The sequence below is a fragment of the Ceratotherium simum genome, chromosome 33 (assembly GCF_057802395.1).
Source record: "Ceratotherium simum simum isolate JZ-2026a chromosome 33, ASM5780239v1, whole genome shotgun sequence".
NCBI lineage: Eukaryota > Metazoa > Chordata > Mammalia > Perissodactyla > Rhinocerotidae > Ceratotherium > Ceratotherium simum.
In genome coordinates this window covers 17,868,719-18,009,503 of record NC_141932.1, presented here as the reverse complement: position 1 = coordinate 18,009,503, position 140,785 = coordinate 17,868,719, and the positions used below count along the sequence as shown (strand labels likewise).

The 140,785-nt window shown below is 50.3% G+C and overlaps 5 protein-coding genes, 1 long non-coding RNA gene and 2 pseudogenes across 10 annotated transcripts in view; 4 read left to right on the top strand and 4 right to left on the bottom strand.

Annotated features, from left to right (window-relative positions):
• PLAUR (plasminogen activator, urokinase receptor) overlaps nucleotides 1–5,308 on the bottom strand; it is a 12,698-nt gene extending 7,390 nt beyond the window's left edge. The window contains exons 1-3 of the mRNA XM_014795252.2: nucleotides 5,131–5,308; nucleotides 3,465–3,575; nucleotides 2,186–2,329 (exon numbers count right to left, since the gene is read on the bottom strand). Coding sequence (XP_014650738.1) covers nucleotides 2,186–2,329; nucleotides 3,465–3,575; nucleotides 5,131–5,188 — 313 coding nt within the window. The 5' untranslated portion in view covers nucleotides 5,189–5,308. The remainder of the gene's footprint in view (nucleotides 1–2,185; nucleotides 2,330–3,464; nucleotides 3,576–5,130) is intronic.
• An 8,208-nt stretch (nucleotides 5,309–13,516) lies between these two features.
• Nucleotides 13,517–26,307, top strand: LOC147912868 (uncharacterized; annotated as a pseudogene).
• An 18,044-nt stretch (nucleotides 26,308–44,351) lies between these two features.
• Nucleotides 44,352–45,761, top strand: IRGC (immunity related GTPase cinema). Its single transcript, XM_014795295.2, has one exon. It carries the CDS (start codon nucleotides 44,367–44,369, stop codon nucleotides 45,759–45,761), a length of 1,395 nt encoding a protein of 464 aa, XP_014650781.1. The 5' UTR covers nucleotides 44,352–44,366.
• Nucleotides 45,762–49,125: 3,364 nt separating this feature from the next.
• LOC101403447 (interferon-inducible GTPase 5-like) lies at nucleotides 49,126–50,991 on the top strand (annotated as a pseudogene).
• Nucleotides 49,879–73,368, bottom strand: SMG9 (SMG9 nonsense mediated mRNA decay factor). 5 transcript variants are annotated; one of them, XM_087421634.1, is made up of 15 exons: nucleotides 73,077–73,368; nucleotides 70,974–71,021; nucleotides 69,934–70,089; nucleotides 67,212–67,286; nucleotides 66,849–67,113; nucleotides 66,654–66,751; nucleotides 64,916–65,028; nucleotides 61,629–61,740; nucleotides 59,611–59,706; nucleotides 59,096–59,181; nucleotides 55,971–56,077; nucleotides 55,104–55,211; nucleotides 54,808–54,936; nucleotides 54,344–54,488; nucleotides 49,879–52,897 (listed from the first exon to the last, which is right to left on the bottom strand). In XM_087421634.1, the coding sequence occupies exons 2-15, from the start codon at nucleotides 70,974–70,976 to the stop codon at nucleotides 52,819–52,821; spliced, it is 1,572 nt and encodes a 523-aa protein (XP_087277760.1). In that variant the 5' UTR covers nucleotides 70,977–71,021; nucleotides 73,077–73,368; the 3' UTR covers nucleotides 49,879–52,818. The 5 variants fall into 5 exon arrangements, with proteins under 5 accessions (XP_087277760.1, XP_087277759.1, XP_004440179.1 ...); XM_087421633.1 differs by lacking the exon at nucleotides 73,077–73,368 and adding an exon at nucleotides 72,649–72,864; XM_004440122.3 differs by lacking the exon at nucleotides 70,974–71,021.
• Nucleotides 73,369–73,374: 6 nt separating this feature from the next.
• LOC147912867 (uncharacterized) lies at nucleotides 73,375–77,481 on the top strand. Its single transcript, XR_015549490.1, has 2 exons — nucleotides 73,375–74,227; nucleotides 74,953–77,481. It is a non-coding gene; the product is annotated as an uncharacterized LOC147912867 (long non-coding RNA).
• Nucleotides 77,482–83,150: 5,669 nt separating this feature from the next.
• On the bottom strand, nucleotides 83,151–95,948 carry KCNN4 (potassium calcium-activated channel subfamily N member 4). Its single transcript, XM_004440123.3, has 9 exons — nucleotides 95,751–95,948; nucleotides 91,575–91,670; nucleotides 90,012–90,451; nucleotides 88,227–88,362; nucleotides 86,164–86,274; nucleotides 85,917–86,035; nucleotides 85,486–85,555; nucleotides 84,137–84,304; nucleotides 83,151–83,712 (listed from the first exon to the last, which is right to left on the bottom strand). Exons 1-8 carry the CDS (start codon nucleotides 95,907–95,909, stop codon nucleotides 84,140–84,142), a joined length of 1,296 nt encoding a protein of 431 aa, XP_004440180.1. The 5' UTR covers nucleotides 95,910–95,948; the 3' UTR covers nucleotides 83,151–83,712; nucleotides 84,137–84,139.
• Nucleotides 95,949–108,727: 12,779 nt separating this feature from the next.
• On the bottom strand, nucleotides 108,728–113,287 carry LYPD5 (LY6/PLAUR domain containing 5). The gene is made up of 5 exons (XM_004440361.3): nucleotides 113,202–113,287; nucleotides 111,101–111,229; nucleotides 110,455–110,631; nucleotides 110,064–110,210; nucleotides 108,728–109,851 (listed from the first exon to the last, which is right to left on the bottom strand). The coding sequence occupies exons 1-5, from the start codon at nucleotides 113,281–113,283 to the stop codon at nucleotides 109,592–109,594; spliced, it is 795 nt and encodes a 264-aa protein (XP_004440418.2). The 5' UTR covers nucleotides 113,284–113,287; the 3' UTR covers nucleotides 108,728–109,591.
• Between the last annotated feature and the right edge of the window lie 27,498 nt (nucleotides 113,288–140,785).

Sequence of the window (140,785 nt, the reverse complement as noted above, 5' to 3'; positions counted from 1 at the left end):
TTCTCTCCATCTGCAGGGCTTACCCTCTAGTCCTCTTCTTCATCTGGACAACCTCACTCACCTCCAAGCTGGTCTCCCTTCATCCACTCTTGCTTCCCCCCAATCTCTCGTCCACTCTGAGGTCACAACAATTTGCTAAAAATACAAATCTGATTGTGACCCTCTCTGCTTAAAACCCTCTCATGACCTCCCACTGTTCCCCGGATGAAGTCTATATTTCTTACCACAGGCTAGAAGGCCCTGTCTAATACGACCCTGCCAATGTCACCAGCTCCTCTCGCCCCATTTTTTCCTTCCTCCAGCTGAACTACTTTCACCCACCTCTGGGCCTTTGTTTCTGTTGCTCCCTCTGTCTGGAAAACCCTTTCCACTGTCTTTTTAAGTCTGACTCCTACTCATCCCTCAAGATCCAGTTTAGCTGCTGCTTCCTGTAGGAAACCTGCTCGCATCTGAGTCAAGTGTCTGCTCTAGGGTCCCACAGCCCCACTCTTCACTCGGCCCAGCCCTGATCACTCTGGCCTCTGTTTCCTCCATCTCAGCCCTGACATTTCTGGACTGGGCTTCTCCATCACAGCTCTGAACCCTCTGGTCTCTGTTTCTTCTATCGGGGTCCTGACTCTCTGCCTGTGCTCCCCCATCTCGGCTCTGACTGATCTGGGCAGTGACTGTCTGGTGATGGATCTGTCCCCCCAGCCACCCACCCACTGGACTATGAGCTCCCTCGGGCCAGGGCCCAAGGCTGTTCTGGTCACTGCCGTGTCCCAGTATCACGTAAGTACAGGATGTAGTTTAATCCACGGTTCTAGTCCCCGTGAGCAGGGTAAGATGGCATTAGAAATGGGGCTGATATAGGCATATCGGTTATTAAATTACTGAATTGACTCCTTGGTGGACCCCTGACCATTCCCAACCCTCTCTTTAGAACACTCATTTCCCCAAGATCCATCAGCTAAACGGGTAATATCAGGCCCAGCAGGGGGGCCTCCAGAGGTCTGTTCTGATTGATCAGTGCCTTCTGCACTGACTGATATTGTTAAATATTTTGAATATTATCTCATATTAAAAGCATTACTTAAACTCACTTATTAGTGCTTTCCTCAAGCACATCTAATTGAGAGAGAGGAAGCCAGCATCCTCTCTCTTGTCACTTCCTTGAAAATAAACATCTGATTCAGTTCCCACCAACAGATGAATGTTTGAGGTCAGGATAGATGAAAACGGCAGAATCGGGGTGGATGAAGAACAAGAGAAAACCAGTGTGAACGCAGGTGCTCTGCTTACTGACGTCATGGTGACTACAGTGGCCTGACCCAATTTCCTTCCTCAACAGAAAGAGGAATCTCTGCCTGACCATGCAACATGGGTTCATTCCTTCCCCACCCTTCCTCTTCTAGGGGGAACTCAGGGAACTGGAGCCTTTCTAAGTCTTTTTCTTAAAATGACCAGAGCCTAAAGCTATGAAACTCAACAAAAGGGCTTATGGAAGTTTCTTCACACTCTTTTCCATTTCCTAACATTTCCTAAGGACCATCTATTCTAGAGAACTTTCTGAGCCCATTTCAGCCTGTCTGATCCCCTCCTCTTTTGACTTCCCTTAAGAACATTGAGTCTCTGGTATCTCTGGTCTCTGTATCTCAGTCCCTTACCATCTACCGCCTGAACCATCTCCTGTCCCATGGAAAACATGAGATGGCAAAACATCAATGAGATACCTCACCTACTTCTCGAGCAGGTGTATATGTGTGTAGATTCTAAATGGCAGGTGTTGCATCTTATACATAACAACCATAAAAACAAACACACATATGGGATGGGATAGGGTTAGGGATGGGGATGAGTTTGTAGTTGGCGGTGGGATTGGGGATAGTCTGAGATAAGATGGGGCTGATTTGGGGATGGGTTAGAGACGTGTTTGGAACAAGGATGGGCTTGAGTTGGAGGGTGCTGGGGGTAAAATCAAGTTGGGGATAGGACTGAAGGTGAGGTTGAGCTGGGGTTGGGGATGAGAATGGGGCCGGGCTGGAGATGTGTTTGGGATAAGGAAGAGTTTGAGTTGGGGTTGGTACTGGGGTAAGGCATGGAGTTGGGGTTGGCATGGTATAGGATTGGGGATAAGATAGGGATGACGATGAGGTTGAGTTGGGGATGGTTTGGGGTTGGGCGTGGCGAGGGCTGCCCTACTCACCACGGATGGGCCGGTTGCACAAGTCTGACCCACACACGGTCTCTGTGAGGGTGATGATCTGCATGCCTATTCGATAGCTCATGGTCCTGTTGGTCTTCTCTGGGTGCGTACAGCCTCTCTCCACCACCTCCAGCTCTTCACCTCCTGTGAGGAGTGTATCTTCGTCATGCCAGAGGCTCCCCTGGGCCCAACCAGCCTCTAACACTCCTGGTCCTAAGGACACCCACTCCCAGGGCTGATCCCTTCCTTTCCTCTTGTTTGGGTCCAACTGTCTTTTCAAGAGGTATCCACCACCCTCACAGGAAACCTACTCTCTCCTGGTGACAACACTATCACTGAGACTTTCTGGATCCATCTACCCCTCCCTCACAGATTAGTGATTTTAGCAGGGAGATGACTCTAATAGGAATTTTTAAAGGAAAATGCTTCAAGTTTACCAAAAAGTATAATAGAATGATATAATAAATACTGTATATTCATCACCCAACTTTATAAAATATTAGCATTTTGCTACATTTGTTTATATATTTTTTAAAAGAAATTAAATTTAAAAGATACAATTAAAGCCTCCTGCTCACCCTCCTCCCCTGCCAATTCCATTCCTCTTATGCCCTGTCTAGAGGCAACCACTGGCATAGGCAATTCTCACACTATGTATGCATAACAATATATGCCATTGTCTATTTTTATATTTATATTGATTGTATATTGTTATATACTATTTATATTAAAAGATATCATACTCTGCAACATGCTTTTTTTCTCTCACCCTTATGTTTTTGAGATATATCCACGTTAATACCCACAACTCTAATTCCTTCATTTAAACTGCTGCAGAACATTCCATCGTGTGATTATACCATAATGTTTCTCCTCTGTTGATGACTGACTTTAGGTTGTTTCCAATTTGCCCTATCACAAGCATTACTGCTAAGAACATTCTTGTACATGTGTTCCTGGACACATGAGGCCAAGGTTCTTTGGGATTTCTATATTCCTAGGAGTTGAACTGTTGGCTGTAGGGTATGCTAATCTTCATCTGCACTAGATATTGCGAATCACTCTGTGCGGTGGATGCACCAGTCTACCCCCCTAAAAGCAGGGTCTGCAGTTCCACATTCTCATCGACCCCAGGATCGTCAGGTTTTTAAATGCTTGTCAATTTAGTGGCCTCAAACCGGGTCTCCTTGTCTTTTTCGTTTGCCTGTCCCTGATTACTGGCGAGATAAGGTTTCTTGGTCACTCTCCTTCCCTGTCGCGCTGGAGTGGGGGAGCTCACCTTCCCATATGTGTACGACCGTGGTCCTGCAGAGGCCCTGGCCGAGGGCACACTCTTCCACCTGGCAATTCCCGATCTTCTCACAGCGCATGCACCGCAGGCCCCAGGAGGCTGGGGGAAGAGGGAGGAGAGGAGAGGAGAAGTGGTTATCGCGCGCGCCAGGATCTCCCTGTGGCCTCCTCATGCCCCAGTGCTAGGACCACGTCTCCAGGCCCTGTGCACTCAGGTTGGTGCTCCACGTTCTGCCAGCCCCGGGGTCCCACGAAGGTCTATCCCTAGCCCAACGTTCTGTCTCCGCCCACAAGTCCCTTCCTAGAGTCCCGCTCTCGCTCGTCTTCCCTTTAATTCTGTCCGCGCGGGGCCTATCCTGAAAGTCCCAGCCCCACCCTGGCCATCAATCGGGACGTTCTAGCCTTGCTCCCACTAAGGTCCTTTCTATGCCGCCCGCAAGCTCTCCTCTATCCTCCCCGACTCCAGCCGATCTCTACGTTCTGCCGCCGATTCCCGCGCCCCCGACTACCCCCAACAGGTTCCACCCGCCTCCGCAGTTCTCTCCCCGCGCATCAGTCCATTCCAAGGTCTAACCCCGCCCACCAGTCCTGGGGTGCTCTCTAACCCCAACTACTGTAGCCCCTCCCCGAGGTTCTAGCCCCGCCCACAAATCCTTCCCCGGGGTTCTCTCCCCGCCCACTAGCCCCTCCCCGAGGTTCTAGCCCCGCCCACAAATCCTTACCCGGGATTCTCTCCCCGCCCACTAGCCCCTCCCCGACGTTCTATCCCCGCCCACTATCCGCTCCGAGGTTCTCTCCCCGCCCACTAGCTCCTCCCCGAGTCCTCGCCCCGCCCACCAGGCTCCCCTGCGGTCCCTGCCCCACCGCAAATTCTCAAATTCGGAGTCTTCCAGAGTCATTACTCACTCCGGGCCTCCAGCGGTCCGGAGAGCTTTCCAGGTTATTCATTGCCAAACCACCCCCCAACCCCAACCCCCGCTCCCACCCCGCCCTGACTCCGTTCCTTCTCCATTTCCTCTCGCTTTTCTACCCTTTCCCCTACATTCTCCGGGAAAAGGAGGTGAGAGGGATCGGCTAGGGGGTAGTGAAAGGGAAGGGTCCTCGAGGGACGAGCCCTGGGTCCCCAGCCCCTGGCTCTGCCTCGCTGGGCCTGACTCTCTTGTGCAAAATGAGGCGCTGTCCTCCTGTCTTTCAAGGACTGGGGGCAATCCGACAGAGTGGAGAGCGCTCTGGAACGCCCCCGCAGGGTCAGAATCCCACTTATTCAAGGACTGGCTGTGTGACCTCGGACCAGTTGCTTAGCCTCTCTGTGCCTCAGTTTCCTTCTCTGTGAAACCAGGTTAAAATAGTCCCGCCCGTCCAGTTTGAAATTGCAAGGAAGGAGCTCAGAAGAGCGCTTGGAATGAAGCGCACACTCCCTAAATGGTGACTGTGGTTCAATGCCTTCGCTCAAGTAGTATTTCCTGAGCGCCTACCGTGTGCCGGGTGCCCTGCCGTGTGGGGCGGCAGATGGCAGGAGAATTACTATTTGAGTGGGGGGGCTGGGGACTGAGCCTTCCTCCCCCACCTCATCAGATCTGAGCCCCCTCCGCTGCCCTCCCCCCTTCCCGGTCATCAGACCCAGTTCCCGGCGCGGGCGTCCGGCCAGCCCCTACCTGGAATGCAGGTCTGAACCCACAGCAGCAGCAGCGGCAGCAGCAGCAGGCGGCCCATCTCTGGCAGCGGCTCCTATCCGAGGCCTCTCTGCACCTCTCAGTCTGGCCTCGGGAAGGAGACGGTTTTGTGGCCCCGGGGGCTCCTCCCAGACGGTTTGCGAAAGAGCGAGTCACCCCTAGACGCGTGGGCGCTTCCCCCTCCTCCCCCAGTCACCTCCCCTGCTCAAAAACTTCCCTTACCAGGGCGTGGCCAGCCCGGGGTAGAGGGGCCGGCTCTGCTCTGACTCACGTGGCCGTGGTCACAGCTCTGTCCCCGGACTGCCAGGGTGCAAATTCCAGTTTTCTCTCTTCCTGCTATTTGGGCAAGCGACCCCACCCCTCCGATTAAAACTTGTCCAGATGGGAAATTTGTGGCCAATTATTAGATAATGCTAGGATTATTGTTAGTTTTGTTAGGAGGGATAATGGTATGGTGGTTATGTGGAAAAATGTCTTTACCATTTAGAGATGCACACTGAAATATTTGGGAGTGAAATAACGTCTCTAACTTACTTCAGCCAAAATGTGGATATTGCTGTTATGACAATGGTTTTGTGGTTATGCTGAAAAATCGTTCTTATTTTTTACAGATGCTCACTGGAATATTTAGAGGTGAATGTCATTGGTGTCTGCATTTACTTGAGAATACTTTTGGAAAAAAGGCAAAATAGCAAAATATTTGTATCAATTATATCAGGGTAACATATATATATACCATTCTGTTTTCTTTTCTGTGTGTTTGTAAAGGTTCCTAATAAGTTTTTTTATTTTTTTATTTTTTGTGAGGAAGATCAGCCCTGAGCTAACATCCGTGCTAATCCTCCTCTTTTTGCTGAGGAAGACCGGCTCTGAGCTAACATCTATTGCCAATCCTCCTCCTTTTTTCCCCCAAAGCCCCAGTAGATAGTTGTATGTCATAGTTGCACATCCTTCTAGTTGCTGTATGTGGGAGGCGGCCTCAGCATGGCCAGAGAAGCGGTGCGTCCATGTACGCCCACGATCTGAACCCCGGGGCTGCCAGTAGCGGAGTGCGCGCACTTAACCGCTAAGCCACGGGCCGGCCCTAATAAGTTTTTTTAAAAAGTGAAATAAAATGCAGAAGATAAAATAGTTTCTCCATCTCAGGATACTTCTGACCAAACAGAGCAAATGTAGGTGACAGGCCTGAGACAGTTGCTGATCCACACGGAGGGCTCAATAAATTCCTTCAGCATTTACGGAGGAGCTAATTTGTCCCGGGCACTGGTCCAGGAGCTGGGTACACACAGGAAACAAAGCAAAGTCCCTGACCTTGTGACAATGGGGAGTAAATATGTGTTATCTGATCCATTGTTGTCAGGCAGTGATAAGTAAAATGGAGGAAAACAAACCCGGAAGGAGATGCCAGGGTACAACGGAGGTGTGGTGGGTTTTAGGTGGGGAGATTCGAGAAGGCTTCCCTGAGCAGGTGGCATCTGAGCAGAGGCTGAATGTGGGAAGGGAAGAAGTGGGGCAGAGGGTCTGGGGAGAGTTCCACGGAGAGGAAACAGCCAGTGCAAAGGCCCTGAGGTGGGAGTGTCCCTGATGAGATCTAGGAACTGTAGAGAGGCCAGTGTGGCTGGAACAGAATCGGGAAGTGAGAGAGTAGTAGGCAATGAGTTAGTAGCAGCTACCTCTACCATTATAATAATGATTACACTGTTGTTATTCTTATTAATTTGTTGATGCCTTAAGCTAATAATTTTAAAATAAGGTAAGAAAAGTCCCAAAGAAATCTTCTCTCCTAAGAGGCAGTATAGCCTAGTGGTTAAGAGTGTGGGGGCTGGCACCAGACTGTGAGGGTTCAGATTCCAGCTATGCACTAGCTGTGTGGCTTTGGTCTGGTGACTTATCCTCCCTGTGCCTCACGCTCCTTATCTGGAAAGCAGAGATACCCAGTGCCTCCCTCCCAGGGCTGGTGTGCTAGAACAGGAAAGAATGCACCCAAGGGGCTTTGCCACAGTGCCTGGCTCATAGTAAGTGCTCAATAAAAAACAGTAACTGCCAGGAGGCCGGCCTGGTAGCATAGTGGTTAAGTTCACGCACTCTGCTGCGGTGGCCTGGGGTTCACGGGGTCGGATCCCAAGGGCAGACCTACACCACTCATGAAGCCATGCTGTGGCAGCGTCCCACATACAAAATAGAGGAAGATTGGCAAAGGATGTTAGCTCATGGCCGATCTTCCTCACCAAAAAAAAAAAAAAGAAAAACAAAAACAAAAACCCAGTAACTGCCATTATTATTGTTGTCGCACCCAACTCTAGACTCTGGCCCTGGTTTCCTCCCAGTGGGGTGGGGAGGGAGGTGGAGACGTGTCATGAGTCTGAGGTCAGCGATTGTCATACTGACAACTGTAGGACTGGACCGCTCCCTAGCTGGGTCATCCTGCGCCAGCACATCTCCTCTTTTCGAGCCTCAGTTTCCTCCTGTGAAAACGGGGCCCCTGTCGGGGTTGGCATGAAAACTGAAGGAGACACTAAAGCATCTGAGGGGGGGAAATAGGAAGTTGGGGTGTTGGTCCAGGCCGGCGTGAGATCCAGCTCAGCTGCTTGCTGCTGAGTGACCCTGGGCGGGTGGCTTCGCTCCACTGGTCCTTGCTTTTCCCAGCTGTGCGGTGGGTCTGGGGCGGGTGGGTGGCGTCGCTCGGGGACAGGAAAGCTCGGGTTTGGGGGTCACCCGGAGCTGTGTGGTCTGGCGCTACCACTTCCTACAGGATGACCTTACTCCAGGCCACAGTTTCCTCTTTTATTTAAAGAGGGAGCCCCGCCATCCCCACCTCAGACTGCTCTGGTCTCTCGAAATCTCCGTCCGTATTTCCGCTTCTGTGTCTCTCCATCCCTGTCTTTTTCTCTCGCACTGTTTTGTCCTTTTTCTTTGCCCCTGTCTCTTTGTCTCTCTCCATCCCCGCCTCTCGCTCTCTCTGTCCCTCTCTCTTTCTGTGCCTCTCCATCTTTTTTCCTGTCTCTTTCTGTCTGTCTCTGCTTCTCTCTTTTCTCTCTCTCTCTGTTTTTTGTCTCTCTCGGTCCCTCTCTCTCACTGTCTCTGTCTCTGTCTGACTTGTTCTCTCTGTCTCTCCCTCAAGTGACACACACCTGTGAGGTCTGGTGATGTGTTACGGGGGGGGGGGCGGGGGGGCGCAGGCAGGGGGCTGGGCCCGTGCGCAACCCCAGAAATGCGGCAGGAATGTCAGCTCCTTCCTCCTCGTGACTCATCTTGGCCTCGCCCACTTCTGCCTGCCTGCCGGGGCCTGGGCGAGGTCCACAGGTTTCGGGGGCTTCCCTGGGCTGACGAGAGGAGAATCTGGTGCAGAGTCAGAGAGGGAGAGAGATCGAGAGAGACGGAGACACAGGGAGGGAGAGACACACAAGAAGGAGAGACAGTGAGAGAGAGAGAGCTAGAGATGGGAGGAGGGGAGGAGAGACCACAGACAGACTGACTTGGGAAATCAGAGAGGGAGAGAGAGAGACTGACAAAACAACACCTGAGAGACAAGGACAGAGACAGTGAGAAACAGAGAGACAGAGAGCGAGAGATTGACAGAGGGAGTTAGAGAGAACGGCACCCAATTGTCTTCAAAGAGAGAAAAGTAGAGACACACAGGACCAGAGGCTGTGTGTGTGTGTGAGTGTGGATGTGCGGGTGTGAGCTCACAGCTGGGACTCCCTCAGCCTCTTGCCACCTGCCTGAGAAGTGACCCCCCCCCCCCCGTAAGGGAGGGTGAGCTGCAGCCTTTCCCTCCCTTCCCCCAGGGGACCTAACAGCCAGCACTGATGTGGCTTCCGCATCCCACCCTGGCCACCTCCCAGATGCAGGACATCTCTTCTCGGAGCCTTGGCTTTCCCTCTGCAAAAATGGGGCACAGAAGAGGAATCACCCCAGGGTGTGGAAGAGCCAGGAAGTCCCTGAAGTCCACGCCCCTCTTCCCCCATTTTCCAGGCGGAGAAACTGAGGCCCAAAGAGGACACTTCAACTGAGGCTCTCCCCCTCTCAATGTTATTGAGCACTAGTGCTAGGCGGGGCACCGTTCTGAGCGCTTTTTCTACATAACTTGGTGAATCCTCACAGCATTCTGTTACAGTTGAGGAAACTGGGGTTTAGAGAGGTGTGGTCAGTTGAATAACGGCCTCCAAAGGCATCCAGGTCCTGAGCCGGGGAACCTGTGAATGTCACCTTATGTGAAAAAAGGGTCTTTGCAGATGTGATTAAGTCATGGATCTTAGGAAGGGGAGATTATCCTGATGATCCAGGTGGGCCCTAAATGTAATCGCAAGTGTCCTTCTCAGAGGGAGGCAGGTGGACATTTAACAATAGATGGAAGCATTGGAAAGCAGGGGCAGAGAGAAGATGCTTTGCTGCCGGCTTGGAAGATGCAGAAAGGAGCCCAGAACAAAGGCGGGCAAGGAGCGTGCCTCTTGGACCACTGGACCCCTAGGGTCTCCCGGAGAGCCCTGCCCTGCTAACACCTTGATTTGGGCCCCTTAAGACTCATTTCAGATTTCTGACCTCCAGTGCTGTCAGAGAATAAATTTCTGGTGTTTCAAGTCACCACATTTGTGGTAATTTGTTACAGCAACAAAAGGAAGGTAATACAGAGAATGAGTCACTTGCCTATGATGACTTGTAAGTATAGAGTCAGGATTTGGACCCAAGGTTCCGGCTCTACCGTCCACGCTCATAACTACCCAGCTGAGGGTTGCTGCCCCCCGGGGGGGGACAGGACCAGGAGCTAGAAGCCCCCAGCCTCTTTCCATCCCGTCTTCTACCACTCCCCTTTGGCATGCCTCTCTCTGGCTTCATGGGGTTAGGGGAGACCTGGGGAGAAGAGGGGATCCAGAGAAGGAAAACTTTGCTGCGTTTGTGCAAAGAGGAAAGGTTTCCCCATCTCTAGCACTTCACAGCTCAAGTTTCACCACGGAGCTGCAATTGCAGATATAATCATTGCAATCCAAGGGCTGATGACGCTAATATATAAAGAGCTCCCGTTAAGGGCTGAATTGTGTCCCCCTACCTAAAAAAGAGAGAGAGAAAGAGACATGTTGAAGTCTTAACTCCCAGGACTCAGAATGTGACCTTATTTGGAAATAAGGTTGTTGCTGATGTAATCAGTTAAGATGAGGTCATAGCAGAGTGGGGTGGGCCCCTAACCCAACGTGACTGGTGTCTTTATAAGAAGACGGTCATGTGAAGACAGAGACACAGGGAGAAGACCGTGTGTTGACAAAAGCAGAGATTGGAGTTACGCAAGCCAAAGATTGCCAGCAAACCATTAGCAGCTGACAAGAAGCAGGAAAGATTCCCCTACAGGGTTCTGAGAGAGCACAGTCCTGCCAACACTTGATTTTGGGCTTCCAGCTTCCAGACTGCCAGACAATACATCTCTGTTGTTTTAAGCCACCAGTGTTGAGATCCTTTGTTGCTACAGCCCCAGGAAACTAGTTCAGCTCCTATGAATCAATAGAAAATTAGCAAAGGACAGAAGGGGAAGCACAAATGGCTCTTATAAAAATGACACTAAAATACCATTTACATCAGTTAGCTTTTGCAGTGTTACATCACCCCAAAATTTAGTGGCTTCAAACAACAAACATTATGCCTCCAGATGCTGTGGGTTGGCTGGGCCCATCTCGTCTAGGCTGGCTCGGCTGGCCTGGTTGTTCTTGGTTGGCCCCACTCAAACGTCCTCAGCTGGCTTGGCTGGGATGCCTGGATCCTCTCTGAATGTTTTCCAATCCTACACCAGGCAAGCGCGGTCACATGGTGGCAAAAGAGCTCCCAGCAGCCAGAAACAGAACAGAAGCTGCAGGTTCCCCTGAGGCTGGGGCTCAGAATGCAGGCAACATCACTTCTGCCTTAGTCTATTGGTCGGAGCAAGCTCCAAGGCTGGCTCAGACTTGAGGAGAGGGAAATAGACTCCATCCCTTGACGGAAGGGCCATTGCATCCTACCACACCCCTTTCACTTACAGATTGGCAAAAAAAACCAAAACAAAACATTTGATGATACACAGAGTTGGTGAGTCTGCAGGGAAACAGACACTCCCCTCCACACTGGTGTGAGTGTAAATTGGTCCAACCCCCATGGAAGGTCATTTCACAACTGCTCTCAAAGTTGCAAATATAGAAAAACCTTTTGACGTTGCAAAACCGCTTACCACTTTGCAGAACTTGGGGCAAATATGAAATGATAGGCTCACGGAGTTGATCATTGCAACATGGTTTGTAATACAAGTGATGGGTAAATACCTAACTGTACAAGAGGTACATTTATCCAAGCACAAAGAGAAAGAGGAAACTATGTAATTCAGGTTACGTTTTTTATCGTCAAATGGAAAAATCTAGGGGCAGAGCAGTGCGTAGTGTATGCTGCTGTTTGCGCATGCTGCTGTTTGTGCATAAGAGAGGGGTGCACGTGGCTGTATTTCCTTATATGCGTGTTAAATAACTCTCTGATGTCCTCCTGCCTCCAGGTTTCAAATTAAGGGCAGGGAAACGTCCCTTCTCTGCCTCCCTGCCCTTCACACTCTTGACCCCACAAGCCTCGTGTTTGTGCACCTCCTGGCCTGTTTCCCCAGCCCGAATTAGCAGCTAACCTTTGAGGAGGCCGGCTTCTCCTATCACGAGGCACCAGGAGCTGCTCTCCTCTCCCTGACTCAGACTTCGGACTGGGGGACCTGCTCTCGCTTCTTCCCACTTCTCCTGGACCAAGGGGCTCTGCATCCACCCAGGAAGGAGGTGGGCTTCTTTCTCAAACCTCTCCCTGCCATGGCACCCCATCAGGAAAAGCCGCCCCCAGGCTCCTATCTTTCTCCTTTAGGAGCAAGCTCCTTGACTGATTGTACACGCTGACTGAGGGCCCTGCCCTGGAGCCTGGGAGGCCTGACAGGCCTATGGACTGACCTTGGACTGGTTCTTTCTCTTGCTCGGGATCTCTCCTCTGAGCCAAGGGGAGGGGGCAACCTGGCCTTGCCGGGCACGCTGCTAAATGATGGTGATGGTACACAACACCACCATTCTCAGTGCTCTGCAGACCTCAACTCACTCGATCCTCAGAGCAGCGCTTGGATGTAGGTCCTCCTAGTTTCCCTGTTTGACAAATGGGGAAACTGAGGCTCAAGCGGGTGAAATGTCTTGCCAGCTTGAAGCAGCAGAACTGGAACTTGAACCCAGGCTGTCCAGCTCCGAAGTGCTCATCCCCCTCTGGATGGGTGTGTGGTTTCCTCAAAGCCTGAGCATCACTAGTACGAATCCTCCCAGCGCTACCATAGGCACTGTGTATTGAGCACTATCTATAGGCCCTGAGTTATGGCAATTTCGTGGATGAACACACTGAGGCCCAAAACAGGGAAGGGGCCTCCCCGGAATTACCCCTCAAGGAGAGGCAGGTGGGGAGCCAAAGCTCATGAAGAGGTGACTCTGACAGAGACCAGCTATCAGGGCCGGAAGGCCCCTCATGAATGGCTGAGATTGGCCTTATTCCCGTTGAACAGATGTGCAAATCAAGGCTGCCCAGTCAGAGACAGGGGCGGGAGAGCGACACAGGCCTCCTCGGCCAGGGGGCTGTCTTCTTCCTGCCCCCTTGGTGAAGCCCAGTGGTCAAGTCAGAGAAGCCTGGGTTCGAATCCTGGTTGTGCCAATGTCCTCACTTGACAGCCTTCGACAAGGGCCTCGACTACTCTGACTCTTAGTTTCCTTCTCTCTAAAATGGGGAAACTCAGGGCTGATGTCAACTGTACCAGCTGTTAACATATTGAGATACTTCTAGATTTGGTTGGTAAAGATCCACTGCCCCGAGACCCTGAGTGGCCCTGTGGCATGTCTGGGTCCTCCCAGACACCCCCATGTTCTAGCAACTAAAAGGGAAACACCAGGTCAGTGGAGGCCAGCAGGATGCTGCTATAACCATTGGGCAGAGTTTCCCGTCCTCTACTGACTGATGGTCATGTATTTTGAATATCGCTCCTGGGGTTAATGATAATGGCTTGTAGGACTGTTGTAAGGGTTCAATGAGTTAACATCTCTATGGAGTGGCCAGGTGACCTATTAATACTAGTAATAATAATGATAATAACATGCCCACCCCTCCTTCTTTAGCTTCACTGAGTAGCCTCGGGCTTCTTCCATACACCTCTCAGGACTCAGTTTCCCCATCTCCATGCTCCCTAAGCCCCTCCCCGCCAGGTGTCTCAGCGGCTAGGACAGCGTGTGGGGCGCTGTCTCCCGGGCCTGTTTGCTCTCCCTCTTCGAGGGCTGCCATCCTCACCAAGGCCCTTGAAGAAAAGGCTGGGGCACCTGTGTCCTGCTTCCCTCCCCACCGCCCCCCGGCCTGGATAATGCTACGGCTCCTCCCTGCTCTATTGCTTCTGGGAGTGCTGGCCGCCCCAGCAGGTGGGTGCACGGTGTGGGGTCCCTCAAAGAGCAAGAGAGTCAGCCCATGGGTGGTGGGAATCCAGCTTCAGAATCTGAGCCCAGTGCTTTCCACCTTGGCTTTCTGTCTAGCAGAGGCAGCTGAAGGGAGTGTTTGAGAGCATAGTTCTGGAGCCAGGCTGCCTGGGTTCAAATCCCGGTGCAGCCGCTTCTGAGCTGTGTGACCTTGGGCAAGCCACTTAACCTCTCTGTGCCTCAGATTCCCCATCTGTGAAATGAGGGTGATAATGACCCTGCCTCAGAGGGCTGTTGGGGGCATTCGTTGAATTAATATGTTTGAGGAGCTTTTTAAGAGCTTAGAACAGTATCAGGCCATAAGCAGACCTGCCTGAAGGGGGCCTGTTATTGATAGCCAAGAGAGTTATTATTATTCCTTTACTTTGCCTGCCTATCTCCCCTTTGGTTCTAATTCTGTCACCGTTGACCAGGTTGGGAATTAAGTTGCCTGGGAACCTCACCAGGGTCTCACTGTGTGGCCTTGGGTGAGCCTGTAGGACCATCAGTTTCCTCGTCTGTAAGAGGGAGGTATGAGATCAGCTCAGCCCTTTTCCCACTGTGCTTCTCAGAGCCTGGAGATTTCCTGCAAGGACCTGAGGGGCCTCTCTGGAGTTCGACAAGGCTGACTGGATTGACGGAGTCTCCTCAGCCCAGCGTAAGCAGGGAAATTCCACTTTTGTCTGTTCAATTCCGGGCTTGTAAGGGAGCTATTTGGAGGAAGAGTTCCGTGGTGAGAACCGGTGGATTAGATGGAGACGGCCAGCTGCTCCAGCTTGGAGAGGCTAAGTCCCACCTCCAAGCCTCTGCCCATGCTGCTGCTCCCACCGGAATGCCATTCACACACCTCCAGGAAAGTGTTCCTTGATCTTCTCCCAACAGCCCACCCGCCTCCAGCCTTTAGTCCTGTTCTTGAATCCTGTGACTATGTGTGTGTGTGTGTGTGTGTGTGTGTGTGTGTGTGTGTGTGTTCTTTCTCCTCCTCAAATTGCAGGGTCTGATCACTCCTCTCTCCCCACAGGGACCTCTGAGATGTGTCCAGCCTGCTCTTTGCTGGGAAAGTGCACCAACACAGCTTGTCCTCCGGCCCGGGACTCCTGCTTGCTTAGCTAGGTGCAGCTGGGTAGGGGACCCGTCGGGGGCTGGGCAGAGAGGAGGGACGAAGCGGGTGGGCAGGGGCTGGTGGGGAGAGGCATGGAGGAGCCACCCTGGGACTAGAGGTTCCAAACTTTGCCTCATGCCTCATAGCTCAGCTCGCCACTGCTGGGGTGGGGGGCTAGGGTGGTCTCAATGCCAGCTCAGGTCCCAGACTGACCTCTGGGAATTGCCACAGAGGGGGCAGAGGTCTGGGAGGGCTTGCAGGGGTCTCCAATCTCCCCTCCTCAACCTCTATCCCCAGAAAATGGGACTCTCATCAAGAACGAGTCATTCGTGGCTCCTTGGGAATGCCGAGAAGGTGTCTACACCCTGATCTATGGCTCCCATGTGAGTCTTTGAGTCAGCACAGTCTGTTGCAAGAACACCTGTAGCAGGGCCACCCCACAAGGTTTGTCAGCAGGCATTAAGGGTCACGTACCCGGGTGGGGTGTGACGGGCACTTGGCCTCGGTTTCCAGCTCTGCCTGGCTGATTGGGGCAAAGAGACCTCAGTTTCCTCATCTGGAAGATGAGTGTGAAATAAGCATTGCAGTGGTTGAGGTGGGGATCCAGCACAAGGCTGGCATAGAATGGGCACTCCAAAAATTGTCACTGTGCTTATCGAGTTCTTGGGGGACTGGAGAGAAGCCCAGATCTGATTTCTCCTTCGGAGAGGAGCTCCTCTGAAGGCTAGTCAAGCAGAATAAGAAATGTTATGTGTGAGGACAAGCCCAGGTCTAGGGGGAGGCCAGCAAGGCGCCTAGGATGCACCATTTAAGGAGATGCTGACTCTGCACTTGCATGACCTCGACAGTGAGCATGACCTTGGGAACTCCTCGCTGGCCTCACGCTAGACCTGGCCCAAGTGATGATAACCATCATTTTTGGTTGCTTGGTTATTCTCAGAAGAAAGAATTTATATTTGGCAGGTGTAGCAATGGGGAGACCTGAGACAGCTCCACACTTGGGGCTACTAGCCATCCTTCCAGACAACTGGGATTTCCCTCCTCTTTTTTTTTTTGCTGAGGAAGATCAGCCCTGAGCTAACATCCAATGCCGATCCTCCTCATTTTCTTTGCTGAGAAAGATTGGCCCTGGGCTAACATCCGTGCCCATTTTCCTCTACTTTATATGGGACGCTGCCACAGCGTGGCCTGACAAGTGGTGCGTCCGTGCGCGCCTGGGATCCGAACCTGTAAACCCCGGGCCACTGAAGTGGAGCGCGTGCACTTAACTGCTGCACCACTGGGCTGGCCCCGGGATTTCCCTCCTCTTGAGTTGTGCACCTCAACCAAATAAAACAGCCAGGTCTAAGCTGAGAGGTGGGCATGCTATTCAGTATATAAAAAGCCAGTTATGATTATAATTGCATTAAACAAAACTCTTGTGTGTCAAGAAAGATCAGAGGGACCACCTCGAAATACTTCGAGAAATTGTCTTTTGGTAGATGATCTATCACAGTGCTGTCCAGTAGAAATATAATATGAGCCATAGATGGAATGCCAGCTTTCCTATTAGTCACATTAAAAAGTACAGAGACAAGTGAAATTAATTTTAATAATATTTTTTTATTTAAGGTAACATATCTAAAATATTATTTCAACATATATGTAATCAATATAAAATTATGAATGAGATGTTTTACTTCCTTTTTTCAAACTAGGCCTCCGAAATCTAGGGCATATTTGATACCCACGGCACATCTTAAAGGGAACCAGCCACATTTCGAGTGCTCAGTAGGCACACGTAGCCAGCGGTCACATATTAGCAGGGTTCTGTAGTCGTGTTTTCTTCAGTCTACTTTTCTGTAACTGCCAACGTTTCAATACAAACCCACGTTAATACGATTCATGGTTTAGTTTTTTTTTTTTTTTTAAAGATTTTATTTATTTATTTTTCCCCCCAAAGCCCCAGCAGATAGTTGTGTGTCACAGCTGCACATCCTTCTAGTTGCTGCATGTGGGACACGGCCTCAGCATGGCCAGAGAAGCGGTGCCTCGGTGCACGCCCGGGATCCGAACCCGGGCCGCCAGCAGCGGAGCGCGTGCACCTAACCGCTAAGCCACCGGGCCGGCCCGATGGTTTAGTTTTGACTCAGGAAAAGTATGCGTAAATAGCTGCCTCTGAAATGTTTCAGATCTCTAAGAAAGCTCTGAAAATTAATCAGATGGTGAAGAATCTGGAAGCCATGGTCCAGCTCTTTTGCAGAACACCACAATGTCTTAAAACCTGAAATAACAGGATCACTTTTGGAATTTGAGGTCTCTAAGGGAGGGCTTTTGTCAGTGTGGTCAGGGCTGTATCTCCAGAACAGGGCCTGGCACACAGTAGGCACTCAAGAAATGTTTGTGGAATGAATATGAGGACCTTAGGATCCAGGCCGAAGGTTTGTTTAGGACAAATGAACAATGTGGGGCCAGCTCCACTGTCGGTTCTGTTCAATGCTCCTCAGAGTAAGTCTTCAGGGCCCGGAAGGAGGTGGCTGAGACCAGGCTGGTCTCACTTTGGAGGAAAATGCTCTGGATTGTGGTGGGGGGAGGCAGCAAGAACAGAGGGCTTGGTTGGAGAAGGAGGGCTGAGAGGGGGTGTTTCTCAGCCTCCACTCCACTGACAACACCCACTCCCACCAGAGGCGGGGCCAGAAGCCCAGCTGACCGGGGTGAAGTGTCACTACTGTTCTGGGGCCCCGTGTGACTCCCTTTTGGTTATGAACTGCACCGGGAACCAGACTGTGTGTCTCACCCTGAACGGGACATGGAGTGCAGGTAAGGGTTTCCTTCAGGAGGTCACGTGCGTGGCAGGCCTCCCTCCCACCTGCACAGGTAATTGTTGAGGTTCTCTTGCATGTGGGTTTTGGTTATCTGTTGCTATTTAACAAATTACTGGCAAATACAGTGGCTTAAAGCAACAACAGTCATTTTATTAACTCTTGTAGTTTCTGTGGGTTGGGAATTTGGAAGAGCTCAGCTGGACAGTTCTGGGTCTCTCATGGGGTTACAGTCAGAGGGTAGCTAGAGTTGGAGCTGAAGGGCTGAGAGCAACTGGGGGCTTTCTGAGCATCTCACACATGTACACTCCGGGCCTTTCCAGGTGTTCTCTCCACATTGGTTAGACTGGGCTTCCTCACAGAATGGCCGCCTCAGGGCTCTTTCCATGGCGGCTGGAGACTTTGATACTGAATGCTGCAGCAAACAAGGCAGCAGCTGGGGCTGGCTGGGTGTCTCCCTCTCTCTTCATGTAATCTCAGGGCCTCTCTATGTGGTTCTCTACATTGGTTAGATTGGGCTTCCTCACATCATGGCTGCCACCATCTTTACATAGCGGCTGAAGACTTCAAGAACGCATATTCCAGCACAGTGGAAGCTGCACGATCTTTGTTGACTTAACCTCGGAAGTCACATAATGTCATTTCTACCATGCTTTAGTCGTTGAAATGGTCACAAGAGTCCATCTGGTTTCAAGGGGAGAAGGCATAGACCCTAACCTCTTGATGTGTCAAAGAAATGGCAGATGTATTTTAAATTCACCACTATGTGTTTGCAAATGGTTGGAGCAGAAGCTTTTTGAGCAAAAGGCTTCAAATAGAACCACACCGATCAGAGGATAGACTAACTATGAAGCCGATGAAGTGACAGAGAGGAGTGCTCTGGGCTTCTGTTCCTGGCCGTCTGGTGGACAGATCCTTTGAAGGGTCTTCCTGCTACAAATAGGTGCATACTGGGAACATAAGGAGTGGTGGGAGTGGTCCACCCTGGCGGGAGGAATATTTTATCACTTCTATTGTTTAGAAATGCTGGACTATGGTGATAATAAAAAGCAGATTGACCTTTAGTCAGTTTTATTATTGTTTTTAAATGCTCTACAGACAATACACCCCATTGTAGCCTGCTCCCAGAATGGATTGCTCCCACTAACTCCTCCTTGCTATGCCACTGTTTACAGACGAACCAGATGCTGTATAAAAATATTTTTCTATCCTTTTTGGGGCTTTTGGAATTAGGGAAATTTCCAAGGGTCCCCAAACAAAATAAAAATATGAGCAGAAATCAGAATGAGAGCAGTAAGCAAATGTGAAAGGCACAGTGGCCCTGAGAGCAAATGCTGATAATAGCCTGCTTTGGGTGACTAAGTCTTGGGTCTAGTTGGGGAACTGACCCTTAGACTCCCGTATAAGCCAGGGGCCTTGGGAGGAGGCTGAAATGATCCCAGGTTGGTAGCACCTCCTGGCTCTCAGTTAAGCAAAGGCAAATCCTCTCCAGGGAAAAGCCCCCAGGACTCCCACAGATTAACATCAACCAAACATGAGCTCACAATCAGAGCTCATGAAACGCACAAGGAAACAAGGCAGCATGAGTGAGAGCAGAGGCAACAAACAACAGATGTAGACCCGTGAGGAGCTCAGCTGTTGTAATTATCAGCTATGGAACATAACTGTGTGCGACATATTTGAAGGAATAAAGTTAGAATCACAAAAATGAGCAGGCAACAAAATGTTGTAAGAAATGACCAGGCAAATTTGAAAATGAACCATATAGAACTATTGGGAGAGATGGGAACTTTCAGACAGAGAAAGACAGACACCAGGGTGAGAAGGCTCGGGCTCTGAGTCTCCCCTTGCAGCTTCCCCCTGTTTCTGCAGGAGGTCCCCAAATCCTCAAGGGCTGTGCTACTCCAGAGGTCTGCCACCTGTGAGCGAACACCACCCTGGGCCTGGAAATGTCTGGATTTCATCTCATCACTAGGCCTGAATGCAACTACATGGGTCCTCCCACCCAGCTAGATGCTTCGAACCCTGACTTTCTGAGACCCCACCCTCTCTGCCCTCCCTGGATCCCACATGCCCTTCCCAATCCTGTGTTCCCAGGGTATCCTCTCCCCCCTACCATCATGCTCCTAGGGAGTGCAATTACCCGTATGCACACACACACCACCGGACACGCCCAGAAGCAGAAAAGCCCGTTGGCACACCTCCACACATCCACAAACATGCACATTTACATCCCAGCACCCAAAACCCAGCTACAGAGGAGTACGCATTTCTAAACACAAACATCCTGTTGTGTAAGCGAGACTAGAGATCTAAACTCAGTTTAAATAAGAAACCTGATGGTCTTTTTCTTTCTTTTCTTCACTTCCTTGCTTATGAAAGAAGACAGATTTGCCAACAGTCTTCTTCTGGCCTAACAAAGAACATCGACAATGTTCCAGAAGAGAGAGACGCTAATTGAAATGGTATTTACTGGGGCTACAGCTTTTTAAGTGAGACAATTAGACAGAATGACAGACGTTTCAGAGGTGAGAAAGGCAATTTTCAAACCTGGATAGAGGAGCCTTCCCTCAGCTCTGGGGAAGTAGAAGATGCTTTTGTTAGAAACCACACAGCGAGGATAGTTCTGTGATGCAGAAAAGGATCTGTTTGCTGAGTCTGCAGGCGAAGTGGGAACCTTCTCACCTTCGCTTCCTCTGATTACCAGCTGCTAGGAGTTTTACTTTTCAAAACCAAGCAGTGGATTAAATGAATGATCACAGTGAAGAAAAAAAACGTGGGTCAGGAGCTCAAAATTTACAACATGGAAAGGAAAGAGGGCAAAATAGGATTACTAACAACTGGAATACGGGACATGGAATTTTGCGTTTACAATCCCTATGAACTTATAACACATCTGTGCAGGGACGCATTGGTTGTCAGATCCATACGACCAATGGGAATGGGAGAGAGACGGGTACAAACACGCAAACACACAAAAGCACAAAATAGACACAGACATGCTGCAACAGTTTATTAATAGCCACAGGCGTTCAGATCGGAACGCCAACGTATATATCCAAGCACCCCAAACCTTGCTGGAAACACAGACACAACCGGACACAGAAACACACACAGACCCACAAAACCAGACTTACACATATGTGCATAACCATGTGCTGTGTGAACCATCTGTTCACACAGATACGCACACAGACACCTACTTGCACATGGGCTCACAGAGGCATGCATACAAACATCCCCACCCGCCCACGACAGTTCTGGAACGCAGAGTTCAACATAGGCACACACAACCATGTGTGCACACAGAGAAACAGGTCTGCATGCTCATCCACACAATGCATCTTTGCAAAAGTGCACACATAGCACATTTGCACAGGCACATACCGATGTGCCCAGAAATGTACACACACACGCACACACACAGACACACACACACACACACGCAGAGGCTGTCCTCCAGCCAGCACCCTCTTCCCCTCTCCCCAGGTCCCCAGGCAACTGCAACCCACACGAAGGCTCAAGTCACCAGCTGCTTCACCTGCTCAAACCTCTACCATTGCGACGCTCTCCCCTGCCCGGCAGATAGGAAGCACTGCCTTCAGACGGCGGGCATCACAGGTGAGTGCCCCTGGGGACAGGATAGGGGAGGGGAGACAGGAACAGGCCTGCGGCACAGCAAGGCCTCTCCTTGCTTTCCCATGTCTGCTGCCTCCACTCCCGCCACGTAGCCTTTTCCCGGTCATGGAGGACAGAGGCTGGATGCAGCGGAGGATGTGAGTTTACAATCTGATGCCGTATTTGTCATAGCTATTTATTGTTGAATAACAAGTCAGCTCAAGATATAGTGGCTTAAGCCACAAAAGGACAAACACAGTACGATTCCACTTATATAAGGATCTGGAGTAGTCAGATTCATGGGAAAGCAAAGTAGAACGGTGATTGCCAGGGGCTGGTGGGAGGGGGAAATGGGGAGTTGTTGGCTGACGGGTATAGAGTTTTAGTTTCGCAAAATGAAGAAGTTCCAGAGATCTGTTACACAACAGCGTGGATATAGTTGACACTACTGAACTGTGCACTTAAAAATGATTAAGAGGGTAAATTTTGTATGTGTTTTTTACCACCATTAAAGAGAAAGTTTGTGGCTTAAAACAACTATGATTTATTATTTCTCACTGCTCTGTGGGGTGACTGGGCGCAGCTGGGCTGTTCTTCTGCTCCAGGGGGTGGAGGCTGAGGTCGCTGTTGTGGCTGCATTCAGCTGGGAACTCCACTGGGGCTGGAACATTCGATACAGCCTCTCACCTTCCGGGACCTCCCTCCATGTGGTCTCTCATCAGTCAGCAGCCTAGTTGAGCTTCCTTACAATATTGTGGCTGGCTTCCGAGAAGAAAGAAGTGGAAACCACCAACTTCTTCAGAGAGAAAGCCAGAACTGGCACCGTGTCACTTCTGCCACAGTCTGTTGACCAGAGCAAGTCAAAAGGCCAGCTCAGATTTAGGGGATGAGGCAATAGATTCCACCTCTTGATGCAGGAGTGGTAGGGTCACGCTGCAAAAACGCATGTGGGATGGTAGATACAGTTGGGGCCATCCTGGTGTCTACTGGAACGTTCTGGGCAAGGAGCCCCCCAAGGCTCATGTCAGTCTGCCCCATAAGGGGAAAAACTGGACTCTTCTGTAAATGAAGAAGAACTAGAAACCAGCTCTTTTCTGTTTTCTAGCAGCATAAATAGGAACAGTAAGGATAGCATACCAGGCCCAGTGCTGTGCATTTCTGGGATCCTAGAGAAGTTTCAGGCTAAGCCCCCGAGGTGCTCATATACAGGTTGGGAAGACATCACTCCGGTGTTCATGGGAACCTTAAGGGGAGAAGATAGAGGAAGGAAGGCTTTCTGAACAATGCGTCTTGATGAACAGTGACAGGCTTTGAGTGTATTTGGGGGGGATCTCAGGCAAAGCGAATGCCAACAATGACACCCAGGGGGATTGGCGGCTTCAGTTGGGTGGTGGCTTGTGTTTGCCTTTCCTCCACATCTCTCCAGCCTTAGTGCAAGATAACTCTGTTGCCTGGAGAAATGGTTCCTGCGTGGCCTCCACGGACTGCAAATTTGACAACTCCATCTCTGCCTTGACCTACAGCGTTGGTTTTGGCTTCTGGGTCAACACCACCTGTTGCCAAGGCAACTGCCAAGAGGCCACTCTTCTCGGTACACTTCCACTAGAAAGCAGTCAGATGGGTGGCTGAGGAGGAGGTAGGGCGACTTTGGAGGAGAGTTTGTCCTGGGGTGAGGAAGGCAGGCAGTCAGGAGCATCACGCAACCCCCGTTCCCCAACCAGGCTGCCTAAGTACCCGGACCCCAGCTGAGTGGGAAATCCCATTAAGGTTATTCCCCTGTGGTAGAGCCTATGAGTGCACAGAGGGCCCTGAGAGGTCCCGAGAGTCCTCCCACCTGACTTTCACCCTCCCCTATACAGCAGCTCTGCTGGTCTCATGCCCCCGAGCAAGTTCCTGTGCCCACTGGGGAGACCAACTGTGTCCAGCTGGACCGGGTGCCTGAAGATGGTAGTGTGTGTGTGTGTGCGTGCACGTGAGTAAGCCCGAGCCTACTGGTTTTGGATACAGGCATGCCTGAGTTTGGGGTCCACCTCCATCATTTACTCTGTGTAAATGTGGCCCAAGATATGTGACTTCATCTCTTTGAGCCTCAGTTTTCTCTTCTGGTGAATGGGGATGGTGGAAGGACACCTCACATGGCTTTGTGAGGATGAAGTGAGTTTCTGAGAGAGGTGACAGAGGGGAGGGCATAAAGCAGGACTGTGGGGCCAGGCTGCCTGGGTTCAAATCCTGGATCTACCACTTATGAGCTGGGTGACTTTGGGCCAGTGACTTTACCTCTCTGTGCCTTAATTACTTCGTCTGAGAAAGGGGGTAATTATAGTCTCTAACTTATATGACTTATTGTGAGAATTAAAAAGATAATCCATGAAACTTCGAGATGAGTGTTGTCTAAAAGAAGTATAACGTGAGCCACGTGTATAATTTAATTTTTTCTGGTAACCACGGTAAAAAAGTAAAAAGTAACAGGTGAAATTAATTTAATAATATATTTTGTTTAACCCAATATAGCCGACTGTTATCATTTTCAACATGTAATCAATATAAAAAATTATAAATGAGGGGCCGGCCCGGTGGCGCAAGCGGTTAAGTGTGTGCGCTGCGCTGCGGCCGCCTGGGGTTCACCGGTTCGGATCCCGGGCACGCACCAACGCACCGCTTGGCAAGCCATGCTGTGGCGGTGTCCCATACAAAATGGAGGAAGATGGGCATGGATGTTAGCCCAGAGCCAGTCTTCCTCAGCAAAAAGAGGAGGATTGGCAGATGTTAGCTCAGGGCTGGTCTTCCTCACAAAAAAAAAAGAGAAAAAGAGAGAGAAATTATAAATGAGATATCTTACATTCATTTTTTTTTCCTATTAAGCCTTTGAAATGTGGTGTGGATTTTATTTTATTTTATTTCTTTGTGTGTGAGGAAGACCAGCCCTGAGCTAACATCCGTGCTAATCCTCCTCTTTTTGCTGAGGAAGACCGGCTCTGAGCTAACATCTATTGCCAATCCTCCTCCTTTTTTTCTTCCCCAAAGCACCGGTAGATAGTTGTATGTCATAGTTTCACATCCTTCTAGTTGCTGTATGTGGGACGCGGCCTCAGCATGGCCGGAGAAGCGGTGCGTCGGTGCGCGCCCGGGATCCCAGCCCAGGCCGCCAGTAGCGGAGCGCGCGCACTTAACCGCTAAGCCACGGGGCTGGCCCGTGGTGTGGATTTTATACTTGCAGCACATTTCAGTTCAGACCAGCCACATCTCAAGTGCTCAACGGCCACATGTGGCTAGCGGCTGCTGTATTGAACAGTGTAATTCTAGAACGCAGTAAGTGCTATATATGGCATTTCAGGGAGTCTAAGATGATATGGATGGGAAGACAGAAGACAGCTCTAGTTGGGAATGTTAAAATGTGTATGCGGCAGGGGTGGGAGGGTGGGGGGATATGCGTCTCAGAAGTAACGAAATTCAGTGTCAGGTGTCATGACCTTTCTGTGTATAAGGTTTATGTGAACTGGACAGGCCTTCAATTAGTCATTGTCCAGGGAACGGATGTGCCAGTGAACTTGGCTTTGTATGCACAGTGTTACGTGTGTGTGGGCGTGTGTGTGTTTCTTGGGAGGGGTGATGTGTCAGTGGACAGGGTGGGTGGGCGTGTTGCGTTGACTGAGTGTGGGCCTTTGTGATTGAGATGTGTGTGCACGTGCGCAAGTGTGGGTGGGTGTGCATAAGGGTGGGTGTGGGACAATGACTCACAAACATGGCTCACTGAGGAAGTATACTCCAGTTCAGGGCAAAATGAGACAAATACAGACCACGCCGTGAGGCTTACATTTCTTTTAGCTTTTTTATTATGGAGAAGTTCAAAGATAAATAAAAGAGTGAACAGTTTAACGAACCCCCATGTACCCTTCAGCCAACTCCAATAATTATCCACTCACGACCAATGCTGTTTCATCTCCACTCCCAGCCCCATATTATTTTGAATGCAAACTCAGATATGGTATCACTTCAACCATAAGTATGTCCACACATACCTCTAAAAGATAAGAACTTAAAAATAACCTACGGAGCCAGACCTCATGGCCTAGTAGTTAAAGATCGGTGGCTCGCTTTGGCAGCACGGGTTCACTTCCGGGTCGGGGAACCACACCACCCATCTGTCAGTTGCTATGCTATGGCTGTGACTCACGGAGAAGAACTAGAATGACTTACAACTGGGATATAAAACCGTGCACTGGGGCTTTGGGGACAAAAAAAAAGAAAAAAGGGGAAGATTGGCAACACACATTAGCTCAGGATGAATCTTTCCCTGCAAAAACAAACAAAATCCTGCAATTGTGGTGAGCTGTTTTTTGTTGGTAAAATAAGACCTTTTCCTTTCATATCCTCCATCAAGTCCTCAATAAACCGGTTATGTTTGTATATTTATACAGTATTTATATATAAATATATCACATCATATCATATCATATTATATTATACATGGCTCTGAAGAAGCATAGCAACTAGTAGAGAAAGCTGTGCACTAGACCGGTTGGAGTAGTGTGGGAAATAGTGTGGCCTCTGGGTATCAGTTTTTATTAATATGGAACACAAGTAAAAGGTCACCTCTAACGTACATGTAAGGTACAATGAAATGACAATGGTGACCAGACCCCAGGCCGGAGCTCAAGGGTCAGAACATTCCTGGTGAGTTTTCACGAAGGACATGGATTCCAGGACCTGCCATTCCCCCGAGATTGGCTGCTCCCATGTTTCCTTTTCGATGTGAGAAAGTCTTTCCTTTTACGAAACCTCAGCGAGGTTGGCAGATCCCAAGGCTCTGACCTGGCGAAATAGGCGGCCCCGCGGGGCTGGAGGCGGTTTCGGGAAATTCGCTGGGTCTGAGAAACCGCGACGTCTGGGGACCGGGAGGCGGCGCTGGTGCCAGTGGTGGCGCGCGCATGCGCTGGAGCGCGCGTGCAGGGTGGCACCGGCCTGCGCGCGTCCGCGAGTCGCAGTCCTCACCCGGTCTCCGCAGGCGGCCGGGACCGAGGGGCTCCCGGCGCTCCCCTGCCTCCGGCTGGCCCGCCGGCCCCACTGCAGCTCCAGCCAACGCGCCATCGTGGGCTCCAAGTGCCACTCGGGCGCGGCACCTGTCCTCCGCCGCACCCTGTCTGTGCTGGCGGTCGCCCCGGGCACCGCGGCGCTCTTTTGAGGAGTCCCGCCTCGACCACCCTCGCCCGGGAACCCCAGCTTCTTCCACACGTCGCTAGATGGCGCCCTGGCTCCCCTCTACCAGGGCATCTCTGGGGGGCCTGGAAGCTCTGGTGAGAAAGTCAGGAACCAGGGGTGAGCCTCCTCTCTCAGACCGAGCTTCCCCAAGGCTAGACCTCTTTCCTCACACCAGGACCCCAAAGGCTGTACCTCCTCCCTCAGACTAGGCTGTTTTTCTTTCTCAGATTAGAGATGCCTCCATGGTTACACATTCTCCTCCCGTTTGGGGGCCTCAAAGACTAAGCCTCCTTCCTCAAGCTAGGAGGTCCCTCAACACCAGGCTACTCCCTCAGACTAGGCCTGTGTCTCTTCTTCCCAGCATTGGGAAGCAACTCCTCTTTTTCCTGTTTCTCTCTTTAGGGTCTAGCAGAGTCCTGGGCAGCCAAGATGGGGCTCGAGGACCAAATACACCCCCTTCCCAGGCATTTAGAGCAGCCCATCACCCTCCCTCCATGAGCCCTCTTCTGTCTGGGCTCAATCTCCCAGCTGGAACCAAATGTCAATGAATCGCATCCCACAATGCCTTTTTCTGACATTGCAGCCTCAAGGAGGGCCCTGATGTGGTCTACCGTCTCCTCTGGGGCCAAGGAAAGCCAGGCCTATCTTGGGCTGGGGATTCTGGGACCTGAGGGGACCTGCAGATGACAATGTCTGGGAGCCAGGGTGGACATAAGATCAAACGCTCAGTCTGGAGTGAGCGTCATTTTAGAGCAAGCGTTGGACCCAAAGGATTGAGCAGAGAGGTGAAAATGGGGAGCTCACAGGAGGAAGAATGCCAGGAACCATTTGCTTTCAGCCGGAAGTAATAGAAAGTCCAACTAGCAGAACTGAAACAATTCACTTAGTGTTCATTTAACAAATGTTGATCACATACTGTGCATTGAGCACAGTTCTAGACCCGGGGGATACACAGTAAACACAATTCCCTGCTCTCAGGAGGGTTATGTTTCAGTGGGGGAGGAAGATAATCAACATCACATATAACGTGCCAGATAGTGACAAGTGCTCTGGGGAGAACACAGTGTGGGGCAGAGGAACCAGGAATGCTGTGGAAGGAGTGCACTTTTATATAGGTGGGTTCAGAGGCCTCAGTAAGGTCACTTCTGAGGAAAGACCTGAGGGGGACGAGGGAGAAGACAGTGCAGATGTCTGGGGTGGAGGTGGGGGCATTCCAGGCAGAGGGAACTGCAAACACAAGGGCCCTGAGCTAGGGGCAGGAAGGAACAGCTAATATTATACAGCTTGACAGAAGGATGGAAACAGGGGGTACCCAGGAGTCATGGATTCAGCAGTTCAAAGGAGTCATCGAGAACCTACCTTGCGACCCTGCCATCCTCAGCATGTGGGTGTCTGCGTGATGATGGCCAGAGCTCCAGAATCATGCCCTCATACAACCACATTCAAAGCTGGAAGAAGTGGCCTCCCATCCTTGTCTTCCCGGAAACCCCATTCCCTAGCAGACTTCCCTCATGTCCCATTGAACAGAATTGAGCTGGCCAATCCCTGGCAAGGGGATGGGTTACCCTGATTGACCTTACCTAATCAAGATCCAGTTCCCAGGGTTGAGAGAGGCCCCAGCTTCTCATAAGGTACATGGCTGCCCCAGATTCTGGACACAATGGGATTCTATTAACAAAGAAGAAAGGGGGATAGATCAATAGGGCTTAGTCAGGAAAAGAAAAAGCACCCCAGGTGTTTCAACAGGAGGAATTTCATTCAAGGGATGCTTCCGCTGTGTGGGAAGGGCTCGGAGAGCAAAAGAGGGAAGGAGGGGAGCTGGAGGGCAGAGAGGAAGAAGGGGGGTGTCCCAGTTACTGGGGTTGTGTAATAACTCACCGCAACACCTAGTGGCATAAAACAGTTCAGGAGTAGGAATTTGGGGATGGCCTGTCTCTGCTCCGTGATGTCTGGTGCATGGGCTGGGGTGGTTTGAGGGCCGAGGGCTAGAGCCACCTGAAGGCTCATATGCTCACAATTCTGGCGGTTGTTGCATGGTGCCAGCTGACACCTATGCTGGGGCCATAGTTGGACACCTACAGGGAGCCTCTCTGCATGGCTTGGACCTCCTCATGACATGCAGTGTTGGCTTGTGGTAGGCAAAATTCTAAAATGGCCCCCCAAGATTTCCACCCTAATCCCTGGGACCTTGAATGTGATGAGATACGACCCTCATGATGATATGTTACATGACAAAAGGGATTTTGCAGGTCTAATTAAGGTAACTGACGAGTTGACTTAGAGATCATCCAAAGGGAGATTATCTGGGTGAGCTGAATGTACTCACATAAGCCCTTAAAAAGCAGAGAGTTTTCTCTGGCTGGCAGCAGGAGAAGTCATGTTTGAAGCATGAAAACGACTGGATGCGGCATTCCCGGCTTGAAGTTGGAGGGGGCCATGTGGAAAGAACCTGAGAATGGCTTCTAGGGGCCAAGAGTGACCCCTCCCCCAGCCAAGAGCCAGCAAGAGAGGACCTCAGTCCTACAAATTCAAGGAACTGGATTCTGTGAAGAACCTGAGTGGGTCTGGAAGAGGACCCCAACCCCACATAAGAGCCCAGCCCAAGACCTTGATTTCAGCCTTGTGAGATCCTAAGCAGAGAACCTAGCCAAGCCCACCGTTGACCCCCTGAACTGTGAGATAAATAGATGAGCGCTATTTTAAGCCGATAACTTTGTGGTGATTTTGTTTCTCAGCGATAGACACTCTTGGGTGAGCATCCTATCCCGAGAGAGAGAAGCCGTACTGCCTGTTATGACCTAGCCTCTGAAGTCAGGCGGCATCGCTTCTGCCGTGCTCTCTTCATCCAGGTTCAAGGGAAGGGGAGCTGGGCTCCACCCTTGATGGGGAGTGAGAGGGCCAAGGCTCTGAAAAAGCACGTAGGACCAAAAATCTTGCTGTGGCCCTTTTTGGAAAAACACAACCTGCCGTTGGGAGTACCCTGGAGATTAGCAACTGTAGGAAGCATCTACCACCCCTAGGGCCGGGGGAGCCAGAGCAGGTGATGTTAGCACAACCTAGGAGCCCCCTTGCTGCCATACTGTGGGGTGGCCTGTGCTGGAACCATGGATGGGGGGCTGTGTGGTCAGGGCTGGGGCCATGGAGGAGGCAGCCCAGCCAGTTCCACAGAGGCTATCAGAAGCAGGGGTGGGGGAAGCACGTTTCACCTTCTGACCTGGAGTACTTCCTCATTGCAGAAGTCAGGTGGCAAGGGAGCCTGGGAAATGTAGTTTTCAAACTCCCAGCCCAGCCTCATAGGGCAGAGAAGAGTGGATGTGGAGCTGGGGGACCACAGCTAAGTAACAGTGACATTGGGCAGGTCCCTTCCTCTCTCTTAGGCCCAGTTTTTCTGGGATTAGTCATTGTTCCTGAAAAAGTGAATGTGTACAGATAGAGTCCTTAGTAGGTAACAAGCATTCAGTAAACGGCAGTTAGGATGCTACTTGTCTTAGTCAGCTTGGACTGCCGTAACTAAATGCTGTAGACCCGGGGGCTTAAACAACAGATATTTATTTTCTCACAGCTGGAGGTTGGAAGTCTGAGATGAGGTTACCAGCGTGGTGGGTTCTGGTGAGGACCCTCTTCCTGGCTTGCAGATGGCTGATTTCTCACTGTGTCCTCACGTGGCAGAGAGCTCGCTCACTCTGGTCTCTCTTCCTCTTCTTCTAAGTATACTAATCCCATCATGAGGGGCCTACCCTGACGGCCTCGTCTAAATCTAATTATCTCTCAGAGGCCCCACTTCCAAATACCACCACTTTGGGGGGTCAGGGCTTCAACATATGAATTTGGGGGGACACAGACATTCCTAACACTACTGAAAGGAACGAGGGAAGGAGGTAGTATTTCTGGCTAGCACTGTGTGGGGTGTTTCATATAATTTATCTCATTTAATGCTCTGTGAGGTAGGCATTATAGACCCTCCTTTTGCAGATGAGGGATGGAGACCTGAGTCTCCACGTCAAGGTCACACATCAAGTAGCTGGACTCATCTATGGCTTCTGATTCATGATTCATGTGGATTGAAGGGTCACCAGGCCCAGTGTTGAAAGGAAGGGGACATCCTTGCAGGGTCTCTGAAATGTGGGCAGAAGCAACACGAGTCAATTCTGGGCAGAAGCTTTGAGAGCCTTAAGAGTGCTTTGCTGTGTGCCTGCTCTCTCTTCCATGATGTCCACAAGGTTCCAGACAGAGTCCACCAGCCTGATCCCTGATGGACATGCGATGTGAGTGAGAAATAAACTCTGTCGTTGTCATGAGCCACCAAGATGTTGGGGCTGTTGGTTGCTGTGGCATCACCAGGCCTATCCCGACTGGTACAAAGATCACACAGGGAGTTGAAAGCAGAGTTGGAGGTTGAACTGTGTTCTCAAACTGATGCCCTGAATAGGGTAGTGGTTAAGATCTCTGGACTTGAACAGACCTGGGTTTGTATGTGGATTCACAAGCCATCGGTTGTGTGGCCTCAGACAAGTCTCATATCCTCTCTGAGCCTGTGTTCCTGTGTAATAGGGAGATGTTAATAGTTTGGCCTCCCATCATCGTAAGGTCTGTAAAGCATAAGGCTTGGCACACCTTAAGCTTTCAACAGACGAAAGTGGTCATCTCCAGGGGTTGTTAATCATCATGACAACTCCCTTCCTGGGAGGGAGGATTGACTAAAACAAAGCCCGCTGAGAGTTCAGCATGACCTGCCCCCATCCCTGTCCATTAGCAAAAGGCCCTAGAATGTTCTCAACCTTCAGGGGAGATCTCCCCTCACTCGCTGGGCTGCGGCATTCTTCTAAAGTCTCCACAGAAAACTCATATCAGAAGTGCGGGACAGGAGTCGCACCCAAAGAGAGAGTCCAGCACAGCGGTTACGAGTATGGACTCTGCCACTAGGCTGTCTGGGCTCGAAGGCCAGCTTGGCCAGTTACTAGTCTTGTGACCTTGGGTGAGGACCTTGGCCTCAGCTTTCCCATTTGTGAAATGGGGCAATAATGGTTCCTACTCATAGGGGTGATGTGAGGGTTGAAAGAGTCGATACGTGCACAGAAGTCAGAACAGTGCACACAGAAAGAGTTCAATACAAGTAAATAATGGCTTGTAAATAATTACTATTACTACTGGGGAAGGGGAGCGCCCTTTGGATCACGCCGTCAGGATATGTGTTTGACTCCAGAAGCCCCTTTCTTTCTGCTACCCTGCATGGCCTCCTGTCTGGAGAATGCCTGCCCTAAGGAGTGAGTGGGAAGGAACCTGGGGTGGCGGTGGAGGGGGCGAGGAAGGAAGGAGATGTTTCTGCGAGATTAGAGGCCCCAGAGATGGAGCCAGGAAGTGATCCATCTCAGCTGAGCTGCAGGTGCACAGGAAATGCTCACAGGCGGAAACTGTCATTTAATGACCGTGACCCTAGAGTCTGGGGGGAGAGCAGAGGAGGGAAGGGACTTTGGGGGTATGGTGGAGCTCACCTGGGCAGAGAATTTAATTTTATTGTACATTTCTAATTTTCTGTAAGGGCATAAATGCGAGTACATTATTTGAGTTTTTAAAATTTGTTATAAATTATTTAAAACACACAAAACCAAATAAAGAATAAGCAGTATCTCTCACCGCTCAGCTGAAAGAAAGCAAGCATCCAAAGAGTCGAAATTGCAGCGGCCCCTTCCCCGGCCACGTGCCTTTCTTCCCTCCTCCCCGGAGATGACCTCTGCCCTGAACATGATATTTGTAATTTTGCTACATATGCACAGGCTTTGAAATTTATGAGTCAAGTCTTTTCCCTTTTCCTTTCCTTTCTTTTTTTTTTTTTTTTAATAGAGGTCACATTTCTTTATAATATTATATAAATTTCAGGTGTACATCATTATATTTCAACTTCTGTATAGACTACATTGTGTTCACCATCAAAAGTCTAGTTTCCATCCATTACGGTCCACATGTGCCCCTTCACCCTGTTCACCCTCCCCCCACCCTCTTCCCTTCTGGTAATCATCAATCTGTTCTCTGTATCTATATGTTTGTTATCATTACTTTTTTTATCTTCCACATATGAGCGAAATCCTAGAGTTTGTCTTTCCCTATCTGGCTTATTTTGCTGAGCATAATACCCTCAAGGTCCAACCATGTTGTCACAAATGGCAAGATTTCATCTTTTTTTATGGCTGAGTAGTATTCCACTGTGTATATATACCACACATTCTTTATCCATTCATCCATTTATGGGCACTTGGGTTGTTTCCAAGTCTTAGCTATTGTAAATAATGCTGCAGTGAACATAGGGGTGCATCATATATCTTTTCAAATTAGTGTTTTCATGTTCTTTGGATAAAGACTCAGAAGTGGGATAGCTGGGTCATATGGTAGTTCTATTCTTAATTTTTTGAGAAATCTCTATACTGTTTTCCACGGTGCCTGTACCAGTTTGCATTCCTGCCAGTAGTGTGCAAGGGTTCCCTTTTCTCCACATCCTCTCCAACACTTGTTATTTCTCTTTTTTTAATAATAGTCATTCTGATGGACGTGAGGTGATATTTCATTGTGGTTTTGATTTGCATTTCCCTAATAATTAATGATGTCGAACATCTTTGATGTGCCCGTTGGCCATCTGTCTATCTTCTTTGGAGAAATGTCTATTCAAATCCTCTCCCCATTTTTGAATCAGATTGTTCGTTTTTTATTGTTGAGTTGTATGTGCTCTTTATAAATTGTGGATATTAACTCCTTGTCAGATATATGATTTGCAAATATTTTCTTCCAATGGGTAGGTTGTCTTTTTGTTTTGTTCATGGTTTCCTTTGCTGTGCAGAAGATTTTTAGTTTGATGTAGTCCCATTGTTTATTTTTGCTTTTGTTTCCTTTGCCTAAGGAGACATATCCAAAAAGATACCGTTAAGACCGATGTTAAAGTGTGTACTGCCTATTTTCTTCTAGGAGTTTTATGGTTTCAGGTCTTACAGTCAAGTCTTGAATCCATTTTGAGTTAATTTTTGTGTATGGTGTAAGATAATGGTCTACTTTCCTTCTTTTGCACATGGCCGTCCAGTTTTCCCAACACCATTTATTGAAGAGACTTTCCTTTCTCCATTGTCTGTTCTTGGCTCCTTTGTTGAAAATGAGCTGTCCATAACCCTTTTCCTTTTCTGCTTGGCTTTCTCCTCTCCCTCTTTTCTCCCCATAGACTCTCCCCAGGGACTCCCCCCAGGAATTTCATATTAACAACCTCACGTAGCTCCTGTTTTTTTCCAAACTCAAATAATCCTATATAGACATTTGATACATATATGTATATCTGTATAGATATCAGTGTATATGTAGATATAACATATCTATATGTGTCATATCTATATCACACAGACATATCTACGTCTATATCATATAAGTGTATAGGTGTTTTAATCTTCTAAAAATGAGATGTTAGCCACCACTCTCTGCATCTTGCTTTTCTCACTCCACAGTACTTCATGGAAATCCTCCAAGTCATCTGATTCACACCTTTTGGGGGCCTATGGCATGGATGTACCAACATTTATTCAGTTGTGGTCCTATTGAGGGAATTCATGTTGTTTCTTTCTCCCTCTCCCACTATGAGCAATTCAGCCGTAAACATCCTGATGACAGTGGTGTTTATTTGTTATGTTTCCACTTGTCTTGAAAAATTTCTAATAAATGTTAAAAGCGTGGATGATATATCCCTTTAATGCATTTAAGGAAAATTCTAAAAGGTATAATGGGGCCGGCCCTGTGGCTTGGTGGTTGGGTGCGCGCGCTGCGATGCTGGTGGCCCGGGTTCGGATCCCGGGTGCGCATCGAGGCACCACTTCTCCGTTCATCCTGAGGCCGAGTCCCGCATACAGCAACTAGAAGGATGTGCAGCTACGACATACAACTATCCACTGGGGCTTTGGGGGGAAAAATAAAATAAATAAAATCTTAAAAAAAAAAAAAAAGGTATAATGAAATGGAATGGGAAGTTACAGTTAAAAATTAAAAGTAAGAGATAGTGAATCGGGGGGCGCAAAGAGCAGCTTCCCTCACCTCCCCACTGTCATCGTCACCCAGGTGAGGCCCCCTGGACATCCCTTCTCCCCTGCGACTCCAGGGAGCAATCAATTCAATTACTTCAGGTCCTTAAATGTCCATGGGATGATTCTCAGGAGGTGGGGATGTGGGTTGAAGGGAACGTGTGCATTTAATTTGTTAACAGGTGATGCCAGAGTGGCCTCAAGTGTTTCTTCTTGAGCCCGACCTTCTTGTGGGGGGCGCCTGTTTCTCTCCGCAGGCCAAACCTGACTTCCCAGCCCTCCCCCTCTGCCTACTTCTGGAAACAGCCCTGGCCTATCTCCCTGTCCCTTTGGAGGCAAAAACTTGGGGTTCTGACCAATGCTGTGTTGAGCATATTGGAACCCCATGCAAAAGGTCCTGTCGACATGCTTGTATGTTTTTTTTTTAATGCCTAGTTTCTTCCAGAACACTGAAGTAGTTGAAAAAAATATTGACAAATTATAAAAAGCATATATTAAAACACATTATTTTGAGTTAAAATATTTTATTTATACCAAAACAGAATTTATTATCATTTTATTTCAGCATAAGTTATTTAAAAATTATTTAATATCATTATTTGGTCAAGAGAAACTGTCAAGCATGAAAAATCTCTCAGTTGAAAATGTGATAAGCTATGAAGTAGATTCTGAAAATGTTATTGATGAGTTTGTTTCCACCAAAGCCAGGAGTGCACCAACATGGCTTGGCAGGGTGCTGGTCTTTATTTGAAATTTTGATATTTTGTTCATCAAAATCTCATGGGATTTTTGCATTAATTTTGATTTTTTTAAAAAGTATTGCATTAAAATGTCATTTATCTTGGCTGCTGAGTTTTTTGGCACCCCTTATATTTTGCACCCAGGGCCAGTGCCTCACTTGTTGGCCCCAGTCCCGGCCCTCGTTCTGACCAAGTTGTGTCACTGAGGGCAGAAGGACCCTCATCTCATTCCTGGCCCCCTCTCATGACACTCCCCAAAGGCCCTCGCTTCCCTCCGAGTTAACAGGTGTATAAATGCTCACTGTGGTCCATCATGAGATCTGGGCCTTGTCACCTCTCACACTACATCTCCTAGAACTCCTTCCCTCGTCACTCTGCTCCAGCCACACTGGCCACTGTGATTCTTCCCAGACACAGCAGGCTCAGGTCTGCCTCAGGGCCTTTGCACTTCCATGCCCTCTGCCTGGAATGCTCTTCCCCCTGATGTCCACATGGCTTCTGTACTTCTGTTAAAAATAAACCCAAAGCGCCAATTATTTTAACTGCAAAATGAGTTTATTAGGGAAAAACCAAAGAATTGCAATTCAGGACCCGCATGCTGTGGCAAAAGCCGTAGGCAGGTCCAACAATCAAAAGAAAGGAATGAGGGCCGGCCCCGTGGCTTAGCGGTTAAGTGCGCGCTCTGCTGCTGGCAGCCCCGGTTCAGATCCCGGGCGCGCACCGACGCACTGCTTCTCCGGCCATGCTGAGGCCGCGTCCCACATACAGCAACTAGAAGGATGTGCAGCTATGACATACAACTATCTACTGGGGCTTTGGTGGGGGGGAATAAATAAATAAAATTAAAAAAAAAAGAGAGAGGAATGTTATTTTATAGGGGAAAAGGAGGAAATTGGGAGGGGTTGTTTTGAATGAAAGTCGATTGGAGAAAAGCAGGAGTTCAGAGTGGTGACAGTTTCTGATTGGCTGAGTTGCTGGGGTAGTCGAGTTCTCTTTGGGATGCAATGTACATTTCTTCCTGTTGGGGTCCATAGTTGATGATTCTTCCTGTTGACAACTTCTTACTGTTGGGGTCTGTAATTGACTATCCTTCCTGTAATTGACCTTTAGTGGTACTGTGTGAGAGCTCCCCCTTCTGGCCTCCCAACTCCATTTTTTAAATTTATTTATTTATTTATTTTGTGTGTGTGTGTGTGTGTGTGTGTGTGTGTGTGTGAGGAAGATCAGCCCTGAGCTAACATCCGTGCTAATCCTCCTCTTTTTTCTGAGGAAGACCGGCTCTGAGCTAACATCTATTGCCAATCCTCCTCCTTTTTTTTCCCCAAAGCCCCAGTAGATAGTTGTGTGTCATAGCTGCACATCCTTCTAGTTGCTGTATGTGGGACGCGGCCTCAGCATGGCCGGAGAAGCCGTGCATCGGTGCATGCCCTGGATCCGAACCCGGGCCGCCAGTAGCGGAGCAAGCGCACTTAACCGCTAAGCCACGGGGCCGGCCCCCCAACTCCATTTTAAATGAAGTTTCCCTTTATTAATTTTCACACTTCATTCAGATCTTTGCTGGAATAGAATGTCACTTTCTCAGGCCTTCTGGACCACTCTATCAAAAACAGCACACTCCCTCCCCAAAATCATTTGGCTATTTAGTGGCCTAGAACACGATTTATTATTTCTCATAAGTCTGTGGGTTGGCTGGGCTCAGCTGCATGGTTCTTCTACTCCCATGTGGTATTGGCTGAGGTCACTCTTGTGGCTGCATTCAGCTGGAGCTCAGCTGGGGCTGGAATGTCCTAAATGGCTTCAGGCTCGTCTCCACGTGGCCTCTGTCTCTCCGCAGGGTCTCTCCAGCAGAGTAGCAGGACCTCTACATGGCAGCTCAGGGCTCTGAGAAGGAGAAAGCAGAAGCTGTCCTCTTAAGGCCTGGGCTTGGAAGTTCCAGAATGTCACTTCTGCTACATTCTGTTGATCAAAGCAAGTCGTGAGGCTAGCTCAGATTCAGTGGGAGAGGACAGAGACTCCCCCTCTTGATGGGAAGAGTGGCACGTGCCTACAGAGATGGGAGAAATTGCCGGCAGCCATAGTTACAGGTCCCCTACCCATCTCTCACCCTTGCTTTCTTCTTTTTCCTTATCACTGTTTGACACTATCTTATTTTTGTTTATTATCTTTATCTTTCAAAAAATATAACCTCCAGGAAGACCATCTGTGTCTATTCCCCACGTGTCAGTGCCTAGAACTGTGCCAAGCACACAGAAGGCAGCCAATACATGTTTAAATGAACGAATGAATCCCTGGGGACTAAATTCAGGTTTCCCCAGGATTGTGGCGAACGGAAAGAAGGTGAAGACCACAATGTGTAGATATTCCGAGGGAAGTGTGTTAGGGTTTTTATTTATTTATTTTTTTAAATTTATTTTTATTTATTTATTTTTTTGTGAGGAAGATCTGCCCTGAGCTAACATCCAATTGCCAATGCTCCTCTTTTTGCTGAGGAAGGCTGGCCCTGAGCTAACATCCGTGCCCATCTTCCTCTACTTTATATGGGACGCCGCCACAGCATGGCTCGACAAGCAGTGTGTCGTTGCACGCCCGGGATCCGAACTGGCGAACCCCGGGCTACCGCAGCAGAGCGCGCACACTTAACCACTTGCGCCACCAGGCCGGCCCCGCATTAGGGTTTTTAAAAGACACAGAAAGGAGAGGAGGAAAGGCGGATTAAGAGTGGGCAGGAGAATTGGGAGGAAGAAGAGGAGGCAGAGGAGGGGAGCTTCATGAGGGAAGGACCGGGGACTCTCTTGGTCCCAACTTATCTCCAGCCTCAACGAGCACGGGCCCTGGCACACAGCAGCTGTTCAGCAAGGGTGTGCGTGAGTGAACTTTCTCCAAAAAGCCTTCGCTGACTCCATGTCCACCTCCAACGCCCTGCTGCAGGGTCAGACCCTCTTGGCTCTCACACCCCTCTGGGCAACTCCTTCCCTACCTTACCTTCTGTGGGTCGTCACTGTCTGGGGACGGGTCCGTGTTCCCCACTGGACTCTGAGTCCCGTGGGGACAGGGCTGGGGCTGTCTCGGTCATTGCTGGGTCTTGAACATCAACCAATGGGCCCTTGGCACACAGGGTGCATATCTGCATGAACCTCCTCCCTGTAGGAAAGGGCCGTCTCTGTCATTGCTGTTCCCAGCCCGGCAGACACAGAGTGGACCCTCAGGAAACACCTTCACTGATTCTAAGATGCATTTTCCCCCCACATTTTAGCAGTTCTGAAATCAGGAAGAGTCACAGTTGATGGCACCTTACAATTGCTGTCAGCCAGGCAGCCATTGTGCCGTAGCTGTCACTGCCTGGATGTGATCATGGAGCTGCTTTTAATAGCATCTTGGCCGCTCCTGATGGCACGGAGGACGTGTAAGGGGGGAGAGCATGGATGCCCACTGCTCGGAGGCCGAAGCGAGGCCACAGACGCAGACTGTGTGGTTATAGCAACAGCTTAGCCAGTTTATTTCCCCTGTATTTTCCTAGTTAGATACACACATGAGCGACATATGGTAAAAATCTATATTTTCTAAGTCAGTCTACGAAGAGCTTTTTCAGCAAGTGTAAAATAAAGTTTTTTTCTCTTTTTGCTGAGGAAGACCGGCCCTGAGCTAACATCTATTGCCAATCCTCCTCCTTTTTTTTCTCTTTTTTCCCCAAAGCCCCAGTAGATAGTTGTACGTCATAGCTGCACATCCTTCTAGTTGCTGTATGTGGGACGCGGCCTCAGCGTGGCCGGAGAAATGGTGTGGCGGTGCGCACCTGGGATCCGAACCTGGGCTGCCAGTAGCGGAGCACGCGCACCCGACCGCTCAGCCACGGGGCTGGCCCCTAAAATAAAAATTTTAAGTGACAAGGAAATATTGTGTCATAGTTTTATTGGCAGCATTTTTTTTCCCTTGTTAGTGGGACAGAAAAGGATGCACCTGACAACCAGCGGCACCTCAGCTTTGATTATATAGGGAACTGTGGAAGGAACAGGTGAATAAATGTGTTCGTCTCATTTCTCTCTGTCCTCCTCTCTATTCCAGTCTTGGCTCCTGGGTTTTGTCTGTTGGGGGATGATGGGTGAGTGAACAGGGTTCTAGTCCTGTTAAGTGAGCGACTGACGGCCTTCACACAGTGCCTGGCCTCTGGTATGCTCAGGAAGTGAACACCGCGTCTGTGTGATCCTGTCAGTGGCACGCACCCCACCTCCCCACAGCCTGTGAGGTCTATAAGAGCAGGGATAAGTGTGACTCACATCGAGGGACCAGCACAGGGACCGGCCTAGGGTCAGGTCTAAACGTTTGTGGAATGACGAAATAACTGAGTGAATTATTGGGGAAATGAAATCTCTCTCTCAACTCATGGTCTTGGCACCAGCTGGTCCCTTGGCCCGGGATGCAACTCACTAGCAGGCCATTTGGCTCACTCTTACTCGTCCTTCAGATCTCAGCTCAGGTGTCGCCGCCTCCAGGAAGCCCTCCCTGACCCCTAGGCTGGGTTAGTGGCCCCTTTGTGCTCCCACAGCCCTCTGGGGTCCCCCACCTCAGTCCTGCCCGCTCTGGGTCGTCACTGTCTGGGGATGGATCTGACTCTTCCACTGGACTCTGAGTCCTGTTGGGGCAGAACCCGGGGCTGTCTTGGTCATTACTGTGTTCCCAGCACCCAGCCCAGGAGTGGCCTGGAGAGGTGCTGAATGTTTGATGAATGAGGAGGGAAGTGGAGGCTTGGGAGACAGGCAAGGGTGCAGCCTCTCTCCAGTTGGTGCTCAGGAGCTGGGAGAAGCACCCTTGGCACATGCCAGCCTGCATCAGATGCACTGGTGCAGGTGCCCTGCAGCCATCTTGGCCCACAGTCACCCTGGGCTGCAACTGTTTCCCTTTCCTACGACCTGGAGCCCCCGAGGGCAGAACCTGGGCTGGAGGCACTTCTGGGGCCCCGGCTCCGGGCTGGGCCCACGGCTCAGGAGCTGGAGCAGAATGACTGAGGGCCATGAACGGATGCGGTGGGTTTCAGGGGACGCAGTCTGTGTGTTGTCTGCGTGCAATGGTGTCTCTCCTGGTCTGTCATTGGTGTGTGCCTGAGCCACTGTTGTTTGCCAGGCCGGTGTGTCTGTAGTTTGTCTGAGTCTGCTTTTCTGTAATGACCCTGCATTTGAGGGTCTGTGTCCTTCCTTTCCCTCTTGGGCCAGGTGTGCGTGTCTGTGGATTTGGGGAGGAGTCTTGGTCTGTGTGTTTAGTGTCTGGGAATGTCTGGGAAAATCTTTTAATCTTCGTCTCTGTGCGTTTGTGTCAGCAATGAGGATGTGAGTGAGTCTGTGTGGCTGCCAGTAGGCATTTCTCTCTTGCCTGTGGTTTAAGATTCTGGACTATGTGGTCAGCAGACCACTCTTTCCCCAACTCTTGGGGTGGCTGTGAGCTAGTCTATTCCCTTTCGGGCCTACACCTCCTTCTCAGTTGTTTCCAGAGGCTTCTTTCCAGAACCACCTTCAGATTGTCAGGAAAATCCTTTGAGTATCAGGGGCCTCCAGCTACATCCCAGGAAATGGGGGTGGGGGAAGGCCCAGCGCCTGGCCTGGACAGAGAGGAGGCCAGGAGGGGAGACAAGGTGGAGACAATACAAAAGGAGAGATGGGGGCTGGAGTTGGGGGGAGCCGGGTGGGCTGGGGTTCTGGGTGTCTTGGTCTCTAGACCTTCAGCTCCCTCTCTGTGTGTGCCCAAGTCCCCACCCCTCGACTCCCATCTCGCAGGCTCTGTCTCTCTTCACTGTCTCTCTAACTGGTGCCTCTGACGAGCTTCTCTCTGACTTGGTCTCTCATCCACTCTCTCTTCCTGCCTGACTCTCCCTGTTTTTTCTTGAGGAGTCTGTTTGCCCGTCCCAACTCTCCCTCTTTTCTCATTCACATCTCTGCCTGCTTCCATCTCCCTCTGTCACACTGATGCCATTTTAAGTGCTCATGGGGGAGGAGAGGAGGGAGACAGCGGAAGGGAGAGAGGCGTTACAGAGTTGGCACTGAGCTGGGGTTTGAAGAGTGGGCTGGGGGCTGGGCAGGAGCGGACGTTGCTCATGTGCCATGAGTCCTGGCCAGGGAGGGTGGTGCTGGCGGTGACCACGTTGGTGGTTCCAGACCCTGCCCCTCCGGTGTTTCCTCTCCTCCGGCCAGCGCCGGCTGAGCTGGATCACTACCCTCAGAGCAAGTGCAACACATCGTGAGGGGGGTAGAGAAGGGAAAGTGAATGACTTGTTAGGGAAACTGAGACCCCCTGATGGAGGAGAAATAGAGAGGGGGTAGTGAGCAGGGCCAGGCCTTCAGATGCCAGGCCACAGAGCTGGGACTTTGCCCTGGGGACACTGGAGACCATGGATGGGTTTTGAATAGGTCTTGGTGTTAGAAAGATCTCTCTGGGTCGCTGGTGGGGGACTGAGGGCCCAGTGTGACAGAGTGGTGGCCCCACGAGCAGCTGGGAGGTGGGGTCCCTGCCCCACGTGGGACCCCGCCCCCTGACATCACTGTCCCATTATTGCGCTAGGGCTGGCTGACCAATAAGCTGCCGCTTGTCATTATAATGGGTCCTAGCGACGGGGTCTGACCTCAGGCTAACAGGGGAGGAGACCCCACCAGTGGGGAGAGTGTGAGGGGAGAGGGAGAGCCTGCAGGGCAGGTGAGTCCCCTGAGGGCAGTGCTCTCCAGCTGGGCCCTGAGGGGCTGAGGCAGGGCCTTCCAGTCCCAATCCCAGCTCCCTCAGCCCTAATTCCACCCCAGGGCTACTGAGCGGTCTGCCCCTTGCTGCTGGGGCCTGTCCCAGGCTCCCACTCTCCTCTACCTGGGCCATACCCTGAGATGGGCTAGGGGGACAGGGCGCAGGAGGGACTGGGGATAGCTCGGGGCAAACGCCCCCACCAAGGATGGGGGTCAGACCTGGCGGGAACAATGTCATAAGGACAAATTTCTGCGGAGGGTGGGGGTGGGGGTGAGGACAGGGGCAGCCAAGGAGAGGGGGGGCGGGGGGTGGTGCAGGAAGGGAGGCAAAGACGTGTGGCTGAAGGGCAGTGGCTCTTCAGAGGGCGAAGGAGCCCAGGGACCTGGGTTTGAGCCCTGGCTGTGCCTCTGAGCAGACACGTCATTTGTCTGAGCCTCAGTCCCTGTCCGTCTGATGGGGACAGTGATCCGTGACGTGAGGGTCTCTCCCAGGGTTCTTAGACTCTTAGTTAGGGAGGAAGTGTATTTTAGAGGTGAGGGATGAGAAGAGAGTGTGACTGGGAAGAGGGAAGGCCAGGCAGGCTCCAAGGTGAGGAGGACAGGGCCTGAGGAGACACCACTGTGATGGTCTCCAGGAGGTGGGAGGGGACCCTGCCTAGCAAGGCCTGCCACGGTGGGGCTGGGTGTTGAATGAGAAGGACTCCCCCACCGGCTGGACCCAAGAATGTCTTCAAAGTTGGCCTAGGGACAGATAGGCGGGGCTCAGGATCGTCACAGCAGCCCTGAGAGGTGGGCAGGGTTATCGTCCATGCAGATGAGGTAGCTGGGGCTCAGAGAGGGCAGGGACTTGCTCAAAGTCACACAGCTGGGAATATTCAGAATGATAATAATGATGATGATGATGATGACACAGACCACCTGCTCTGTGCCAGGCACTATTTCAGAGCTTTCTATGTATTAACTCACTTAATTCTCAACAACCTAGGAGGTGGTTTGCTATTATCATAGCTCTTATCCTCAAGACGAGGATAGCGAGGCAGAGAGTGACATAACTTGCCCCAGATCACTCAGCGAGTGTGTGGTAGAGCCAGGATCTGATCCCAGGGGCTGGGGCCCGGTTACCGTCACTTCATGCTGCCCCCAATAAGAGCAGCAGCAAGTGCACAGCTTCTCACTCTGCTCAGGCCCAGGAGCTGGGCCCACGCCCTCTCCTTTGCAGGGCTGGCTACATCATTTGTGCGTCAGTATAGAACAAAAATGCAGGGCCGCTGGTTCAAATATTATTAAGAATTTCAGTCAGGGGCCTGCCCCGTGGCTTAGCGGTTAAGTGCGCGCGCTCCGCTACTGGCGGCCCGAGTTCGGATCCCGGGCGCACACCGACGCACCCCTTCTCTGGCCATGCTGAGGCAACGTCTCACATACAGCAACTAGAAGGATGTGCAGCTATGACATACAACTATCTACTGGGGCTTTGGGGAAGGAAAAAAAGGAGGAGGATTGGCAATAGATGTTAGCTCAGAGCTGGTCTTCCTCAGCAAAAAGAAGAGGATTAGCATGGATGTTAGCTCAGGGATGATCTTCCTCACACACACACAAAAATTAAACAAAAAGAATTTCAGTCAGTATAAGCAGATCAGCATTTAATCAAGAGCTGGGCCTTTTTTTTTTTTTTGTGAGGAAGATCAGCCCTGAGCTAACATCTGCCTATCTTCCACTTTTTGCTGAGGAAGACTGGCCCTGGGCTAACATCTGTGCCCATCTTCCTCCACTTTATATGGGATGCCGCCACAGCATGGCCTGACAAGTGGTGCGTCAGTGTGCGTCCGGGATCCAAACCCAGGCCGCCAGCAGCGGAGCACGCGCATTTAACCCCTATGCCATGGGGCCAGCCCTAGAGCTGTGCTTTCTAAATGTGGGTCACAGCTGCCCACGAACCGGGTACTATTTCTAGGTTATCCCGAAGACTCCTCAGCGCCTCAGGAGGCAGGTCAGTCACTATGCCCATTACCCAGAAGAGCAAAGAGGCTCAGAGAGGTGCCTCATTTTGCCCCAGGTCACACAGTAAGTTAGTAGCAGAGCTGGGATGTGAATCTGGGCCTGTCAGACTCCAAAGACCCCAACGCGTGTCAAAAATGTACCCCAGGGGGCCGGCCTGGTGGCATAGTGGTTAAGTTTGGTGTGCTCTGCTTTGGCGGCCTGGGGTTAGCAGGTTTGGATCCCAGGCACTGGCCTACACACCACTCATCAAACCATGCTGTGGCAGCGTCCCATATATAAAACAGAGGAAGATTGGCACAGATGTTGCCTCAGGGACGATCTTCCTCACCAAAAAAATAAAAAAAAAAAGTACCCCAGGTTTTCGAGATGGAGAGGGCTGTGGGGTTCCAGAGTGACCTCCTTTACATCCTTGGTTTCTCTCTTTCCCTGCCCCACGCCAAGGCCCAGGAGGCGTGGACGGCTCCTTTCTCCCCCCGCAGACACCGAGGATCACGCATCCGGTGACTCTCCCCATCCCCAGCGCCCTCTGAACGGCTGGTCACCATGGCTACTTCGAAGTTGCCAGCCGTGCCCGGGGAGGAGGAGACCACCATCCTCATGGCCAAGGAAGAGCTGGAGGCCCTGCGCACGGCCTTCGAGTCGGGCGACATCCCCCAGGCTGCCTCTCGCCTCCGGGAGCTGCTGGCCTCCTCGGAGTGCACCCGCCTGGAGGTGGGCGTCACAGGCGAGTCGGGCGCTGGCAAGTCGTCCCTCATCAACGCCCTGCGCGGCCTGGGGGCCGAGGACCCCGGCGCGGCTCTCACGGGCGTCGTGGAGACCACAATGCACCCCTCGCCCTACCCGCACCCGCAGTTCCCCGACGTGACCCTGTGGGACCTGCCGGGGGCCGGCTCTCCGGGCTGCCCGGCCGACAAGTACCTGAAGCAGGTGGACTTCGGCCGCTATGACTTCTTCCTGCTGGTGTCCCCCCGCCGCTGCGGGGCTGTGGAGGCCCGCCTGGCCTCCGAGATCCTGCGCCAGGGCAAGAAGTTCTACTTCGTGCGCACCAAGGTGGACGAGGACCTGGCGGCCACCCGCACCCAGCGGCCCTCCGGCTTCAGCGAGGCCAGCGTCCTGCAGGAGATCCGCGACCACTGTGCCGAGCGGCTGCGGGCGGCCGGGGTGACCGACCCCCGCATCTTCCTCGTGTCCAACCTCTCGCCGGTCCGCTACGACTTCCCGCTGCTAGTGTCCACCTGGGAGCACGACCTGCCCGCCCACCGGCGCCACGCCGGCCTGCTGTCGCTGCCCGACATCTCGCTGGAGGCCCTGCAGAAGAAGAAGGACATGCTCCAGGAGCAGGTGCTCAAGACGGCCCTGGTGTCGGGCGTCATCCAAGCCCTGCCCGTGCCAGGGCTGGCGGCCGCCTACGACGACGCCCTGCTCATCCGCTCCCTGCGCGGCTATCACCGCAGCTTCGGCCTGGACGACGACTCGCTGGCCAAGCTGGCCGAGCAGGTGGGCAAACAGGCCGGCGACCTGCGCTCGGTCATCCGCTCCCCGCTGGCCAACGAGGTCTCGCCTGAGACGGTCCTGCGGCTCTACTCACAGTCGTCCGATGGTGCCATGCGGGTGGCTCGTGCCTTTGAGAGGGGCATCCCCGTGTTTGGTACGCTGGTGGCCGGTGGCATCAGCTTCGGCACCGTCTACACCATGCTCCAGGGCTGCCTCAACGAGATGGCCGAGGACGCCCAGCGGGTCCGCATCAAGGCCCTGGAGGAGGACGAGCCCCAGTCTGAGGTCAGCTTGGAGGCGGCGGGTGACAACGGCGTGGAAAAGCGGGGATCCGGGGAAGGAGGTGGCGAGGAAGCCCCGCTCTCCACCCGCCGGAAGCTCGGCCTCCTCCTCAAGTACATTCTCGAAAGCTGGAAGAAGCGTGACTTGTCGGAAGAGAAGTGAAAGTGCAGCCCCCACCCCCGCCTCACCCACACACCAAGCCTTAACAAAAGCAAACAAAAAAGGCCAGTGTGGTGACAATGAGAGCTGCAGTTTCATGGGGCGGGGCTGTGGAGGGGTCTGAGGACGTGACAAGAGCGTGCCTCTTGGCAGGGCGGGGGGAGGGGAGTGTGTGGGGGTCTGAGGGAGGCAGGTGGGCCCAAGCAGAAGAGGGATATACCGACCTGGGTAGGGATTGACCTTGGGGAGAGAGGTTCAAGGTATGGATGGTGCGCCAAGAGCTCCTTGGTGGCATCTCTCTCCCTGGTCCCCAAATGACCAAGGGGCGTTTGTGGGGCGACACGACAGCCCAGCCTGGATCCAAGACAGGAGCCAACTGTCAACCTATGTGGGTGGCTCAGTGGAGATTGCGGCCTGCTAAGGTACTTATTTTAGTTGCAATGTCATGCCCCTTTCTGAGAACCTCAGTGTCCCCAAGGCCTCCTCTGGAGGGGGAAGGGGCAGCCAATCGGTGCCCAGGATCAGCACAATGGTGCCTAGCAACAGGGTTAAACAGAGCGGGGGAGACTGGGCATCGTAGGCTGGCCCTGCTGCCAGTGAGTGATGGTGGGGTGGGTGGCAGGGATGCGGGAGGCCAGATGGCCACTGGGCTGGCCTGCGTGCAGAGCCCGGGGAAGACAGAATGAGAGGGGAAGCGGTGAGAGGGCGGCTGGGCGGTTTCCCTAAGCATCACAGGAGAGAAGAGGCAGAGGGAGCAACTCTGCCACCTAGCACGGGCCATTTCAGAAAGATGGCGGGTGGGTCTGAGTGTGAATGTGGGGCGGTAAGCTTGCTGATGCTTCTGACTGGGAGGAATCTTGGTAAGTCTCATGATTTCGATGCTGTGAGTCTAAGGTTGGGAGTAGTTTGCTGAGACGGGGCTTACCCGTCTGTCTCTGCATGGTTGTGTGTGTATGTGTGTGTGTGTGGGTGGGTGTGGATGTTGGGATTGTACTGACAGACCGTGGGTCCAACAGTGAGGGTGACTGCCGGGATTTCTGAAAGCTGCGTGAGGCTGCGAGTGACAGCAGGGTATGTGCAACACACTCGGGGAGGGAGGGCATCTGTGTCTGGCCCAGGCGCCCCGTGAAACCAAACTCCTTGGCACTTCCTCTGGCTCTGTGCTTGGCTCATTGGTGGGAACACAAAAGCGAAGGTGACACCCTCATATCTGCCCAGGCCTAAACTCACGTGCTCAGTCAAGGTCACGTGTTTAAAAAATTAAAGAAATACGAGACTGGGGGGTTTGGGCAGGACAGAGCTTGCCCCAAGGGCTTCTGTGGGCTGGGACAAGGGTCAGGGAAGGGTCGGATTTAGGTGAAGGGAAGGGTGAGTTTCCAGGAATTCACAAAAAGGCTCTGGAGGCTGTGTGCAAGGCCAGTGCACAGGAGGCGGCCTCACCCCCAGATGCTCACAAACACGCCCTGTGGATTTTCCAGGATCGGGTGATGGTTCTAGCCTCATTTTGGGGCCTCAAATTGCCGCTGACCCTAGGAAACAGTTCCAGACTCAGAGGGTCCGCTTCTACCTGGAAGGTTAAAGGGGGTGCAGATTCTCCTGGCTGAAGAGCTCTATGCTTTGCAAAAGGCTTCCTCTCTTCCCGGAAGCCCCCCCCCCCGTTGGCTCTGTCAGGACTACTGGGGTTCACATGGATCTTTCTGCACCAAAGGCAGTGCAGGAGATCATGGTAGAGAAGTCCCAGTCCCAGATCCCAGATGCACAAGACAGATGGTCCCTTCCAGATGCATCCTCAGGAACTCAGCCCACATCCCCATACCTGTGGACTCGCAGACATCATCCTAAATGCAGGACTCACTAGCCCCGAGGGGCTGGGATGGAAAGGTCAGGCATGAACAGCGCATGCTCTCACGACACTAGGCCTAGAGCTGAGGTGGAATGGGTTACTTTCGTCTCCTCCCTCCAACTGGTCGCCTTGTCCTGTCTCTTCTGCCTCCTCCTCTCCATTCCCCACCCCCCATCTTGACCCCCTCTGCCCGTTCCAGCTCCGGCCTCGCTGTCTCCACCTAGTTCCTCCCCCGGCCCCTTGCCTCATCTCGCAGGCTCCAGTCTCCTTCCCCATAAGGCCACAGAGGGCTCCTTCTAATGTCCACAGCAGACCTCTCCCTTCGCTGCTCAAAACCCTTCCATGACTGCCCACAGATGAAGATTAAGCTCAGCCCGACGTTCCAAGCCCCTCCCAAGCCGGCCTCTGCCTGAACCTCACCAACAGTAAGAACCTGAATCCTCATAAAACAGCAGAGCTGGGAGGCGCTGAGGAGTCACCTCTCCACTTCACAGGGGAGGCAGCTGACGCCCCCACCCCTCACAGAAGGGGGAAATCAAGGCTGCAGAGGGGACGTGACTAGCCCCGTGTCACCCTGCAAGTCCCTGGCATGGCTGAGACCTACCGGGTCTCTCTTCCTGGTGCTAGAACTGCAGCACCCACAGAAGTCTTGGCACATAGTGGGTGCTCAATTGTGCAAGGATCGGGGGGTTTACACGGCAGAGGGATCTGAGGGAGCTGGTCCACATCCTGGCTCTGGTGCAGGCTGTAAGACATTTAGCAAGTGACTTGTACCTCCCTGAGCCTCAGTTTCCTCCTCTGCAAAATGGGGACTTAATGAAATGATGCATGTGGTTAGAACAGTGGCTGGCCCAGAGTAAACCTTAAATAAACATTAAATACTATCAGCGATGGTGAGCGTTCCAGCTCTTAATCACTGTATTGTTGACCACAGTGTTTGGTGCATGGTGCATGCCCAGAAAAAGTTATTTAAGAATTTGAATTCTAGGGCCGGCCCAGTGGCGTAGTGGTTAGGTTTGCACGCTCTGCTTTGGTGGCCCGGGGTTTGCAGATTTGGATCCCGGGCGTGGACCTATGCACCTGCTGTGGCAGGTGTCCCACATATAAAGTAGAGGCAGATGGGCACAGATGTTAGCCCAGGGCCCATCTTCCTCAGCAAAAAGAGGATTGGCAACAGATGTTAGCTCAGGGCTAATCTTCCTCACACACACAAAAAAAGAATTTGAATTCTAGGATCAGAAAACCTTAGCCCCATTCCCAACTCCCCATGCACTAGCTGGAGGCCTTGGGCGGTGACTTATCCTCTCAGTGCCAAATGGAGAGTAAGAATATCTTTTTCTGGGCTGTTACGAGGATTTTGTGAGATACTCCAGTGATGAATATGTGTTGACTAAGATAAAGCATTTAGCATAAGCCTGGCATATTGTTACGCTTCTGTGCTGAGGGGTGCAGAGTAGAGAGGGCAACTCAGAATGAAAATACTTCCTTCTCTGTCCTGCCAAAGGTCATCAAGCCTGAGACGGAGAACCGGGGGTTGGGTAGCCCATGGCAAGCAGAATCTTCCAGTCAAGCCTCAGCCAGGCCAAGGTATCGGAGCTGCTGAGGGACACTAGGGCTCTGAAGGAGGCCTTTGAGGCAGGGAACCTGCCAGCAATAGCCGCCAAGTTGCAGGCGACACTTGATTTGCTGGAGAATGTCAGGCTGGACATTGGCATTACCGGTGGGACAGGTTCAGGCAAGTCGACCTTTGTCAACGCCATCCAGGGGCTGGGAGATGAGGACCCCAACTCGGCCTGCACGGGTGTGGTGGAAATGACTGTGGACCCCATGCCGTACCCGCACGCCAAGTACCCCAATGTCATCATCTGGGACCTGCTGGGCATAGGCACACCCACCTTCTGGGCTGACAGATACCTCAAGCAGGTGCTGCTGGACCATTACGACTTCCTCATCATCGTGATGTCAGAGCGCTTCACTGCCAACCACGCCCGGCTGGCCCGCGAGATCCTGCGGCGGGGCAAGCGCTCCTACTTCATCCGCTCCAAGGTGGACGTGGACGTTGCCGCCTCGCGCAGCCGCCGCCCCAGCACCTTCTCCGAGGAGAGTGCGCTCAGCCAGACTCGGGGCGACTGCGGGCAGCGGCTGGCGGGTGAGGCGCAGGCTCTGGGGGGCTGGGGTGGGTAGGTCCTTGATGGATTGGCCCCCTTTCCCCTTCATTTCCCAGCTGAGGCCCAGAGTGGGAAAAGGGGTCACCCAAGGTCACCTTCCATGAGTGAACTAGGCCCTACAGTGACATAGTGCTTACAGCTGCCATTTCTTGAGAGTAGGCACTTCTCATTCACAAGTGACAGAGACCAGGCACTTGCATTAAGGGAAAAGAGGGTATGTATCGGCTTGTGTATTGGCCTGGTCGCTGATGGCAGCTAACATTTATTGAGAGCTCACCACGGGCCAGGCACCGTTTCCATGAACTCAGGTCACCACCCAACATCCCTAGGAGGTGGGTACAATGATCACCTTAGCTTATAGATGAGAGAATGGGAGCCCAGAGAGGTTTGGTAACTTGTCCAAGGCCACACAGGTGGTGGGTAGCAAGGCTGGGATCTGAACTCAGGCAGCCTGGCTCCAGGGCTGCCACTCTATACACTGTGCAGACCCCTGGCCAGTGCCTGAGCCCAGGCGGCCATCAGGACACCTGGGCCTGCCTGTGTAGAAAGCGACTGAACGGTGCTCCTGTCTCCCGCAGCGGAGGGCGTGAGGGATCCCCAGTTCTTCCTGCTCTCCATGTTTGAGCTGGGCAGTACGACTTCCACCTGCTGGGGGAGGCGATGGTGAAGGATCTGGAGAGCCACAAGCAGCACGCGTTCCTGATGGCCCTGCCCAACACCTCGAAGCCCATCCTAGAGAGGAAGGCGGCCTCGCTGCGGCGGCACATCTGGCTGGTGGCCACGGTGGCCTGCGGTGTCAACTTGAGTCCCGTGCTCAGCGTATAGGACGTGGCGTGCGGCCTGTACGCGCTCATGCACTCCCTGGAAGACTACCGCCTCAGCTTCGGCCTGGACAAGGATGCCCTGGCCTAGCTGGCCAAGCAGGCGGGCTGGCCCCGCACAAAACCCTCGAGGTGGTGTGGGGCCTGAAGACCCAGGTCAGCGAGGCGCTGCTGGCGGAGCTGCTGGGCCAGGCCTCCGGGGGGGGGCCTCTACTTTCACCCAGGAGCTCCTCGACGTGCCCATCCTGGGCACCCTGGCCGCCTGCAGTACCTCCTTCGCCGCCGTTGACCAGATGCTCAGCACGTCCCTGGGCGTGGCAGTCAAGCATGCCCAGGGCGTGGTGACTCAGGCCCTTCTCCACAACTCTGACCACAAGCTTCCAGAGAAATGCAATCAATAATCCCAGCCCTGAGCCGAGGCCAGCTGGAGGTGGCGGCGGAGGGCTGGGCGGATACAGGCTCTACCTGTCCCCAGGCTGGGTGGTGTTGGGGGATGGGAAGAAAGAAACCAAGCGCCAGCTGTCCTGGCCTGAGACTGTGTGCTGTCTCCTTTTTTGTGCTCTGGGTCTCATGTCCTCTCTGGCATTGCCCCCACCTTCCTTACTCTGGCGAACCCCCACATCAACCAGCAGTCCCTTGGGAAGCAGGGAGAGGGGGCGGGACACGGGAGGGAGAAGTTTTGACAAGGTGAAGAGCTCAGTTGTCTAGCTGGAAAGGGCAGTTCGCAGGCTGTCTGTGCAGGTCAGGGCAGTAAGGCAAAGGATTCAGAAGCCTTTCCCTAAGAGGCCAGTGGCTGTCACAGCTCTGAAGGGCCCTGAGGATCATTGAGGGAGGTTCCTGCCTGAGGTCCCAGTCAGACTCAGACCCACAGCCTGCCCTGGCTCTCGTACCTCCCAGACCTCAGCCCCTCTCTTCAGAGATCTGTGCGGACTCCCCACTTCTGGCCAGACCTTCTCTTCACTGCCCCCACCACCAGTGGCATGGGGGGTGGGGTTGGTGGGTCATGGACAGATGAGACTCAGCTGATTGGACCGGAACTGACTACTTTACTGGAGGGTGGAGTGGCATGATGTGACAGTCAGGACTAATTTGGGATGGGTGAGGAGGCCAGAGCAATTTGGCGACATACTTTGAGAAACACTAAACTACGATTATGTACTGTACTTAACCGTGCAGGTGAGAGTAGGTACTATATTGAACTGTTTGGTGTATTTAACCTAGGGTAGGTACTGGATTTAAAGGTACAGACAATTTTTAAGCAAGAGTAGATGAAGTTTATAGGGGAAGCAAGCCACCATGCTTAATCGACAGTAGGCGTGGTGTGTAAGGTAAGGTATGAGTATCTGAACAAGGGTCGGACCCTTGAAGGGGGAGTACCATATTTAACTAACATCTCTAACTCGGCATGTGTTCTATGTTTTAACCATGTACTGAATTAGGCATTGTATCTAACCAAGCATTCCACCAAAGGTGGGCACTGTCTTCAAGCGAGAGCAGATGACACGAGGGTAGTCACTGCATTTGGCCAAAAGAGGGCACGTATTTTCCCATCCATAACACACAGACAGAGGCTTGCTGTCACCGCAGGGAACAGAACACTGTTTCTAAGGGCTTCCTCCTTAGCAGAGACTGGTCTTCATCTGCTCCCGACAACTCTATCACCTACAGCAGATACGCCCCCGCAGGAAGTTCATTCAGGCTCCAGTGGTGGCCCCTAAGGGCTTGGACCCAAATTTGTCCTGCCTCCCAGGACAGCACGTTGGGGAGAGGGCAGAGGAACACCAGACAGGCTCGCGTGACTGTTTTTATTCGAACCACCAGATCTGCCCCAATAAGGAGCTCCCCAGACCCTGCCTCACCTGACAGGAAAGGGCCTGGAGTCAGGGGAGAGGGATCTGCTGCTCTCAACCCTGCAGAGGGAGGTCAGATGGAGCTGGGGCTTCCTGGGGACCCTTCAGACTCCTCCCTCTGCCTGTCCCTGGGGGGCTGAGGATGGGCTTCCCCGCCCCAGGATGGGGGTGGGATCTCAGTCAACCCCTGACCAACACTCCATGCAGGGTTGGGGGCCTGGCCCTGGACACATGTCTCCAGGCGAGGAAGTTGTGGTCCCTCGTCCATCAGGCCTGCTGCCACTCTCTACCCCGCTGAGGGGGAGGACACACGTGATCCTTCGCCATCCACTGGGGACCCAGAAGGGGGTTCCCCGCATGACATTCCTCCCCTCAGCCTCAGGCCAGCAGGCGGCTGTACTCTGCCAGGGCAGAGGACTTCTTCACCCCGTCCCAGATCCGGGCAGCGTAGTGAAACCTGAGAGAGACGATCAACAGTCAGAGCGGCCCTGGCTGGGGCCCAGCATCCCGGCACAAGCCCTGGCCAGGTGGGAAGACTGAGGCCTCATGTACGATCTGAGGTGTGACTGAGCCTCTCAGAGCCCAGTCTCCTCGACTGGGATCCAGGGAAGATGCTAACGCCGATGGGAGGTGGCCCTGATTCTCCTACCTCCCTGGGGTAAGAGAAGGTGAAGGGCCTTCGCTTGGACTAAGACCTCAGACCCCCACCTCCGAGTCCAGACTTCTTCCCACTCCACTCAGTGTTGGCCTTGGTGGGGTCACGGTTCTCTCTCTACCCGCTTCCAGTCTTGTGAGGATCAGATACGTCTAACAGCTGCAGAACCTTTGACCTCCCACATCCTCTCCCCGTCTCCACTGGGCCTGGGTTCAGACCAAGCAGAGAAGCAGAGTTCTAGCCTCCCTCGCCCTGCACTCACCTGAGTGGCTTTCTGGTGCTGGGTTTGCCCTCCCTGCCCCTTCTAGCCACAGCCAACTACAAAAGACCCCGGGGAACCACGCCAGAGGCTGCCCCAAGCCAAGCTATTTCTCCTTCAAATTTGTTTCTCTTCAGGCCGGCCCCGTGGCATAGCGGTTGAGTGCGCGCGCTCTGCTGCTGGCGGCCCGGGTTCGGATCCCGGGCGCGCACCGACGCACCGCTTCCCCAGCTGTGCTGAGGCCGTGTCCCACATGCAGCAACTAGGGGGATGTGCACCTATGACATGCGACTATCTACTGGAGCTTTGGGGGGAAGATAAATAAATAAAATTAAAAAAAAAAAAAAAATTTGTTTTTCTTGGAAATTAGAGGAGGCAGACCTGGATCTGTGGCAGACGTGCTATGGGCTCTGGACACAGCAAGTCATGGAAAGCTAGGGCTAGGGGGTGGTGCCGGGCCCGGTGAGGGCAGGGTGGAGAAAGCCAGCTGGCAGAGGAGGAGAACAAACGGACAGGGACAATCAGGCTGCTATCAGTGAGCGCTGGAGAATGCAGCTCCTGTGGTTCCTGATGGCTTTCCAGTTTGCTCTCCTGGGAGGCTACGCTTTCTGCACTCAGGGCCTTAGAATAAATCTTTAAGCTTAACAGGGCTCACTGGTCCTACTCCTCGCAACCAAGTGACACCTAACCACAGGTGTGTGACCTCGTTATGTGACACTTCCTCTCTTAGCCTCAACTTCCCCACTAGTCAAATCGGTGGTAAGAAATACATCCCACTAGCTAATCAGGAGGATTCAAAATCACATAAAAGAGTACATTGCCTGACATGGAAGAGGCGCTTACAAGATGGTAGCAACCATCAATGTTCCAGAGAGGAAACAGATCTGGTGAGAAGGGGCTTAATGAGGTCACACAGATCCCTCAGGAGTGCCTTCTGTGTGCGCCAGGTTGGGGCACCTCACCTTGACCCCGTCTGCCAAAGCTCTTACCAGTTCTTCTCGGTGAGGATTGTGTGTGACAGCTGTGGCCGGGCCATGGACATGACTTGGCTCCGGAGCTTGCTCACCAAGGACTGGAAACTGGGGTGGCCCCGGTACCCCGGAAGCAGGGAGAAGAGTGGGCTGGAACCAGGTCCTGGAAAGTAGAGGCAGGGAGGATAAGGCGGACAGCCTGCCGAGAGAGGGCCTTCCACCAGCGTCCTGAGCTTCCAGGAGCACCTCCGAGTTTGGCCCTGGCCCAGCTCTTCCTGTACTTCCACGACTCTGAAATGCACTCCTAAGAAAGGGTCCAAGCATCTCAGGGACAGGCCAGAGACTACCCTCAGAGGTGGATCTCCCAGCGCAGGGCACCGGTGTGTCAGTCACCCCCTAACCAGGCTGGGCCTGTCTCTCCCTCCAGACCAAGGAAGGACCTGTCTCCCTGTGGACCAGACTCCCTTGAGGGGGAACCACACCTGCTCGGGGTGGGGTTTCACTCTCCGCTTCACTGTCCATGAAGGGCACCAGGAACAAGTTGACCTCAGAGTCCAGGAAGTCGGGGGGGAGCCCAGGGAAGACGTTGCACTGTAACATGGAGAGAGTACCTGGAGGAGAGAACCCATCAGCCTGCAGGTACCATGTGCGGGGCAGGGGGAGGTATGCACATGATGGTCGGGCTAGGGCCAGGAGACCTGTCTGGGGTCTGGGCCGCGGACTGGATCAGAAGTTAGGAGACCACTGGCCAGCTTGGGGGTGGTTCGGGGACCCTCACCCTTGTAGCGCAAGTGGGAGTGGGCCATGAGCTGGTCGATCATCAGGTGCATCTGCTGCAGCTTTCGGGGACAGAAGTCTTCTCGGCGAGCTTTGTTCTGCAGGAAGACTGGGCGGTGGGGGGCGGGGGGATGGGGCCCTGTCAGGCAGCTTGTGCTCAGCCACGTGGACTCCTCGTCACCCTAAAGATCTGCCCTAACCCCTGAGTTCAGATCGTGGTAAATATTTGTGTGACATGTAACTGCACTTTAGCACCAGGCCCTGTGCTGGGCGATGCTGGGACCCAGAGATGAGTCAGATCTGGTTTCTGCCCTCAAGGAGCCCCCAGTATGATGGAAAAGACAAAAGAGGAAGATGGCTGTGTGATCAGGAGTATGACAGAAAGAGGCACCAGGGGCTTGGTGGGCCCAGAGGAAGCAGGGAAGACCTGCTGGGGGTGCATAAATGAACCAGATCTTTGCTGAAGAGCAGTGCGTCAGTAGGGCAGAGCAAGGACAGAGCAGGCCAAGGCCTGGCATTTACAAGGGCTGAAAGAGGGAGCACAGGGTGCAGGGGCCAGCGGGTTGATTCAACATGTCCTGAGCCCCATGCTGGGAGATGCCAGCGACAACAGGCAGACTTGGATCCCCAAGAGGCTCCCATTTTGATCAAGGAGCCAGACCCAGACTCAGGGGTCATGCCCTCACTGGCCAGGGTGGGACTGAGGCAGAAGACCCTTAGAGGAAGCAGCAGCTAATCCTTTTTGACTTCCCTCCTTACAATTCTCAAAAGTGCTCCTCTCAGCTCCCCAGTTCCCTGGAGCACTCCTGGTTTTCACCCCTCATTCTTCCCCCTGCCCCCACCCCCTGGCCCCTAGAAAGCCTCTCACCCAGGTGGGGGTAGTACTCAGTGCCTTCATCGGAGCCTGAGGAGCTGCTGGACTCGTGGCTGGGGGATGGGGTGGAGGGCTTCACCATCTCTGCCGTCTGGAGGAACCTTGGGGTTTGGGGTGAGAGGTTGGTGCTGTGGCACTGGCACCCCATATCTCACAGCATGGGGGAGGGGGCTCCTTTTGCAGATCTGATGAAAGCAACAGCCACACGCAGAAAAATGCCACACACACAACAGATTTCTCAAACAATTTCAGGGAGTTCAGAGACAATCTTCTCAGACACCAATCCATGGACCCATGTCAACTGTATGCATTCTTTTTTTTTTTTTTTTGAGGAAGATCAGCCCTGAGCTAACATCCATGCTAATCCTCCTCGTTATGCTGAGGAAGACCGGCTCTGAGCTAACATCTATTGCCAATCCTCCTCTTTTTTTTCCCCCCAAAGCCCCAGGAGATAGTTGTATGTCATAGTTGCACACCCTTCTAGTTGCTGTATGTGGGACACGGCCTCAGCGGGGCCGGAGAAGCGGTGCGTCGGTGCGCGCCCGGGATCCGAACCTGGGCCGCCAGTAGCGGAGCGCGCGCACTTAACCGCTAAGCCACGGGGCCGGCCCAACTGTATGCATTTTTTAATGAGTTTATGCTACTAAAAAGAAAAAAACTTTATTTTTTAGAGCAGTTTTAAGTTCATAGCAAAACTGAATGGAGATTTCCCATAGACCCCCCTGCCCCACACTTGAGGACCCTCCCCCACTATCAATATGCCCCAGCCGAGTGGGACATCTGCTACAACTGATGAACCTGTCACACATCACTGTCACCCACAGCCCGTAGTTACCATCTGGGTTCACTCCAAGTGTTGTGTATTCCATGGGTTTTGACAAAAATGACATGTATCCACCATATAGAATCACACTGAGTAGTTTCACTGCCCTAAAAATCCTCTGTGCTCCACTCACTCACCCGCTCCACTCCTCGTCTTTTTACAGTCTCCATACTTTTGCCTTTTCCAGAATGCCATATAGTTGGAATCATACAGTACAGTAGCCTTTTCAGATTGGCTTCCTTCATTCAGTAATATGTTTTTAAGGTTCCTCCACGTCTTTTCATGGCCTGATAGCTCATTTCTTTTTAGCACTGAATAGTATCACATTGTCTGGATGTACCAGTTTATTTATCCATTCACCTACCAAAGGACACTTTGGTTGCTTCCTAGTTTTGGCAATTATGAATAAAGCTGCTACAGACATCTGCAGGTTTTTGTGGGGACCTAAGTTTTCAGTTTATGCTATTTTTAAAATTTTTTTATTTATTTATTTTTTCCCCAGAAAGTCCCAGTAGATAGTTGTATGTCATAGCTGCACATCTTTCTAGTTGCTGTATGTGGGACGCGGCCTCAGCATGGCCGGAGAAGCGGTGTGTCAGTGCGCGCCTGGATCTGAACCCGGGCCGCCAGCAGCGGAGCACGAGCACTCAACCGCTAAGCCACGGGGCCAGCCCAAGTTTATGCTATTTTTCAATAATTTTTCCAAATACGTAAAAGTCAAAAAAATTAACCTGTTATCTGAGAGAAGGGATAATAGGATCTGATAAAAGCTATAGACATTCTCCTCATGCAGACACACAGACAAACATGCTGTCCACAGTTTCAAGGGGCTCACCTGCTCTGAGAGGCCCATCTGTAGGCTCTGGCTTAAAAAGAAGGCTCTGCCACATGCCAGCCCGAGCCCATAACCCCACCCAAACATGCTCCACAGTGCAGTCTGTTTTATCTGTTTTCTTCACACCTGTGTCCCCAGCGCCCAAACAGCGAATGGCGTATATAAATGTTCAATATTATCTGTCATGTGAATGAATTCCAACAGACAATGGTGGTAGGAGGGGAGGTTTCAGAATTAAGTCACTGAGATCTGGTCACAACAGTGGCTCCCCCAGCAAGTCGTCGTTAACTTGTCGGCCAGCCCCAAAACTCACCCCGTCCCCAGGGTTACTAACACGAACAGTAAGCTCCCACTGATCAAGTGCTTACTGTGTACTGAAAGCTTTAAATTCTTTAACTCATTTAATCTGTATAAAATAGTCTGCCTATAAGAACTGCGGAGAAAGAAGCCACTTGCCTAATGAGAGCTGGGATTCAAACTCAGGGCTGCCTGACTTTGCAGACATCTGCTTCCTCCAGCTCAGCCCTCCCTCCCCGTGAGCTCCTGTTCCTTCCTTCTGCCTGGGCCCTGTGCCCAGGGCTGCTGGCCTCCCCGCAACTATTTCCTGGGGCCTGAGGCCAAGAGGAATTCTTGTAGGCACAGGGTTGAGCCAGTCCTGTCTGGTGGCATTTCTGGAACCTCTAGCTGCTTCAGGTAGGACTCCTGCCAGATCCTGACTCCCTCCCTTTTCCTGCCTGCCAGGGTGCCAACAGGATGGTACACATGCCTGGAGAAGATGGACAAGACTCTAAGGACCACACAAGCCAGCTCCTTATGCTGCTCATTCAACAAATTTATATTAAATATCTACCTTGTACCAGGCACTGTGTGAGGCACTGGGGACTCTGCCTTCCTGGGGCTTATATTCTAATGGGGGAGATAGACCATAAAGAGATCTACAATATCCTATCAGGGAGTGATAAGTGCGATGAAGAAAACACAGCAGGGCAAGAAGGGGACAGTAACAGGGATGTTATGTTAGATGGTCAGGAAGGCCTGAGGTTGACCTGAAGGATACAAGGGAGTCTGAGATCTGTGCGAAGAGCACTTCTGGCTAATGGATGAGGAGTGCAGAGCCTAAGCTACACGAGGAACAGCCATGAGGCCACTCTGGCTTTAATGGAGGGAGTGAGGGAAAGTGGTGGGAGAGAAGGTCAGCGAGGTGACTGGAACCAGATTGCACAGGACCTTGTAAGCCACGCTGGGGAAGACTTGAATTTATTCTGGGTGATGTGTAGAGTCAGTGGAGGGTTCTAAGCGTCTATGTGTGTTGAGGGAGGGGTAGGTGGCGGTGACCCACTCCACCTTACATTTTAAAAGGGTCCCTGTGGTTGCTGTGTGGTACCTGTGAGACCTGGGTAAGTGACTCAGTCTCTGGGCCCCCATCCCTGGCCTGGCTCCCCCTCCCTACCAGCTCCTCACCTGTACAGACTGAGGTCTGTGAACCAGTCCTGGACAACAATCACCACGTGGCAGACCGTGAAGAGGAAGGCAGCAATCTGGAGTGACTGAGGGCAGGCAGGAAGGGACAATAGAGTTGAAGGTCCCCTTTCCGGACTGGGGCCCCTGATGCCAGGACTCAGCTGGGGGCACAGCAGGGCCAGGGCCTCAGAGCCTTTAAGCACCTACTGTATGCCCAGACTGTGCTGGCACTTCCCTTACAGCCCATGCCTAAACCGGGCAAGGTAGGAATGATCCCCTCCGTCTTACACAGGTGGACACTGAGGCTTGAAGCAGAAGGGGTGGGAGATGACTTTTTTGAGGGGCAGAGCCAGGAGTTCAGCCAGATCTGACTCTCAGTGCTCTTCTCTTCCTGCAGCTCCTGGGGCACCCAGGACTCTAAGGAAGCAGAAACTAGGTCAACCCCCAACCAGCTCCCCATCACAGATCCTGCGGGGCAGGGTACCCTCAGCCCTGGGGCTGGCTCAGCCCCTCACCTGCATCTCCACATAGGTGTGAGGCAGGTTGTACTCTGGAGGTAGCTTGCGGTCGTTGTTGATGAGGTGGTCCAAGATGGAGGGACTCAGGATGGGCTGGGGCAAGGAAGAGAAGAGGGAGTCAGGGAAGGCGCTGGGTGTCGGGATCCTAGGGGCCACGGCTACCCTGGTTCCACACATTGAAGGCACATACACTGCCCCCCTTAGGACAAAATAAGGTCAGAAACACAGGCAGTCTCTAATTAGTACAGTGCCGGTCAGCAGGAGAAGGGGAAAGGAAAGTCTCAAGGCAGACTCCCTTTCCCCAGCTCCTTTACAAATCATCACTGCTCCCCAGTGCCCAGGCCGAGAGAGAAGAGCTCTCCTCGTGCTGATAAATTTAACATGCACTTGAGTGAGTCATGTCCCTTCAAGACCCTTTTTGTTGTTCGTTGTTTCAAATGCTTTCAAAACTTTGCTAAGATAATTACTGAGGTCAAAACACAATGACTAGTGTGAAAACTGGCGAGGATTTAATAATTGCATCAGTGGGTGTAAAAGAACCAGTGGTGAGCTCATCGCCTTTTCTTAAAGGAATATTCCATGTAAAGACGGGAAGAGCTAAATTAGCCTGATAGTCTATCGACTTCCTACTGCAGTGAGTGGAATTCACTAAGAAAGAGGTTTTCCCAACTGCTCACTTTCTAAAACTCCAAGCACTGCCATGTTCTATTCTGTCTTCATTTCTGTTCTGCCCCACATGGGCCTCTGACTTGGCTCACAGCCGGTTCTGTCGGTCTCTAGGTCCCAGTGGTCCTTGCACAGGGCCTGGCACACTGGTCTCATGACACATTAGTAGGTTTTCCACTCTCCATGTCACCAATGCCCGCAGTAAGCAGAACACTATTCCACTAACATTCAGGGAGCACCAACTATGGGCCAGGCCCTGACGTACAGAGCCAGGGCCCCTTCCTGCAGAGCTCCAGGCAGGTGGGGGTGGGAGCAGGACATAGGACTCAGACTGATAAATCCGTGCTGCGTGCAACGGAAGGTGCACTTGGGCACTAGCGGGTGCTCAGAAGAGGGGAGGGCTTCGGGAGGAGGCAATACCCCAGCGGAGTCTTCAGCGAGGAGAAGGCAAAAAGGCAAGGGGAGGGAGTGTTCTAACGATACCGATACTGACGGCTAAGAGTACTGAGTACTTACTTCCTGTGGGGTGCCGTCCTTAGGACCTGACTTCTGTTAACTCACGGAAACCTCACAAAAACCCCCCGAGGTAGGCAATATTATTTTTCCCACTTATGAAAACCGAGGAATGGAAACGTTAAATAACTTGGCCAAGGCCGTACAGTCATAGGGGGTTTCAGACAAAGGGAACAGGATGAGGAAAGCCCAAAGGAGAGAGAGACCATGGCGAGGCCTCGTGGTGAGTGTGGTGGGGCTGGTAATCACACTAGAGAGGGTGGAAGGGAGGGAGTCTGAAGGAGGCAAGCCACACAGCCTGAATGCCAGGCTAAGGAAAAGGGACCTCACCTGAGAGCAAGGGAGAAGCTGAGGAAAGCGGACAAAATGCATGACAGGTCAGTTCTAACGATAGTGACAAGCCTGAATGCTAACCACGTGCCAGGTCCTGTGCCAAGCACTCTGCCTAGAACGTTCCACTGAATCCTTGCAACAATCCTATGAGGCTGCGTACAATTATCATCCCCCATTTACAGACGAAGATACTGAAGTTTAGGGGGAATTAAAACTTAAAGTGACCCAGCTGGTAAGAATTAAAGGCAGGATCTGGACACAGACCAACTCCAGGGCCCACACTTTTAACTACTTTGCTAGAAGATTCTTTAGGCTACTGTGTACACAATGGATTGGGGGAGGGGGACAAAATTTAACAAGAAGAGACTAAGGGCCAAAAAAAGACAACTTGCCCAAGGGCACCTAGCTGGAGCCACATGGAGTCCAAGCAGGGTTCTGGCTTAAACACATTCAAGGATGGAGCTGAATACGGCATGCAGGGTAGGGCAAGCAGAGGTTGGCACCTGTGTGTCCAGGAAAACAATCCGCTCTTGAGTAATAAAGAAGTCAATGCCACTGGTCTGGTTGCCCCCTCGCTCCTTCATTTCGGCGCTCTGGGCCCGGAAAACATACGCCCTGTGGAGAAGAGCAGGTAGGGTGCGTTAGCAGTCTGGTTCTCAGCCTCTGATGCCTCCAGAGTGTGACCTGTAAAATGAGACAAGGTTCCCTGCCTGCCCATGAGGCCTTCCATCCGAGGGCCCTGCTGTCTGGGGGGGCTATGTTTTATACCCTGTGACTCCACCCCTACCCATAAGTAGATATGTTCACTCATTTAACGAAGTCAACAGACTGAGGTGTTTAAGAGCAGGGACTTCGTCAGACCGCTGGGATTCGAACCCCAGCTCTGCCTCTTCCTGGCTATGTGGCTTTAGGCAAGTTCCTCAATCTCTTTCTCCTCAGTTTCCTCATCCGTAAAATGGGGATAACAATAGTCTCAAACCTCTTAGGGTTACTGTGTGGTTAATATACGTAAAGCCCTTAGAAGAGTGCCTGACACACAGTGATAAATAATTGCTCACTATTAATTACCAAGTGTACCTGTATGATATCCCAGGCACTGGAGACACAGCACTGGCCACTCTCCACACTCACAGGGAGAAGCTGTTTGGTGTCCTGGTTCCTAGCTTTTCCCTTGTGAAGTGAGTCTCCCCCATTTCTACCTGTGCTAGATGATGGGGACACGAGAGCAAAGCAGGCAGAGCTTGGCCTTGCCCTAAACCACTGAGCTCCACTGGGTCACTCTGTGACTTGGACAAAGCGATTTTCTCTCTTTCAATCTGTAAAACCAGGACAATAGTACCTGCCTCTCAAAGGGTAACTCCTACCTCCCAGAGATGCTTTGTAGGTCATCTGACACAGAGCAGGCGTCCTCCTACCTAACAAACACTGCACTGAAGACCTAAGTGCCAGATACCAGGATGCTGCAGTGAACCAGAAAGACAAAGTCCCTGCTTTCATGGAGCTTCTGGCCTAGCTCACAAATCAACAGAATCTGTCACTGTGGGCATTAGGAAAAGAGGTGTGTAGGGCTCCAAGTGGGGTAACTGAGTCGGTGGAGCTGGGAGGGGCTGCCCTAAGAGGCAAGTGACAACGCTGAAGGTGAGAGAGAAAAAGGGAGTTAATTAAGCAACTTTAGTTCACTGAAAGGGGAAGTAAGGGGGGATGGAGGATGGAAGTGAAGACTATTCCGGGCAGATGGCGTGAATGATGAGACCAAGACCAGTGTGGTGAGAGCAGAGACAGCAAGGGGGGCAGGGAGCAAGGAGAGGGTACACAGGCCTTTGTGGGGCACAGCAAGGAACTGGGGCTCTGGCCCAGGAGCCTGGAAGCCCCTGAAGAGATTTAAGCAGATGAGTGGCAGGACTGGATCTTGGTTTTGAAAAGCTCCCCCTAGCTGCTGTGTGGTGAGGACTGTGGGGTGGAGAGTGGATAACGACTCACAGGCCCAGCACTCCAGGCCTCCCTCTGCCTCTCTGACCTGACCTCCCACGACTCCCCTTCTTGTCTCTCCACGGCCTCCATTCTGCACACACACTGGGCGAGCTCCCAGCGCAGAGGTTCACACTTGCCATCCCTCTGATTGGAATGCTCTTCCTCCACTGAGTCTGCTTCTCCTCAAATGTTCCCTTAGTGAGGCCTGCCTGACCACCCCATTTGAAATTGTAACCCAGCCCCGAAGCCACCACCCTATAATCCCTTCCCATTTTATCTCCTACCATGCCAAATAAAGTATTCATTAATTTTCTTTACCGTCTCCTCCATTACAATGAAGGCCTCATGAGGACAAAGATTTTTGCAGTTTTGTTTATGTTGTATCCCCAGCACCCAGAACAGTGCCTGGTACATAGTAAGCACTCAATAAATACTTGCTGAAGTGAACTAAAGCAGGGACACCAGTTAGGAGGCTCGTGGCATCCTCCCGGACCAGGGAGGTGGGCGTGGAAGAGAAAAGCAGATGAATTATAATTAGGAGGTAAAACTTATGAGATCTCATGACAAGAGGTGGTACCAAACACCACCATGCCACATGCTGACATGGCTCAAAAAGACAAGCGAGGCTAATCGGCTTCTCTGGAGCTCAGGAATCTGAACCGAGAGCCACAGGGAAATTGTGCTAGTTAGGGGTGGAATCTGAGATGGAAAGAATGCTATCCCAGAGAGCCAGAGTGGTTCCAAAGCAGAGCCAATCTGAGTTGAAGTCATGAGTGAGAAGAGAGGGATGGAGCCCACCTGGGAGGCAGAGCAACCTCACAGCCTCGGTTCTAGCGAATGTATGTATTCCCACAACAGTGGTTCCTGCCTGTTCTGGGTCTCCACCAGGCCCCGCGGAGATCTGGTGGGAACTATGGCCCCCTTCTCTAGGAGAAACGCCTGACTGCAGATGTGTGTACAATTCTGCATGTGCTGCTGGAAGGTTCATGGACCCCTGCAGGCCCATCCGTGGAGCTCAGGGTAATATCACTTGCTTTATACGAAAATGAACCCTTGTGTTTCTCTGATAACCCCCAGCAGCTACTAGCCCTTTTCACCCCCCATTTTGAGTCTTCCTTAGTCAGACTGTACGTGTCCGCTACTCCCTAATGCCCGCCTTTCTCCCTTTCCTTCCCTCCCTCAGTTTTGGGCCCTAGTTCTTCAGCTCCATCTTCCCCAAATCTTCTCCTGCGACTTCATCCTTCATCTTCACGATTATACACAGTCCCTACTCAAGAATGCAAAACTAAGGCTGGTCCAGAACCCACGCCCCACGTCCAGGTCTCTTTCCCCACTCTATTTCCCAGGCACATCAGCCACATCCTGTGGGCATCTGCTCTGTGCCAGGTTCTCGTTAACGTTTTCTGATCTTATCCCATCCTCCACAAACCCACTCTACAGATGAGGAAGTGAGATACTGGGAGGCAAAGTGACTCGCCCAAGGTCAACTAGCTGGCGAGGGGCAGGGCTGAGACTGAGGTAGGACTTAATGAACGTATCATACCAGTTCCTGGCTGGGCTCTGTACCATTTCCTGGGACAAGGCAGGAAGCAAAGGAGGGAGGTACAGGACTGGTGACCTTGGAGCTACATAAAGATCTAGTCTAGGCCCTAGTCATCCTCAGCTGATGAAGACACTGAGGCCAACAGAGGGGAAGCAACTTCCCAAAGTCCTTTGGTAACATCATTTGTTGCAACACCCAGGCCCACCTTTGCCCTGTCCCAGGTGGGTGCCCACCTCCCTCCTGGCCTTCCACACCCCGACCTGATGCCCCCCTCACCTCTGGTCCTCCTCAGGAGTGTTGGCTGACAACAATGACATGACCATGGACTTGCCTGTCCCCTGGAGGCCCAGGACACCGACCACCAACACATCGGTCTGATCCAACAGGTACTGTGGGAAGATGCAGGAATGTGACCCTTAGGAATCTGTCAGTTGCTGGGGTGGGAGTGAGGTGGGGGTCCCAGAGACTTTTGTGGCTCGTCCACCTGCCTTGTCAGATATGAAGAAACACTTCTATGGCCCCAATCCTCTAAACTGGGCAAAGGCCTCTGTATGTATGTGTGTGTGTGGTGGTGGTGGTGGGGTATGTGGAATGTTCTGGACACAAAGAACAGCATTTGTAAGAGCTCTAAAGCAGAAAAGAGCCTGGTGTGGTCAAGAAGCTAACAGGAAGTCAGTGGGGCTGGAACACGGTCAGCAAAAGGGAAGGTTGACCTTGGGGAAGAGAAGGTGAGTGGCACAGGAATGGAAGGACAGATTAAGAATCAGACTGGGTAAGCGAGGGCTACTGGAGCAGACTCCTGGGAGGCTTTGGCTTCAGGCAGCGGGGGAAGCATGAGGAAGGGAAGGGGTGTGGGAGGGGGATCAGTCTGCCCCGGCTCTTGTCTGTGAGATTTAGTTAGGAGTCCTGGAAATTCCTGAGACCTGCACCTCTGGGCCACCAGCTCTGCTGACTTCCACCACCAGGTGGCATAAGAGACCCTCCTAGAGGAAAACAGACACGGCCTCAATTGTGGCTGCTGCTCCTTACAATCAATCACCTGGAGAGCTTTACAAAAAAAAAAGAAGCCAACCTAGACCTAACTTTAGACATGTTAAAGTAGGGTATCTCGGGCTAGCCCTGTTCAATGTGGTAGACACCGACCACATGTGGCTATTCAAATTTAATTAAACTTAAACAAAATAAAAAATTCAGTTTCCTCAGTTGTACTGGCCGTATATGGGGATACATGGGTAAGTGCTCAATAGTCACACACAGATTAGTGGCTACCATACTAGATGGTGCAAACACAGAACATTCTCGTCACTGCAGAGAGCTCTACCTGACAGTGCTGAAGGGCAGGGCCTGGATACCAGCTCCTTCTCTTTTTTAAAGCTCCCCAGTTGATATCAGTGTGAGGGTGGACAGCAGCAGGGGCCAGGTAATAATGGGCCCGGCATGCTGTCCTAATAAGTCCAAGCTGTTGCAGAAGAGGAGGGCACACACCCAGGAGAACTGCAGCAGGGGCGCGATGTGCCAGTCTTGAGGGGCAGAGCAGCAGAAGAGAAGAAATGAAGACTGGGAGAGTGGAGGTAGGTATGACGGTCCAGGAATGTGCGGTCTGAACTAGAGCTGCTGGGATGGAGGGGGCACCTCTAGGGAGTAACATTCAAACCAGTAAACACCGGTACTGCACGGGTTTTGACCAATCAGGAGACGGAATGGAGCAGGGCCCAGGAGGCTGTCCTGCTGTGGGGCGGTGCAGGAGATCCCAGGTATGGGGGCGGGGGGAGCAGAGAGTACCTCTTCGCCAGGCAGTATCAAAGTATTTCAGTACTTTACCAACCAGCACAGCTGAGCTGGTGTCGGCCACTGAAATTTGGCCCTGGCTAGGTGAGAACTTTCTGATCCATTGCTGCAAATGCCTGAAAGCCATCTCGTCTGGTGTTGCCTACCAAAAGGCTGCAGGTAGGGGGTGGAGGAGGCGAGAGTGCGGGACCTGGGGAAGCTCAAGCAGGGAGAGACCCCCCAGTACCTCAATGGCACTGTCGCACCAATTCATCTGGTCATCCACCAACTTGATGCTGTGCTTCATGCGCTCTGGGGGCAGGAGTTTGGCCTGGCCCACGACAGCTGGAGACAGGAGAGAGCAGGAGACGGCAGACGCGGTGAGGGTCTGGGTGTGAGGGGGTTCTAGCTCCCAACCAGATCCTGCCCGGCCCCAACTCACGGTCCATGGCTGCTGGTGCGGCAGGGCCCATGCCCCGGTTCTGGATCTGGTACACAGGCTGCGTGGGTCTCTGCCCCTCCTTCTCCCCCTTGGATGGCGCGGGGGTTGCAGGAGGCGGCGGGGCGGTGCCTTCGGGGGTTGAGGCATTCGTAGCAGATGCAGGCCCTTTCCCTTCCTCCCGTGGTTTCATGAGGACGATGGGCTTCTCCAGAGGACTTGGGGCAGGAGGGGCCGCAGGGGCTGTTGGAGGTGGTGGCTGCTTTGACTATGGGAGTGAGAAGGCGCCCATCAGTGGGAGAGATCTTGCCCTAATTGCTCCCGGCCTCCCCTCCCCTTCCCTTTGGAAGATTCTTTCCTGCTCACCCGCTCAGCTGGAGGTTTTGAGAGGATGATGGGGGTTTTCTGCATGACCGACGTGCTTGTCTCTTCGCTGGCATCCTGTGGTAAGGGAGGGCAGTTACTCAGGAATGGCTCTCCTGGCTCTCCTGGACACTCCTGAAGGCCTCTATGTGCCCAGTTCTATTCTAAATGCCTCCATGTATAACTCCCTCAATCCTCCCAACAACCTGATGACACAGATACTATTATTATCTCCATTTTACAAATGAAGAAACTGAGGCACTGAGAGGTTAAGTGGCTTGCCCAAGGTCACACAGCCAGTAAGCAATGGAGCCTGCATTTGAACCCAGGCAGCCTGGCTCAAGAACCATGCTGTCAACCACTCTGCTCAGCTGCCCAGATGGAAGGAGCTAGGGTTCTGGAGCTAGACAGATCTTGGTTCAAACCTGCCCTGCCTCTTGTTGGTTGTGTGAACTTGGAAAGGAATCCCCCTCATCTAGGTCTGTTTCCTCATCTGGCGAATGGGGACAGGAACTCCTTCCTCACAGGACTATTATGAGGTCCAAAGGAGAGAGAACTCCTACACTGTCCCTGTGGCTCTGACGCTGCAGATGCCACTATCTGAGAGCTGCTGGAAGCACCAGCTATCCTGACCCTCTCCTCCCCAGCACTCTCCTGCACTAGCCACACCCTGCCCTCTTCATGCCTCTTCGGACTCACCCCTACTCTGCTTAAGAAAGGGGAGAGAGGGCCGGCCCCGTGGCTTAGCGGTTGAGTGCGCGCGCTCCGCTACTGGCGGCCTGGGTTCGGATCCCAGGCACACACTGACACACCGCTTCTCCAGCCATGCTGAGGCCGCGTCCCACATACAGCAACTAGAAAGATGTGCAACTATGACATACAACTATCTACTCGGGCTTTGGGGAAAAAAAAAAAAAGGAGGAGGATTGGCAATAGATGTTAGCTCAGAGCTGGTCTTCCTCAGCAAAAAGAGGAGGATTAGCATGGATGTTAGCTCAGGGCTGATCATCCTCACAAAAAAAATAAATAAAGAAAAAAAGAAAAAAAAAAAAAAAAAGAAAGGGGAGAGACCTGAGCATGAGTCCTGTGCCTTTTCTGGTTCCTTGACTAACCTCGGGAGAGTCTCAACCCCTCACTGGGTCTGTTTCTTCACCCATATACTGAGGACACTAATTTAAATCCTGCTCACTTCACTGGCCTCTGGAGAAGGACAAACAAAAGGATGACATGACATTGCTTTGGAAAGGACAGTCGTGTGAGAGCTGTAGGAGAGGCTGTGGGCTTCCAGGAGGCCAGGGAGGAGTGGACGATGCCAGGACAGAGGCTGTGGGCAGAGAGATGACGGACAGGATAGGAGACATATTCACGAGGCACATGAACAGCATCGGCGCCTGACTGGCATGGGGCGGGGCAGGGGAGGCGTCTAGGATGGGCCCAAAGAGCTGTCATTGATACTGGGAGGAAGAGAAATGGCAGGAAGATGCTGAGGTCAGCAGGGGACATGGAGGTTGTGAGGAGTCCACTGGCCAGTCAGGAGGCGGCCAGAGCTCAGCAGCACAGTCAAAGACAAGACATTTGGGAGTTGCTTGTGCAGGGCCTGAAGCTGAAGGTGTAGGAAGATGGTAACATTCCCCAGAGGATGTACGTGGAAGGAAGAGAGACTGCGTGTTCTCACTTCTGCTGCGACCCAAGGGAAGGAAGAAGCAAGCACTGAGCTCATGGTGAATAAATTCTTCTTCACGCCTGCAGTTTTATGGCTCAGAAACGGGTCCAAACTGTTACCTTCTTCCACCCCACCTAACAGCTCTCACAGGCGGGCGGGGCCCCGGAGAAAGAACCCAGGGCAGGTTCCGGCAGTAAGGGACCTAAGCACAGAGGAGCAGGGCGGAGCCTGGGCCACACGGAGGCTCTCGACTCCCAGGCCAGGACGCTCGCCAGCACGCAGAATGCTGCTGCACGCAGGGCTAAGTTGCACTTGGGTTCAAGTCCTGGCCCCAAAGTTTATTGACTCCATGACTTTTGGTAAGTCCTTTCCCTTCTGAGGCTCATTTTCCTCATTAGTAAAAATCAGACCTATCCTAGGTCCGACTTCATGGGGCAGCAGTAAGAGTCCAGCAAGATCAAAAGGATGCACAGCCCTTTGCGTAGTGCCAGCACACTGCATGCTGCTCGATAAATACGAACGGTTGCTGTTATTATTATACAACTCTTTACACACGAGCTTTTGGCATCTCTCAGCTCAAACTCTCCAATGCCAATTTCATTTAGTGAAATTTCAAGTTCCTTCCAAGGCCTGCCAGGTCCTCTGGGATCTGGCTCCACTTACCTCTCAGACCTCATCTTCTATCACTTTCCCTCCTTCCTCATCCGCTGCAGCCATACCGGCCTCCTGGCTACTCCATGAACACAACAGACATAGGCCTCAGGGCCTTTGCATTTGCTGTTCTTTCAGTCTAGAATGCTCTTCACTCAGACTTCGTCACGGTTTGTTCCCTCACCTCCTTCAGGTCTCTGCTCAAAAGCTGCCTCTTCAGATAGGTGGTCCCTGACCACTCCATCTAAGACAGCCCCCTTTATGTCAACCCTCTCACTCCACGAGGTCAGCCAGTTTTGTTCACAGACACATCCCCAGCAGCCAGACTCGTGCCTGGCACATGGCAGGTGCTCAACAGAATTTGTGGAATGAGTGGCTGCATGAATGCTGCCCTCGGGCCCCGCCACTCACCCGTCTCTCTCTTTCCCACGGTGCAATGTAGTCCCTCTCCCGACCGCCAGGCCCAGAGAGATTCTGGGGGCCGCCAGAGCCGGGCTCCTTCCACCGTCGCCGCCTCTCTATCCCGTACAGCCCAGGCTGACTGTGTCCAGACTCAGACATGGTCACCTACACAGAGAAAGACCTTGACTCCGGGGTGAAGAGAGTCTTCACACTCAACTTGCTTCACTCTGGACTATAAGAAGGCACTTTCTTTCAAGAGAGCTCTGTAGCTGTGGCAGTGACTGCCAGCTGCTCCCAAGATCCATTCTTCACTTCTTCCAAAAAAACAAAACCCTCAGTTCTGAGCTGGGTATGTGGCTATCTAGAATACACTTCTCAGCCTAGTTTGCAGTTAGGTGTGGCCATGTGACTAAGCTTCTTCTGGTCAATGGTATGACACCAGAAGTGTGTTTTGGCAGTTTTCAGAAATTTTCCTTCACAGTCGCTGGCACATGCCTTTTGTCCCTTCCTCCTCCTGGGTGGAAGGAATGTGGGTGTGGAGGCTGGAGCTCAAGCAGCCATCTTGGACTGTGAGGCAACTTAATGGAAGGAAAGCATGGTAGAACAAGATACAAGGTTCGGGGGGCCCCTGTTAACCTCAAAATATCTACCTCTGGATGCAGAGAGAAACAAATACACTTCTTTCTCTTATGTGTAGCACAAACTATTCACTACTTTGTCCCAACATAAACATAACTCACATGGGCAGGGTCACATAAAAACGGGACATTCTCCATCCCAAAATGCAGCAAGACATTTCCTTACAAATCAGTAATATGACCCTCAGTCTGACAAGTACTCTTGATTACCCACTACTGGTGTACGTGGGGTGGGGATAGGGCTCCAGCATTCAAGGGCCTATTTTCATCTGGTGTCCCTCTACATTTCAGTGTCTGTGCACCTTCCACTCCTGACGGTCTGCCACCCCTCACACTCCAAGGTCTCACCAGTGTTTAAATTAATCTAAGATGTTATAAAATGTATGGCTACCTATATGACCCACTCCCTACCATTTAAGTCTCTGTTTACAGGTCCCTAGGGAGCTTCCCCATGTCAACCTGCAAAAACAGAAACCAGTTTAAGAGGCAAAGCATTTATTTGGGATCAAAGAACTGTAATTTGGGGAGCACAAATTCAGTAGAAACCCAAATAGCGTCCCCCTAGGAAGTAAAAGTCAGGGGTTTTTAAAGGCAAGAAGAGAAGTTGAATTACAAAGAATTTTAATTGGAGTGGGAGGCAGAGAGCTAGTCTTGGCTAAACATTGACTATTGATTCTATCTTCAGAAAGTCCACAATCCTCAGTCTCTGTGATCAGGATATCGGTTCTCCTGTTGACTTCTCAAACAATTGCTTGTAAAACAATCCCTGTTTTGGCCCAGTCCAAAGGTTTGGCCCAGCCCAAGGTTCAAGACCGCAAGGCAGTTTCTCTGGAAAGGTGGCTCTGACTCATTTAAAAACGGCTCCACTAAAGTCAATTTTGACAACCCACTGTTTACACGTCATTCTAGGGAAGTCTCAGCGCTTAACTGTCTGCCTGCAGGACCATGAGGCCATCTGCTGCAGCTCAGCGGGCAAGCTGGCCAACTGCAGCCTATGGACCAGATATGGTCGGCATTCCACTTTTGTAGATACAGTTTTATTGGAACACAGCCCCATCCATCAATTTACAAATTGTCTATGGCAGCCTTGATTCGATGGCAGAGCTGAGTAGTTGAGACAGTGAAAGTACGGCCTGCAGAGACTAAAATAATTGTTCTCTGGCCCTTGACAGCAAGTTTGCTGACCCTTACTTAGCCCTTAAGTGCCTGTTAAATCGTTCAATGACTCCCTCCACCCCGGTACACAGTGACATCAACCGGTCCCTGTAGGAGACTCTGTCCAGAACTGAGTATCTGTTTACAGGATGCAGGAGTAATTTCGCCAGCCAGGCAGGGGCTGGTCCAGCCCCTCACTGCTCTCCCAGACGTCTCCCCGGCCACAAACTGGGCTGGAGCCCGCCTTCTGAGACAGAGGAGCAGGCCTGTTTACAGATGCTTATGGAAATGATTCATTCGGCCCTTAAAAGACTGTTTACAGCTCCCCCGGAGAGTCCCTTCCGCGCTTGGGACTCCTCCGCCCCTCGCAATTACATCCCTGTTTACACGTTATTCTGGAGACCTCCCGGGCGCTTAAGCGTCTGTTTTGATGCCTGGATGGGGACGCTGCCCCAGCGTTGGGGCCTGTTTACACATCTACGAGGACCCCCTTCGCATGCACACAAGCGTCCTTCCGCACGTTACTCTGGGCACCGCCAAGTATCCGAGTCTACCGCCCCTGCGGGGAGCTCCCGAGAACCTGAGTCCACCCACGCGCGACCTGGGGACCCCTCACGCTGTCGCCAGGCTCCTCTGGGGATTCCCCGAACACTGACAGAGCCCGTCTGCGTACGTGTGCAGGATCTCCGACTCTCATGGCGAGCTCCCAGGAGCTAAGAGTCGAACTACCCACTCTTTGGGGGGGGGGGCTTCCTCAGCCCTTAAGCCTCTCTTCACACGCCCCTTTTGGGGATCTCCCAGAATCCAAGCGTCTGTTACTGGGGGAGACTCCCAATTCCGCCCTGCCTACTTACGCCCACCCCGAGGAAGCACCCCCCGCCCCGGGGCCGCAGGGCCCACTCACACACCGTTTTAGGACTCGAGCACTCACATTTACGTGGATTTACACGGATTTACATTTACAGGCCCCCACGTGGGGCCTCCCCTAGAACTGAGGAGTCGACCTACATACTCCTCCGGGGCCTCCCCCGTCAGCAGGCACCTGTCTTCAGGCCTCCTACGGGGAACCCCACAACCTGAGTTGCTGTTGACATCTTCGCAGTCCTTGACGGCCCGCTGACAGCCCCCCTCTCAGGGTCTCCCAGAAGCGAAGCCCCTAGCCACACATCATTTGTCTCCTCCCCACCCCACTCCCGCCACCCCGGTATTTAGCGGGCAGCTCACGCTCCCTACTCAGTGACGCCCACCCGCGCCGGGCGCCCGAGAGACCGCTCAACGGTCGAGGAGGGGGCGGGGCCCCGAAGCGCGCCCCGCCCCCCGCCGGTGCGCGAGCCTCGCGCGAGCACGCGGGGCCCTTACCTAAGGCGGCTGCTGATTGGCTCCTGGGGCGCGGTGCGCCGCGCGCTCTCTGCGACCGGGGTGGGGTGGGGGCGGAGAAGTCCCACCACAAGCTACCGGCCTGTAAATGGCGTCTGGGGGGGGCTGGGAGCGACGGGGAAAGAGGGAGAGAGCGGGCACCGGTCACTCTGAAACCGGTCTGGGCACCCCGGAAGCGGCACCCAAGGAAGGCCGCCCCGAAGGAGGAAGAGGAGCAGGAGGTATCGCGGGGCCAAGCTGAGATCAGATCCCGCGGGCTGCTGGCCCCGCGCATGCGCCGCGGGATCGGCGCGCGAGCGCCGGGCCGCGCTTGCGTTGGTGGAGCTGGTTGGCCTCAGCACGCATGCGGGTTACGGAGGGAAGGCGGGGGGCGCTGCTGCTCCGCCTCAGTGCGCGTGTGCGTCTTTGCATCTAAGCGTGGGCGTGCTAAGAGGGAGCGAGGGTGGCTCCGGAGATTTCAGGTTCGAGTCCCGCCTCGTCAGCGGTGTTGGCGGGATGCAGTGGGGTGGGGCTGTAGGGCAAAATTTTAGTGTCCTGGGCTGAGTAAGTACTGAAAGCACAGGAATGAATCAGACCTGGCGTGTGCGCTGGAAGAAATCCTGGTCTGTGGAGGGAGACGGCTAGGGGATCAAATCACATAGGAGAGGGCACAGGTCCGGGTGGACCTTGAAGCGGGGGCATGGGCATTCCAGGCGGAGGGAACCCAGGGAGAAGGGTCCAGACTGGCTTGCAGTCAGAGTTCCCCTGGGGTGGGAGGCGAGGCAGTAGAGGTCAGATCCCCGAGCGCCTCCAGTGTCAGGCTTCATCCTGAAGGCAGTGGAGACGCGGACGGGTGAGCTCAGGACCGCGTATTAAATCCCTCGGGGGCCGCGGTGGAGGGGGATGCGGTCAAGGGTGGAAAATTTAAACGCCTGCGCAGTCCAAAGGGCTCGGCCACTTCTAGCTGGGGCCGGCAGTTACCAATGGGAATGAAAGATTGTTCAAGAGAATAGAGAAATAGATATATAATCATAGATATATAGGTGAATGGAGAATTTAGCATTTTTCATTCCAAATCTTATTAAAAATATATTTTTTAAATTTTTGAACAGGGAATACATGTACCTTCTGACAAAATGGAGTGCACAATAAAAGTAAGTCTTCTGCTCTGGTTCCCATATTCCATTCCTAAAGCACTGGTTCCCAGTCTCCTTCTGGATCTACTGTCAGAGCAAAACGTTGTCCTTAAGGGCTTGAGTCTGGATTCGCATAAAAGGCTGCTGACCTCGGCCAGGTCCCTTAACCTTCTCTGCCTCTGTGTTCCTATTCGTAGAATGGGGATGATCGCACCTTGTGATGTAACTGACAGAGTTAAATGGATGGAAGTGCCTAGGACAGTGCCTGGTGCATAACAGCACTATATGTTGTTATTTTGTGATTTACGATGATAATGATAGCGACTGATTCTGAGCTGCCTCCTCCCCTCCACGCCACATCCCTGCTGCCATTTTCTGAGCACCAGTGCCAGGGGGAACCATTTCTCCACGCTGCCACAAGCTGGGTGGAGAATCTTGTTGTTGATGGATTCTCCAGAAGATTGGGAGTGTTTAGTGGAAATACACGTGACAGGCCATCTTTGTATTATGCCTGTCAGTGTCCCCTATTAGCGTCTTCATCTCAGTTAGATCATGTCTGTTTTTCTTATCTGAATTTCTCCACCGCAGCTCACCCTCCATCCCAGTGTCACATCTGGGCAACCGTCAGAGGTGGAAACGACTTAAAAATGGAAAAGAAAGGACCTGGTGTTGACCATGGGCTCACTGTACCAGGCTCTGTGTTACATACATCACTGCAACCTTCCCCTTTATTTGTTTAACAGATGCAGAAAATGAGTGAAAGAGAAGAAGGGCCTTACTGAAGGCCACATAGCCAGGAAGCAGCAGGGCCTGGATTCAAACCCCAAGCCTGTCTCACTCCAGGGCGAGCCCACGTTTTTTCCCTGGCACCGGGCAGCCTGCCTAGTGGTGAGTCAGTGGTGGAGTTAAGCACCCAAGAGCTGCCTTTTGTCCTAAATTAGTGGCATAATATGCCATTGCGTGGATGTATCATACTTTAACCATTCCCTATTGATAAACATTTAGGCTCTTTCTGAACTTTTGCTCGTAGAAACATGTGCTGCGGTTAAATCCTTGTACATCTGATTGCATGTGTATAAATAGTTTTATCAGTAGAGCCAGAATTGCTGGGTCAAAGAATACGTGCATTGGGAATTTTGAGAATCATTGCCAAATGATCTGTTCATCTCTTAATTCATTTCTCTGTTCATTTCATTCATTCATTCATATATTGAATGAAAGATGGAACTCGAGTCATCTGCCAGGCACAGCTGTAGGCTGGAGATCCGGTAGTGAAATAGGGGCAGATAGTCTAGTGGGGTAGATGATGTCAGGTTAAAGGTGCTTGGAAGAAGAGAACATCAGAATAAGGGAATTGGGGGTGACAGAGGTCACAGAGAGTGACAGGTGGTCAGGGGAGGCTGCTCTGAGGAGGTGACATTTGAGCAGAGGCCTGAAAGAAGGTAAGGAAGTGAGCTGTGTGAAGATGCTGAAGAACAGAAAGTGGAAAGACCCGGAGGTGGAGGTGGAGTGGGCCTGACTGTTTAAGGGTTGTCAAGGTGACCAGAGTGGCTGGAGCAGAGCGAGGGGAAGAGAGGTGGGATTATTTAGGGATGGAGAGACAGAGGGGCTAGGTTACTTAGGGCCTGTAGGCCATGCCATTGGATGGCTGTGAGCAAGGACCAGCGTGTTGTGTTGCATGTTTTATAAAGATTTCTCTAGTGAACACCAAAAATTCCTCACACTGGTTGCCTGTGGAGGTGAGGGTTATAAACAGGTGTGGATCAGAGCTGTGAGGAAGCTTTTATGTTTTTGAACCGTGTGATTATTATCTATGCACAAAGAAAGGTAAATGAAAGCAGTGCCAGTTGCTGTGAGAAGAATGGCCTGCAGCTGGGCAGGAGTTGAAGCAGGAGGTGAGGAAGGTGATGTCCCTGCCCGGGCAAGAGATGATGGTGACTCAGGAAGAGGGTTGTGTGAGAGGAAGCATGAGTCAGGGATGAAAAGCGATGCCTTCTACCAAGATGGGGAGGAGGAGCCTTGCTGGGAAATCGACAAGTTTTGAACTTCTTAACTTTGAGATGTGCATTGGACATCAAGTTAGTGGTCCTAGTTAGGGGGAGAAGCCAGGGTTTGTAGATACAGAATTTTTACTGACTTTTAAAAACATACACAAAGGTTAATATTATGGTATAAAGAACTCCCATGTACCCATTGCCCAGTATGATAGTCATCTACATTTTATTTGTCCTGTTTTCCCCTCCCACATATAAGCACATTTTTCCTGGCATTTCTTTCTTTCTTTCTTTCCTTCCTTCCTTCCTTCCTTTCCTTCCTCCCTTCCTCCCTTCCTCCCTTCCCTCCCCTTCCCTCCCCTCCCCTCCCCTCCCTCCCTTCCTTCTTTTCTTTCTTTCTTTTCTTTCTTTCTTTCTTTCTCAGCTGTCCTGTCATTTTATCAATAACAATAAAAGTATGCTAAATTTTGGAGCCGTTAATATATAGATGATATTTAAAGCCCTGAATTTCACTGAAACCATCTAGGCTGAGAGGATAGAGAGAGCAGAGACGAGCCACGGGGCCTCCCACATTTGGGGATCAGGAAAAGGACCAGCATCTTAGAGAGGGGCTGAGAGGGAGCAGGAGCATCAGGAGAGGTGATGACCTGGCACCAAGGGAACAAAGGGTTCCAAAGAGAAGGTTGACACCAGTTATGTTAACCTGAAAATAAGGTGATGGACTAGGGAGCAGAGATTAGGGGCAGTAGCTGGAGGTGGATGTGGGGTCCACCATGAAAAAAGCATGACTTTTGTGTCCCCGGTCTAACTATGTTAATGGAAATTTCTTGATATAATACAGATTCTATAAGGAGAAGTTAAAATCTTTTTTGGTGAGAGGTAACTTAAATGTGGTAAAGTGCACAAAGGGCACAGATCTTAAAGGTACAGATCAATGAATTTTTATAAACATGCATCTTGTGTAACCATTAACCACGTGAAGATAGAGAACATTTTCAATACTCCAGAAATTTCCCTGTGCCCTTTCCCTGTCAGTTCCCCTACTCCAGAAGCAACCACTGATCTGATTCCGGTCCTGCTCTTGAACTTCACATAAGTGAAATCTGACAGCAGGTCTTCTGTGTGTCTGGCTTCTTTAGCTCTCTCTGTCTGTGAAAGTCTTCTGTGTTGCATGTAACAGGAGTTTGTTCTGTAAGATCTTTCAAAGGATTTTCTAACAGGTATTTTTCATGCTGGTTATTTTACAATATCTAAAATAAAGACTGAATTTCAATTCCACGTTTTGCAGTTTGGTGAATACATAGTGAACTTTAAGGATAATGGAGGATCTGAAGTTCCAGCGTTTTTTTGTTATGTTTTGTTTTTAAGCTTATAAACAAGAGAAATTTATTTCTCACAGTTCTGGAGGCTGGAAGTCTGAGAACAGGGTGCCGACAGGGTCAGGTGAGCGGGGTGTTTTTGTTAACTGCCCAACGTGGGGCCTTCTGCTTGCCGCAAGACATGCTAATAGTCAAGAGGCAAGGTGGTAGGAGAAGAAAAGACTGTTACAGTTTGCTAGCAAGAGGGAAGATGGCCGACTCGTGTTCAAAAGAACCATCTTAAGGGGGCGCAAAATCTTACAGCAGTTATATGAGGGAGGGGGTTAGGAATGTTGGCCTTCTGGTGTTACAGACTGGGAGCGCCACACCAGATCTTTCAGTTTTCACTGATGATGGCTGTCAGCATAGATTCTCTGTTTGGGGGTCATCACATTCCTTAGGAACTCAAAAGAGCAGTTATCATCTTATCGCAGCTGGGAGGTAACATGCACAAGCAGGGGTTGTAAAATCTACAGAGCAGTTAGATCTCCTGGAGGGTGCATAGCCAGCTGGGCTAGTTAGTCAGAGGTCATTCGAAGTTACAATAGGGTTTCTTTTCTACAATATGGCTTCCCTCATGTCAACCTTGTCTTGAGCCGGTATCATTTTTAAGATGCGAGAAATTCCAGCATGTTTGTATGCTGGTGGGCGTGAACAGGGGAAAATGGACGAGGAGACATGGGAACCGGGTCCTCAAGGAGGTGAGGGAGGTGCCGACAGGGTCAAAGTAGAGAGAGGGGGTGGAATTGAATTGAAGAAGGGCCAACTCATCCTGGTAAAAGGAAGTTTTACTATTTGACATTCCTCTCCAAATTGTAAAAACCATTCTCCTGGTTTTTATATGTTGGCAGCTATTCCGCATAGCATAAAAGCTCAAAACAGGTCTTCAGACTGCCCATCTGGTCTTGATGTCGATGATACGTCTTGCTTTATGGACCTTAATAAAGAACTGGATGAACACTGGCGATGTTTGTTCTAAGTGGATGGGGCAGGAGGGGGAGGAGAGTGGTGGGCAGTTAAGATAAAGAATGTTTGGGAAGGAAGAGGAGCCCCACGGCAGGAGCAACTGTGATACTGTTATTTATAGTAAAGATATATTTGGTCTTTGTCCCCCATTTTTGGCACAGAGTTCCTAAAACCCTTGGAATTTCCTGTGATAAGAGCGATAAAGGCGTCTTTTGTTATGTTAATGAGGTGGCCTTTGGAAAGTACCTTGGTAACCTAAGGATGGGGGCTGTTGCCAGGGCACCCAACCAGGTGATTAGAGGGTTGGAACTTTCAGTCCCAACCCCTCTCTACTCCCAACTCTGGGGATGGGGGGAAGGGCTGGAGGTTGAATTAATGGCCAAATAGCCGATGATTTAGTCAATCGTGACTATATAATGAAGCCTCCATAAAAAACCCAGGAGGCTGGGGTTTTGGAGAGTGTCTGGGTTGGTAAAGGGGGAGATGGAGGAAGAGTGGCGCGCTCAGAGAGCACGGAAGCTCAGCGCCCTTTCCCCCTACCTTGCCCTATGGAACTCTTCCTTCTGGCTGTTCCTGAGTTACATGCTTTTATAGGAAACTGATAATCTAGTAAGCAAAATGTTTCTCTGAGCTGCTGTAACAAGTTAATCGAGCTCAAGGAGGGGGTTGTGGGAACCTCTGGTCTAGAGCCAGTCTGCCAGAAGCACGGGTGACAGCCCGCACTTGTGATTGGCATCTGAAGTGGGGGGGGCAGTCTTGTGGAAGTGAGCCCTTCACTTGTGGGATCTGATGCTGTCTCCAGGTAACTAGTGTCAGAATTGATTGAATGGTAGGACACCCGGCTGGTGCCCGAGAATTGCTTGCTGTGGGGAAGACACCCACAAATCAGAACTGGCTACAGAATAGTTAGCAGCCAGGGGTTCTCAGTGCTTTTCCCGTAGACATCTTTGCACGAGTGTTTTTGCCACGTAACTAATTGGCCATAAGGCAATTTTGCCGTAAACGATAAAATCACAAAAAATAAAAGAGACACATTAATTCAGAAGGACTTAACGAAGCGTGAAAAAATGAATAACAAAATTAAAAAGACTTGATTGTGAAATACGAAATATTTGAGTCCATTTAAAATGTGTGTCTGTAGATTCACGGCAGTACTGCCCGAAGAACGGATTTTATTTTGTGTGTGTGGATTGTACCTCACTAAGCATTTGTCTTCGTTCTATGGGAGACATGGGTTCAATTCTGCCCCCTCAAAGAAGAGGCCCTCGGCCCTCTTTTTCTCCTTCAATACAGTGTGTTTCAAAATAAGAAACCAATTCTTGGGGCAGATCATTGTCATTGTCAGCCCAATAAAGCCATCAATAAAGTGTCGCTAACTGGAAGAAATGCCAACTATTTTTTTTGGTTTTGGGGTTTTTTTTTTTTTGGAGGAAGATTGGCCTTGAGCTAACATCTGTTGCCAATCTTCCTGTTTTTCTTTTTTCTCCTCAAAGCCCCAGAACATAGTTGTATATCCTAGTTGTAGGTTCTTCTAGTTCTTCTGTGTGGGAAGCCACCTCAGCATGGCTTGACGAGCAGTCGGTAGGTCCGTGCCGGGATCCGAACCAGCGAACCCCAGGCCGCAGAAGCGGAATGCGAGAACTTAACTGCTGTGCCACGGGGCAGGCCCCTATGCCAACTATTTTAACACTACCACCACCGTATCTACAGGTCACTGTGTAGACCATTATGAGGGCTAGCTAAGATTTATAGCATATAAAAATGGGAGTAACTGTGAGAACTTTGTCAATGGAGAAGTGAAACCAATCTGGAAAAAAAAAACAAAACTGTCAGCCGTTTTTTTTTTTTTAATCTTTTATGGTGGTTGATTCGTCAATGGAGAAATGAAGCCCCCTCGCCCCCCCAAAAAAAACCCAAACTGGTAACCAGTTATTTCTTTATCTTTTTATGGCAAAATTGCCTTACAGCCAGTTAGTTAAACTGCATAAATGGTTACAGCAAAGACAAGGCAGAAGACACGGCAGCCAGGACAGGGAGGGGGATGAGTGGGGTAGGGGTGGGGCCAGAGCCTGAAGAGCCCCCCCAGGTGAGACCTGTGGGTGTATTAAGACAGTGGAACACTACTCTGCAATGAAAAAGAATGAGCATCTGGATGGACCACTGCAGAGCCCAAGAAGCAAATACACACTGGCGCGAGCCGCAGGGACTCGTTCAAAGTTCAAAGTCGGGCAAACGGAATCAAGATAGAGGTCAGGATGGTGGTTACTGGGAACAGAGGAGGGTATTGGTTGCGAGGGACATGAGAGCTTTTAGGGGCCTGGAAACTTCTCACTTGATCTAAGTGGTGGCTACTCGGTAAATGCGCTTGTAAAAATTCATTGAGACTGCACTTAAAATTTGTGTACTTTATGTAAAACAGAGCTCAATAAAAGAAAAAATAAGCTAGGCTTAGAAGCTAGGTTTGACCGAATGGTAGGTGGGAGCCATGGAGGGGTTTTGAGCAAGGGAAGGGCCCAGTCAGGTCTGGGTGTCAGAATGGTCCTCAGGGGCCATGGGGGTGTGGTGCATGGAAGGGAAGAGGCCAGAGCCTGGCCCTGCCTCTGCTCCCCTCTGGCCCTCTAACCCTGGTAAGCCCCCACCCCTCTCTGGACCTCTCGTGGGAGTGGATGCAAAACAGAAATAGGAGAGGGAAGTAGCCAAAATCACCGTGAGACTGAGCCCCTCCAGGACAGAGCCCTCTGACTCATGCCTGTGGTCCCAGCCCCTGGCGCAGGGCCTTCAGGAAGTGCTGAGTCTGTGAGAGGGGGTGCAGAAACTACCAGGAGGGGGCATCAGGACCCGCGCCCCACAGAGGATGTGGGCAGGGCAGGGAGGAGGGGCAGACCTGAGGTATTTCAGAACAGACGTCTCACGTGTTCTCTTGGTTTCGTAGTCAAACGCCCCTCTAACCACTCTCTGCCTTGTGTCAGCGGAAACCCACATGTGGAAGGTGAGGAGCTTCGGGCCACTCCTGGTATTCAGTGTGTTCATTCAGTGATAGTCACTGAGGCCCTGCATGTGACACTGCACACACAACAGAGGACGAGAACAAAGACTCAGTGTCATGATCTCCAAGCGTGTGAAAGGGCCAGCTGGCTGAGTGTGGGGCTCAAATCCCAGCTCCCCCACCTCTTTGCTGTGGCTTCGGCCAGGTTTCTTAATCTCTCTGTGCCTCAGTTTCCTCATCTGTAAAATGAGACCAGCAGTACCCACGTGGCCTCCTTTTGTAGAGATTTTGTGAGGTCATTTATATGAAGGGCTTAACATGGCGCTTTGTGCAATAAATATTATTGTGAGAGAGACAGGTTCATGGGGCTGTGGGAGCGTCAGGGAGGGCTTCCTGGAGGAGGAGACATCTATCTAAGCCAAGGCCTAGAGGAGGAGGAGGAAAGAGTTTGCCAGCTGAAGAGGGGTGGGATGAGGAAAGAGTGGTCCCAGAGGAATGAGTTTCAGGGACGTGGCAACACTTCGGGGAAGGCGTCCTGCAGGGGAGGGAGTTGGCAGTGTCTTCAGAGGTCGGGTCGAGTTCCCGTCTCCCTTACTCCCCAGGTGGGTTGGTGTGCAGAGGAAGAGCAGTCTGGGCAGTGGGTGGTGCAGGCCCCAGATTAGCTCTCAGGGCTGAGGGGCGAGGCTGGCTGCGGATTTGGAGGGAAATCCAAAGATAGCTCAGCAGAGGAGGATGACTCGCAGCCTGGGCTTCCCCGAGAATCTGCGGAAGCAGGATGAATCAGCCTCTCGGAGTGGAGCAGGCGCTGTGGGAAGTGAGACCCAGGTTCAAGGCCAGTCTGCCTCTGACTCACCTCTGGCAGCACAGAGAGGGAGGGCTCAGCAGTGGGGTGGGCTGGGTGTGAATCCGGGCCCTGCAGCTTGGGGCCCAGCTCCTCTTGAAACCTCAGTTTCTGTATCTGTCCAGTGGGGGGGTGGTGATAAATAAAAAGGGAGCACAAACGGGGTGTACGTGGGACCTCTGGAAGCCCCCTTCCCATTTCTCTCCTGAAAGCCCCCTTCCCTTTTCCTGTCTGAGGCCTAGCAGATGTGAAGTGGGTACATGGGATGGTTTGGGTTTCCTGTTAGTCTCCTAATGGGTGAATTGTCACCTGGGTTCTGGTGAGATGTGAGTAGACGGGAAAGGGCAGCCACGCACTGTGTCTGAAAGTCAATAGCAATAATAAAAATGGTTAAATATCTTGTGTATTTGGTTCTTAATAAATGCCCAACCCTCTGTGTCACTCCCTGTTTTAATCTTCACAGCAGTTCCACGGGGAGGTGGCCCCATTTTACAGGTGAGGTAAAATGTTCAGAGAGGTGAAGCCACTTGCCCTAAGCCACACAGCCTGTGGATGGCAGAGCTAGAATTTGGACCCCGATCTGCCTGAATTCAAAGCCCTTGCTCTTAGCTTCAGATCTGGGGTGAGGGGACAGTCATCGAGGACTCCTTAGCCTACAGAGCTGGGAGGGCACTTAGGGGAGGCCCCTGTTTTACAGATGGGGAAACTGAGGTTCAAGCAGGGCAAGGGCCTTCCACTGGATGACCTGCCTGTTTGGAGTGTGGATATGTTTAGAAAGAAACAGCAACTTCCGGCTTTAACATTTATTACAAAGTATAAGAGCAGAGTTTGGTGAGCTGCACCCCCCTCCACCTCCTGCCCACCAGGTGTTCTCTGCAGCTCTGGAAAAATGGTGTCCTCCTTGCTCTCCCGCCAGGGGGCGCCGCCTCCTGCCTCGTCCCAGCCTCAGGCCTGGTCCTGCAGCTCTGCCATCCAGCCGTAACTGAGGCACCCCAGGATCCTAGACTCTTGGTGCCCAGTCCCCTCCTCCTCTGGGTCCCAGGAGTCCCAACCCCCAGGCACCTCTTGTAACTGAAAGCTGGAGGTCGCCTATAGCAGCATAGTGAGGATGTTTTTGTCGAGGGTCTGTGGGGTAGTGGGGACTGTTTTCCCATTTGGGGTCCCGGGGGGTGGCTACGGCGTCCCTTCTTCAGCCATGTCCCCACCAGCAGCCATCAGCAAGTCAGCCTACTCCAACGTGAGGCCCCCTTCGGTCCTCTCACTTGAGGTGCCTTATTCATGGGGCTGGGGCACTAGTAGCAGGGAGAATGTCCTTGACCTCAATCCTGGGGAAAGTCCTGGTTCTTCCTCCATGGGTCCTGGGGAGACAAACAGATGGATGGACAGGCAGGCCATAGGGAGAGGGAGAGTGGGGACACCGGGGTGGAGACAGGTAGAAACTCGTGGACAGAGGAGGAAGGAAGAGGGTAGGTGTGTGGGCACTAAGAGACCGGGGTGTAGACGGGCATTTGGACAGAGCTCAGAGACAGGCAGAGAGAGACCGAGACCAAGCAAAGAAGAGGAAGAGGGAGAGAGGTATTGAGGGTCAGCGAAGCGAAGGAGGAACGTTTCCTCCCCTGCTAGTCTGGCCCGACCTTGGAGTCCTTTCCTCCAGACAGCCAGAGCGGAAGAGAAAGGGTGGCCTTGTCTCCAGGCCCCACCCAACCCCTTAGCCACATGGGGTGCTGGCTACAGGCGCCCTTCCTCCAGAATGCTTTCCTGCCCAAGTCCCAGCCCTCTTACCAGCTACGTGGCCTCCTGGCTGGCTTCTGGAAGCTGCCGCGGCCCCAGGGCAGTGCTAAGCAGCTCGGTCAGCGTGTCCAGCTTCCCTGCCAGTGCATCGATCCGCTTCTCCAGGGCCTGGTGTGAGCTGCTCAGACCCAGCTGCAGGTCACACAGGATCATGTGCATCTGGGCAGAGAAAGAGTCGGAGGTATCAGGGCCTGGGGTACACCCCTCCCTGTCCCGTGGAGTAAGGCGGTGGAACCAACATTGACTAAATCCTTACAGGCCCTCGAGGATGATCCTCAATGATAAGTTATCATTTATTGACCACCTGCCACAGCCTAGCTACTTGGCCAGGTGCGTTTCATGTATGATTTAAAACCCTAACAGCCGTGGGGAGTGAGAATCCTGTTCCCATGTTTACAGCTGAGGAAACTGTGGCCTGGAGCAGTTAATGGACACAAGGCAACACTAGAACAGGGCCTAGAACCCAGTATGTGCTCACGAAATATCTGTGGAGTCGAGGAATGCCTGACTTCACGCTCCACACAGCCCTTCCACGGCCTTCTGCAACTAGGAGTCACGGCCTCACCCTTGAGGGTGTGTGAGCTTTCTCTGGGAATTCTTCAGTTCTGTGGTTTTGGCTCCGTAATCTTTGGAAATGATCACCTGCCAATTCTGGCAGATGTAGAGACCTGCCGTGCAGTCTAGGGGCCTGTATGGGTGACTGTGTTTACCATGGCATTGGTGCCAAGGGCCACTGTTTGAGTTGTCGCGGACTAATGAGAAAAAGCAAAGGCACTGTGAGTGGAGCCAAGGGGGCGTGACGTCACCATCCGAGCACTGGCGGCATCAGTGGTCCCAGCAGGAGGTGGGCAAGCTGAGTCACACCTGGGCCAGGCAAGCCTGTGGCCCTGGGCCCCCCCTCCACAATAGCAGCAGAGATTGAGTTTTACTGAAACAATATCACCCGTCTCCAGGTCAGGGTGATTAATTTGCATTTTATTGGTTTTGCCATTTATGTTTGAACTTGGCAAATTTGCTTTGGTTTTATTGTTGTCTAAGCGTTGTGGTTGGAAGGAATTTTATGTCCGTCCACACGTAAGTAACTTGACAATAAAAGTAATTTAAAACCAAACACTGGACTTCTTTGTATGATTTCCTTTTTTAAGTTTATATGGGATCCGCACCTTACATAAGTTTAAGAAACAATTGCATCGTTCATTCACACATTCATTTATTCAACCACAAACCTGTAATGAATGCCTGTGTGTGCCAGGCCCCTGCCTGGTTCCAGGGCCCAATTTCCCTGCCAGTGGCCCCAACCTCCCTCTTCTTCCAGACCACCCGCCACGGGATCGCAGTACCTTGGAGATGTCCACCATGGAGTTCACTTGTTCCTGGAGCTTTCGGTGTTTCAGCCGCACCTGGCGGAACCTGTGGGAAGAAGTGGGGGTCAGTTCTACAGGCGTGTTCCCCAGAAGTGGTATGAGCTTGAGGGCCGGATGAGGGGAGGAGAGACCCACGGAGGAGACACAGTACAAAGAGGAAAAGTGGCCAGGGAGTTGGAGGGGTGGGAGGGGGCGGCTGCACCCACGAGCCCACCTCCCTGCTGGAGATCCAGGTACCTAGGGGCACACACACACTGAGTCACTGTGAGGTCCGGGCGGACATCTGGTCAGTGAGACCATATGTGGGAGTCCTGACCTGGGCACACACACACACGTGAAGTGCAGAGGGGAGGAGACGTGGACACAGGTGCACGTGGGTGTGCCCACACACACAGAGCGGCCCTCACCTGTTGATGGCACCCAGCAGCCTGCGCTGGTGCCTGCGGGCAGCTCCCGAGTCCTTCCTGCGTGTGTGTTTATAGAACATCCAGGCTTCTTGCAGCACCCGGGCAGCCGACTCCTTCATCTGGTGGTGAGGGGCGTGGCACAGAGTCAGTGGACATAGACCCCTAGGGTCTGGGAAGAGGGGGGTGGGCCTGGACTCCTGGGTCTTGAAAGAGGGGTGTGCTCTGGGTGCTGGCCGCCCGCCCTCACCTCCTTGGCATACTGGATATCCATCATGAAGTTGTGCACGTGCTTCTCTGCCTTATTAAACTCCAGCTTCCGGGCCACCACGGCCACCAGCAGGGCTGTGCAGCAGACCCCCTGTGGGCACAGCAGGCGCTATGACATGAGGGCTGTGGGGCTCCGTGGGCCAGCCCCGTGCCACCACCTCTCTCTCTCCTTGAACCCCCACAACAGCCACAGAAGGCAGGCACACCTCCCCTAGTTGATGGACAAGCAAACAGGCTCAGGGGGGAGCACGAGGGTCCCAGGGCCTAGAGGGGTGGTGCTGGGATCAGAAATGACGAGCCTGAGACCCAATCCTGTGCGTAGTATTTACACCATCAGACTGTCCTCTTGTGTTAAGAGTGTGATTGGAGGAGAGGGAGAAGGGCTGGTCTGGGCGAGGGGCAGACCTCAGGCTCCCCCCTGCTCACACCCAGTCGGCCATCAGGTCACCGAGAGTGTCCCTCCCCCTCCTCCCCACCCCGACAAGCTCTGCCCATCCTCTCCCTCCTGGACTATCTCCAGCCTCCCACTCACCCCACCTGCACCCACCCGGCAATAGCTGATGTGTTTCAGCTCTTGACCACTCAGAACAATTTACTGGCAACAAACATTGGTCCGGGAATGCTTGGGTTCCGAGTCCAGCTCTGAGCAAGTTATTTAATCTCTCAGTGCCTCAGTTTCTTGTCTGTAAAATGGGCATGCTCTCACAGTGTTACTCTGTGGAGTCCATAAGTTAACACCTGGGAAGTGTTGAGAGCAGAGACTGGCAGTGTGCCAAGAGAAGTTAGCTATTGTCATTCCATTGCACTGTGGAACCTCGGCCAGGAGTGGGCTGTGAGCGCTAGTGCAAATCATCAGATCTCTCTAAGTCTCAGTTTCTCCTTTTGTCAAATGAAGGAGGAGGCCCCAGGCAGCCCTCAGGGTCGGTGACCCTTTGGGAGTGTTTCCCTGGCTGAGTCTCTGCACCTTTTTCCTAGTCACAAGGACGCACCACTTGCGGGGGGCGGGGGTGTCACATTTCCCCACCTCCACATCCATCCCCTGTGGACCCAGGGCTTGGGGATGCGACATGTCCTTCCTGGGACATCAGGACTGGAGCTGGCAGCTTGAGTCCCTGAGGATGAGGGGAGCCAGATCTCATGGGGAGGTGAAGGCCAAGACATTCAGTACTGGGTCCTGGAGCCGGATAGGGGCTGGGTGGTGGGAACTGGACGCCTGGGTCTATGAAGGGAAGCGAGTGGATGTCTGGATTCAGGAGGAGGCTGACTGGAGAGGAGGATTGAATCTGGGGCTGGGGAGCCTCTGCCTCATCCTTGAGGGCACAGCAGCTGGGGAGGGGTGGCCAGATGCCTGGGACCAGTTACAATAACAGCCTCCCCAACCCCACGCCCGCCCCATTTACTGAGCATTCACTTTACGTGTTTTAATCCATTGAGTCTTCTCAGGAGCCCCGTGAGGAGTACACTAGTATCAGCATCTCATTTTACAGATGAGCAAACAGGCCCAGAGAGATTACATGGCTTGTTCCCAGCTAGGAGCAGAAGCAGGACTTGAACCCAGGCAGCCTGGCCATAGGCATGCTCTTGATGACGAGACTCTACAGCCTGATGGAGGCTGGGAGACTGGATTCCTGGGTCCTAGAGGAGCCTAGAGCTGGGAAACCAGGTGCCTGAGTCTGAGTGCTTGGCGGAGCTTGGTGCTTGGCCGAGTGGCCAGGATGCCTGAGCCTTGATGTGGCCGGGGGCTGATTCCTGGATTCTGGGAGGAAATGCGGCTGGGAAGTCAGGGGTCTGTGTCCTTGAGGAGGATGAGGGCTGGGGTCCTAGGTTCCAGAGAGAGCAAGGACTTAGGGGATGGATTCCTGGGTTTGAAAAGAAAACGGGGCTGAGTGTCTACATCCTGGAGAGGGAATGAGGCTGTGGGGTTCAGACACCCAAGTCTCTCGGGGATGTCCTTGAGTGCCTTTGTCAGCTGCATGGTTTCCTGGGGCCCAGGGGATGAGCAGTCTGGGATAGGGGTAGGGTCCCTGAGTGGGCTGTACTCACCATGACCCCAGTGCAGAGGCAGATAATCTTGCCCCACATGGTGCTCGGCACCACATCCCCGTAGCCGATGGTCAGGAATGTGATGGGGATCAGCCACAGTGTGTCTGAGAGGTGCCCGGTGGCATTAACGCCCTGCCTATGGGGAAGGGCGGGTTAGTTCTGAAACCCCACCCCAGGGGTTCCCGTGACGTTTGATACCCTCCTTCCTAACACACACCCACAGTCCCAAGAAGCACTCAGAGAAAAAGCCAGTAAATTCTGGGCTTTGGGGAGCCTGCCTGGCCTCCTCTTTGCTGTGTGACCTGGGCAAGATGCTCAACCACTCTGGGCTGTGGGATTTGAACCTGGCTCTGGCCAATTCCGAAGCCTGTTCGGTTTCAGCGAGGCTACCAGGGCTGCTGCATTTGGAGCGTGTGGTTGAGGGGTTGAGAGGGCGCAGAAACCCAGCCCGAACTCCACTTGTCAGACCCTGGCAGGGGGCTGCATCCACCCAGATGAAGGGGCACCTTTTTCTAATTTCCACAAAGATGCTGTATGGCCTAGAGGTGGCCCTATGAGGACTAAAGTGGTGGCACCCTAAAAAGACTTGGCGGGACTCTGCCCTCCTTTCCCCTCACTTCACAGAAGGGGACATTTAGGTCCAGCCATGGAAGGGACTGACAATCAGGATTTGACTTTGGCATGCAGACCCTTTGCATCAGGGTGGCTTCATTCATGAGGCCCAGACACCTCAGATCCACTAAATTAGTGTCTGGAGGTGGAGCCTCAATCTGCACTGTGAACAAGCCCCGCCTCCTCATCCCCAGGTGCAGTCAAGTTTGAGGACTTCCGCTTCCCCATCATCCTCCCATTTTTCAGATGAGAAACATGGTGGGAGGAACATTCATTGATCCTGATTCTGACCGATTTCCCAATTTGGAGAACGGATCCTACAAGATGAATGAATTTAAAATCACGAAAGATTACAATTGCCAGGGGGACTTGAAAGATGTTGGAATTTGACACCCATTTTGCAGATGAGGAAAGAGGCTCAGAGAGGAGAGGTCTCCACCTCCACTTGAGAATCCTTTGCCAGATGTTCTAACCAGAGGTTCTCCAACTTGAGCCGGCATCAGAAGCCCCCCCACCCATCCCCAGGTAGGTCTGGGTGGGGCCAGAGAATTTGGGTTTACAACAAGTTCCCAGGTGATGCGGCTGGTCCTGGAACCACACTTTGAGAACCAGTGGCTAAGATTACCCCCAATTTCTTTACCTGTGTGAGAGAGATTGAAGTCCTGAAAGGGTACAGGCCCAGAATCAGGTCAGTGTCCAGCAGGCAGCCCTGATTCCCTTCCAGAGCAGCCCCAAATCACCCCCATTCCGGGGTCACCGAGAGCACCCACAGTGCATCTGTGCTAACTGGGAAAAGTGCCCCCTTCCTCCAAGGCAGATGCAACCCTTGGCCAGGCCCCAGCGCCTGGGTTTGGAGACTAGTGCCTGGAAACTGAAGCAGGAGAGGTTTGGAAGCAGGAAGGGAAGGGCTTCCTAGGGTCTGTGTGTGTTCGGGGAGACTGGAGGCTGCAGGTGGAGGAAGGGCTGGGTCTGGCCTGTTGGTTCCTGGCCCCCCCCCCCCCCCCCCCCCCCCGCCCCAGTGGATAAGAGCGTGGACAAATCTTAGCCAGGAGGAGGGTGGAATGTGTGAGCTTTCTCCACTGCCAACCTGCACCACCGTACACGGCGGCCGTGGCTGTCTGCGGCTCCTCCAGATGCTCCAGGTACCCGCCCCCCATCCCCCAGCACCCTCACCTTTCCGCCACCGACAGCACCCAGGCGGTGGTAAGCCAGAGGCCGAGCGTGAGGCAGAGCAGCAGGCGGCCGGGGTGCGTGTTCATGTACAGCTTGGCCACGAACCAGTGGCGGAAGCGGACCTGGTTGAGGGCGCCGATGCTGCGGTAGGACGCGTTGAGCAGGACGCCGCTGCGCAGGAGCACCGCGCGGGGCACCAGGTAGAGGCGCAGCAGCATGGCCAGCGACAGCAGCGCCTCCCCCTGGCTCAGGAAGCCGGGCCAGGACTGCGTCGCCGTCGCGGTCGCGGTCGGCGGCGCCCCGGCACGCTGCGCGCACGGCAGGCCCCGCACCGGCGCCGGGTGCAGCCCGCACACCGCCAGCTCCAGCACGATCTGCGCCACCTGCCGCCCCGTCAGCGCCACGCGCCAGTCCCGGAGCCCGTTGTCCGTCATGAAGAGCTGCGGGGAGGGGACAGACGCGGGGAGCGGGGGGTCACACGAAGGTCTGGCCGCCAGCCTGCTTGAGGAGATAAGGGGGGCGCGCCCATGGGGCCGGGAGGGAGGCAGATAGCTCAGGGGCCAGGGGCCAGGGGCTGGGGAGGGTGGGGAAGGAGCAGGACAGGACCTGGGGAAGACATCTCTCCACCTTCTCCCCTCCCTCTTCCCCTGCATTCCACGTCCCGAAGCCATCTCCTACTCCTGTCTCTGGGGACACACGTCGGCATGGTAACCGGCATACCATTAGCAGTGACAGTAGCTAACATTTCCAGAGCACTTTGGACCGGTGGGCACTGCTCTATCCCCTTTACATGTTGTGACTCAGTGAATGCCCACAGCACGGTGAGATGGAGAGCAATAGTACCCCCATTTCATAGATGTGGAAACTGAGGCCCAGGTCCCTCGGGTGGGCAGTGGCACAGCCCAGGACACTTAACTGCTCGAATGACTGCTGTAAAGGATACTGTGTACTTCTTACTGAGCACCTCTTATGTCCTGGGCACTGCACGGGGCGTTACCACACATGGCCAATAACCCCCATTTGATATGTGAAGGTATAGGGGGAAGAGGGATGGGACGAGAGGGGGAGGAGTGGAGGGTGAATGTCCCAGTGAGACAGGAGACTGGAGGGGGGATATGGGTGGGAAGGGCTACTGAATCTGGGGGGTTTTGGCAAAGCGGTGGGGAGCTCCGGAGTGGGGAAGGACCTACGGGACCATAGCCGGGATCTCAGGTTCCTTGGGCCTGGAATATAGACGCAGACCCAAGGATGGAGGACAGAGATCTGGGAGACTGGGCCTGGAGTGATGCGGCCTGGGGGCAGATGGACAGAGGCCTGGGGGCAGGAACTTGCAGCATCCGTGAGTGTGCAAGGGGAGAGCAGGGCTGCAGGTGGAGGAAGGACCCGGGCCGCGTGGTGCATCCCACCCCGGCGGGTGAGGGTGTGGACACGTCTTAGGGTGGAGGAACCTCATTACTCAGCCCAGGAGCAGGAGGAGGGTGGAAAGTGTGAGCTGACTCCACGCCAGGGCGTGGCGGGGGCTGGGAGGAGCAAGGAAGGGGCTCAGGGTGGGGCCTGCCTTACCTGGACCTCTTTGGCGTGAAAGGCTATGATAAGGCAAAGGAGAAAGAAGGTGGAGATGCTGATCATGCATTTAACCAGGAACAGGTAGAGCGCCCACTGTTGGGAGGGATAGAAAAAGGCGTGAGATGCCAGCTCTCCGCCAGGTCAGTCCCCTCCACCTTCCCCAACCCGCCATCCCTTCTTAATTCCCAATTTCCCAGCTGCCTTCCCCCACCCCCACCGCCAACCCAGTTCCTCCTGATATCTCAGTTCTGGGAGAGTCTCAAGACCATCATCTGGTCCCCAGAGAAGAGTGCCCTCTTCCTTCCCAACTGGACAACCAACCCTGTCCTGGATGCCAGCATCCACCCTCCTCCTCAGCTCTTCTCTTAGGACCCACACCTCTGAGAGGAGACCTTGAAACTCACATTCCTTCTTAATTCCTGTCCCCTTCCCCATCAGAAATAGTTCCTCAGTTGTGTGTATGTGTATGGGGGCTGTGTGTCTAGAAACAGACATCTGGCCTCTACAGAGTGCCCCCTCCCCTCCCCTTCCCACCCAGCTGGTCCTGCCCTAGAAAGCAACTTCAAGCCCCCCCATTCCTGAGGAGCCTAGAAAGTATCACTCAATCCTCAAGGAATGAATGGACACCCTCCCCTGCTCTCATCCAGGGGGCTAAGGGGCTGAGACCCCAGCCCCCTCCGAGAAAGGCTCCCCAGTCCTGCCACCGGTGTGTCCTCCCCGCCCCCATCCCCAACCTCCTGCCCTGTCTCCTGGCTCTAAGCCCAGAGCAGATCTGGCCGGAACCACATGGTCTCCAGAAACCACGGAGAAGTTTTTTTTCCCTCTCTTTGTGTGGCAATACCTTGCAGGAATCTAGAATTCTGGAGGGAGGGATGTAGAGGGGACTGGGACTGCTGGATTCCCTAGGAGGTGGTAGGGGTGGGGGTCCCTTCCTGGGGGGTGTTGTCAGGGGGAAGGGGGCCACCTGGTCTGCCAGGCAGAGCTCAGCACCTGTTTCTCCTAAGACGGCAGCCAGCTCCCCTGGCCCGGCCAGGGCCCCGCCTGTGTGCAGGGGAAGAGGGCCAGTTTCCTGTCCCAGGGGGCCTGCCCCCCCACCCCTCCCCAAACAATGGTGCTGTTGTCCCTAGCCCTCCCCCACCCCTTCATCCTTCTATGGCTCCCCATTCCCAGTCTCTTTCTTCAGTTTGTCCCAAAGTCCGCCCTACTAGACACAACCCCCCTCCCCACACTGCAGTCCACTTCTCGGGTGGTCCTCTGCTTTGCCAATTCCTCTTTCCCCCAATCCTGGACCCCTTTCTCTGTGGCTGTACCTCTCTCTCCTCCTGCATCTTTATCTCACTGCGTATGTCTGTCTCTCTGTCTCTCTCGGTCTCTGCCTCTCTGCACCTCTCCCCCGCCCCCATATCTCTGTCTTGTTCCCCTGCCCTCGCTGGGGTTTCACACCAGCCTCTCCTCCAGCCCTCCTCCCAGGCGAACAGGTGTCTGGGCCCCTGCAAAATGAGTTCGTCAGATTGAGATGGAGGTGGGGGTGGGGGACATGGATGTTATCAAGGCAGTCATGGAAAGGGGGCTGAGGAGGACCCTAGGGTCATGTATTTCAACCCTCACCCCCAGTTTACAGATGGGGAAACTGAGGCTCAGAGAATGGCAGCAGGTTTCTCAGAGTCCCAGTGCTGCAGGCAGCAGCCTGGTAGAGGGAGGGGAGAAATGAGAGGTGAGGAGGTGGAGGGAGGGGGTAGGATAGGAAAACCCCCCTGTCCCTTCCCATTTGCCAGGGCTCCCCTGTCCTCGCCTCCGCTGCTAGGCGGGGTGCTGAAGTGTGGGAGCGGCGGGCAGGTCCCGGCCATGCTTCCTGTTGGCATGGGCTTCAGCAGCCCCACCCCCTCAGTGCCCGCTGTCCTCGCCTCGGCCGCCCGGCCAGAGGAGGCCAGCCTGCCCTGATCTTCCATGTGGCTCTTGGTCACTTCAGAGGTGCCCGTCTCCCCTACCCCCAAATCCAAGCCTGAGCCTTCGTCTCCCAGGAATCCTCCCAACCCCATCCTCAAATCTGTGCCTCCCAACCAGCCCAGTTCCACAACCCTTACCCCAGACAGGTCTCCAACCCCTCCTTTCCTGTTGAGCAATTCTGTTCCATCCTCAAGCCACCGATTCCGACCCGCGGCCTCCATCTGTCCCATCACTGCCCTGACCAGGGCTGGAATGTGTCAGGAGCCTGCTCAAACCTGTCCTGGCCCCACCTGTCCTCCCCACTCATATTAGCCTCCAAGTCAGCCCTTTCCCCCAAAGACGCTCTAAGCCTCCTTCTGCAGACCCAGAAGCCTGGGCCCCCAGCCACTCCTCCCCTGGGACCCAGGAGTCCAGGCCCCAGCACCTCCTCCCTCAGACCCAGGAGTGCATCCCCCAGCCTCTCCTCCCTCAGACCCAGGGGTCCGGGCCCCCCTCCCCTCCTCCCTCAGACCCAGGGGTCCGGGCCCCAGCCCCCTCCTCCCTCAGACCCAGAAGTCCAGATTCCCAGACCCTCCTCCCTCAGACCCAGGGGTCCGGGCCCCAGCCCCTCCTCTCTCAGACCCAGAAGTCCAGACTCCCAGACCCTCCTCCCTCAGACCCAGGGGTCCAGGCCCCCAGCCCCTCCTCCCTCAGACCCAGAAGTCCAGACTCCCAGCCCCTCCTCCCTCAGACTCAGGGGTCCAGGCCCCAGTCCCTCCTCCCTCAGACCCAGGAGTCCAGGCCCCCAGCCCCTCCTCCCTCAGACCCAGAAGTCCAGATTCCCAGACCCTCCTCCCTCAGACCCAGGAGTCCAGACTCCCAGACCCTCCTCCCTCAGACCCAGGGGTCCGGGCCCCAGCCCCTCCCCCCTCAGACCCAGAAGTCCAGACTCCCAGCCCCTCCTCCCTCAGATCCAGGGGTCCAGGCCCCCAGCCCCTCCTCCCTCAGACCCAGGGGTCCAGGCCCCAGACCCTCCTCCCTCAGACCCAGGAGTCCAGGCCCCCAGCCCCTCCTCCCTCAGACCCAGGGGTCCAGGCCCCCAGCCCCTCCTCCCTCAGACCCAGAAGTCCAGATTCCCAGACCCTCCTCCCTCAGACCCAGGAGTCCAGACTCCCAGACCCTCCTCCCTCAGACCCAGGGGTCCGGGCCCCAGCCCCTCCCCCCTCAGACCCAGAAGTCCAGACTCCCAGCCCCTCCTCCCTCAGACCCAGGGGTCCAGGCCCCCAGCCCCCCCTCCCTCAGACCCAGGGGTCCAGGCCCCAGTCCCTCCTCCCTCAGACCCAGGAGTCCAGGCCCCCAGCCCCTCCTCCCTCAGACCCAGGGGTCCAGGCCCCCAGCCCCTCCTCCCTCAGACCCAGAAGTCCAGATTCCCAGACCCTCCTCCCTCAGACCCAGGAGTCCAGACTCCCAGACCCTCCTCCCTCAGACCCAGGGGTCCGGGCCCCAGCCCCTCCTCTCTCAGACCCAGAAGTCCAGACTCCCAGACCCTCCTCCCTCAGACCCAGGGGTCCAGGCCCCCAGCCCCTCCTCCCTCAGACCCAGGGGTCCAGGCCCCCAGCCCCTCCTCCCTCAGACCCAGGGGTCCAGGCTGGCTACTATAAACCTACCTCTTCATTATTTCCCAGACTAAACAGCATGTAGATTCTGGGGAAGCTGAGCTTCTTAATGATGGAGATGGGAGGGCAGGGGGTTGTTTTCCATATTCCACCCCGACCCCAGCCAGTTCCTTCTGGTCTCTGCCCTTTGCTGCAGAGGTACTGGGTAAACTTTAGATAAGGACCAAGGAGCCGCCGCCTACTGGAAGAAGTCAGTCTTTCTTCCCACCCTCCCTTCACTGAAGTTGGGGTTACCTCCCCCACAACCTGCTCTTGGGAGACTCAAGAATCTGATCAGCCACCCTTTGGCCTCCAGGGGTCCTGGACCTCCAGCTGTCTAATTGCAACACCTTCAACGACTGACACACTGTGACACCTCTGTCCTTCCTTTTGCAAAGAAGGCCTCCAGCATTTACCTCCCCAGGTCCCAGCAGTCCAGCCTCCAGCCTCCTCCACACTCAGGATCCAGGAGTCCAGGCCCCCAGCCCCTCCTCCCTCAGACCCAGGGGTCCAGGCCCCCAGCCCCTCCTCCCTCAGACCCAGGAGTCTCAGCCCCCAGCCTCCTGTGGCCCAGGATAAGGGCTCCACTCACCGAGCACCCCCCGAACCACAGCATCTCCGCGTGTAGTACCATGAGTCCGATGCCGAGTCCCGCCAGTACCAGTGCCCAGCCGGCCAGCCACTTCTCCTGCTCTAGCAGGCGCTTTCGCCGCCGCAGGGCCCCCAGGCCCGGCACCAGCTCCCCGCCCATGGCCCCGGGGGGCTTGGGGCTCAGCCAGCTTCCTGCCCAGAGTCCCCCACCTCGCAGCAGGCAAAGGCCAGCCACTGTGGCTTGCAGGTCATCGGCCTGCTCTGCACGCTGGCTCTGGGACTCTTGGTTTGAGGCACAGCGGAGCCTGTGCCCTCTGGGGGGTGGTGACGGCTGGGCAGGGCGGGGAGGGGCAGGGGAGGCCTCTGGGCAGAGGGGAGGCTCCCCAACCCCCCTTCTCAGACTAAGGAGGGGCTGGGGTGTGTCTTGGGGCAGAGCAAGGAAGAGGCGTGCATCCACGTGGATAAAGACACACACTGACACACAATAGGCTTTATCACACACAACGGTCCGAACCGAGTAATACACACCTACACTCAGCCACACCCAGACACCACAAGACACTGGGCAACATACCCTCACACACAGCCTGGCTGGGGTCAGATCCTAACACACGCGGGCACACGACACAACCTACACTGAGTGACTCACAACTCCCCACAAGCTCTGAAACCCACAGCCACACCCAGACACCACACACATGGTGTGACACACGCCGGCACTCGGGGAGGCAGACAGCGCCCCGTGGCACATGCAGCCACCCAAATAATGTCCACACACAGGCACAAACATTACCATCAAAATTGGCACAACATTCTCTGACACAAATAGCCACACCCGGACGCCACACATCCATAGCTACACAAACACAACATATTCCAAGTATTCCACAAACACACAATATGTATCGACATAGCGATCCCCAAATGCCACACACAACTTTTCCAGGTAAACAATGCACTCACAGTGTCACAAACATTACACACCCCCAGAATGATACCCCACACGTGCAGACACACAATATTTAGGGACACACCTACGGCAGTCCCCAGTCAGCCAGCACATAGCACATCATGGTGCGTGGCGACCCAAACACATATGCTCATTGAATAACTCACAACACACATGGATTGACCCTGACACACAGTATACCCGAGTGCACAATGCTATTCAAATATCTAGTCAGATGACAATATGAATGGGCATGTATAGAGACCTACAGTGCACAGTGACACACGCACAAACCCACACAGCCAGTGCCCAAAGGAAGACATTCTGATATATTTTGATGCATCACACAGGACGCAGCCCAGAACAGGGCCCCAGGGCAGGGGGTGGGGGGGCTACATGGACCCCGCTTCCCAATGCAACGCCGACAGACTAAGAGAGGCACCATCGCCTCCCACTGCCAAGCCACATCCAAACACCACACACCACACCCACACACGGCCCAGCACACGATATACTCCAACAGTGTGGCCACACAAACCCAACAACATAAACAGAGTAATCCACAGACACACAACACAGTGACAATATTTCCCAGTACCACCTGTCACAAACACCACGTATCACATGACATGGCAGATGTGACCCACTGACGCGGCTGGCACTTAGGCCTGCAACATCACCACACACCACACCCCGCGGACACCCTCCGACACAATATAATTCACAGCTGCACAAACACGACACACTCTGAATGTGGGCACCCGGCTGTGCTCTTGCCAGGGAAAGGAGAGGCCCCCAGCATGGACAGACACCTCAACGTGAGACCCAGGGCCACATCACTGAAGGACACACAACTTTACACACACAACTCCCAGCAAGGGACACACACACACTGACATAGAGAATGATGCACAGTGACTCCCAGAGTGACACAAGGTAGAATGTGACCGCATGCAGCAGCACAGAAGTAACACACGATCTGTACACTGTGCATTTGGGCACAGATCCAAGCCTTGCAGTAATACATGGGGACACACTGGTGCCACACAGCATCACACACTGGTCTCGACACAGCCAGTGGTCCCCTGCATGTCACTCTCGGGGGAACACACAGACATAACCCCTCTCCCGTCCCGTGTCGTATGTCATGCAGGAACATGGACCCGCCAGCCGCAGGGAAATGAGACACTCACGCACAGACATGCTGGCAACACACCATCACAACCCACACAGACACACCCAGAGACACCAAACCACACACACAGACACGCCCAGTGACAAAAACACAACCCGTGCTGGTGCCCCGCCCCGTGGCACACATGTGATTCCCACTCGGGCTGAGACGCGGCGGGAGAGAGATGGAGACACACCCGGGCACACCCAGACACCATGCGTGTATCCGCTGGGAGAAAACACCGCCGCTGGCGCTCTGAGGCTGCCACCTGGGTGCCCCTGCCACCCGCGGGCCTTGAGGCCTGGCACCGGTCTCTGCGCCACTCTCCTCCCTCTCCGGTTCTCCCGCCTCACCTCGGACTCCTCCCTCAGTCTCTGCTCTGGAAGCCTCTGGGTTCGTCTTGATCTCTGTCTCTGTCTGTCTTTCTCTGTCTCGGTTTTTCTCTCCCTTATGCCTTTGTCTCTTTCTATTTCTCTGTCTCTTCCTCTCTTAGCCGCCGTGTCTCTGTCTCTCTTAGCATCTCTGTCTCTGTCTCCATCTCTGTATCCCTCAGTTTTTCTATTTCATTCTCTCCCTGTCACTGTCTCTCTGCCTCCATGTCCCTCTCTGTGTTCATCCTCGTCTGTGTCTCTGTCTTCCTGTCTCTCTGTCTCTTGCGCTCTGACTCTCTCTGTCTCCATCTCTGTCTGTGCTCTCTTTCCTGTCTCCTTCTCTCTTGGTCTCTAGTGCTCTGTGTCTCTGTCTCTTGCTGACTCTGGGTCTCTCTCTGTCTCTGTTCGTGTCTCTGTTTCTTTGTCTCACTGTCTCCCTGCTTCCAGATCTCCCTTTGAGCCTCTCTTTGTCTCTCTGTCTGTCTCTCTGGGCCTCTCTATGCTTATCTCTGCCTCAGTTTCTCTCTCCTGTTCACTGGCACAGCTGAGGACAGCCTTACCCCTTCCAGTTCCACCCCAGCCCCGTTCAGCCGCCAAGGGCCAGAGACACAGAGACCGCGGCCCCCTGAGAGAGTCAGAGGCCACGGAATGGAACCGAGACCTCCAGCCCCTCCGCTGCTTCTGTGCCTCAGTACAGGCACCTGTGAAAAACTGAGCCGGGGGAGAGAAAGGCAGTCAGAGAGACCTTGAGTGGTGCAGCTGGAGGAGAGGGAGAGAAAGAGCGAGTTTAAAAACTCAAAGAGACGGAGAGAGAAGAGACCCAGAGGTGAAGAGAAAGCAGAAGCTAGAATCAAGGCATGGAAGTTAGAGCAGAGAGAAATTTTGTCTCCAAAGAGACCACAACTAAAAGAGAAGAGCGGAGCAAAGGCTGGGCGTGGGAGATGCAGGGTGGGCAGCGAGGGGTCCCAGTGGGAAAGCACCTGCCTGCAAAGTGAAGTTGTGGGCTGTGGAGGTCAGGGGTAGGACACATGGCTCCAGAGCCAGCTCCCTCCAGCCCAGGGAGGGGCTGAGCCTAGGGATGGGGGTGACTCAGGGCCCTAGAGCTTCCTGTGACTCAGCCGTGGTCTAAACTCTGGAGGGGGGAGCAGAGGGGAAAGGGGTCTCTGTAAAAGAGAGGGAGGGGGAACACCAGAGGACCTCTGTGCCTAGGTCGGCCTGAGAGAGGGACCACTGCAGGGGACATCGGGGTGGGGGGGGGCTGGGGGCCCAGACTCCTGGGTCTGAGGGAGGAGGGGCTGGGGGCCCGGACTCCTGGGTCTGAGGGAGGAGGGGCTGGGGGCCTGGGCCACTGGGTCTGAGGGAGGAGGAGCCGGGGTCCAGGACTCCTGAGTCCGAGGTAGGAGGGGCTGGATCCCATACTCCTCGTCCAGGGAGGCTAGAAGAACTGATTCCAGAATCTCTGGGACTTCCCCTTGGTCTCTTCCCAGCTGCCCCACCTTTGTCCCAGACCCATCTCCGGGCCTGGAAAGGACCCAGGTTCCCTGGGGCCCAGCCGGAAGGGGCCAAGGACAAAGGGTTGTTTAACTGGGCAGGGTGGCGGAGGGGAGTGAAGAAGAGGGTGTCTCAGGCGGAAAGGTCACTCGTCGCCCAGGGCTTGTGCAGGGACGGGCAGGGCTGAGCCGGAGGGGAGTCAGCCCGAAAGTCAGAGCCTGTGGCAGCGAGTTCTCTGCCACGGTCTTTTAATTTAGGCTGTGGAAGGCCTCAGGACATTGGGATACTGCCGCCTGGTGGTGGCCCTGGGAACTGCAGGTGTTCTGCTTGTCTAGCTTAGTTTGCTGTCAGCCTATTTGAGCATCTACTGAGGGCCAGGTAATGCTCTAAGTAATAACAAAACAGACAAAATCCTTGCCCTTGTGGAGCGTCCAGGCTAAAGGCAGTCTCGTGATTCCGTCAATCTCTCTCACTTTCCGTCTGTCTCTGTGAGTGGTTGCTTCTCTCTCTATCTCACTGGCCTTGCTTCTTAGTTTCTTTTCCTGTCTTTGTCTCCAAGTGCATGCCTTTTGTCTTTCCCTTTTGTCTTTCTCTCTGTTTTTGTTTATTTTCTCCTTTGTATCTCTGTGTTCTGCACCGATTAAAAATTATATATATTATTATGTTAAATTATATATAAATCTCAGAATCTGGGAGTCCAGAGACCTTGGTTCAAGCCTTGACATGACTTTATTTTTGTGATATAAAACTCATACAGCCTGGTCTAGAGACAGCTCTGAGTTCATGGGTAGCTCTGCTACCCCTGTAAACTGGGGATGATGAGACCCATGCCACAGGGTGGCTTGAGGATTAGGTGAGGTGGAATAGCCTCCTTAACACAGGACCTGGGATATGTTAAGCCCTTGGGGTACATTGTCTCCCAAGCTAGCTGCCAATGATTCCTCTCCTCTCTGTGCTGGCATATGGCTTCTCCCACTGAGAGCTAGACTCCATGTCCCTTCCCCTTCAAGTTGACTGGTTTGCGATTTGCTCTGACTAATAGAATGTGGCAGAAATGATGCCAGGCGAGTTCCAGATCCAGTTCTTAGGAGAACTAGAAGCTTCTGCTTTTGTTCCCTTAGAACTCTAAAACTGCCATGCTGTGAGGAAGCTCAGGCTAGTCACAGGGAGAGGCCATGCAGAGGAGAATCAAGTCACCCTGGCCAAAAGCCCCTGTCCAGCCCCAGCTGAATGCAGCCACATGAGTGACTTCTGGAGAGACCGGCGGAAGTGTCCAGTCAACCCTCAGAACCATGAGAAATAATACACTTTTTGTTTTAAGATACTGAATTTTGGAGTGGTTTGTTACACAACAACAACAATATATATTATGCTCTTCTGTTCACCTTTATGTTTGAAGTTTTTCATAATAAAAAGTATACATATGAATATGTATATACAGTGTATGAATATGTATATATGTATAGATAATGGAATGATGAACTATATCATGGAAATTGCACTTTATATATTGCAGCTAATATGTTTTTTTTTTTTTTGGTGAGGAAGATTGGCCCTGGGCTAACATCTGTGCCAGTCTTCCTCTATTTTGTATGTGGAATGCCACCACAGCATGGCTTGATGAGCAGTGTGTAGGTTCACGCCTGAAATCCAAACACGTGAACCCCGGGCAGCCGAAGGAGAGCTCACGAACCTAACCACTATGCCACCGGGCCAACCCTGCAGCTAATATCATTTTGCTTCTATCTTTTTGCCTCTGAGTCTTTCTTGGTTCTTTCAATCTCTGCTTGTCTTTCATATTTTCCTGTCTTTCTTTCTCTATCTTTTTCTCTCTGTGTGTCTACTCCTGTCTTGCCAAAACTCCTCCATTTACTTTGCCCCACCACATTGGTCTCCTTGCTGATCCTCAAACACGCCAAGCTCTTTCCTGCCCCAGGTCTTGGTGCCTGCTTTTCCCTCTGCCTGAATGCTTTTACCTCCAACCCCCTCATGGGTCGTTCTCTCACCTCATCCAGTTCTCTGATCAAAATATTCTCTTCCTTGACCACCTCTTCAAAAATGGTCCCCTCCGGGCGCATGAATAACCCTGTATCCTATTTCATTGCTTTGTCTTTATCATGGCACTTAGGACTATCTAAATGATCCTGTTTTCTTATCTTTCTAATTGTTTAGGACAGGGATCTCACCATCCCCAGCATTCAGAACAGTACCTGCCACATAGGGGATGCTCAATGGATATTTGTTGAAGGAATGTTCTTATTCAATAGTACTCACTGGCTCTCCTTCGACTCTACTCCCGTACTCTGTTCCACGCTGTCCCGGAGGTGGGAAGGATGTCGTTTCCTCATTTTCTTGTCCTTTGTCCCCCCTTTAGTTGAGTTGCTGTCTGTGGTACTGAGACCCGATGCTATGGATCTGTCCTTGGTGCTGACCTAGGCTCCCACGTCCATGAAGCGGGGGAGGGCAGAGGAATCTTAGGAAAGGGGCGATGTTGTGTGTACGATCCAGGCATTGGATCATCCGGGTCATTGAGAGAAAGCAGACATCTGAGTTCCAAAGGGAGGGAGTGCCTGGGTCACTGTGAGTTCAGCAGGTATTTGTTCTATCTATCTACCTATCTACCTACCTACCTACCTATCATCTATCTATTCATGCATACATACATTCGTATATATATACTTTTTATTATGGAAAACTTCAAACATACAGAAGTGAACAGAAGAGTATAATAAACTTCCATGTACCCATTTAACAAGTACCAACTCATGGCTAATTGCATTTCATCCATGCCTCCACCACTTACTCACTTCCTATATTATTTTAATGCAAATCCCAGGCATGATATAATTTCATTATATGTTGTATTTTTGATTGTTTGTTTCTGTTGGGGTATGAATTACACGTTGTAAAGTTCACAAATCTTAAGCATACAGATTGATGCAGTTCTACCTATGTATAGACATGTGTGGCCACCACCTCGAGTGAGCCATAGAGCATCTGCATAGCATCTCTATCATCAGAAGAGGTTCTCTTGTACCTTCTCCCAGTTGATACACCAGAGATAGCCAGTATTCTGACCTCTATCACCAAAGATTAAAAAGCCACAATATGGGAGTCCGAAGACCTGGGCTCTAGCCTTGACTTTGCTGTTGGCATTATTTTTTTGTATGAAATACACAATACATGCAGAAAGTGCATAAAATATAAAAGTATATTTGGGACAAATAATTACCTAGTGGACCCCCATGAAATCACCACACACACTCAGAGGGAATATTGTCACTCCCCAGAATCTTCCTGTGTGCTCCTTTATGACCATAACCCCCACCCCAACCTCCAGAGGAAACCACTATCCTCACTCGTAAGGAACTTGACTTCTCCTAACCTACAGCCCTCACACGCTCTGTTTTCTAAGTCCCTCCTTTTCCATCCAGCCCTTCAGCACTAAGTGGCCCCTGCCCTGGAGACCATGAATGAGAGACCCCATCACTAACCTCTCCCTGGTCTCCCAGCCTCCTGTCTCACTTCCCCTGGTCTGTCCCCTGCATGGTCACAGAGAAAGCGTCCCATCACCTGGCTTCCACCACGCCTCTCCCCTGCTCTAAGCCCTTCCGTGGATCCCTGTTGGCTGCAGGGGAAAGTTCAGGAAACTTTATCCTTACCTGGTGTTTTAAGCCCCTCAGGGGCACTGCCACCCTCTTCATCCTCATCTTCCTTTCTCGAACTTTATACACAGACCAAGCCTTTGTGTATATGGTCCTTCCTACCTGGAATACCCTTCCTCCTTTCCTTTGCCACTTCCTACTTGTCATTTAGGTGTCTTCTCAGAAATTCATTCCTCTCAGAAGCCTTCCCGATCTTCCTCTTTAGAGTTCCCTCAGATCCTCGTTCTTCATGGTTTACCAAACGTGCGCCTCCAGGTTATCACTATCTATTTTCAGGCCAGCAGGGCAGGGTTGGGTCTGACTCATTACTGGGTCCCTAGCATCACCCAGCTCAGAAGAATAGGTAAGAAATGTTTGCTGACTGCAGCTCTCTCTGTCTCTTACTTGTCCCTGCCTCTGTCCTGCCTCTGCCATTTAATAAATGTTTCTTGAGGGCCGGCCCCGTGGCTTAGCTGTTAAGTGCGCGCGCTCCGCTGCTGGCGGCCCGGGTTCGGATCCCGGGCGCGCACCGACGCACCGCTTCTCCCGCCATGCTGAGGCCGCGTCCCACATACAGCAACTAGAAGGATGTGCACCTATGACATACAACTATCTACTGGGGCTTTGGGGGGAAAAATAAATAAATAAAATTAAAAAAAATGTTTCTTGAGATCTTGTTGTGGCCTGGCCCCCCTGCCTGAAATGCTGTTCCCCACTCTATCTACCTGGGGAAATTCTACTCATACTTCAGGACCCAGCACAGGCTCCGTCCTCTGTGAAGTCACCTCTGATGCCCCAACCCCCAATCAGAGGTTTATTCTCTACCAGTCAGCCCTTCCAGCTGAAGCATTCTTCTCATTTACTGCCCTGATCTCTCTGGGGGCTTTGTCCATCGGGGTTCTAGTGCGTGTCCCCCATCAGATCAAGAGCTCCTTAAGGGTAGGGTTCTCCAGGATCATCCAGCACAGAAGAATAAATTACAAATGTCTGTTGAATCTCTACTGAGATTACTTCTGCCTCTGTGTCTCTGTCTTTGCATAGGCTAGTCCCTCTGCCTGGAATGCTGTTCCCTGCTTTGCCCATATGGCATGCTTTAAGACCTGTCACCAGGTTCTCCTCCCTCTGGCACCAGCCCCAATGTATCCCTCCCCCAACCTGGCTCCTCTCATCCCTGCACATCTCTCTATCATAGGCTTGTGGCTGTCTGAGCATGGATCTGCCTCTCCCATTAGACTGGGAGCTCCTCCAGGCCTGGGACTCACCTCCATGGCCCAGTGCCCAGAGCATGGCCAGGAACAGAGGAGGATCTCAGTGCCTGATGGAGACCGATGTGTATAAATCCAAGTTTGGTAATGCTATTTCCCTACCACCTTTCAGCTTCGTTTCCAAGATCTGGGTCTGACTGTCCTCTGTGTGTAGATGGAAACCTGGAGGATTAAGGGCTCTCCTTACTCCTCCCACCACATTTAAGCCCCTCCCCAGGATGGCAGAATGTCTTCTTCTCCACTGTGTGCTGCACACAGCGTTACTTTTGACCAGGGAACTCATTACACAGAGAACGAAGTGTGGCAACCTGCTCATGCCTGTGGGTTTCCCTGGTCTTACCTCATACCCCATCTCCTAGAAGAAGCTCGCCTGACACAACAATGGAATGACTCAGTTATTGTTGCCAGCTGGGAGTCAACACCTGCAAGGCTGGGTCTCTGTCTTATAGGATGTGGCAATGCATCTTTGAGTGCTGTCTCCCCCCTAGCCTGAATAGAGGGGTCTGGGTATCGGGGGGTGGCAGGGCTGCCCTCACTATCACACCTCATACCCACTTGCAGAATTTTTGCTTCCCCTCCCCATGGTTTTGAGCTCTGCTGGCTTGGAGGTCTTGGTTCCCGAGGAAAGAATGCTCCCACTAGAGGACCCAGCAGTAGTTCCAGTGAATTGGGAGGTGGGACAGCCTCCTGGCCATTCTGGTCTCCTCCCGCCACTGAACCAACAGGCAAAGAAGAGGCTTACTCTACGTGCTGGGGTGACTGATCTCAATTACCAAGGGGAAACTGAGTTCCTGCTGCACAGCGGGGCCAAGGAAGGCCGTGTCTAGAACCCAAGGCATTATCTGGAACACTTCTAGAGCTTCCATGTCCAATAGTAAAAGCAACAACAACAACAACAACAACAACAAAGGCAGGACCACTAAGGATTTAGACCTTTCAGGAAGGAGGGTTTGGGTCACCTCACTAGAAAAGAACACCAGCCAGCTGAGGGCAAAGGAAACATGGAATGAGCAATGGAAGAAGGAAATTAAACATATCAACTATGGCCTTGACCATTACAGAAATATGATCTGTAGTAGAGATGCATATTTTCTTCTTCATTTGTTTTTTTTCCTTCCTTCCCTCCTTCCTTCTTTCTTTCCTTCCTTCCTTCCTTTTTATCTTTTCATGTATCTACCTATCCACCTACCAATTTGTTAATCTTTCCTCTTCTTTCCCTTTGTTATTTTATATAAGGATTATTGGTGTCAGTGGTCCTGATGTTTGTAAATCAAAATTTTGTCAATAGCATCCATCCTACTTCTCCGTTGCTTTCCCCCTCCCATCAAAACCAGATATTTCTTGTGCACTGCAGTTAGGAGACAGCAATAATTAGCTGTTGAATGAGTAGTAAGAAATGGCTAAACATCCAAAGAGATGACCACAGGTCAAGATGACAAATAGAAGGGATAGGCAAAACGAAGGATATGCAAATTTAAGTCCATTCAGTCAGAACGTAGATAATAAAAATAGTAACCATCATTTGGATAATTCACAACCAATCAACAGAATAGAGGCTATATTTTCTGGATCTATCCATTCAGTCAATCCTTTTCTTTTAACACATTACCTAACATGCAAGAGTTCATGTGATAAGATGGTTAACTGAAGTCTTTACTCCTTTGCCTATTAGTTGTAACCAAACAGATAAATTTAAGAAAGGGGTAGGTTTCATATGCCACTTCTGCACCAAGAAAGCTTTTTAAAAAAATGTTAAACCTTTTATTGAAAATATGTACACATAGAAAGAACACAACTCATAAGCAAACAGTTCAATGAGTTCTCAGATCAAGAACTACAAGGACCAGACCCCTAGGGTCCCCCTTGTCTTCTTTTCTGGTCACTAACCCCAAGGATAATCACTATCCTGACTTCTAATTGCATACATTAGTTTTGCCTACTTTTAGACTTTATATAAATGGAATCGTACGGAATGGTCTCTTGTGTGTCTTTATCCTTTTGCTCAACATTATGCCTGTGAGATTCGTCCATGCTATTGCGTGGAGATGCGGATGGTTCATTCCTGTGCTGTATAGTACTTCTCTATGTGACTAGGCCACTCTACTATTGATAGGTATTTGGGTTGCTTCCAGCTTGTGGCTATTATGAACTGTCCTGCTAGAAACATTCCAGGACACGTCTTTTGGAGGAAACATGTAAACTAATTTCTTTTGGGGAGATATACCCATAAGTTCTGTGCCCTGATGAAGGGCCCTGTGCAAACTGAAGTGCTCTTAGTTTGAACTGAATCAAACTCAACACATCCAACACCCAACTCTTGATTCTCACTCCCTTCCATCTGTCCCTCTCTTTGGTAAATGGCATCACCATTTACCCCGTTCCTCAGGCTAAAACCTCGGAGTCGTCTTGTCTTTTCTTTCCCTCACACCTCTCAACCAATGTATCAACGAGTCCTGTCAGCTCTACCAACAAAATCTATCCCTCATCCAACCCTCACGCTTTCTCGGTGCCCACCCCATCGTCACTCGCTAGGACTGGTGCAGTAGCTGCCTCACAGGTCTCAGCTTCCGTTCTTGCCACAAGGAGCCTTTTAAAATGTAAAGCATGGACACAAGAGGACATGCTGAGGGACTCCACTTATATGAAGGTCAAAAATAGGCAAAATATTTTTGCCTATTTAGTCAGAGCAATGGCTTCCTCCAAGATGGGAAAGTGCCTGTGAGGGGCTCTGAGGGAGGCTTTGGGGACAGGGGCTGAAAATGTTCTGTATCTTGGTCTGGGTGGAGGTTACTCAGGTGTATATATAAGGAAAATTGCACTTTATGCATTTTACTGTATGTATTTTATCTCAATGAAAAGGTTATAATATATGTATATAATCACATATTATATACTATATAATATACCTAAAATATAATATTATATAGTATTATATATACACATGTGTGTATATATATACACACACACATATATACATATATATACACACACGTACATATACACATATGTATATAATCATGGCAGCTCCCTGCTATAGATCCTCCATGGATTCTGTGTCAGTCTGGGATCAACGAGAACAACAGAACTAGTAGGAAATATATATTAAGAGATTTATTGCAAGGAATTGGCTTAAGTGATTGCAGAGGCTTGCCAGGCAAGTTGGAAATCCACAGGGCGGGCTGTCAGGAAGGGCAGGCAGAAACTCTAGGTTGTGGGCTGAAGCTGCTGTCCACAGGCGGATTTCTTTTTCAGGGAAGCCACGGCTGTGCTCTTAAGTCCTTTCAACTGATTGAATCAGGCCCAGCCTGAAGATCTAGGATAACCTCCCTTACTTAAAGTCAACTGTTCATGGACTTTAATCACATCTACAGAATAACCTTTGCAGCAACCCTGAGATTCGCATTTGAATGAATAACTGGGACTGTAGCCTAGCCAAGCTGACACTCAGATTGACCACCCCAGCTTTAAATCACATTTGCAATAAAATCCAAAGCTGCTCGCCCTGCCAGCCGGGTCAGCTCCATGAAGGTGGGATTCTGCCTGTTTTGTTCCCTGCTGCGTGCCCCGCAACCAGAACAGTGCCTGGCACCTGGTTGGTGATCAGCAAGTGTGGTGTTGATTGAACAATGACATCCAGCTCCCTTCCCTGTCAGGACGTGTAGACGTCTAGACCCTTCCTCCTCTCGCCTCTCAGGAGTGTAGCAGTGTTTCTGACCTGCCCTCCTCCCCACGAGGCTGCCTGTTGAGGCAGAGTTAGAAGATGTGGGGATCCATGCTTGCTCTGCCACTTACTCTGAAAATCGCTCTCTCCCACCGTGCTGTGGGCAACTTGTCTGCGCAAGGGGGACACGCCTCCCTTTCTTGCTTGCCTCACAGGGTCCTTGGGAGCATCAAGTGGGACAAAGGATGTGAAAGGACCTTGTAAACATGTGCACAAGATGATGAAGTTCACGTGCTCGTGTAAGTGTCCTACACACCCTGTGTTCCTTCCTCCCTCCGGATCTTTGTCCAGGCTGTCCCCCCCACCCCCAATCCCCTTCCTCCTACTTCTCTTTGCCATCACCTCTTTATCCTTTAGGACTTTGCTTAAGGCTTCCTTCCTCCAGGAAGTCTTCCCCGATCTCCACAGGTTGGAGAATGTTGCCTGGCTCAGCTTTGCCTCAAGTGTGTTTCTGTGGAATTAATTAACACACCTGTATTTGGGAGGTGGAGTTGCCTAGCGGTGGGGGTGGGAGCCACATCCCTGGCTCTCCCCTCACTAGATACATGAGCTCTGGCAAGTGCCCCCAACTCTCATTGCTCATCTGTAATGTGGGGATTATGACAGCAGCCCACTTATGCTGGGTGACTGTCGTGTCCCAGGTACTCCACGTTCATCTCATTAAATCCCAACCACAACCACTGTGAAGTCGGTCTTGTCATTATTGTAGGTTTTATTTTCGCCTCCGCCTCACAGGTGAGGAAACACAGGCACAGAGAGGTTAAGTAACTTGCCCAAGGTCACGCACGGGTTAAATGGTAGAGCTGGGATTCGAACCCATGCAGCCTGGCTCCAGAGTCTGGGCTCCTAGCTTCTAGAACATACAGCCTCTCAAGCTTCTCATGATGATACAAATAAAGACATCTTTGTAGCTCCCTGCTGGAGCCTGTCCTAGGCTCCCGAGGGAGAGTGCAGGAAACCGGGTCGTGGGTGCCGGGGTCTAGTGGGGGCTCAGTAAGTAATACCTATTGTCAGGATTTCTCTTCATGAGGGGCAGGAAGTGGCTGTCTCTCCCCACCCTGGGAGGCTGGGGATCTTGCCCAGTTCCTCCCAGGCCTGCTGCCCAGGGAAGGGCAGGTAGTGGTAGGGGGAGAGAGTGCGCGCACCACGTCACAGGGGCTGAAGCTGTGAGAAGGGGGTGCATGGCCCCTGCCCCCAGCATCCGCTCTGAAGAGGCTGGAGAGGCACCTATGAGGAGAGCCGCAGGGCGCCTCCCAGAGTGCCAACCAGTAGGGGAACCATGAGGAGCAGGGCCGGGACCTGGGGTGCCAGGGGAGGGGCGCTGGCCGACATGGTGGCGAAGGGCTGGGTCACGGAGTCCCGGTTGCAGAGGTTCCCCTCACAGCAGGAGCCCTGGAGGTCGATGTTGGTCCAGGGGCTGGTGGTGCCCATGACGGTGCAGGAGGGCCGGTGGCAGGTTCTGATGTACACGGGGACTGAGAAATTGCCTGGGGGCGGGGTGGGGCAGGGAGCAGGGGTCAGAGCTGAGGGAGGCGGCTGCACCTGAATGTCCACCTGAGAGGCCAGGGCCACGGCTGGGTCCTCAGACGGACTTCTGGGCTGCCTCCTTAGCCTGGGGCCGTGCCTCCTCCCTCAGACCACGGCCATGTCTCCCTGTCAGGCCTGCCCTACCTCCACTCTCCTTGCCCCAGCCCCTCACCGACAGTCATCTGGCCATTGCCCTGGAAGCAGACGCTTTGGTCCTGGTGACACTGGACTCGTCTGGACTTTTCCGGGCTGCAGTCCGCCGGATGGATCCCCACGCAGGCATAGCACTCGACGCCGCTGAGCGTCGGCGGATTGGGCGCTGGCAAGAAAGCGTAGACGCACACTCAGGTAATGGCTCCCAGGTACGGTTGTGCGGCTGGCGCACTGCACCCGGGCGCCCGCCTAGCCCGACGTGGGGCCTGGAATCCTGGCCGCCGGGAGGAGGCGCCCAGTGGAGGCCACGCTCCCTATCCCGCGTCCCCCCGGGGCCGGGTCAGCCCAGGGAGAGCCCCTCCCAGCCCCTCACCGTCCCGCCCCACGCCCAGCCCCGCCCTCCGGCACACCTGGGCTCAGGTTGGGGATGGCGTCATGGTTCATGAGGTCGGCATTGCACAAGTCGGTCGCGCAGCCGCGCACCACCGAGTAGTCGGGCGGCAGCGCGTGGTCGCTGGACTGCATCTGGCCCGTGGACGGGCCTGTCCAGCAGCCCTTCTGTACCAGGGTCACCGAGGAGCGGTACCCTGCGGGCGGGAGGGGATGGGGCCTGGTGCGCCGCCTCCTCCCAGCCTCCTCCCCTCTCCACCTCTCCCTCCTCTCCTCCTCCTCCACTCTTCCCCATCACTCACAGGCTTCCCCCTCCTGCCCTTCCCTCCCCTCCCTCTCTCCCTTCCGGACTCCACGTCCACCCCCTCCCCTCTCCTCTCATCGCCAACCCTTTCCTCTGCCTGCTCTTCTCTCCCTGCCCTCTTCCTCCCTTCTGCCCCTCTGCCGCCTCCTCTTCCTGGCTCCCCATCCTCTCCTCCTCCCCCACCTCCCACCCCTCATCCCCGCTTTCTTTCTCTCCCTTCTCTTCCCTTCCTCCACCTCCCCATCTCTCTCCTTATCCTTCCCTCCTCTTCTAGCCAATTCCCCCTCTAACCCCTTGGCTCCTCCCCTCCCCCACCCTTCCTCCCTAACCTCGCCGCCCGATTCCCGCTCCCTGCCCCTCACCAGTGTCCAGGGACATGACTGCCTCAGAGCATCCATGGAGACAGGACACGTTGGGGAATTTCACGCTACTGAGGTCAAAGGGCCCGAAGTAGATGTGTTGAAAGCTGTAGCATTGCAGGGCTTGGGACACTGGCGAGGGGAGAGGAGCAGGGGTGGGGTGAGAGGAGCAGGGGAGGGATAAAAGGAGCAGGCCCGCGATGAGCCTGTTTCAGGAACTCGGGCTCCACCCTGCAAGTGACAGCCACACCGGCCAGGCTCTTCTGCTCTGAGAGGAGACAGGCCTTGTTGCCTTGAGGGAACCAGGGCTGATGCTGCAGCCGGTCGTGGCTGTGTGTCTACCTCATGGCAAAGTCATGGCCTCTCTGCACCTACTCGTCCAGTTTTTTTCCCCCAGGCTGCTCCAGATCTCCACCCTCTTCCAGGAAGCCCTCTAAGATTTTGATGAAGGAGGAAGTGATTCACTCTTGCCCTCCCCATCCCTGTCCCAACTAAACTCACGATGTCCAGTAGCACTAAAGGCCACTGATGGAAAACAAACACTCCAGAACAGGCAGCAAGATGTGCAATCTCATACTACAAATGCACACACACACCAGCCCCAGCAGTACATGCACAAAACACTGAAACACTGACATAAACACAGAATAACAAAATTGACACAAGCTCGTGCAAATCTCACACGTATATGCAGAATACCCCGAATGCATCCACGCAGAGTTCTAGATTCACACAAAAACAAGTACACCCAGACCCTCCAATGGAAACCTCCCAAACCAAGGCACAGCATCGCACATGTGCAAAATCATACTCACCAACAGAAAAATGCGTGGATACAGAAACAATAGAAATACACAGAGAGACCCAGTATCACAGAAAGTCATATGCAGAGAGAGACAAATACAGACCCAAGAATCACAGACACACAAATAAAACAAGAAACCACAATTATGCAGAGTTAGAGATACACGAAAAAGAGACTCCCAAAAACATACAATTTAAAATCATAGACAGAGCCAGCCTTGATAGCCTCGTGATTAAAGTTCGGTGCTCACTGCTTCGATGGCCCGGGTTCATGTCTCGGTCATGGAACCACACTACCCGTCTGTCAGTTGCCATGCTGTGGTGGCAACTCACATAGAAGAACTAGAATGACTTACAACTGTGATATACAACCATGCACTGGGGCTTTGGGGGACAAAAAAAAGAGGAAAATTGGCAACAGATGTTAGCTCAGGGCGACTCTTTCCCTGCAAAAAAAAAAAGGAAGATTGGCAACAGATGTTAGCTCAGGGCGAATCTTTCCCTGCAAAAAATAAAAAAATTAAAAAAAATAGATAAAATCATAGACAGATACAAGACATATAGAGACGTGACACAGATGCACAGGAGACAGACAGACATTAAAATACCCAAACGCATATACACAGAGATAAATGCAGGCCCACCAATCACGCAGATGCACAAACACAAAGAGAGACCCAGATATGCGAAATTATACCCACATCTCTTTGACAAAGAAAGTGAAGCTCAGAGATAAACAGACCCATAGAACATTTGTTCAAACACCCAGGCATGGGAACCTGGTACAGAGAAACCACACAAGCACAGAGACCCACAGGACACGGTGACACATGGACACACACAGAAATCAAACTGTCTTCCATGGATGAGTAGGCACACACAGGGTCAGTGTGTGCAGACAGGGCCTCCTTCCCGCCTCGCTAACTCCCTGTCTTTGTAGCCACTTCAGTCCTGATATGAGTATGTCCCAGTCCTTCCCAAATTGGGGAAAAGGGGAGTCTGAGGATGAAGTTATGGCTCCCTGCCAGTTCTGGAAAGAGCCCCCACCGTTCCCCACAAGTACCCTTGAAAGAGGGTGCAGGAAGGGAGGATGAGACAGGCTGGAGTGGCAGGAAGAGAGATGCCGACTGATAGGGTAGAACAGGAGGGGAAGAGAAATGATGAGGACACAGTCCTCACCCCTCCCCACCAAGACCCATGGGTCCAGGCCCCCAGCTCCTCCTCCCTCAGACCCGGGAGTCCAGGCCCCCAGCCCCTCCTCCCTCAGACCCGGGAGTCTAGGCCCCCGAGCCCTTCTTACCATTGGACTCCGATGTCTGGGTGCCCGTTAGACAGAGCGCAGCCCCAAGGAGGCCAAGCAGGATGGCTCTGGGGACTTCCATGGCCAGGTTGTGGAGCTGACTGAAGGGAGACACGGAGGACAGCTCCTCCCGCTCTGATTTCTGCTTGGCTGGTTCTCCCTGCTGAGCCCCAGGCATCCCGGCTACCCAGCCTGGCCAGGATTCCTCCACCCCCGCCCTCTCTCACTTGGGCTAGACTCCTCCTAGGTAATCATGATGGGGCCATGATGAGTGCTGGGTGATGAGGAAGAAGGGTGCTGGGGGCCTGGACTTGTGGATCTGAGAGAGGAGGGAGCTACGGGCTTGTAACCCCTCATTCTGGGGGGATTTGTGCTTTGCAGGCTGTCTTTCTACCCCGATCCCCACAATGTGTTCTAGTCCGAGGTTGGCACACATGGTCTCTTGATTTCTCTTCTCTCCCTCCACCCCCACATACAGCACCCTATACTCAGACACACACAGCCTCCAACCTGGGGCCATGTCTCCAGGCCCAGAGACACAAACATCACCTCCTCCACAAAGCCTTCTCTGACCCCCGTTGCCCCCACTCATCTACCCACGTTCAGCCTCAAGTACCTCCGTGTCTCCCAGCCATGGTCACCTGGGGTGGCCTACTGTCAGTCTCCCCCATGAGAGGCCTCAAGGGATGTTTGAGATGTTGTATGAATGAATGAATCAATGAGTGTACAAACAAACAGAGAAGCAGAGAGAGAGAGAGAGAAACAGAGTGACAGAGAGAGAGTGACAGGGAGATAGAGACTCCCAGAAAGGCAGTTACACATGAGATGCAGAAAGACAGACACACCCAGTGTGGACAGATGTAAACGTAGACACACAGACCATCCCAGACATGAAGAGGGACACCTTGATGAACAGGACATGCCCACAGAAGGTATTTAATAAATGTTTATTAGATGATTAAATGAATGAATTAAAAACCGTTGGAGGGGGCCGGCCCTGTGGCTTAGCGGGTAAGTGCGCGCGCTCCGCTGCTGGCGGCCCGGGTTCTGATCCCGGGTGCACACCAACGCACCGCTTCTCCCGCCATGCTGAGGCCGCGTCCCGCATACAGCAACTAGAAGGATGTGCAACTATGACATACAACTATCTACTGGGGCTTTGGGGGAAAAAATAAATAAATAAAATTTAAAAAAACCATTGGAGGAGATAGAGATACAGGCAGACAACCAGAGGGACCCACTGTACCCCAAGGACACAGACAGACCCATGTGGGCACTCAGACATCGAGCACAAGGGGACATCCAGATGGATGCCCCGAGGGCAGTTGGTGCTGAGCAGAGACCCTAGGTTGGCACCTCCTGTCCTGCCTCGCTTCTCACCCCTTGGAGGAGCTGCCTGATGGAATCCCACCCACTGGCTGTGCCATGCGGGGTGGGCACCAGGCAGTTCAGAGACCTAGAGTCATGGACCCACAGAGGGATGGGACAGAGTTGACATAATGGTGGTGACCCTGATGACCTTAACAATCCCCTGAGCTGGACTAAATTTTTCACAGGTTTCTCCTTGACTCTAGGCCCCCCTCTTCTTAGAGCATTTGCTTTAGAAAAGTTGTCATTGCAAATTCTTTCTCTGTCCCTTTGAAATGTAGGTAGATCTCCCAGCCTCCTGCCAGTTTTACAACCCAGGAAGGTTTTTCTCAAGGACGTGGGAGCCATCCCTTTGGAATATCATTATCAAGGAAGACAGCACCCCTGTCTCCCAGGCTCCGTGGGAGGGTAGGAGCTGAACTTGAATAAGCGACAATTAGCAAACACAGATGGCCTGATCACAGAGAAAAGTATTTGCAAACTCAGAAATAACTCAGTGTGCTGGACACGTCCCATGGACCCGCCTCCCTCCTCTTTTCCTCTAGCACTTTTCCACGAGCCCATCTGGTGATTAAAAACCTTCCCATTTTTTGTTTCAGTGGAGTCGAGGTCAGTCTCTCTCCCCTACTGCCAGAGTCTTGAATAAAGTCTTCTGTGCCTGTTTAACTTTGTTTGGTGCCATTTTTCTTGGACAGCAGACACCCAGGCACTGTGGCCACTCACCGTGGTTCTGGACGCTCACAGGCCTAGCCTCCCCCACCCTCCTCTTGCCAAATCAAGCCCCTCCCGTCAGGCCTCACTTCCCCAAACCTGTTTTGCATCCAAATTATTCTTCCTGCTTCTCCTGTTCCCGCCTCCGGCTCTCTGTCGGGGGCTGGCCACACAGGGGCAGGGTGGAGCTGAAGGCCCCTTGAGAGAAGGAGGCTGGGTTTTCTGCAGCCCCTGTGGAAGGTGGAGGCATTGGAGGTGTTCACAGAGGTTCACAGTTTCAGAGACTGAGGCTTGAAGAGTCCGCAGCCCAGCCCATTTGGGGGTGTGTGTGTGAGAAAGTGTGTGTATGAGAGTGTGTAAGTGGCTGTGTGAGTGTGTGGCCATGCATGTGTGGTTTTGACTCTGGTAACCTTCAGGTACCTTTGGGGGCTGTCAGTTATCAGGTGGGAAGCTCCCCATTGCAGGAGGTAATCAAGTGGAGACCCAGTGATCTAGGTCGGGGGATTTTGGCAGGGTGGTTGCATCCATAGAGAGCTATACAACATGAACTCTGAGCTCCCTGTGAATCCAGAGATTTTCTTTTTGGTGATCACTTTTTTTTTTTTTTTTGCTGGGAAAGATTTGCCCTCAGCTAACATCTGTTGCCAATCTTCCTCTCTCTTTTTTTTCCTCCCCAAAGCCCCAGTACATAGTTGTATATTCTAGTTGTAAGTCCTTCTAGTTCTATGTGAGCTGCTGCCACTGAATGGCTATGACAGACGGGTGGTGTGGTTCCATGACCGGGAACTGAACCCCAGGCCACTGAAGCGGAGCACACCGAGCTTAACCACTAGGCCATCAGGGCTGGCTCAGTAATCACTTTTAAATAATTAATTAATTATTTAGGAGATTGGGGGGACAATGAAGATGTTTTGTGGTAGCCATTAAGGTGCTATTTTAAAAACTTTTTACTGTAGAAATTTTCAGACACAAGCAAATGTACAGAGAATAGCATACCCATCATCCGGACTTCACAATTTCTAACATGTCACCGATCTGGTGTCTTTCTTCCCCCCTTTGGTGCTTATAAGGGCGTTGAAGTGGATTTTTTTGCATTATTTTGCTCAAAATATTCATTTCATTTAAAAGTAGGTGATTCTCAAAGTGTAACTTTGGCTTATGTTCTGAGATGCAAATCTTTGTGAATATCAGGAACACTTTCGAAAGGGTGTCACCCGCTTAGTGCTATGTTGCCGCCAGATCGACTTTCTCTTTGCGTGTTGAACAGTTTCAAATTTATTTTCCATAAATGTGTTTTCAGTATATTCTGACATTTATTAAAAGCTGAAGAGAAGGTGTAGAGTGCTTGAATGATATTTAAAAATTCAGTGGCAGATCAGGAAATTTTTGCTGCAATTATTCGCTCTCCAGTTTAAAGAGTGTGCAGAACAAGGATTTGCTCCTCCAGAAAGTGAGAAAGGAGGTGAGTCAGGAGGTATTACCTCCAGTTTCTGCCCCAGCTTCAGCTGCCTCCTGGAGGATCCATCTTGATGTCCTCAGCTGCCTGGTGTTTGAACGTCCACGTGGGTCTAATGCTTTAGAATTTTTTCAAGGATCCTCTGTTGTATTCCATAAGTGTTCATGCATCTTTCCATTTACATGCACAGTTGCAAGTACCTGGCCTCTCAAATGATTTTTTTTCCAGATTTGGGTTGCGTAAGCAGTTTACTAAATGCGTGTATCGTCTGTCTCTGGCTATAGCATCTACTGGGCAAAATTCCTCAAAGTGTTTACGTACGGGAATACGGGCAATCTGGAAACCAGCCCATCCAGCAGTAATTGTTGACTGACTTGTTAACTACAAACAGGCTTTGTAACCCAAATTACTGAGAAATACTCAGTATTCCTTATCTTATTCAAAATTCCATTAATCAAACATGCTAGAATTGCAATGATATGCGTGATTTTTTTGATGTCATCCCCTAAATAATGTGTGACATCACTTGCTGCCAATCTTTATGTTCTGCATAAATGTGCTTATGACATTATCAGAATTGTGGAGTTTTCTTCTGGAACTCTAGACACTGCCTTGCCAAAAACTGAATCGTGTGTATTGTGCGCCGATATTTTCTTTTGTTATTTTCACATAACCTCTGCCTACAGCACCAATATTCCTTTTTCAGATCAGACCTTATTTTTTTTGTTATAGTTCAGTAGTGTTAAGTATATTCACATTTTTTTTAAAGATTTTCTTTCTTTCTTTATTTTCCCCCCAAAGCCCCAGTGGATAGCTGTATGTCGTAGCTGCACATCCTTCTAGTTGCTGTATGTGGGACGCGGCCTCAGCATGGTTGGAGAAGCGGTGCGTTGGTGCGCGCCCGGGATCCAAACCCGGGCCACCAGCAGCGGAGCATGAGCACTTAACCGCTAAGCCACGGGGCCGGCCCAGTATATTCACATTGTTGCGCAACCAGTCTCTAGAACTTTTTCATCCTGCAGCACTGAAACTCTAGACCCATTAAACAACATCTTCCCATTCCCCCTTCCCCAGCCCCTGGCAACCACCATTCTGCTTTGTGTTTCTATGAATTTGACTGCCTAGATACCTCGTATAAGTGGAATCATACGGTATTTGTCTTTTTGTGACTGGCTTATTTCATTTAGCACAATGTCTTGAAGGTTCATCCACGTTGTAGCACGTGTCAGAATTTCCTTCGTTTCTAAGGTGGAATAATATTCCACTGTGTGTATATGCCACATCTTGTTTATGTGTTCATCCGTGAATGGACACATGGATTGCTTCTGCCTCTTGGCTATTGTGTATAACGCTGCAATGAACATGAGTACAAACATCTGTTCAGGACCTCGCTTTTAATTCTTTTGGATGTGTACTAAATCAGATCCTATCTTTGAATGTTACACTCTACTGTGAATATGCCCCTCACTGTCAAGTATGTGATCAAGGATGCCAATCTGTGTGTGGCTCGTAGGGAGGCAAGACTTGCTCTTAGGTGGAGATTAGCTCTCGGGACCGTGGGACCCACAGCTATGGAAAGGAAGCAAAGGAAGAAGACTGGGAAGAGGGGGACGTTGGGCTGTGGTTCAGTCCCAACAAAGAGCTCAGTGTACCCCAGCTGAGCTCTGGCGCCTGGGCTATGGCGGCTGAGGCCATCCCCGAGGGGGCCGCACCCGAGAGAAGCAAGTCCTTCACTCCTGAACAGATCTTGGTGGCAAATCTCAGCATCCACCACACTCCACTCATTCTCTTTTTTTCCCATCTCCAGAGTTTGAAGTAAAGATTAATCACAGGTTCCTTTGAGATGAAATAAAGTCAGCTGAATTTGATAGTTTATTCCCCATTTGGAAGGATTTGGCAAAACGACGTTCCTATCTACCATTACCGTCTTTTGGAAGTTAGACGTTCTTATTTAAAGTGAATCTTTTTTTTTTTTTTTTTGCTGAGGAAGATTAGCCCTGAGCTAACATCTGTGCCAATATTCCTGCATAAAGTGAATCATTTTTAAGAGTTTAAGTTTGAGTTTAATATCGAAATATTCAAATTTTAAGAGTTTAAATTTAAGAGCCTAATATTCAAACTAGATGGCTAGGTACCTGGTTTGGGAAAAAGCATATTTAATTAAAGGATTCTTCATTTTCCCCTTCTTCAAGTCATTTCTTGAAATTTTTCCTTCATGGTTTACGTGGAGGCAGAAGGTAAATTCACATCAATCGCTAATGGATCCGATTCATCCACGTTTGGCTGAAATAGCTGTGGAATTTTTTCCCCCTTGCCGCCTTATTTTTTGCAAAAATGTATTCAGTGATCCAATTAGTTTTATAATAGCTTTCCATTTTCTAATCCTGATTATTTTTCCTTCTTAATACACGTCAGAGAGGGTTAATATTTTATTTTACGATTTTTTTTTTTGGTGAGGAAAATTTGCCCTGAGCTAACATCTGTCACCATTCTTCCTCTTTTTTTTTTTTTGCTGAGGGAGGAAGATTAGCCCTGAGCTAACATCTGTGCCAATCTTCCACTATTTTGTATGCAGGATTAAAAAAAAAAAAAAGCTCTGTATATAAGGTGGAAAAGCAGCTCCTTGTTTGGAAGCACAGGCTATTTTAGATGATATGAGATCAACAAGGTCTTTCCGTTTTCAAACTGAGTTCTCCTTTGTAAGTGCGAGAGGAATGGTAGCTACCAACTCTGTGGGAACAAGACACTTTACTGCCACCTGCTGGAAAATGGTTGCAATAAATTATAAATCACTGCAGTCAGCAAAAGAATAACATAATACACAAAAATTTCAAAACAAATGTTTTCAAAATAATAAAGATGTCTGTGATGTGAATGGCACCTCCTTAGGTGTAGTGCTCTTGTGCAGTGCCCAACACAAACAACTGTACATGGTGACTTTGGAAAGCCACACAGATGGGGCAGATGTGGGGGGAGAATTGGCTCACGACAAAGCAGAAGATAGTCAGAAGGCTTCTAGGAAGAGATCCACAACCAGGAGCAGCAGGACTTGGGAATTAGATAGCAGTGGATTCTAGGACCATCTAAAGGGATGATTGGGGTCAGGGGTAGGCAAATCAAGATGGCAGGTGTTGGAAGGTCATCAGATGTGGGCCAGGAGACCCAGGACACACATTCACTGTGTGTCCTAAGAGGATCCCTCCTCCTCCCTGAGCTTCTTTGGCTCCTTTTGGATGTGGGGGAGGGCAGGAGTGGCTGTACTCTGCGAGCCCTGCTCTCTTTGACCTCCCAGGTTTCTGAGAATTTACTAAAGAGCCTGGGGTCTCCAGGAATGGGTCAGGATTGGGGGCAAGGGGAGCAACGACCCTGTGCTGTCATCGTAGGAGCAGAGATGGCTGAACTTGTGGGGGACTTGGCCGTGTTCTGGCCACACAGTGTATAGACCCACCATGGCCTGCACTGGTGGGGTGAGGGACTAGGGGATCTCAGACAAATGCTGGGAAAGAACACTCACAAGAGTCTCTCTTGACCCCTGGGTTCCTCCATTTCTATCCACGACCTTCATACTCCAAGTTCCCTTGATGTTCCAAACGTCTCTGCCTTTTACAAGGATTTCCACTGCCTGCCCTTTCTCTACCCTTCCACCTCTCTCCCACTTGTATCTGAGATTTCCCTCACTCTCCCTGCTTCCCCCACTCCTGGCACATCCTTCTTCCCCCTACTTCTCGAAGCATTTTTTTTTTTTTTTGGTGAGGAAGATCAGCCCTGAGCTAATATCCATGCCAATCCTCCTCTTTTTGCTGAGGAAGACTGGCCCTGGACTAACATCTGTGCCCATCTTCCTCCACTTTATATGGGAGAGGTGCGTTGGTCTGTGCCCGGGATCCGAACCTGTGCCGCCTGCCGCGGAGCGCGCGCACTTAACCGCTCCGCCACGGGGCCGGCCCCTAGAACCATTTCCCCAGCCTCTTCCACTCCCACCCCTCGTCCTCCACCTCTTTGTCTTTGCTTTCCCCAAGCTTCCAACTCTTTCCCAGCCATTCTTTCATTTCCCTTCACTTTTCCTCAGCCTCTCTTCCCTTCCCCCTCACTTCCTAGCCCTTCTTTCCTGAGTCCATTCCACGTCCCCTCGCCTAGGGTTGCCAGATAAAATGTAAGATGCTAATTTAAATTTGAATTTCTGGTACACAACAGATAATTTTTAGTATAAGTATGTCCCATATATTTCATGGTGCATACTTATACTAAAACATTATCTGTTGTTTATTTGAAATTCACATTTTATTAGGTGTCCTGTATTTTTTTGTGTGCGTGAGGAAGATCAGTCCCGAGCTGACATCTGTTGCCAAGCCTCCTCTTTTTGCTGAGGAAGATTGGCCCTGGGCTAACATCTGTGTCCATCTTCCTCCACTTTATATGTGAGATGCCTGCCACAGCATGGCTTGATAAGCGGTGCATGTGTCCATGCCTGGGATCCAAATGCGTGAACGCCAGGCCACCGAAGTGGAGCGTGCAAACTTAAACACTATGCCACCGGGACTGGCCCCTTATTAGGTGTACTGTATTTTTATTTGCTCAATCTGGCAACTCTACTCTTGTCTCTTGCCTTCCTCCCTGGCCATAGTCACTCCAACCAGGCTGGTCTCCTCGGAGACCCTGCAGCTCTCAGGCGGTGCCCCCCACTCCATCTAACTTAGCTCCTCACCAGCCTCTCTGAGCCTCCTCACAACCCAGCAACCCCAGGGTTATCACCAGGCAGCTCAGAGGCCCTCCAGGACATTACACAGCTCTAGAGTCAGTGTTAGTTCTGTTTGGTTGGTGCCTGGGCAAGTTCATTGTCATATGGTTTATTTCATTGATTTCATTGATTTATCCTTAGGTGTTTACCACACTGATTTTGTTACTGTAGCAATTGAATATCCTTGAGACAGAGTGGTATAACTCCTCCTCCTTTTCCTTTAAGATCATCGTGGCTATTCTAAGCCCTTTCCATGGAAATTTTGGAATCATCTTGTCAACTTCTAGTTAAAAAAGCCTGCTAGGATTTTTACTGAGACTGTGTTAAATCTGTAGATACATGTGAAGAAAATTGTCGGGCTAACAATGTGGAGTCTTCCAATCCGTGAATATGATCTGTCTCTCCATTTATTTATGTCTTTAATTTTTCAAAGCCAATATTTTATAGCATTTACTGTAGGCCTTGCATATCTCCTATTATATTTATTTCCAGGCATTTTAGTTTTGATGCTATTTTAAATGGTGTTGCTTTGAAATTTCATTTTATAGTTGTTTGCTAGTTTATAGAAATGTAACCATGGGCCCTCTAGGACCAGTTCAAACTGAGCCATCTTATCAACAGAATGCTAAAGTTGTTTTTCACGGGCAAGCCAAAAAATGTAAGTCATGCAGCCAGAGCATGCACAGAGGAGAAAATCTTGACCTGAAATAATACCCGGAACCAGAGATTCTCCCTGCCACGGAACCAAAGGACCAGGACACGACTGGAACTTGAAAGTTGGACTCTTATCAGAAGTGAGGGGTCTGTTGTCTAGGAAGATCCAGTGTTCAAGTCCCCTTCCACCCTTACCATAAATGTTTATAGCCCTCCATTCAAAACCTGCCCTACCAGCACTTCCACATACCAGCCTGTTTCCCTTAACCTCTTAAACTTTGCCCCAAGCCCTGGATGGAGGAGACAGATTTGAGGTCCTTGCCTCTGTTTCCATGCTGGTGAACTTGCAATAAAGCCTTTTCTTTTCTCAAAAGCTGGTGCTGTAATTATTGGCTTTTTATGCACATAGGGCAGAGAAACTCCTTTTCGTGTGTTAACAGAAATATAATTGATTTTTAAACATTGATCTTTTATCCCCAAACTTTGATAAATTTACTTATTAGTTCTCATTGTTTGTAGATTCCTTTGACTTTTCTGTGTACACAATCGTGTCATTTGCAAATAAGGACAGTTGTACTTCTTTTCTGATCTTTATGCCTTTTATTTCTTTTTTTTTTTTTGGTGTGTGTATGTGTGTGTGTGTGTGTGTGTGTGTGTGTGTTTTGTGAGAAAGATCAGCCCCGAGCTAACATCCAATGCCAATCCTCCTCTTTTTTTTTTTTTTTTGCTGAGGAAGACTGGCCCTGGGCTAACATCCGTGCCCATCTTCCTCCACTTTTTATGGGACACCGCCACAGCATGGCTTGACAAGTGGTGCATCAGTGCGCACCCGGGACCTGTACCTGTGACCCCCTGGCTGCTGAAGCAGAGTGCGCGCACTTAACCACTTGGCCACCAGGCCGGCCCCACCTTTTATTTCTTTTTCTTGTCTTATTGCAAAGTACAAGATTGAATAGAAACAGTGGGATACACGTGCTTGCCTTGTTCCTGATACTACTGTAGTTTGACTATCACCTCTGCTCACATCTCTCAGGGTCTATGCCATCCCCCTAAGGCTCCCCATTATCACCTCCACAAAGGCAAAACATCAAGGTCATGGGTTGTGGGCTCTCTGTCCATCCATGTAGACTCCAGGATTCAGGGCCAGCATCTAGGCTACAGATCAAACTGAACTGCTCAGGCCCTAGCTGCTCATCGGGGTAGATGTGGCTCAGCCCAGGTCCAGAACCACATCCTGGGGGCCTGGGTGGATGGAGGAGAGACAGCCAAAAGAGCCATGAAGCCATCTGAGACCTCCCAAACCCTCTGACCAGAATGGGTTTCATTGCACATCTATGCGGGAATCTGCTCCAGAAAGAAATGCTTCACATGTACCTGCTTTTTGATGGTATCTTTTGAATCATTACATTTGATGTTAAGTAAAATCGTGCATGTCTACTTTGACAGTTCTTCTGGTTGTGTTAACCTATTAGGAAACAGGAGAAAAAAAGCCAATTTGTTGGGTAAATGCATAGAAAAATGATGGGCTGGGCCGGCCCCGTGGCTTAGCGGTTAAGTGCGCTCTCCGCTGCTGGCGGCCCGGGTTCGGATCCCGGGCGCGCACCGAGGAACTGTTTCTCTGGCCATGCTGAGGCCGTGTCCCATATACAGCAACTAGAAGGATGTGCATCCATGACATACAACTATCTACTGGGGCTTTGGGGGAAAAAGAAAAAAAAGAAAAAAAGAAAAATGATGGGCTACCCATGTGGATAGTATGAATCTCACTGAGTTTGACTTCTAGATAGCTGGTAATTGAAACAAAGTTTGGTAGTTTCCCCTTTTTCCTTTTTGGATTAGAAAATCTGTAGGAAACTTATATATGAGAGGTGTTTTGGAAATGCAAATCATAGATTGTTCATTAATTAGGAACGAGTTGAGTAGCATGGAGGAAACCTTAAGTACAACACTTAGACCCTTAGTGGGCAAATGTAGGATAAGATTGTAGACCTAGAAATTGGTCCAAGAAGAAAGATACCAGTATTTTAACAGAAAAAAGATTTAAAAAACCACTGTAAACATGTAAAAGGGCACTAGACTCCCAAAGCATGATAAACCCCTTTCTTTGGCAGCACTTGTGTAGTTTCTGATACAGCTCTAAAATATGTTCATAAAGAATTATTAAATATTCTCTTTTTTGCTGAACAAAGCTCTAAATAAAAGGCAAGAGGTGACTATCTCAGATCAACTTAATATAAGCAATGCTTAATAGATTAGCTTTGAAATAAAGGAGGATATGGAATGGTAGAGAATCATGATATCATGAAAATAAAGGCTGTTTTCCTAAATCTTATTGTGAAAAATTTTAAAGGTGAAAAAGTGTTGAAAAATTAGTTCAAAGATTATCCATATATCTATCATCTAGATCAAAATTATTAACATTTGCCATATTTGCTTATGCTATCTACATTCCTGCATCAGTTAGCTTCTGCTGCATGACAAACCACAAACAAAATTTAGTGGCTTAAAACAACGAGCATTTTCTATATCTCCTGATTCTGTGTGTCTCCTGGGTTGTTCTTCTGGTATGGGCTGGCTTGGCAGATCTGTTGGGCTCTCTCATGTGTCTGTGGTCTGCTGGTGGGTGGGTCAGTGCCTGGATGATCAAGGATGGTCTCACTCACAAGACTGATAGTTGGCTGGCAGTCAGCCAGGCCTCAGTTCTTCTCCGTGGCCTCTCAACCTGCAGCAGGATAGATTAGACCTTTTCACATGGGAGTGGCAAGGTTCCAAAGGGCAGCAAGAAAGGGCAACCTCCCATAAGCAAGTGCTTTTCGTGCTTCTGTTCAAGTTATGTTTGCTAATGTCCCTTTGGCCAGAGCAAGTCACAAGGCTAGCCCAGAGTCAGTGGGGAAGAGTACTAACAAAGAGTGTGGACAGAGAGAGGGGAATAATTTGTGGTTGTTTTTGCTATTGTCTTTACCTATCTATCTATCTATCTATCTATCTATCTATCTATCTATCTATTTATCATCATCATCTATCTATCTATCGCTATTGAATCATTAAAAGCAAGTCGTATAGTGGTTAAGGTTTGGCATGCTCCCCTTTGGCAGCCTGGGTTCGCGAGTTCGGATCCTGGGTGCAGACCTACACCACTCATCAGCCATGCTGTGGTGGTGACCCATATACAAAACAGAGGAAGATTGGGACAGATGTTAGCTCAGGGTGAATCTGCCTCACACACAAAAAGAGGAAGATTGGCAATAGATGTTAGCTCAGGGCCAGTCTTCCTCAGCCAAAAAAAAAAAGCAAATGGCAGATCTCATTTTGCTTCCCTCCTAAACATAAATCCTGGAGTAGGCAAGGGGTCTTTTCCCAGTGTGACTCTCCTCTTCCCTCTCTGCAGGCTATTTTTAAAGGTATAAATGATTTGAACCCTGGTCATTGCTCTCAAATTCACACAATAATTGTGACAGTAATGAAGAACATAGGGAGGAAGACCTACAAGGCCAACTAATAGCAATATTTAAAAACATGAACTTTTACCCACAAAAACGTTGTGGGTTTGAGCCACAACATCCAACCAGACTTCTTGGAGAATCTCATTTATTTGTGTGATTGGAATAAAAGCACAATCATATAGGCCTGGATGGCTTGAGGCAGGAGATGCCCTGTGTAGGCATGAGTCCAGGCATGAGGCCAGGCACTGTTGTTGGCGTGCCCATGTGGAGTTGGCCGGAATTCATGCAGGGATGGTTGCTGCAGCAGTGACTCAAGGGAAACAAGTTTCCAAGGGCCCCAGGCACAGGAGAGGCTGAGAGGATCTGAAGTAGCACATAAGATGTGCCTGAACTCTTCCCTAATTATACTCTTCTACACAATTATCTGAGCCTGGAGATGATTAGAGTTTAGATTCCAAACTACAGACACTACATCATTAATGGTTAATTGTCTATTAAAATTTTCTATTTCTTCTTGTCAGTTCTTTAAGTTGTATCTTTCTAGGAAATTGGTCATGTCATCTGTTTCCAAATTTATTCTAATTCAAAAAAATGTCTTCTATTTTTGTGTAGTCTTTTCCTTTCTTAATATTATTTGTTTGTGCCTTTTCTCTTTTTTGTTAATTAATCATCTCAGAAGTGCTTCACTTCAAATACTCACCGTAAATAAGCAATTATTGGTGTTTAGCTTCTCTGTTGTATCAGTGTTTTCTATTTCATTAATTTATGCTTATTATTTACTTTGACCCATTTTTTGGTATTCATTCTGTTATTCTTTGTTTTCTAACCTCCTAAGTTGGACACAGCCTATAATATTCATCCCTTTTTCTCTTCCTTTCTTTTGTACTTATGTTACATTCTGTCTCCAATAAATTTAATACCTGAATTTCTTGGTGTTCTATTTATGTTATTTGTTGTTTTTGCTGCTGTAATTCATGGTGGCTTGTTTCCTTAGGTTAAATTTGGGGTTATCTGTAAAAATTCTTTAAGACGTGAATGGAAGTGACAATACACCAGAGACCTTTATTGATGATTTCTCTAAGCACTGTGGCATTCCAAGCCTAGGATCAATTTTATACTAATTCCTCAGCCTGAGTTTCCCAGAACATGCTGACAGTGTAAACCAAGTCTCTAACAAAATATTAACAGAGGTATATAGCAATTTACGAAAAGGATTTTACATCATGACCTAGTTGGTTTATTCCAAAAATGTAAGGTTGATTTAATGTACAAAGGGTCAATGTATTCTACCATGTTAATCAAAATAAAGAAGAAAAATTTTATGGTCATATTAGTAGATATAGAAAAAACATTTGATAAAAATCAACATAAATTGATAATAATAATGAAAACTCTGAGCAAACTAATAATTGAAAGGAACTTATTTCTTTAGATTAAGAGTATGTGTGTGTTTTAAAAAGAATTTTAGAGCAAACATTATACTAAATGATGAAATGTTGAATTTTTGAGATTGGAAACAAGATTGGAATTCCCACAATAGTTGACTCTATTCAACATCATACTAGATATTCTAACAAATGCAATAAGGCAGAAAAAAGAATGAATGGTTAAAGACTGAAAGGAAAAAGTTAACCATAATTATTCACAGAATTTTGTGATTATATTCACAGAAAATTCAAATGGTTTGATAGGCAAACTATTAGAATTAATAAGTGGGTTTAGGAAGGTGACAGAAAACAAGGAAAATATACAAAAATAAATTGTAATTCTATGTACCAACAACAAAGATTTAGAAAATAAAAATTTTTAAATATGTTACTTAAAATAGTATCAAAAATATAAAATGCCTAGAAATAAATCTAAATGAAAGATAGGTAAGATCTATACACAAAAATATAGAATTCACTGAGGCAGAATAAAGAAGATTTAAACAAGTGAAAGAATGTGCTATATTCATGGACTTGAACACTCAATATTTTCAAGATATCAATTCTCCCTGAATTTAGATTTGCGTTAAATCTAATACAAAAATTACTCTCCACTCTCCCTTTCCCCCCTAAAAAAGAGTGGCAACTGTAGATGATGTTAACAGTATCGGTGGAGTTTTTGAATCTCTCTACATGCCTGTATTATTTTGCTAGGGCTGCCATAACAAATTGTCACAAACTGGGTGGCTTCAACAACAGAAATTTATTATCTCACAGTTCTGGAGGCTAGAGGTCCAAAATCAAGGTGCTGCAGAATTGGTTCCTTCTGAGAGCTGTGAGAGAGAATCTGCTCCCTGCCTCTCTTCTAGCTTCTAGTTGTTTGCTAACACTCTTTGGTGTTCCTTGGTTTGTGGCAGCTGGTGGTGTTCCTTGGCTGCAGTCTTCATATGGCATTCTCTGTGTGTATGTGTCTGTCTCCAAATTTCCCCCTTTTGTAAGGCACCACACATATTGGATTGGGGCCCACCATACTCCATGACCTCATCTTAACTAATAATATCTGCAATGAAACTATTTCCAAATAAGGTGACATTCTGAGGTACTGGGGATTATAACTTCAACATATGAATTTTGAGAGGACATAATTCAACCCATAACAATCCTACTTTAAAAATATACAAATAGAATGAAAAATAGGCCTTAACTGAGACTTCAGTTTAGGATATAGAATGACATTAAAGACCTTCTTTCTCATGGTAAAAATAAGAAAAATCTGGACCAAATAAAAATCATACTTTTCTATGAAGCTAGATAGGAGGGGTGGTTGTAAATTAGCCTTGAAGAACTGAATTCCAAGAGAAATGAATCCTTCCCCGGTGAGTTGCTTACGTCTGATCTGGGTCTAGGCAGGTTTGCCACAGACAGATAGACTTTGCAGGATTAAGGGGAACTAAGTTGATATTTGGATAACAGAGTGGCCTGGTGGGATAGAGTGGATTCTGGAAGAGCCCCAGACTTAAAGTTAGATTACTCATCCCAACATTCTGTCCTCATCTGCCCCGCCAGAGTTTTCCTTAGAAACAGCAGTAGAGGAGGGACTAGTGTTTTAACCACTTCCTGTTCAGTCTGATGGTGAGGGAGGGATTTCCACCCTAGAGTTAGGGGGATGGCTGAACACATGAGACCAGACACTGGATAGATGAGATTGACAGTAGTTTATTAGTCATACGTACTCACAGCCTGGGGGAAGAGGACACTGCACATCATGCAGGGCTGTTGTGTGCTGGTCTCAGCCTATCAATAAACAAAGTTGTGCTTGGACTGGCCCTTGTGGTTCTTATTATGATTGCAAGACGCCTTTCAGCAAAACCATCAGAGAACTGAAAACATGAAGGTTTATTACTTACAAGACCTGGAAATTACACAGCACACCTGGGGCCACACAGTGAGGTCATGAGTAGAGAGAGAAAGAGAGAGAGAGCACGCGAGCTTGGGGTTCTGCGTTTATTGGGGTCGAGGGTGAGGGCCTGGGGTTTTATGGGCTCACTCCCTATTGGCGAATTTAAAGGAAGAGAAAAAAAGTAGTCCAAATGGTTAGTTATTGAAATCAACCAAGATCTCTGAAACAAAGGAGTCTCAGTGCGGGGAGGCGGCCTGGTTCTTTCTCTAGTCGTGTGGCTGGCAATTTGTTTATTCAAGATAGCCTTCTCCTCTCCGTCCCCTTCCCCTTCTCCTTCCTCCTCCTCTTCTTTTTCTTTCTTAAATAATACTGCATTGTGCATTTAAAAATTTACGAGGGCAAATCTCATCTTCAGTATTCTTACCACAACAATCATAATAAACAAGATAGTGAAACAACGGAGGGAAAGAGGAGCTAGCCTCCTGCTTCGCCTCTGAGCATCAAGGGAAAGTTCTTTAATGACTAAGCCATTTGGGGAAAAAGGCAGCATTCGCATTCAGCAGACTGTCCACAGCTATTAAAAAGTGTATTTTGGGGCCGGCCCCATGGCTTAGCCGTTAAGTGCGCGCGCTCCGCTGCTGGCGGCCCGGGGTTCAGATCCCAGGCGCGCACCGACGCACCGCTTCTCCGGCCATGCTGAGGCCGCGTCCCACATACAGCAACTAGAAGGATGTGCAGCTATGACGTACAACTGTCTACTGGGGCTTTGGGGGGAAAAAATAAATAAATAAAATTTAAAAAAAAGTATATTTTATTTACATCCTCAATGTGTTATATTACACATTGCTTATATGACAAAATAAAAATAAAAAATAAAATAAAAAGCTCTAATCTGTAGTTCTTAATCTACCATCCATTACTCTGCCAACAGAGCCTGCTGTTATTGATTTCTAATTTAATTCCATTGTGATCAGAGAAACTACTTGGTATGATTTCATTCCTTTGAATTCCTTTCAAATTTATGGAGCCTTGTTGGAATTTTCCACAAGCATTAAATGTGTAATGTTTTAATACATTAAAATGTGTATTCTGTAGTTGCTGAGTGTAATGTTTTATAAGGATCAATTGAGGCTAAGTTGGTTGATAATGTTCAAATTTTCTACATCTTCGTATATCTCACTGAATTTGTGGCTACTTGTATCAATTCCTAAGAGAAGCTTATAAAATCTCCAACCATACATGTGGATTTGTCTCCTGAGTTTAGTTCTGTCAATTTTTCCTTCATGCACTTTGAAGATAGATTATTATGCATACACATCAGACTTTTATGTGTTCTTCATGAGTTGAACTTTATGAAATGTCCCTCTTTGTCTTTTGCACTCATTCATGCCTTGAAGACTACTTTGACTAATATTAATATAGTCACACCAGCTTCCTTATTCATAGTGTTTACATAGTATATTTTCTTCTATCCTTTTACTTTTAAAGTTTTTTTTTTTTTTTTTATTTATTCAGTTTTTTCCCCCCAAAGCCCCAGTAGATAGTTGTATGTCATAGGTTCACATCCTTCTAGTTGCTGTATGTGGGACTCGGCCTCACGTTGGACGGAGAAGTGGTGCCTCGGGGTGCTCCCGGGATCCGAACCCGGGCCACCAGCATCAGAGCGCGCGCACTTAACCGCTAAGCCACGGAGCCGGCCCTATCCTTTTACTTTTAACATTTCCATATGTTTATACATAAGTTTTTGAGTTTTTTGTAAACAGCATATGATTGCATGCTGCTTTTTTTTATCCAATCTGACAATTACATGTAGATGTTGAGGATCTGAATGTTGACTTTAAAACCCAGTTTAAAGACCACTGGCAATACACACCCAACACAGCTGGGAATCTCTCATCTGAAATTCTCCTCCTCCATCTCCTCCCGGCCCCCCCGCCTCCTTCCAGGATGCTGGTTGGTTTTATGTTTAAAAACTATGGATCCAGGGCTGGCGTGGTGGTGCAAGCGATTAAGTGCGCACGCTCCCCTGTGGAGGCTTGGGGTTCGCGGGTTCGGATCCCGGGCGCGCATCGACGCACTGCTTGACAAGCCATGCTGTGGCGGCGTCCCATATAAAGTGTAGGAAGATGGGCACGGATGTTAGCCCAGGGGCAGTCTTCCTCAGCAAAAAAAGAGGAGGATTGGCAGATGTTAGCTCAGGGCCGATCTTCCTCACAAAACAAACAAACAAATAAAAACTATGGATCCTCCTCATGCACGTTCTTAACTAAATGCACTGACTTAGCTAAAGATAATTTAGAACTCCAATGACCATTATGGGGAACTTTCGATCTCTCCAAACTTGTTTTTCTCAGAACCAGATTGGAAAACCATGGCTCTAAAATTAAACAAACAATTGGAGGGGAAAAAAGTCAAAATGGCTTCTTAGGCCTCTCTTTCCCCTGCCCCATTTTCTTCATCGTATGCTCAGGTCCTACCTTCCTCCTTTCCTTCTGCATCACTTTCACCTCCTCTATAACCTTGGTTTCCCCACTCTAATTCTCTTGCCACATTTATGGGGCTCTAAGGAACTACAGGGACCCTTTGCAACCAGAGTAACAACGCTCCAGATTGGGAGAACAACCCCACTGCTGTAGAGCAGCCCTTGCCTTGGAGTACTAAAATCGTTCAAATAGTGGGAATCTCTAATGAAGCCCTTCAGGTTCCTGCCTCTGAACTCATTCCCTTTTGTTTAGGCCCTTTGAGAGATACTCTTTTCTCCTTAGTTCCTCCACCTCTATTCATTTATTAGCCAAAAACTTTTTAGAAAAGTATCGTGTTGGAATTTCTTTCTCCCTAGAAAGGGGAAATAATTCTATAATTTGACAGTAACAATCAAAATAGCCAACCAGTGCATTAAATGATTCTGTGATATCTTTTATTTGCTCCATCTCTGATGGCACTATAGCTGATTCCAAGAACACTGATCATTTGTTCCTATTACCATCCTCCTTTTGGGCAGAATCTTCAACTGACGTTGGCAGAATCCACAGCGCACCTCCTATTAAGATTCAAATAGATCCCTCAAAACCTCTCCCCAGAATCAATCAATACCCTATAAATAAGAAAGCCTTTCAGTGTGAATTTTTTACCTTTCGTGTAAGGAGTTTCCTGGGAGATTCTATAGGCCTTTGATAAGAGTACACATCTTGTTCTTCAATATTTTCCAATCTTGTTTCCAAATCAACAATTTCTAGTGGTTTTATTAAATTCTGAAAAAATACTTTGCTTTTCTGTGAGCATACTGAGTTTTTGTTAGAAGCATCATTTTTAGAATATCTACATTTGTTACTTATGACACCAGTACTTGAATTCTGATTACCACTTGACACATTATTCTCAATTGCTGCTATTTTCAGTATCATTCAGTAACATTCTTTGATATACTATGTAGATGATTTGCTTCTCTGCTCCCTTTCTCAAACCTCCTCACAGGGTAAAATGACTCCTAAAACAGCTCCAAAAGGATCCTTAGAGCAGGCAAAAAAAAAAATTTTTTTTTCTGGGAAAGACTCACCCTGAGCTAACATCTTTTGCCCATCTTTCCTCATTTGTTTTCTTCTCCCCAAAGCTCCAAGCATGGTTGTATATCTAGTTGTAAGTCCTTCTAGTTCCCTATGTAAGCCGCTGCCACAACATGGCAACTGACAGACGGGTGGTGTGGTTCCATGACCAGGAAGCAAACCCAGTCCACCAAAGCGGAGAGTGTGGGACTTTAACCACTAGGCCATCAGGGCTGGCTCCAAAAAATTTTTAAATAAAAACTCTGGCCATTTGGGCAGGTAACCTTAACTTAGTCCATCTGCCAGAAGCACAATTTGGATCCAACTATTTCTTTGAATTTTGTACCTGAGACATGGCTGAAATTTTTAAAACGAAAGCTATAAGGTCTCTGTGTCTGTCTATATGTTATGTATGTCTATGTACGTGATATTTTTCTACCTCCAAGTGGTATTGCCAAAATTAGTTTGTAAAAGGGCTCTGTTTAATTGGCTTAAGGAAAATCAAGCATTTATGTAAAATAAGTATTCCTAAAAATCCTCAGAAATATAATAGAGACTAACCCAAATGTTTTTCAGGTTGACATGATCTGGGAAAATATTCAAAATTAAAGCTAGTTTAAGTTGGTTGGTTTAATTGAAACAGGCATATCTTTAGAGTATAAACATTAAATATAATACTTTAATTCTGCATAGGTTTGTTGGTCATATAAGTTTATGTTATCTCTGCTGCAAAATTTGTCAGCAAGAAAATTTGCTTGAGATCATGGCTGACCTTGGCTAATGTCTCATGGAGTTTTTGTAAGTAATTTAAACTTACTTGTTGGGAAAAAGTGATTTAGATACATGAAAATGGAATAAAAGTTTTTAGGTGCAATAATTGTGTTTTATGATATGTGTGCTTAAAAATAGCATATCCAAATCCTTTTGGGCAGCTTAAAACTTTAGACTTTTGGTAAGTTCAATTAAATAATGGAATTTCATTGAATATTTGGATCACTCTCCAAACAAGATAAAATACTAAAACATCAATTACTGAACATAGGTCTATCTACTTTTGTCTTTCTACTATAGAGGAACTAAAGATAAATTTGGGCCTGTTAGTGACCGGATCTTGTGCCACATTGAAAGATTGCACTATTTAAAAGGGCATGTTGTTGTTAGTGCTGTTGAGTCAGTTCCAACTCCTAGCAACCCTGCGCACAGCAGAGTGGAACCCTGCCTGGTCTTTTCGCACCATCCTCTCACCTTCTGGCACTGTATCAGACAATGCTCCACTGCTATTCACATGGTTTTCATGGCCAATTTTTTAGGAAGTTTGTGGTCAGGTCCTTCTTCCTAGTCTGTCTTAGTCTAGAAGCTTGACTGAAACCTGTCCACATGGGTGACCCTGCTCGTGTTTGAAATACTAGTGGCATAGCTTTCAGCATCACAGTAACACGCAGTCACCAGAGTATGACCACTGACAGCCGAGTGGTATTGACCCATCTGACCAGTAAATGAACCCAGGCCATGGCAGTGAGAGCACCAAATCTTAACCACTAGACCACCAGGGCTAGTTAAAAGGGCATATGCTTCTAGGAATCGTGAAATGTGTTTATATATTTGCTAGTCCACAATTGCTTACTTCTTAGTTTTCTCTAGGAATCAAGGATTCTAAGAGTTAAGAATTCTAATTAGTATATCTGATTAAAACTACTAGGAATGATAAAAGAGACTTCTCCATATGCAAAGAATGTAGGATGTGTGTTTTTGGTTAGAAAAAGGTATGAAGTATGGAGATACATTTTTGTTGAGAAAAAAGAAAGTTGTAGAAGGTCTGTAAAACAGGAAACTTTGGAAAGAAATTTTATATGTGATCAAGCTGGATAAGATTAAATCAAATTGCTATAAGGGTTTTTAAATAAGCTGTAATATCATTAGTGTACTTACGTAAAACTGGAACTTAATTTTTTTCCATCTGATAAAAGGACAAAGCTTGCTTGGGCTATTGATCTGATCCTGATAAGAGAGTATGGAGGGTTTTTCCTTACCTTTTTGTGTTTTATCAAAATTATTTCCTGTGCTTATTCAAAACTTTCTTACTGCCCTTGAAATCTCCTTCGAGGAGACTATACCAGGTGCTCCTTTTTTTCCCCCCCAAAAGTTATAGTCACATCTTCCATACTTTCATGTAACCAGTATTTTTCATTTCTTAATATCTTATGCATATCCTTCCATGTGAGGTAGGGTTAATGACTCCCGGGTTATTTTATGGATTATCAAATTTAACTTACCTGTATGTTTTTGTTTTATCTTTAGGTTGTTCACAATATTAACTAATGTAAATATTCCAGTAGAGAATATTTTATGCATTTTTCACCTCTGTTTCAATAATTTACACTTTCTGAGTTCTGTGAGTTGTTCTAGCAAATCATTAAACCTTGGGGTGGGGGGAGGTCATGGGAACCCCAAATGTGTAGTTGGCTGGGCAGAATGCTGGGTCACCTGGGAATCCTGCTTGTGGCTGGCATTGGAAGTAAGGGTAGTCTTGTGGGACTGAGCCCTTTAATTTGTGGGATCTGATGCTAACTCCAGGTAGATGATATCAGAATTGAACTGAATTGCTGGACACCCAGTTGGTGTCAGGGAACTGGTTGTTAGTGTGGAAAAATGACACCAACATTGTAAAACATCCTGTTCTCATAAATGTTAAAATATTTTAAATGAGCATCCTGAAGTGGATGAATTAATAGTTCCCTTTTCTCCCTGAAATTGTGTTTCTATTTCAATTCCCTCAAGAAACTTTATGATAATGAAAACTTAATGCTGAAAGACTTTCATTCATCAGCAAACAAAATTGTATAACTATTCAAATTTTCATAAATCTTTATTAAATTTCTGGTATCTAAAACAGTTGCAGGTTGTCATCCTAAAAATAAAACAGCCAGTTATTTTACCAGCAAAATGGGTTTATTTGGGAATAACAAAGGAATTGCAATTTAGGACAAGCAAGCCATAGCAAAAGCCATAGGCAAATCCAGCAAGCAAAGGAGAGGAACATTATTTTGTAGAGAAAAAGGAGGAAGGGCTTGGGAGATGTGATTGACAAAAAAGAGAGAGAAGAAGAAGCGACAGTGGGAAGAGGATGCACAGGCCTGCTTCGGTCATCTGGGGGAAGCTGCCTGCCTCAGGGGTCAGGTGCTTCTCTTCCTGGTCACTTTGATTTGGAGTCTCCCGCATTTCCATGGGATCAGACGTCAGGCAGAACCTTCTTTAGCTGTGAGATGTGTACCCAAGGTTTGAGTCCCTGAAGTTTGGCTGCCATTTAAGTAGAGCAAGAATTTTGACTCTCTGATTATTCATCGATAGCAGGGGTCAAAAGAGTACAGCCCATGGGCCGAATCTGGCCCACTGCCTGTTTCCTAAGGCTGAAACCGAGAACTAAGGAGTTACAAAATCTTCCCTAGAGCAAAAACTTGAAGATAAGCTTTGCTAACTGCAGCTGTGCATATTCAACATAATCAGCTGTTATTCAAAACTAACCGGGTCTTTCGTCCCTCCTTAGAATGAGAGGGAGCTGTCTTTCCCAGAAATTCAAGGTCCAGACGTCAAGATTCAGTCTTCAAGGGCAAACACAGGCTGATGGGAAGGCACCAACCAGCAAGGCCACATGCTCCCCCTCCCCTACCTAAAACCCCAGCATATGCACCCCCTCCCCTACCAAAAATCTGTGTTTGGGTTCGGTAACAATTTGTGGAGCCAGCCGGGGGGCTCTTTGCCCATGGCTCCACGGCCCCCGGGACAACTGGGATTTCCTGGGCAGCAGGCCAGCAGCTGCCTAGGTGATTGCCCTAGGGACTGTCCCAGTACTTTCCGTCTGACCTGGCACCGCTGGCTCTCGGGCCATTTTTCTTGTGGCAAGGAAATATGCTCTAGATGTGTTTTCTTGTTTGTTTTTGCTTCTGGTGAGTTGATGGGATCAATCTGGAGTAGGGTAAGTTGCCTCGGCCAGGCCTGCCATGAACTCCCTGTCACTTGCAGGGGAAATCCTGGAGGGATATCCCTGTCCGAGTCTGGGCGCTGACTAACGAGAGACACAGTGTAGGACTACCCAGAATCTGTTGGGTGCACCTGTCTGCTCTGTCTGGGATCCCGTCTGTTGTCTGAGTGTCTGTATATTTGTAATTCTGAAATGGGAGGATCTCCACCAGTCGCCAAGAAAAGCCCTCTGGGCCAACTCTTGGCTAAATGGGCTGACTTCATCGATGACCCCATGTCCGAGAAGAAGATAGTTTTCTTTTGTGACACCACATGGCCACAATATTCTTGAGACTCCAGAGAGAAAATGGCCAAAATGGGGCAATTTCAGTTTACTCAAACTGCAGTATTTGCATATACAATTGGAAAAAGCCAGCTATAAAATTGAACAACCAATGGGAAGCCTGTTTTAATCTTCTGAGGCTTCCAAATGAAATCAGGAATGCTTTACTGCCTCTTTAAAAGAAAATAATCAAATAATTAAACATGCCTGATTGGGGGACGTCAGTGGCCTTGCTCACAAAACAAAACCTCTCACAATGGAATGCAATCTTTGATTAACATACAGAAACTTCTAAAAGACAAAGTTATTTAACATGATATCAAATGATCTTTGGTAAATGAAAGCTTATTTAAGTTTATTGGTTTAATTAAAATAAACGCGTTTTCAGAGTTATCAATATTGGATATAATGCAAACATGTTATCTCTGTTACAAAATTTGTCAGCCTAAAATAATAGCTGATTTTGTCTGATGTCTCATGAGGGTTTTGTAGGCCATCTAAATATAATTATTGGAAACAAGTAAACTAAATAGATGTGAAAAGGATGAGTTTTTGGAGGAACTTTTTAACAATAATTATGTGTTATGGTGTATGTATTTAAAACACCTCAAAATGATGGCTAACTGCTGTAATGTCACATGAAGTTTTTGTGAGTAATCTAAACAATTGTCAGGAACAAATAATTTAAATAGATAAAAATGGATAAGAGTTTTTGGTACAATAATTATGTTTTATGATCTGTATGCTTGAAAAATAACTTCCAAAATCTTTTTGGTAACTTAAAACTTTACAGTTTTACTAAATTAAATAACAAAAGTTTATTGAGTATCTAGGTCATTTCCAAACAAGATAAAATATTAGAAATTGATTATTAAGCATAGATTTGTCTGCTTTTGGTTTTTTATCTCAGAAAAACTAAAGGATGTTTGGATTTACTAATAAATATGTTTTGTACATGGTGAGAAATTTTCTATGAGAAAACACATATTTCTAGATTCAGTAAAGAAGGTATAAAGAGTAGATATATTTTAGTTTGTTTTGTTAAGAAAGATAAATTTGTCCTAAAGTACTAGGAAAGAAAGCATGGGACAAATTCTGAATGTAAAAAATAAGCGACAGAACGTATTCAGAAGTAAAATCCTGAGGAGTTTTGTGCATGGTAAAGTTGGCTGAGATTAAAATGAGTTTCAATATCAAAAATAAGCTGGTGCAAAATTAGAATTTGGCTTTCTCTCTCTTAAAAAGATAATTTTCTTGGACTTTTGGTCTGTTTTTGATAAAGAGGTTATAAAACGTTTTTCTTTACATTTGAGTAAGTTTACCTAAAAGACAGAAAATCTATGTTTTGTTAAAATAATTGCCTATGTTCAAAAGGACTGAGATCTCTCTATTAAGGTTTTTTTGACAGTTTAACTCTCTGTTTGCCTTTGACATCTTCTGTTGTCACCGTGGTTGAATGGATAACTAAGCACTGTTTCCTATTTGACCAAGTGTTTTAAAACCTTTTGATATTTTTGATGAACTTCTCCCAAAATTAAAGTCCTTCTTTTGACTTAAAAAAGGAAACTGAGAATTTCCAATCCGCCCTGGGACTTCTCAAAGAATTTGTTCTCTCTTTCTATAAAGAGGAAGATATTAAACTAATTAAAGTTATTTGGTATGCTAAATTACATGGGAAACATTGTCATATAAATCATAATAAACTCTCCCAGGTTATATTGTGTGGGTAAATGTTATTAATATAAATGTTTTTAAAAATTATATAACATTCCAAAAATTCTGATCTGTCCTGGTTGTCAGTAATAATTCTAGTTATTATCTCAAAGTGTTGTGAGTCACGGAAATACCCAAGTGTCTTTGTCAATTGCCATTTTGAGTGTTTTGTCATTTGCAGTTGTTGTTTTACTCTGATATTTTTGCAAATATGTTTCATCTTTGGAAAGATTCATAAAATGGACTCTGACACTTGCTCTAGAATGTAGGTTTCTGATACACTTTCAGATTATAAAACTAAACTGGGTAAAAAACAACAGAACTCTAACAGAGAAACTGATGGCCTCATGAAACTGCTCACAGAGGATCAAGAGTTGATATCATGGGATTGAATAAATTGATGAGGGTTATTATGATTTTTATCACTTTTTGTTTAAAATATTGCTGATTTTTTAAATGTTTTGTTTTTCCAGGTTTAAGGAAATCTTTTCCTCTTTTTCTCTTAAGGAACTATAACTTATAAAAATTTGTGAACAGAATTAAATGAAACATTTATCTTTTTCTCCCTATGTGATCACTCCAAAATTTGAAAACTCTTGATGAGTGAGTATTCTTGTATTGATGGCAATGTAGTTATTTGCATAAGTTCAATAAGAATCTGTTCTCCTTATAGCAGGACACAATTGGAAACACTGGTTATTATATTACCAAGGCTTTGACTGGAATATCATATTTTTAAACTTAGATGTAACCAGACAGCTTTGAGAAACAAAGATTGGACTTTATGGAATAAAGCCACCTGGAAATATTGGCCTGGTACCTTGCTTACAGGGTTCCCAGCAACCTTACCAGGTGAGTAAAGTAGGTGATTTCTCTGGTAGGTGAAGAGAACCCCAGGGTATTTTGGGGACCTTGAGAAGAGAGAAATGTGCCCAAATCTGTAGGTTTGCAGACAGAGTTTGATGACAAGAACTTGGCTTGGCTTTCCTGGCCTCGAGAGGCCTTTAAAGTTCAATCTGAGATTCCTTATAAAAAGTTCCAGCAAAGCAGATTTAAAAGAGTCTGTATGATCAATTGCTATTCTTCCTGTACTTATGTAAATAATTGAGCCGAGTTTATTAAAACTAAACTTATTTTACAAACCAATGAGTCTTAATTTGGCTATCCTTCGTAAAAATGAGGGTGATTTTAAAGAGAAGAATTATGTTTCAACAGAAACTATAATACTCATTTGTGGATGTTGGATTCTGGTTCTGTTAATTGTCTTTAAGGTTTGGTTTTCTACCTGTAAACTGGACTAGATCCTGAATTCTTCTAGTCTCCTGAAATACCTGGCTACAAATCTCCAAACTAACATTTTCAATTTTTTTCCATTATTTTCATTTGGAATCATTGAGAACTGAAACCACCCTTATTCCTGAAACCCTATAAACTGAGGCTGGACAACTTAATATAAACTTAAGAGAGCTCACCATGATAACATGCCTATTGATATGTAAGCCACTCAAAAGATACCTGAACACCTGATGACATCATCAGAGCTTCTGGTTTGGGGGTTCAAGAATGACCTGGTGGGAAAAAGTTACTGATAATTCTAATTATTATAATCTTTGTTGGTATTTGCCTCTGCTGCAGTATCTATTGTTGTTATGACTTATACATAAATTTACCAGATAGGTTACTACAATGCCTTGTAAAAACCATACTTAAAAAAACCCACTAAAAGTCGTTTTACCAAGCAGGTCAAGTTGTTCCATTCCATGGTCCCCTTACAATGCCCCCATTCAGCAGGAAGTAGCCAGATTTGAAACAATGCCCTTAATCCCATAAGATGTGGAATGAACAACTGACAATGGGAGATTGAAACCAAGAACTAAGGAGTTAAAAAAATCTTTCCTAGAGCAAAAACTTTAAGATAAGCTTTGCTAACTGCAGCTGTGCGTATTCAACATAATCAACTGTTGTTCAAAACTAACCAGGTCTTTCTGTCCCTCCTTAGTATAAGCGTGAGCTGTCTTTCTCAGAAATTCAAGGTCCAGATGTCAAGATTCAGTCTTCCAGGGCAAACACAGGCTGATGGCAAGGCACCACCCAGCAAGGCCACATGCTCCCCCGCCCCTACCTAAAATCCCAGCACACACTCTCCCTCCTCTACCTAAAGCCCTAGATAAAAACCCCTACCTTTTTCCCTTTAGAAAGGTGGATCTGAGTTCTAACTCCCATCTCCTCGTCTGGCTGCCTTTCGATAGTAATAAACCCTCTTTCCTTGTCACAAGCTTGCTGTTTCAGTTATTGGCCCTACTGTGCGATGGGTAACCGAACTTGTGTTTGT

Bases quoted from the DNA above. Each gene is read 5' to 3' on its own strand.
- IRGC (XM_014795295.2), top strand. From the start codon at position 44,367: ATGGCTACTTCGAAGTTGCCAGCCGTGCCCGGGGAGGAGGAGACCACC.
- SMG9 (XM_087421634.1), bottom strand. The intron at 65,029-66,653 runs GTACTGGGGGGT...ATCTTCCCACAG, and splicing joins GGTGCGACAGTGCCATTGAG to TACCTGTTGGATCAGACCGA. The intron at 52,898-54,343 runs GTAAGAGCTTTG...CGTCTCTCTCAG, and splicing joins ATCCTCACCGAGAAGAACTG to GTTTCACTACGCTGCCCGGA.
- KCNN4 (XM_004440123.3), bottom strand. From the start codon at position 95,909: ATGGGCGGGGAGCTGGTGCCGGGCCTGGGGGCCCTGCGGCGGCGAAAG. The intron at 90,452-91,574 runs GTAAGGCAGGCC...CCCTCCCCGCAG, and splicing joins TTCACGCCAAAGAGGTCCAG to CTCTTCATGACGGACAACGG. The intron at 88,363-90,011 runs GTGAGGGTGCTG...CCTTCCCCATAG, and splicing joins GTGCTGTCGGTGGCGGAAAG to GCAGGGCGTTAATGCCACCG.
- LYPD5 (XM_004440361.3), bottom strand. From the start codon at position 113,283: ATGGAAGTCCCCAGAGCCATCCTGCTTGGCCTCCTTGGGGCTGCGCTC. The intron at 111,230-113,201 runs GTAAGAAGGGCT...TCCCCTCGCCAG, and splicing joins CCAGACATCGGAGTCCAATG to TGTCCCAAGCCCTGCAATGC. The intron at 110,632-111,100 runs GTGAGGGGCAGG...TCCCGCCCGCAG, and splicing joins AGTCATGTCCCTGGACACTG to GGTACCGCTCCTCGGTGACC.